Source organism: Odontesthes bonariensis, chromosome 11, assembly GCF_027942865.1.
Source record: "Odontesthes bonariensis isolate fOdoBon6 chromosome 11, fOdoBon6.hap1, whole genome shotgun sequence".
NCBI classification, from domain to species: domain Eukaryota; kingdom Metazoa; phylum Chordata; class Actinopteri; order Atheriniformes; family Atherinopsidae; genus Odontesthes; species Odontesthes bonariensis.
In genome coordinates, this window is record NC_134516.1 from 24,369,710 (window position 1) to 24,495,286 (window position 125,577).

General features: G+C 42.6%; 1 protein-coding gene and 6 non-coding genes across 7 annotated transcripts; 2 read left to right on the forward strand and 5 right to left on the reverse strand.

Moving 5' to 3' along the window:
* Nucleotides 1–16,906: 16,906 nt before the first annotated feature.
* trnat-agu (transfer RNA threonine (anticodon AGU)) lies at nt 16,907–16,980 on the reverse strand. Its single transcript has one exon. It is a non-coding gene; the product is annotated as a tRNA-Thr (tRNA).
* A 1,003-nt stretch (nt 16,981–17,983) lies between these two features.
* trnat-agu (transfer RNA threonine (anticodon AGU)) lies at nt 17,984–18,057 on the reverse strand. The gene has a single exon. It is a non-coding gene; the product is annotated as a tRNA-Thr (tRNA).
* Nucleotides 18,058–18,528: 471 nt separating this feature from the next.
* On the reverse strand, nt 18,529–18,602 carry trnat-cgu (transfer RNA threonine (anticodon CGU)). Its single transcript has one exon. It is a non-coding gene; the product is annotated as a tRNA-Thr (tRNA).
* Nucleotides 18,603–18,906: 304 nt separating this feature from the next.
* Nucleotides 18,907–18,980, reverse strand: trnat-ugu (transfer RNA threonine (anticodon UGU)). Its single transcript has one exon. It is a non-coding gene; the product is annotated as a tRNA-Thr (tRNA).
* Nucleotides 18,981–45,193: 26,213 nt separating this feature from the next.
* On the forward strand, nt 45,194–45,265 carry trnaq-cug (transfer RNA glutamine (anticodon CUG)). Its single transcript has one exon. It is a non-coding gene; the product is annotated as a tRNA-Gln (tRNA).
* A 331-nt stretch (nt 45,266–45,596) lies between these two features.
* Nucleotides 45,597–45,669, forward strand: trnai-aau (transfer RNA isoleucine (anticodon AAU)). Its single transcript has one exon. It is a non-coding gene; the product is annotated as a tRNA-Ile (tRNA).
* Nucleotides 45,670–60,364: 14,695 nt separating this feature from the next.
* LOC142391872 (NLR family CARD domain-containing protein 3-like) lies at nt 60,365–108,244 on the reverse strand. Its single transcript, XM_075478060.1, has 14 exons — nt 107,952–108,244; nt 107,752–107,822; nt 105,582–105,690; nt 105,381–105,497; nt 105,071–105,214; nt 104,297–104,416; nt 102,935–103,024; nt 90,741–90,819; nt 90,371–90,578; nt 88,444–90,247; nt 88,022–88,195; nt 79,686–79,847; nt 63,569–63,615; nt 60,365–63,447 (listed from the first exon to the last, which is right to left on the reverse strand). Exons 3-14 carry the CDS (start codon nt 105,647–105,649, stop codon nt 62,900–62,902), a joined length of 3,561 nt encoding a protein of 1,186 aa, XP_075334175.1. The 5' UTR covers nt 105,650–105,690; nt 107,752–107,822; nt 107,952–108,244; the 3' UTR covers nt 60,365–62,899.
* Nucleotides 108,245–125,577: the final 17,333 nt, after the last annotated feature.

The following is a 125,577-nucleotide window of genomic DNA, read 5'->3' on the forward strand; positions in this document are numbered from 1 at the left end:
TCGTCATAATATTTAGATATTAACTTCATCCCTCACCTATGGTCACGAGCTGTGGGTAGTGACCGAAAGAACGAGATTGCGAATACAAGCGGCCCAAATGAGTTTTCTCCGCAGGGTGTCTGGGCTCTCCCTTATAGATAGGGTGAGAAGCTCGGTCATCTGGGAGGGGCTCGGAGTAGAACCGCTGCTCCTCCGCATCGAGAGGAGTCAGATGAGGTGGCTCGGGCATCTGGTTAGGATTAAAGAGAGGTAGACTCCGTTGTACCCCCACAGCTCTCTAACTGCACCCTGACACTGGTTAAGCGATTAAGAAATGTACAACATAGTGATTAGAAAGTCAGAATCAAATAGTGGTTTTCAGCTCTGTCTGGGTATGAAAGTTTCAGCCTCACTGAAGAATCCATCCCTGTTCCACTGGGTGGAGCCTGCTGGAGCCCGACGGTTGAGACCAGGGGCCTCATGTACAAAGCGTGCGTACGCACAAAATAGTGGCGTACGCACCTTTTCACGTCAACGATCAGATGTATCAACAACGAAAAGATCGTAGAAATGTGCGGTGCCTCACGGCAGCTTCAGGGCTGGCGTACGCACGTTTCTGCAGCTGTTGATTCTTTGGCGACACCTAAGGTGATTTTGGGAAACTGTTATAATAAATAAATGTGAAAACAATTAGTCCTCAGACAGTGATCTGCACATTTGAGATAGATGAACAATTAATACTGATAAACAATTAATACACCCATGTGTCTCCATTTACACGAGTGGATATAAAAGCAGCGCAAAGTGGTGCAATGCATACCATTAAAAACAATGGCTGCTTTAAAAGTATTAGAAGACTTTGCAAATGGTGCAATTCGAAGAGAGCGTGTGTTCACTACAACAGAGAGGATTAGCTGGCATATGATGGCGACTGACTCATTAGCCGTTTTGAGGGAAATCCTCCTGAACTGTGCGCAGAGCTGCGGCCGGCGTTGGAGCGCAACACAGCGAGGAGGCATGTGCTGCCTGTGCCCACAGGTTATGTGCACACTGGGGTTCCAACCGGAGCATTCCAGAGGGAGCTGGCCAACCGATTGGGACTGTGCCAGTCTACCTGAGCCGAGCCATACCAGCCGTGTGGGACAGAATTATCCGCATCTCAGCCATCCATCCATCCATCCATCCATCCATCCATCCATCCATTATCTATACCTCTGAATCCGTCGGTCGGGTCACGGGGGGGCTGGAGCCTATCCCAGCAGTCGCATCTCAGCCATGTATGTCAAATTCACATACAATGCAGTTGAACAGGCACACATTAAAGCTCAATTTGAAGCGAGAGCCGGTTTTGTAATCGGAGCTATCGACTGCACACACATTGCTATAAAAGCGCCATCACATGATGAATTTGTATATTAACAGGAAACATTTTCATTCATATGTGATGAGTAAATGCAATTAACCAACATTGTGGCGAGGTGGCCTGGTTCAACGCACGATTCATACATTCTGAGTAACAGCATGTTGGGAACAGACTTACAGGGCGGCACTGTGCGGGATGGCTGGCTTCTTGGTGAGTAACTTCATTCCTGTAATTGTCCTAATATTATTCCCCGTGACGCGCATTGAGTATGTGCGCCCCCAATTTCTATCCCGTCTTCACAGCATCAGTCGGTGGTTGAAATTAGTTTCTTGCTGTTTTTTGCTGGTTAAACTTCAGTTTAAGATCTTTCTAACAAGCCCCTGATGGTCTCTGTGGGCATATATTAATAACCCCGTGCGTAAAGTGTGAAATGTCTCAATCAGCCTCGACTTTTCCCTGGCGCACTTCTGCACGTTACTGTATGAACACGTTGTTGTGAGTTACACAAAAACATCGGTATTTAGCTTGGGGGTAATCAGAGTCACCCACATGAGCTCCCACCACCCCAGAGAGAACAGTGCCACCCATAGTTGCCCCGACTCTCTGTTCAAACAGTCGGTCACCCCCCCACCCGCCTGTTTTGGCCACACTGCAGCGGTGGACAGCCAGTCTCCGCTACACAACCACTTCTTCTTCACCGCTGCTTGTGAGGCTTCTCAGACCCCCCAGCATTGACAGCCTCAGGCTCTCCCACACACTCCTCTTAGTTTGCTGCTTATGCCGGAGGACAGCGTGCCAAAGAACACATTTTTTCGGGCCTCCACTTCAGAAAGTAACGCCGACATCTCGCTTTCTGTGAAGTTCTTCTTTTTTCCCGTCTTATTCATTCTTTTTTCTTTATTTTCTGACCGTACACAGCAGGTGCAGGGCTCATTTAAATAGGATTTGAGTATTTAAGTAGGGGCGTGGACAGGCTGCTCCAACATGTGCGCTCAATTCCACGTTGATTGGGATGTACAAACGAAATGTGCTTGGATTGATGCGTGCGCACAGATTCGTACATCCGACGTTGGAGGTCATTTGGGTTTGAGCGTACGCCATGTTTCAGTAGGAAATCCACGCAAGTCTTTGTACATGAGGCCCCAGGTCTGCAGAAATGTAAGAGTTTTATTTCATTTGTTTCATGAAAACAATAAAGATGACGGATCAATAGCTGCAGCTGGGTTGTGTTTGTTCTCTGCATCAGATTCCTGTCAACTCACAATCGACACAAACACAGTGAACAGAAACCTGAAACTGTCTGAGAACAAAAAGGAGGTGACCGATGTGAAGGAGCTTCAGTCGGATCCTGATCATCCAGGCAGATTTGTGACTCATGTGCCGTCAGCTGCTGTGCACAGAAGGTGTGACGGGGCGCTGTTACTGGGAGGTGGAGGTGAGAGGAAGTGCTGATGTGTCAGTGAGTTACAGAGGAATCTGCAGGAAAGGCTTCAATGGGTTTGGATGGAATGATCAGTCCTGGAGTCTGAACTGTTCAGAAGATGCTGGTTTCTCTGTCTGGCACAGCAATGAAGAGATGTAGGGAGTAGCAGGGCCTTGGCCCTGTTTGAACCACATATTGTTTAGGACCAGAATGAACTCTGTCTACACAGTGACGTAGATGTAGCAGCATTCTGAGACAGCAGGCGCCAGATAGCGATTAGGTTTGGGCCACGTACACACAGAATGATATCAAGAGGTATAAGAAGATCTCACAAACTAAAGTCATTGGGAACCTCCGTGCATGCTGCCATGTACATGTCTCTGTGTCATTCTGGTCAATAAATTCTCCATAAGAGGCTGCAAAGGTGAGTCCGGCTCCTTTTTCTCAACAACTTACGGTGACCCCGACTTTGTGAATTTGTCTCTGGGGCCGCGCTGAGTGAGTCCTCTGTGCCCCTGCAGCTGAGATCAGCTGTGAAAGCCGGCCGGCAGGTATATTTTCTTCTAACTATTTAAAGCAGCAGATGTCTGCAGGAGATAATTCTGTCCTATAATTCCTTGCGGCCTCAGCTTTCAGAATGACGCTCAATTATTTTTCATCCAGTCATTTTTTGATTTGTGTCGACAAATTAAACTTTGTAAAGAGACCGCTGTCTGTCCTTCAGCACAGCAGTGCGTGGAGCTAAGAGTGACTGTTAGACTGTTGTTCACCATTTAAAATGTTTGGATATGTGATCATTGGCATTCAAAGAACAGAAAATATTCGGTTTGTTTTTCACAAAACTGTTTGGGAATGTTCAGCTGTGACAAAGAGGAAGAAACAAATGTTCTTTTTTCCTCATTCCAGGAAAAAACACCTGACAGTGGTGATTAAACATTTTGAGGAACTATATAAAGATCCATCCTCTCAGAGGTTTCGTACATCCTCTCTTCGTTTCAGAGGGTAGACTCGACTCACTGGACTGACTGCAGCAAAGGTAACACTTTCCAGTTTCTCTTCTTACGGATTTTTAAACACGTTTAACTTTTCATTGATGTCAATCTGAAACTAACAGAAATTGTATGAAATTGAGTTTCTCAAAACCAGACTAATAACCAGATATGGTGGTCGGGGTTTGAATCGTTCCAGCAAGTATTCACTCAAATGGGCCTCGGGGGGTTGTTCATGCTACAAAGTTAAATCTGTGTTCAATATGTCTGATGAAAACCCTCTGAGAAAGTTAGAAGCATCAGAATATCTTTAATATTTTCTCGCACAGTCCACACCGTTGAACATGCTGCATTCCATGACTCGGTTCTCCTCCCATGCGTGTGCAGTGTGACAAAGTCAGGGATTGTCCGTGTAACCGTGTACATGTAACTTCATTTCATTTCTTTGTCTGTTCTCAGATGGCTTCAGGTTTTCACTCGGTTTTCTTCGGCTTCATCAGCAGCCTCTTGATTGTTCAGTGTGTGAGTATAATTAACTCTGTGTCCCTTTCATAGCCATGTTAGCTTACCGAGGTAAAGACGGAAACAGTGATGTATATGTGCTCAGAAATGATTGACTTCATTGAAATTAAATGTGTATTCACAAAGTAATTTATTCAGATGAGTTTTATTTGTGTCACCAGTGAAAGGAATGCTACAGAACCATAGCATCCGTCCCATGACAGTATTAGCTTTGAATCACAGATCCTGCTCCAACAGATGACGTCAGCTTCATAACTGCAGCTTTTTTAGCCTAAATATGGGAGAGGAATATGATAGTTTTGAAAAGTAGAAAGTCTTTAATGGTTTTTAACGTGCTTTTGTGTTCACAGAGAGCTGTGGCAGTTCCTCCTGGCTGTCCTCCTGGTTGGATGCAGTGCGGCTCTCGCTGTTTCATTTTCTACGACACATCAAAGACTTGGATTGATGCAGAGGTATGTAACAGAGCAATATTTTATTTCCTTTGAAATAAAGCAAAAAATTGCAAATTTCTGCAAATTGTAAGAATTTTTCAAATGTTTTTAGAGAAAGTTTAACCTTTAAAAAGGGTCGTCTATAGCCCTTTTTTTTCTTTGTTCTATTGAAAAAGATATCAAGTATTTTCTTGGTATCTGTATCATCTTTATTAAGATATAAACTCTATTACTGTGACAGTGCAAGTGCGGTCTTATTTGTAGCTGTGCAGCTTCAGGTGAGCTAAACTCAGGAAAAGTTTATCCTCACACATTTTCTGTCTGAACATTGTGTTCATGTTGTAGTGGAGCTCTGAATGCTCATATTACACTCTTCATCTTTACTGAATATGTCTACTTAAAGTTCAGCAGAAAAAATACACTTTTTGAATGAACTCTTCTCACTCTTGTCAGTGACGATGACAGATTCTTCAAACAGTCTGAGATAAACAAGCTTGTTATCATGATCACAAAGTGCCGCCTAAATTAGATTAACTAGCAAGTTATGTCCATGGTGTTCCTCTAACTTGAAGGCACTTCTCCCTAAAATCTCTTTTTCCCCCACTCTGTTTTGATTGTTAGCATTTTTGCATATCTATTGGTGGGAATCTGGCTTCAATCCACTCTGCTGATGAGAACCTCTACCTGAATGACCTCGTTAAGAGAGTGACCGGCGCTGATTCCCGCACCTGGGTTGGAGGTTTTGACGCAGGCACAGTCGCAGTACGTTAGACGGTGCAATTTATCATATTAAGTTTTGACTGAATGTGTGAGAGTATTCTACATGAATAAAATACAATTATTCATTTCTAATGTTTTGTTGACACATAACTCATCAAACACACAATTAATAAATGGTCTTTTATGAGGCAACAGGTTGCAGCTTTGTTAAATCTGATTATATAATACTGTCGTGCATTTCTCCATACTACACATTGTATTTCCTCTTTCAGGACAGAAGGTGGCTGTGGAGTGATGGATCACCCTTTAACTTCAACCACTGGCATCAAGGAGAGCCGAACAACTTTAGAGGAAGAAGAGAGCGATGTATTGAGATCAATTTCGGAGGTACAAACAGAGGTTACACTACACTTTTATCGACATTGGCCTGGACTTAAAATGGGTGCTGGCTTAAGCATAGTCAAACAAAGGAGGCTGCTGCAGAAGCAGTTGTCATTTGGCTTTGTGTTTTGCCTCAGAAAGACCACTTAACATGTATTAATTTTGCTCCAAAGGCTGATCTCAGTTACCTGCTCTGTATAAAAAACACGTAGTTGAGGGATTGGATCTGAATGAGTCCTAAATCCATCTCAACTGTGTTCACACCTGTTTTTGGAGCTGTGAACCTGTTATTGGATCATGACGATCACATGTTAGCACCAAGACTGAACAGGTCCACAGATGAGCTTCAGGCCAGCAGTTCGTAGCTCTGCATTCGGATGTAACTTATATAAAGTACAGTTTAAAGGTCATAGATGATGAGCACATGAGCCTGTAGAGCAGCTAATGAATAACACACTCTCACCCCAAACTGGACAAGAGGTCTACTGCATGTGATTTAGAGACAGTGTTGCTATGAACTACTTAAGATTCTGGTGCTCGTTCCCATGTTTAAATCTGGTAAAATGACAGATGTCTTTCAAATTTTTCCAGTTTTCAATGATGGAAAATATTTGCCTAACAAGACATTTGGCCCAAATATAAGTATTTGTTTTACAGAGATATCTGGAGACATCACAGCCCGCTTTGTGCTGTAGGGTCACAGTGTCGTGTTTAAGAAGCATTTGAAAATGTTCACAGACGGAGATATTCAACACACTCTTATGCAGTGGATCAGTAACAATCTTGTGTAAAAACTTAAATCAATGCATGTTTCTTCTGTTGTCTACATTTGCTTTTTGCTTTTTTTTCCCTAAACAGGACCGTTCTGGAACGATGAGAGTTGTAGTACTCGAAATCCTTTCATTTGTGCCAAGAAGCGGTGATGCATCCGGCCATGTCAGCAACAAGGATAATCTCAGATTACTCATGACTCTTTTCTGTTCTAATCCAACACTTCCAGATTAACACAGAACAACAGAGCTCTAATGATTATCATTTCTGATTTTTTTTCATTCGACTGTAGACTTTATCTGCATGTTCAATAAAAATCCTCCAAATGCTGTTCTGAATCACTCTGTGTTCTGTGATCTGTTGTGTCCTTTCTATGGTTTTATGTTTTTGGTGCAGCTGTGTGAAGCCCCTAATGAACCTACATTAGGGGCTTCTACTCTGCCCACAGCGTGCATGTTTACATGACACTTAAGGGAAACAAATTATTGTGTTAGTCTAACCAAAGTTTAACTGAATCAAGCTTCTCATATATGGAATAACACTCCCAGATGATGCAGTTGTGGATCGAATCACTCCAGCATGTTTACACTCAACTGGTATCAAATGGGCCTTAGAGCTCTGTAAATGCTCCAAAGCTCCATCTGTTTGCATCGTCTATTAAAACCAGTAAAGTGTAAATGTATATTAATACAGCTGAATTTCCAATAAAGCTGCTCTCATTCATATAATGTTTTTCTTCTTTTGACACAAAATGGGACTGTAAAGCATCTCATTAAGACGACGTGTCATCTCTGAGTCACTGAAAGCGTTTCTAAACTGTTGCTCTGCACCAATAAAATCCAGATTTTTTAAACTCATCTTAAAGGTAAGATCTTGGTCATTAAGAGCTTTAGATGTGAGGAGAAGAATTTTAAAATCTATTCTGAATTTAACAGGGAGCCAATGAAGAGAAGCTAAAACTGGAGAAATATGATCTCTGCTGTTAGTTCTCATCAGAACTCTGGCTGCAGCATTTTACATTACAAAGGTGAAAGAAGGCAGTGCCAGAAACCTGTTACATAGTCAAAGGACAGATCCTGGTCAAGAATAACTCCAAGGTTCCTCACTGTAGTACAAGAAGCCAAGGGAGATCAATCTAAAGTCAGAATACACAACTAGACGGTTTCTCCCTGAAGCGCTCAAGGCCCAAAACAACTTCAGTTTTTTTTTAGTTCAGAAGCAGAAAATTCAGAGTAATCCAGCTCTTTATGTGTTGGAGACATGCTTGTTGTCTAACCAACTGATTGGTTTCATAGATAAGTACAGCTGAGTATCATCAGCAAAGCATTGTAAATGTAGAGAGGATTCAGGCTTTGTTGGAGAATAAAGGAGCTCAGTCAGAGCAGATATTCACTTTAAAGCTGCTTAGAACTGAACAAACTCTGTTTCTGCCTCAGATTCTGCTTTTGTTCATGTTTACATGGTTCAGCTATCTATAGGTATCAGCAAGGGTTGGCTTAAGACTCCTGCAGTGTGCTGATATTCACGTATTGTTTAATCTTGTTTAAAGTGGTCCTCTATAATAAGGAGGAGGCACCTGTCACCTGTTTGCATGGATGCATGTTTTCCTCCCAGTAATGCTGCATTCAACAACAGAACTCCAAGTTTCACATCTCTGACCAGAAACATGTTCATGAACATGGAGCATGAAAGCTGATTTTATGAAGCCTAAGGTAAGGTGAGGTGACTTTATTTATACCCGAAGGTAGATTTGGTTGCAGGTAAAAGTAGCAAAAGCTTACACAGACAAACAACACAGTACTGACATCAGTAACAATAAAAGCTTGCACAAACAACACAATACTAATGACAGTGACAAAGGACAATAACAAAGCAAAAACAAGAACAACAAAAACAGAACATGACAAGCAGACAAGTGCTCCAAACAAGGATATAGAAAAGAGTAATAAACAGACAAATAAATATATAAATAGATCTATTAAAAGTAGGACTCATGTACTGTTCAGTGTTTTAATAGCAGAGGGGATAAAACTGCATCTATACCTCTTGGTTTGCAGGCAGGCATTAGGAACCTACGACCTGAGGGGAGAAGCTGGAATTCACCATGTAGTGGGTGGGATGCATCATTTAAGATGAACATGTTGCTTTTCAAGCAGTTAAACCACTTTATCTTTTTGACATCAGATCAATCTGTCTGCACCTCAGTCTGGCTTCAGTGTTTAACAAGTCAAATAATGATATAATACCACGAGATTGCAAGCTGTAAATGAAAGGAAAGTTTATTCATGTAGCTCAAGGAAAACTGACACAGAATAATAGAACAAAAGAAAAAGACGAGTTGATAAAAATCACAAAGGATATTGAATCAGTGTTACAATTAGAGTCATATTAAAGAAAATCAATACTATCTAATCACATGTGTATTAACACTGTGGTCCAAAAGTCACTGGCCTCGTCTCCCAACAGCTACAAAGTGAACTTTATTCTAAATTGTGTATTTTGATTTTTTTTCAGGATTCGATTAGTTGATTATTGATTCAATATAGATTGAATTTAAAGCATGAATTTGATGATGTCATCTTCTTTTCGGTGATGTCCTCAAATGACAGGAGCTGTAAAAGATCAAGTAAAAACTCAATTTCAGTCGGAAGAACTCAGCACCAAAATGTGGCAGAAAAACCTTTGTTAACACAGTGTGAATGTGGTTTGATGGAAATAATCATGTTTTCTACAGCTTTTTAGGAAACAAGCAGAGGAACGGAGCCCAAATGCAGGACTAAAGAGAGGTGAGCAGATGGTCTGCTAGGTTTTAATAAAGTAAAGAAAATAAAAAAGAAAGATCACTGGGACACTCAGATGGGCAGCGATATGGACATGACATATGAAGCGATCCAACGAAGACCAACAGAAGACTGGGAGCGTAAATGCTGAGGCAGTGACGAGGGGATCGAAGACGGATGAGCGCTAATTAGTGGTGAAGACCAGGTTGGACACGCGAAGGAAGTAAAACTCACCTGAATACACCAGGAAGTAAATAAAATGAGATAAAATTAGATAAATAACTGACAGAAATGGACTAGAATACAAAACATAAGAAAGGAACTATTAAAGGACAAGACCGTTTTTTTGACATTGGGCCCTTGATTTCACATTATAACATGATGTTCTACTCACCCCTGCTTGTTGTTGGTCATTTGGAGCTGTTCCGAAGATATTCGCGAGGCGTCTGGCTGCTCTCTTGAGATATTCGGCCATGAAACGGTTTCCTATGGGCAACGTTATACAGGCACAAACTATGCTGTTTATAATTTATTAATTACTCTACTCTAGCACTGATAACGTGGAGGTGCATCGCTTACTTAAAAAAATCCGGGTTACTGTAATTTTGAATTTTAGCCGAATGAATAAATAGGCAGCAGGTCTGTGGGCTGTCTGTGGTAGTAGCACGACGAGGACGTCACACCCACTTTACGACAAAAATTCAAAATTACAGTAACCCGGATTTTTTTAAGTAAGCGACGCACCTCCACGTTATCAGTGCTAGTGTACAGTAATTAATAAATTATAAACAGCATAGTTTGTGCCTGTATAACGTTGCCCATAGGAAACCGTTTCATGGCCGAATATCTCAAGAGAGCAGCCAGACGCCTCTCGAATATCTTCGGAACAGCTCCAAATGACCAACAACAAGCAGGGGTGAGTAGAACATCATGTTATAATGTGAAATCAAGGGCCCAATGTCAAAAAAACGGTCTTGTCCTTTAAACAAACACAGAAAAACACAGACCATGTGTAGCTTCTCCAACTTCTACCCCAGCAGCATCTCATGTCACAGCCCCACACACATTGTAAAGCAGCTTCAGTACATTGCTGCCACCTGGTGGTATAAGCATTACCACCAGTTTAAACTTAGCAGCTTGTTCTATCATACTGTGCAGATCAACATGTGTTTGTGTGGAAGTTCAGCCACTAACTGATCCCAGAAATCAGCAGAGCTCTCTGTGTTGTCAGCAGCTTTTATATCTTTACAGCAGAGCCACTTCCAAACACGAACAAGAGTCGGGGTCAATCTGAAATACCAGCTGCCAGAGAAAGTTGGTTCTCATGATTGGAAACTGTTTTTGACCAATAAAGGTTCACTTAAATTTCTGGTTAATATAGAAAATAAATGTGACCTAATGGTTCTGTTTAACACTACCTGGTTTCATTGAATAGTCCATAAAAGGCCTGTTGTTATTTTGTAATATTTGTCTCACCTATTATTTAGTTATCTTTTGGGGGTTTAGTTTGGGGTTTTGGGTTAGTGTCAGGATGTGGTGTAGGGAGGACACGGACTTTTCACAAGAAGAGTGATTTATTAACAAAAAACAAAGTAACAACACAAAGCGCGGCTTAGCCGGATTCAAAAAAAAAAAAAAAACTCAACTGGGGAAAATACTGGAAAAACAAAACAAGGACTAAACATGGCAAAGATTAATAAATACTTAACTTGGTCAAAGATATGTTGTAGCATGGCATGAAGGGTCAGACACAAACAAGGAACCAACAAACAGACAGGGGAGACAAGAGACTAAATAGAGGGCTGGGAGTGATTGGAGAGTGAGTGCAGCTGGAGACAATGGACAGGTGAGGGGAATAAACTAATTACCTGGGTGAGGGAAGTGAAGGGAAAAACCATGGCAAAACTAAAAACCAAGACATGAACTGAACACAAAAACGTAACTTAAAACATGATATTAAAAAACACAAGTCCATGGGCATGACAGTTAGTTAGTTAGTTTTGGGGAATACACATTTTTTGGTTGCTTAGTCAATTCAATTCAATTCATTTTTATTTATATAGCGCTAAATACAACAAATGTCATCTCAAGGCACGTAGATAGTAAGCTTATGATATTTAGTATTGTTTGAGTTAATTTGGGTATTTAACTATGCTTTTATTTTGAAGGCACTGGTTAGCTTGGGCGCACTGGGAGAGTTTACTTAGATGGGCAGGCAGTCACAGGTGAGCAGGCACCTGGGAGGGCTAATGTTTTTTTTTTACCAGGGCAAGAGAGGCGGCAAAAGCAAAGTTTTTTTGCTCGTTTGCTTGGTTTTAAGAATAAACCTTAAGAAACACATTTTTGTTGCCTGGACAATGGACTCATTTATCCTGTGTAAATTCACTCCCTAGGTGTCTCAGTGGCTGTTTGATTTGATTTAGTTTATTATGGTTTTGATATTTTTGAATTTTTGATTATTGACACTGAGGACGAATAGTCCATAAAAGGCCTTTAAAGTACTTCCATATGCATATGTAGGTCACCTCCAGGTACTTGTATGTGCCAACACAGGGGTCTCCAAACATTGAGTTGCTTGCTTTGACAGAACAGCTGCTTTTCCCATTGCAGCTGTGGATGAAACAGGAGTTTTAACATGAACTGAGGGAATATGGGTGCCATTAGATGGAGGATTGGAGTAAAGTAACATTCTGTACCTGGCAGCAACTTCCCTCGCAGGTCTTGAGCAGAGGATATTTTGGACCTGACCGATAGGACGCCCAAAAATGCATGTGTTCCTGTCACTGCGTCCATAATCAGCCCCGAGGACAAATATAACCTGACGAACAAAGAAGTTAGATACCCAGCTGGTGAAAGCAAAGAAAACACAAACATGTATATTTATGGCATCAATCCAATAAAAATACAAGAATCTCACCACACTGAAGTTTTGCCAGAGAAAGTTCACATGCTACACTTCGGACTGTTGGAGCAACAGAAATCACATGAGAAAGGACTCCTCTCTGTTCAGCTGTGATGAGTTCAGTTCGATGCCACAGACCTGCAGGGAAGCAGCCGTAGGTGGTGTCCAGGTACTTGTAGATGCCATGGCAGGGATCAGAGGTACGAACAGCCTTTGCATTGATTTCACACACTTTCTTACCGTCACATCTGCAGGAACAAAAGAAGGAAAAGAGCATTAAATAAGAATTAAGAATGAAATAAATTAAAATAAGTCAAATCTCTTGAAGGGAAAATGTATGTCAAGTAGATAATGGTGTAAGACCCCTTAAAGAACATATAGAAATAATAACTGTCTCTGTTTCATTTATGTTTTATCAAGAAATCAAACATCTAAGCTTCCTGGTTTTACATCAGCCTCAGTTTCTCTCAGACAGACAGAGGGAGCTCCTGGTCCATGTGAGTTCAGCTGAGTTCTCTGCACAGACGCTGTCTTTAAGCTCCTTTAATGGTGATTCTGTGGTTATAAAATCAGGATTTTATTAGAGGAGAGCGACAGTCTGGAAATGCTTAAAGTGAGCCGACGCGTAGTCTTAATGGGTTGATTTTATACCCAGTTTTGACAAAACAAACAGAAAAATATGTGAATCATAGCAGCTTTACTGGGAATTCAGCTGGATTAATAAACACTTTACTGTTTTTTACTGAAATATGCAGAACTATTAAACTTTTTGGCATGTGCAAAGCACCATCAGTCTATTTATATATCTATGATTTGTGTATTTTGTGTTTTGCATTTTCCTATGTGTACCCTGCCTCTCGCCCATTGACCGCTGGGATAGGCTCCAGCCCCCCCGCGACCCGACCGACGGATTCAGCGGTGTAGAAAATGGATGGATGGATTTTCCTATGTTTCGGGGTTTCTTATGTTCTGATGGACAACCAGGAGGTCATCCGGGAGGTCGGCCAGAGGAGCTTCTGATGATCCAAAACCACAGTAAAAACACTGGAAAAACAAGGCCTGAGACATGGACATGAAACAATGATCTGACAGGGAATAACTGAAACCAAGGAGTTAATATACTGAGGGAGTAAATACTACAAAATAAAACAGGAAGTGAACTAACTAAGGAGCAAGGATCTATCTATCTGTCTATCTAAGATAAGATGAGAAGTAAGGTTGATATAAATAAATACATGTAGAAATATTTATTCAATTAAATGGTGGAGGATGCTGCATCAACAAAGACAGCTGACAAAATAACAGATTAAAAGGTCAGATCTCCACTTTCTGGGTTAAGAGCTTATTCAAACGCAGCTGAAAATAGGTGTCTTCAACCTGGACTTAAATACACTGAGTGTTTCAGCTGATCTGAGGCTTTCTGGGAGTTTGTTCCAGACATGTGGAGCATAGAAGCTGAATGCAGCTTCTCCATGTCTGGTTCTGACTCTGGGAACTGATAAAAGACCGGATCCAGATGAGCTGAGGGGTCTGGAAGGTTCATACTGGGTCAGGAGGTCACTGTATGTAAGTCATTGCAGGCCAGTGGAATGAAGTTCAGTTGCCACTAACACAGGAGGGTTTGTTAGCCTGTCTACTGTAGCAAATAAGGCCCGAGCATTATGACGGGTTTTGGTGATGATGTCAGAGAAGTAGGACTTACTTGCATTCCTCAGCTGTAAATTATAAAAGTGAAGTTTCTCTTTGTAGATGTTATAATGAACCTGGAGATTTGTTTTTCTCCATCTGTGCTCAGCTTTCCGACACTCTCTTTTCCCATTTTTCACCAGTGTGGAATTTGGCCATGGAGACTTCTTCCTTCCAGAGATAACCTTCACCTTAATGGGAGCAATAGCATCCATAACATTTAACATTTTAGCATTAAAACTACTGATGAGCTCATTGACTGAACCCCTGGACAGGGCAGGTGTTAAAGAGAAAACCTGGTTAAAGATCTCACTACTGTTTTCAGTTCTACACCGTTTTGAGATCACTGCTGTTGAGACATTTGTGTGCAGTGAAATCGTACTCTCAAAGAAAACACAGGAATGATCCGACAGGCCCACATCAGACACAGTAACCTTTGAAATGCTCACACCCTTAAGGCGCTAGCATGGTTGCTGCGTCTGTCACGGCGGTGTCGCACCGTGATGTCAAAATGACGTTTCAGGCCTGGCGCTTCCCTTGAAAAGACAGCGCAGCGCGTTGTCGTGCACCAGTAGATTTTTGTAACTTGGCGGCGCCGAGCACAACGAACCGGATGGACCGATGTGAGACCAGGCTCAGTGAGGAGGTGCGTTTGTACAGACAGCTGTACGAAACTGCAGTGAAACAGCACAGGGAGCACGTAAACTCCCAAAACTGGTGCACAGAGATGGGCAGAACTTTGGGGAAAGAGGGAGAGTTCTGTAAGAATGTGTGGAAGAAGCTACGGGACAGATACGTGAAGGCAAAGAAGAGGGCAGAGACTCTGTTGATGCTGGGGGCTTCAGACCTTCACCTCTATTAACTGAATTAAAAAATTAAAATGATCCGAAAACTGCAGCAGTATCATTAATTACATTATTTCTGCTCTTGACAGCGGCATTGTTTTCTTCTCCACTTTCGTGGTTGTAGAGTAGCGTTAACCTTAACGTAGCAGCGCCACCTCTGTGACGGAGAAAATTGCAACTACTGGCGCATCGACTTGCGCCACTATACATGGCGGGCACGAAATCGTGACGTCATCAACACCGCTCGCGCTAGCAGACGCGGCAACCATGCTAGAGCCTTTAGAGATCAGTAAGTCTAGAGTGCGCCCCCTATTGTGCGTGGCTTCTGTTACATGCTGAGTCAGCCCAAAGTTGTCCAGAGTGTGACTCAGGTCTTTAGTCCCTTTGTCCTGAGGGTTGTCCACATGGATGTTAAAATCACCAACAATAATTACAGTCAAAGTCAGCACAGATCATAGAGAGCAGTTCATTGAGGTCATCAAAACAGTCTGCACTGTTTTCCCAGATAAAGACCTAACGTTTAATAAAGGCAACTTGAGTGTTTTAGAGGTATTATTTGCCCCCTCGTGTTTGGGAGCAGCCTGTGGTACACAAGGTATGTTTACTTTATTTAAAGATCTTTCAGAGTGCAACTCTCTGTGTTTTGACTGGGCCACATTTCTCCTTCTGCCACCTAAAAGTACATAAATGTTAAAACCTTCTAATAAACAGGGTCCCAGCTTGTCCTGGGAAAAGTCCCAGCTGCCATAGTCCTCGCAGCCCGGACCCTCTACACATCACACATCAGACTGCGGAGACAGAACATGATGGCGGCGTGGAGGGGCAGGAGGGGGAGGGGCTGGGTGGCGAACCTTTGGCCGCTCTGGTGGGGGGTTTATAGGGCACAAAAAGGGATTGGGCTGGGGGGGTAGATCTGAGCCCAGCGTTGACCCGCTCCATCATCTGCTCAGTGAATTTCAGGTGAGGGGAGGAGGGAGAAAGGGAGGGTGAGGAACGCCATGACCTGTCAGGGCTTTGGGGGCCTGGGGAAGGTCCTGGTCCCTGGTCCTGCTCATTGGTGCTGTTGAGAGGGTTGGGGGCAAATCAGGACCCCTCTTCTTGCCTCTGATGTCTCTCCTTTCCGAAGCTGTTCCCGGGTGGGGGCAGATGGAGTTCCTCCTCAGGGTTTCTGCTGGGCTTTGTTTGTTCCTCTCTATGAGATAACTCCTGGTTTATCTCAGTCTTGGCACCGAGCACAGATGGATGACGTAGGAAGTAAAATAAGTTGGAGGTGAACAGTTTCAGTCTTGTTAAAATTAAATCCATTTGCCTTAAAACATCTGACATCTTTTGTGCCCAGGAGCATTCAGTTGCTTAACAGGCTAAATTCAAGTAGAGAGCCACCCGAAGATATGTACTAGGCACCTGAAATGCCCAATTCTTGCTCTTTGTATATTTATTTATTAGTCTGTCATTCTGTCTTGTCTGCATATGTACGTCTTGTGTGTTTTCTGTATGTGCTGTTTGTGCTATACTGTATGTTGCTTCCAAGTACAAGACAAATTCCCTTTGGGGCAATAAAGGTTTATCTTACCTTATCTTAAAAAGATGCCTGCATTCCCAAAAAATGTTAAAATGATTAATAAAATGCACTGAGTGGTCAGCACATGCCGATAAAAGCCATTTCTTCAGTGCCAACAACCTGCTGAATGTGTCCTCTCCTCCTCTGACGGGTGGTATAGGTCCACTGATGAATACAGCTGCATTCAGCGAGCTCACTGTGTTTAATAATCCAATAAAGTCCCGTTTCAGAACCTCAGATTGTTGCTTGGACACATCGTTTGACCCTGTATACAGAACGATGTTTGTCACAGTTGGATATTCATCTGTAATTTCAGGAATTCTCTCCTTCATATCGTTGACCATATCCCTAGGAGCTCCAGAGACTCTCCCAAAACTAACTGTGACTTCTAAAAACATTTTTATCAAGTCTGACCAAAGAACAGACTCATAATAACCATGATGCTCATTGAAAGGTCCATCATTTGATGAAAAGCAACAATGCAAAGCATTCAGTGGAACCCTGCTACCTACCAGTTTCACATGCTAAGTCATAGCTAGCACTAAAGGCCCACAGGCACTGCTGGGATTTGAACCCAGGAACTCCTGTTTACTAGACAGGCACTTTGACCAACTAAGCCACAGCACCACATGGTTCATAAAACTGATGAAAGAATAAAGAGCAGGAACTGGATCCACCTCAGGAAGTGGTTTTTGTGATTTATTTCCAATATTCATGTGATCTCTGCATAAATCAGGGCTTGGTGTTATTCAAATTATCTCTATGCGTGAAAACATTGCATTAAGTCCCAGTTTAATCTTCTGTAACTCAAGAATAGTTAAAGCCATGAGATGAAGTGCCTCCAAGTACAGACTGCTTTGGAAGTCCAGCACTCCTGAAGCACTGCTGTAAACAGTTATGGCACCATGTTGATGTACATAATAACACCTTAAGCCACTGCTGGGGTTTGAACCCAGGATCTCCTGTTTACAAGACAGGCACTTTGACCAACTAAGTGCCTGTCTGAGAACCACATGGTTCATAAAACTGATGAAGGAATAAAGAGCAGGAACTGGATCCATTTCAGAAAATGTTTTTTGTGATTCTGTACCTCAAGAATAGTTAAAGTCATGAGTAGAAGTGCCTCCAATTGGTTCAAAACTTCATCATATTTTGCAGATATTGTTGGGTTTTCAACTCAGACCCTGGTGTTCATGAGGAAGTCACTTTCACCAGTTACAGCCAGATCTCATGAAGCGGTGTACTTATTACACGCCAAGTCATTTACTGTGTTTTTACAAGGCTTTTTTATGCTTTTGCGTATTATTTTCCGCTACATATTTCAAGGAAATAACGTCCTGCCCTCAGCTTTTACTCTAACTCTGACTATTTCACAGTTTGTACATTCATTTTGATGTTATGTAGTGTGACAGGAGGAGAACCTCCACCGTACTGTACCCTAACCATTTGACTTGTTATGTGAACAGAGTGAAATTACACTCTGAAAGTAAAAAATAGGTATAAATGAGACTTTAAAAGCTGTGTGCTATTTATACGCACTATCATTAAGTGGACCAGTGAAAAGGATTTAGTAGAAAGCTGATAATAAGCTGTTTTATATGCTAAGTCATAGCTTGCTCTGAAGGCCTAAAGGCACTGCTGGGATTTGAACCCAGGATCTCCTGTTTACTAGAAAGGCACTTTGGCCAACTAAGCCACAGCGCCACATGGTTTATAAAACTGATGAAAGAATAAAGAGCAGGAACTGGATCAATTTCAGGAAATGAGCTCCAGAGACTCTCCCAAAACTAACAGTGACTTCTAAAAAACATTTTTATCAAGTCTGACCAAAGAACAGACTCATAATAACCATGATGCTCATTGAAAGGTCCATCATTTGATGAAGACCAACAATGCAAAGCATTCAGTAGAACCCTGATAACAACCAGTTTCTCATGCTAAGGGGTATCAAACTGATCCGGGGAGGGGCCAGTGTGGCTGCAGGTTTTTGTTCCAACCCTGTGGAAGCACAGCTGATTTGTTTCATTCAATCAACTGAACTGGTTAAGACCTTCAGTGCAGACAGTTCAGTTGATTGAATGAAACAAGTCAGCTGTGCTGCTGCAGGGTTGGAACAAAAACCTGCAGCCACACCGGCCCTTTCCCGGATCAGTTTGACACCCCTGAAAGGACCACAAGCACTGCTGGGATTTGAACCTAGGATCTCCTGTTTACGAGACAAGCACTTTGACCAACTAAGCCACAGCGCCACATGGTTCATAAAACTGATGAAAGAATAAAGAGCAGGAACTGGATCCACCTCAGGAAGTGTTTTTTGTAATTTATTTCCAATATTCATGTGATCTCTGCATAAATCAGGGCTTGATGTTATTCAAATTATCTCTATATGTGAAAACATTGGATTAAGTCCCAGTTTAATCTTCTGTACCTCAAGAATAGTTAAAGCGATGAGATGAAGTGCCTCCAAGTACAGACTGTTTTGGAAGTCCAGCATTCCTGAAGCACTGCTGTAAACAGTTATGGCACCATGTTGATGTACATAATAACACCTTAAGGTACTGCTGGGATTTGAACCCAGGATCTACTGTTTACAAGACAGGCACTTTGACCAACTAAGCCACAGCGCCACATGGTTCATAAAACTGATGAAGGAATAAAGAGCAGGAACTGGATCCACCTCAGGAAATGGTTTTTGTGATTCTGTACCTCAAGAATAGTTAAAGCCATGAGTAGAAGCGCCTCCAATTGGTTTAAAACTTCATCTTATTTTGCAGATATTGTTGGGTTTTCAACTCAGACCCTGCTGTTCATGAGGAAGGCAATTTCACCAGTTACAGACAGATCTGTTATTCTCTTTGGAAGGCAAACGTTCAAGCTTAGCTTAGCTGTGTCTCAAATCATGTCTGACCGGCTGAAACAGACTCCCGGAAAAAACTTTCACCTAGTAGAGTTCCCCAACTCATGTCTTGTATAAAAAACAAAACAAAAAAAATTGTGGTCATCATATCACCACTTTCACTTTCTCGGAAAATCAATATCAATCAGTCAGTGCAACTAAAGAAACAGAAGTAGTTAACATGAAATTAAATGAAAAAGAACATGGAATTCATTAAAACTAATTGATACCTTATTACATCTCGGTCCCACATTTCACAAACACCCGACCTACACCCACCCAGGACCAGACTCAGAAAAATGGGGGACAGGTCCTTTCAGGCTGCTGCTCCACATTTACAATAGCCAATAATGTAAAACAACCTACTGGCTGAAGTATTTGTATTAAGTTCATCATCTCCCTCAGGCTTCCCCAATGTTATCGGCGCACTAGACTGTACACATGTACGCATCCAGGCCCCTGCTGGACCTGTGGAGGCTGACGAGTAAACCGAAAATTTTTCCATATCCTAAATGTACAGGTACACTTGGGGATAATTGTCCATAGACTCTGAACTGGATGTCTCGTTTTGAAAAACACCACATCAACCCCTTTGAGTAATGCTGAGCAATGTTACATTTATGCCCTGTGAAACCTCATCATTGACTCCTATCCTCCGAGCATACAGATGATCTGTGATGGAGGTCATTTCATTTCCAAAATTGAGGCTAAATGGCCGGGATCAGTTCATGATTCTAGGATCTTCCGAGCATCCTCACTGGCACAGAAGTTTGCACAAGGCGCAAGAATTTTACTGACCTGAAGGAGTGTACTTTTGAAGTAAGCTGTATGTAGCATAGTCATAATTTTGGTAATCTAATGCAGGCACGTCACCAGACACTTTTTACCGGGGCACGTGCCTCTGTAAACATGCGTTGTGCCCCTGTAAAAATTCCCAAATAAATCCTTCAGACTACGCTACGACTGATATGTGCCAAGGAAGAATAACATAGGCACGATTTTCCCTATTTCAACCACGTAACCTACTTTAGCCAATGCTGCATAGGTCTACCAAAGAGTGAAGTGAAGAGGTTGTATTCGCAGGCATTGGGTGCGTCGCCTGTTCAGCAAATGGACCGTGTGTGACGCGGAGTGCGCAATTTGGAAGTTAAGATGCTGCGGCCCTGCTCTTCATATTTATCAGCGGATAGTCGCCCACACATTTTGCCAATTGAAGCGTAATAGGCTGTATGAACCACTACACACTGATGGGTTGCCGTCATCGTGGTCATGGACATAAGGAAATTCTTACAGAAGCAGAAGCAACAAGGAGAACTGAGCATGAAGTGGAGGGAGGTGAGAGATTTGTTTTCTGTTGTGTCGACGCCCACCCCTACATAGGCCACTCTAATTTCTTACACCAAATAAACAGTGTCTGGTTCCATGGCACATGAAAAACGCGAGACAATATCCTATTCTGCCTATTATAGCCTATTTACTAAACTACCTTAGGCATTAATAATGGGTAAAATGTGGGTAGGCTAGTTTAAAAGGCTACTCAATCAGGGGAATAACTTATCAGACCATATAAGGAACTCTTAATTTAAGATTTTGACTTTTTATTTTGCAATATTCCCTTAGAAGTATTTATTGACTGTGCCACAGTGAGATTAAAACATGTTCAGTTCCTGGACTGAAATATTGTTCATTATTTTGTATCTGTTGATCTGTTGAAAGTTGTAACTGTGCATATTGTGTTTTTTAGTAATATTGCCTCTTGTAAAAGGCTTAATTATGTTTGATGAGCTACAGAAGGAGTAATTGAAAAGCTAAATGGCTGAACTCAGGTGTTTCTATTTGCTTAGATAGCCTGTAGCTCTGTTAAACCTGTTGAGTTGAGGTTCGTGCACATTTGAATAAATGTTCTTATACTTCCAGTACAGGCTCATTTTCTGTCTACAGTAAGGCAGAGTGGGTGGAGGGGTTCTGGAACCCCGGTTCAAAGAAGAGCTTTGGGAAGTCCTTCAAGAAGCCTGGAGAACTGTTCCTGAAGACTCCTTAAAGAAAGGACAGAAAGCTCGTCTCAGAGGGTTCAGGCTGTGTTGGAGAATAAAGGTAGCCTGGGTGCCAGCCGAACTTAGCCCCGCCCATAAAAGTTTTGGTCTGGAAGTTCGGTCTGGCTCTGCTCAGTTGGGAAATCATTATGCCCGACCAAGAATTGGTCGGACCAATCAGATTGCCAGGGCGGGCTTTATACGATGATGGACAGATGATCAACAGGGACATTATCGACTACGTCACTAAAGAGCTGAACACGGCTGCCGCTGGAGAGCTAGGGCGTGTAGATTCTGGCATCGAGTCTGTTCTACAGGATCTCCACATTGCATTCATTTTGAAAGACGAACAGAGGAACGCGATAAAGGCTTTTATCGATAGAAAAGATGTTTTTGCCGTCCTTCCTACAACAAGTGTGTGTCGCTTAATCTACGTCACATACTACGTTGCTCTGATTGGTTGTAGGTCTATCCAATTGAGCGAAGAGGCATTTTTTCTCCTGGTTCGGTTGAAACACGCCCCATACCCAAATCTCTATTGAGCGGTATCAGACTCACATTCTGACTAGAATCGTGAGTATGACGTAGTCAGGCTAGAATAAAGGAGCTCAGACCAAACGTCCACATTCAGTCTTGTTGGAATTATACAAATATATTGTCTTCTCTGCTGTATTTCCATTCATGCTTGCATGTGTTACAATAAATTGCTCCATCTTTTTTCCCATTTTCCTGGCAAAACATGAAGGAATGAGGTGTGTTTTAAATCTTTAGACCACTTTTAGAGGACTTTATAAAAGCACATACTTTACTGAAGAAAGGGATGATATGTATTAGTTCAAGGTGCTCTGTATTTAGTCTGACCCACAACTGGTCACCACAGGACGATCATCTTCTACATCAGTGCTCAGTGACAGCTGCAGAAGTATGTGTAGAAACTGATCTGTATTTAGACTGTTTCTGTCCAGTCCAGCTCTCTGAGCCGACAACAAAACTCCCTCTGAGTGCTGCCCACAGAGGGAGTGGGACAGCTTCCTGAATCTGTAAACTCCCTCTGAGTGCTGCCCACAGAGGGAGTGGGACAGCTTCCTGAATCTGTAAACTCCCTCTGAGTGCTGCCCACAGAGGGAGTGGGACAGCTTCCTGAATCTGTAAACTTCCTCTTGCCGTGTGGAGCTGCAGAGGCCTGGGGATGATTCTGCAGGAGCTGGACATCCTCTGAGTGAGGAGTCCCAGCAGCAGCAGAGACCTCTGACTGCTCCTCTAACAACAGCAGATTTTCTGTGTTGGCTGTGTTGGAAGCAGCAGAGACCTGGGATTGATGGTGTTCTGAGCTCGCTGTTACAGCTTCTGGCCTGTTGGCGGGTTCCTCACAACTTTCCTCTTTGCCACTTTCAAAGGGAAATATGTTCATATCTCTCTCCTGTTGACCCACCTGTGTAAGTGTGGCAGCCGAGCAGACTAAGTTAAGCTCAAATGGTTTTCGGTGTGATCCAACAACGCCACTCCAGGAATTTCACCCAGAGAATTATTAAGTTTAGGTTCAAGGACATGCAGGTTCAATATACAATGAATGAGAAGACGTAGTTCGATGTTTATACAAAAAGATATAGTTTTTATTATAATAGTTGTCTTTTTATAATATGATCTAAAAACATTCATACAGAAAAATGAAAGAAGACCTAAACAGTGCTGAGCGTGACTGGGGAAACAGGGGCTAGTGAGAAGGGGGGCAGAATCCTAACTAAAATATATAAAGAAACAACAAACCAACTTAAAGGCACCAAAATGTGAGAACTCAAATCCCAAAAGAACACAGCAAAAAGAAAGAGGGAAGACCACCACCCGGACCACCAGCACCCAGCCACCAGACACCAGCACTGAGAAGGAGATAAAACAAATATTAGTAATGGTCAATTTAGTAACTGAAAAAGAAATAAACAAAACCAAAATACAAATGTACTCCAAAAGAAAACATTATACAAATTATCTTAAAGTAGCTAACGGAAACTAACCAAGAAACCAAAACAGAAACTAAGGGAGTGTAACCTCGAAATCAATTAAAACTGCCAGAGACCCTCCGTGCGACAGGCACAGCGCTCAGACCGCCGTCCGTCGGCGCCGGGCGCAGCCGTTAAGGCTGAAGCACTAGACGATTACAACATTAAAACAGGGAATCCCAAGCAAGACCTTGTTCAGGCAATACTTATCGGCGATAGATAAAAACCCCGAGCAGGTTGGACGAACTGTCAGTCAGTAAAGCAGGATCAGAAGCTCCGTGCAGAGCAGCAGGTTAAAAGCTCCGTGCAGAGCAGCAGTGTCTCCAGCCTACCGGTCAGTGCGACCATAATTACAACGGCGTCTTATGATGACACGCTCCGGAGGAGGAGAGGACGACCCAGGCGGCAATCATCTCATTACTTTTAAAAAGAAATCTATTTTTTTTGAAAATTGGATTAGTAATGACATCTTGTTTATTTCTCAGTTAATTAACAATCAAGGTTTGTTCCTTACATATTCAGAATTTTTAAATAAATTTGCTGTCCCAATTCAGCCTAGAGAGTACAGTATTGTATTTGATGCTATTCCTAATGGTTTTATGAGAATACTATCTCAAGCTCCCTGCGAGCAGTCTAATCCACACATTTACAGTAATCTATTTCTTAATGGTGTAAACATTAGAGATAGAAAATGTAATAATAAATGGTTAAGACAGATGATACAAATAACTGTTACTCCAAGGTGTAAAAGTTATTGGAATGGCTTGTTTGCCTATGTTGATTGGGATAAAATTTGGCCTGGCCTTAATAAATATGTACTAAATAATAAAGTCAAGGAAGTTTCATTTAAAATATTACATTTAATTTACCCCACAAACACACTTTTACAAAGATTCAAAATTGATCTGCCAGATTTATGTGTTTTCTGTGGTATTACGTCTGAATCTATTTGTCATTTATTTTACGAATGTTTTTACTCAAGATTTTTTTGGATTGAGGTTGAGCGTCTGTGTTGTGAGGTATGGTCTTGTCATGTTTCTTTAAGTATGAAAGATATTTTACTTTTCTTTGAAAGAGATGATTTTTGTGTACCGTATATCTTTATTTTAAATCTTTTTATAATCTTGGGAAAATACAATATTCATAAATGTAAATGGGGAGGAAGGAAACCATCTTTTGTTGCTTTCAAAAACGAACTCAAATTTTATTTGAACTCTTTAGAAGGACTGAACAGCCGAAATGCCGAAAGGACTATTGATTTAATGGCAACTTATATATTTTTTCCTCTTTTGATTAGTTATTGCACTGTACCCCGCCTTTACAATGTTTGTTTTTGATGTGTTGTTGCAATAAAAAAATAAAAAATAAAAAAAAGGCGGCAGTCCACCTGTTAACTGAGCATACTAGCGTTAGCCCTAAAATGTAGCATATATACAGAGACACAGAGAGAGATCAAACACTCACCACCGCGAGGGGAGACAGCACCCCGAGAGCCATTGGACCCAGGGATGCATAACGGCCACCACTGCAGCAACAACAAATAATCAGCACACCAGAGAGACCAAAAGGTGAACATGCCGCGAAAGCAGCAGACATACCTTGTCGAGAAAATGACCCCTAACCCGGTGGCAGACAATTCAATGGAAGCAGACAGGGAAAGCATGAGGGAGGGCTCCTTTTATACTGCCACTCCTCTGATTGAATAATTGACAGCATGCCTACAGGCAGGTGAGGGAACTGGTCATGCATCTATGGAGTTGGAGTTGAAGACGCTATCATACACCTGCTTCAACAAACCCACTGTCATCTGGATAAAGCAGGCAGCACTGTGAGGATCGTGTTCTTTGATTTCTCCAGTGCATTTAACACAATCCAGCCTGATCTGCTTCGTCTTAAACTCCAGAAAACTCAGGTGGAGGCCTCAACAATCACCTGGATTAATGACTACCTGACAAACAGACCACAGTTTGTCAGACTGAAGAGTTGTGTGTGTCTAACCAGGTAATCAGCAGCACAGGAGCACCACAGGGGACTGTACTCTCACCATTCCTTTTCACTCTGTACACTTCAGACTTCCAGTACAAGTCAGACTCCTGTCATCTACAGAAATATTCAGATGACTCTGCAGTTGTCGGGTGTATCAGAGATGGACAAGAAGCTGAGTACAGAGAGCTGGTGGACCGCTTTGTGGCATGGTGTGGGAACAATCATCTCATCTTGAATGTAAATATATATACATACCTTGGTGTTCATCTGGACAACAGACTGGACTGGAGACACAACAGTGAAGCCATCTACAAGAAAGGACAGAGCAGACTGTACTTCTTGAGGAAGCTGAGGTCCTTCAAGGTTTGCAGCAAGATGTTGCAGATCTTCTACAAGTCTGTTGTTGAGAGCGTCATTTCCTCTTGCGTCATCTGTTGGGGCAGCAGCATCAGAAGCAGGGACCTAAAAAGACTCAACAACCTGATAAAGAAGGCTGGTTCTGTTCTGGTGACGACTGTGGAACCTCTGGAGACAATAATGCAAAGAAGGATTTTGCATAAAATCAAGAGAATTATGGACAACCCTGAACATCCTCTCAATGAGACTGTTATCGGAAAACAGAGTCTCTTCAGTCAAAGGCTTCTTCAGTTTGGATGCAAAACGGACCGCTACAGGACATCTTTCCTGCCCACAGCCATCAGCATCTATAATAACTCCTTGATTTAATTGAGCTACATCAACATTTAATTTCCCTCTGGGATAAATGAAGTATTTTTGAATTTGAATTGAATTGAATTGAATTGAATTATGTTGATGCATGAAAGCAGCTGAATGATTGTGCTGTAAACACTGAGAACAAGCTGCAGATGTGGCTGTTGTGTTACTTTTGCTTCACAGTCAGTGTAGACAACATACAAAACAGCTTCAAAGATACTTCCAGGTGAGGCGTGAAGAAAGCAGCTGTGAGCACCGTAACATACAATAAATACATTATTACTGACCTGGACAATGATGCATTCAGGTTCAGTTACTGCTGTCCCATTTTTAATCACATATATATAAAGGATCCCTGCTTCTGTTTTCATTTACATCTCATACAGCATTCATACAACCCATGTTTGCCACCATTGCCTGGGCTCTATGAACATGTGTTGCATATTATTTACAGTTCAGATCAGAAAGCTGAAAAAGAGAGCAAAACAGCACACGTGATGCCTGCTGACTGAGAACAGAGCACCACTGCTTCTGACATCACAAGAAGTGATGTCATCACTGATTATGACTTCACAGTTTTGCATGACATCACAGTGGAAACATGACATCAGAGGACATGACATCACTGTAGTTTCTAAAAGCCTGAAAGACAAAGCGCCTGAAAAACAACACGTACTTAAAAAGTCATTTAGACAAACGCTAAAAAACAACAAGCAAAACAAGTCAAAGCAGAATATGCATCCACACCGGACAAGAATAACTCAATAAACTGGCTTATGTTACCCCTCATACTTTATGTTACTTTGCTGCTAAAAGATTTATTTATCTTCAGTTGAGCAGTGTAAAGAACATTTACTCAACATTTAATTAGCTATATTCAATATGATCTGCTGTATTCAATGCAATTTATTATTAATAAAGGTAATCACACACACACAGCCAGAGACAAACAACTAAGTTTTCAGGAGTGCTGACAGTTTTCTAAGTGTTAAATCTCAGGGAAACTTCATCTGAGAGCAAATACTAAACCAGACAGATTTGTCAGCCTTCTTCAGGTAGGCTACTTCTAAATAGGAGTCTGTACACCTTTTAACTAACCCGGGGTGAATAAAAGCTTACAAAACAAAAAAACAAACAAAAAAAAAACCCTTATTCATCCATTGTAGACAGTGCGCATCAGCTGCGGCAGGAATTTCGAGAGTTACGACGAGTGTTGTGCAACAACCCAGAAGTAGATCTCCTAGGGATGTTTAGAGTTGATATTAAGAATGATTTAAGTTAAAAAAATAAAAATAAAAAATAAATATTGAAAAAAAAAAGCAGATGTAAAAGAAAAAAAAAACCTCCTAACGACATGCAGAGAAATAAACTACAGTCAAAATAAAGTTTTTTAAAACAGAGTGCAACATGTTCCTAAAACAACTGATTGCTAAGTTACCCACAAAGTGATCAGAACTGATCACAAGTGTAAAGAGATAGATGTTCCCTTGTGATTAAAATTAAAGTCAACATTTAATAAACTTTAGAATTTTATTTTCCACACAGGGGAAATGATCACCATCACCTACTTGAATGAACAGTTTAGTCACAGAGGCACTAAGTATGTTCTCATGAGAACAGGATACGACCTCTGACAACTACAGGCTTAGAAAGAATGATTTGGAGATAACGGTAAGTCACTCTTCTAGCAGAGACAGAATATAGCATTTGAATACCCCCAAGTCAAAAGTGAAAGTGTATAACAATAGACTCTGCTCTTCAAAAGCTTCAATAAACCAGTTCACATATATTCCTGATAAAATAATGTCAATATTGCAACATTCCAAAATAATGGACCTGAATCCGACTTAACTTCTGATTGTAGTATTAGGAGATAACCTAAGTGTACTTAAGATGTTAACCAGCAAACAAGGCCTGAGTTCATTCAACCTTAAAGACTTCCGACTCTGCTTAATCCATCCTTCATTTGAAATCAAAAACACGATAACCTCAACTGAGATGACTTTGATGTAAGATTCAAACATAGAGAGTTGTTCGATTTGATGAGTAAATACTGGAACAAGTGAGCATGCAAAAAAAAAAAAAAACATACTGATCTCCCGGAGACTCAGAATTAAATATAATAAAAAATGATCAAAGTCTAATCTTTCTTGAATTGTTTAAAACACTGGTTACTGCTTCAGCTCCGTTTTGTGTTGTTTTTATGATAGTTTATGCCCCCACGAAAGAATTGATTAAGCTGAAAGTAAAACTCCATGCTTTAGTTTTGCATAAAGACCTTATAAATGTACACTTTATGCCCACCAAACTCTTGTATGCTCTTAGATTTTACATGAATGTAACCTTAAAACCAATACTAATATTATTCTTAAGCTTGATTTGTAAAATATTTTGAACATGAACAACTTTTCTTGATCTTATGTACTAGTACTTTGTAGATCTTAAATCAACTTAAGCTGAAGGCGCTAGCCAAATTCTTTAACCCCATTTCCCCACCTTGGTTTATTTAAGACAACTACGTATTTATCTTAAACAGAATACCGGCACACAACCGGTTCTAGTCTGGAATAGCTACTGTAGTGGATTTTTTTTTTTAAATTTATTTTTATCAAGTGAGTAAGAAGACTACTCAGATAATAACAAGACAAAATCCAGATTTTGTCTTTCCTTATATTTATTCAAAGGCATAATATAGCATCAAAGAACAAATAAGGCTCCTCTGTTCTATTTCTAAGATAAGATAGGTGTCTCTTTATAACCCCCTAGAGTTAATCTCCCCAGAAAGTATCAACCATAAACCCCTCCCTCTGTCTTCCCTCACTGACCACTGAAGACAGGCAACACAGACCACTCTGTAAAATCAATATTAAAGGTGATATTTAAAAAGCGAAACGTTATTTCATTTAACTAAAAGAGGGCAGGAGGGTTAAATTAACCACACAATATTAAATATTCTGCATCTAATGATTAATTTCTCACATCTTTGAATTACTACTCGTGCGAACATTTCATGACACAGAAAATGTATCCTAAATTGTATATCCAACCAACATGAAAATTCCATTCACTGCAGATGATGGCAGGAATAACCAGTGTTTCAATCTTATTCTACTTTTTATTACCATTACCATTATTTTATAACCAAAGACAAACTATGCCTTTCAACAAATTTAAAAACTAGACTGGATACAAATTAGCACGTTCACCAAATGCAGTCTAAAACAGCAATCAAAGAGACGATAGATTAATTTCAGTAGTTGGGTATAGGGAGACTTTCCAATAAAGAATATCAATTTGCTATCTGGAGGGAGCAACAATGGATATAAATCAGTTAATTTACGTGTTGAGGGTCGACTAAGATAAAAGAATCCTAGTTTTTCCCCGTTGTTCTTAATATCTGACCATCCCACACCTGGACTCAAAATAGTGTCACATGATGTGGAAAGTTTGAAATGCAATGAAATTACACACAAACTGTTAGACTGGTATTCAGCATCCGAGCCAATGTCCCACAGTTAAACCAAAGAGTGGCAGCGTTCATTCTGCAGAGGTCACCAGCCCATCACAGGGCCACCCAGAGACAAATAAGACAAAAAACCATTCACGCTCACTTATTGCATTAATTCATTTTCTTTGCATTTATTGATCTCTATAATCTTTTAAGCAACTGATGTGTATGGTTGATATTTTAGAAAAATCTGCTCTCCATACTCTACTGGAGTATTATTTTTTCTCCTACTTTTACTTCAGTACATATTTTCAACGAGTTTAGTACTTTTACTCCGATACATTTTTATGTGCTGCATCGTTACTCGTTATTATAAACACACACACACACACACACACACACACACAAAAACGTACATTCATTCATGCACAAACACACCCACACGCATACAAACACGCAAATATGCATATAAAAGCACACACAGAGAAACACACAAGCATGCACATAGTTTAAGAAGGGGAAAAGTTGTAGAGAAAAAAAAGCACAAGCAGGAAAGAGAGGGGGAGGATGCTTTAAATGGAGAGGGGACATGCTTGATCTGTTTGTTCACAAAGAGTTAAGCCCAATGTTTTCAGGTGTTCTAGTCACTTTTTGTTTTTACATGACATTTGTATTTGTGTGTATTTGTATGTGGCCTACTGGCCTTGAGATTTTTTTAACAAGTTGAAAGAAAATGACAAGGATGAAAAGAAAATGTGTAATGTGTGAAGTGATGGGAGATGCTTTAAAGGGGGAAGGGACATACTTGCCAATACATATTCTTTTATTCAAAAGAGTTAAAGGCATGGTTGGTAATCCTGTTCAGAAACACATTTTGTAATACTGGGTGAAATGGTCCGTCTGTCCTGAGAGAAATCTATACAAGATGTATTTAGAAAAAGGGACGAAAATAATCAGACCTCTGTGGCAGCTGCAGGACTGAGAAAAAGCTGACCAATCCGAGATCAGCGTCCCGCTGATCTCGGATTGGAGCGCCTACAAAAACCAATCAGATGCCTCTGCTTTCTGCCTACGCCCCCCTCTATCGGCTCCCTGCTCCGTGTGCGCATGCGGTTCTACCGGCTTTGGATGAAGCACTGACGGAATGGGGAGGGGGGGGTGGAGCTTAGAGGAGGGGACACTTTCGAATCTTGCTAGCTCTCTTGCTAGCTCTCTAGGATTACCTACCATAGCTTTAAGCTCAATGTATTTAGGTGCTCTTGTACATTCCGCTGTACTGCTGTTACAGCCAAACATTTTGAATAATATAAACAATTTGATTTTCAAACTTTCGACCGATTTCTTTAATAACTACACTACACAATGCTTTTACTTTCAGTGCTTGAGTAGTAATTTTAAAAATAAACTACTTGCAATACTTAAGTACAAAACATGTTTAATACTTTAATACCTCCACTTAAGTACGGTGCTTATAGATGATGATAAAAAGACAAAAAGAAGAAAGAAAAAAAAAAAAAAAAAAAAAAAGTTTAAAAAAAAACAAGTTCATAATCAATCAATTCCAATATTTCCTGAACATAATGAGATTCAAAATGGATGCCACCTGATTACGTCATAATATGCAAATTAGATCAATAATTTCATACCCCACATAAACTATGGATCATGGGCAACATTTTTCTAATGTACAGTAGGCATCTATCTTTAAACCCCTTTCAGCCACCAGCTTTTTGAAATATTAATGTCAAAATCCAGTATTAAAAAAAAAATAAATAAATCTTGGTGCCTAAAGGCTTAATATTGCAACATTCCAAAATAATGGACCTGAATCCGACTTAAAGAGCACTTCTACTTCTACTCAAGTCTGAATCGTTTGTACTTTATACATGTATGGTTCTAACACTTTATTCTTTTTTCCTGAAATAGTTGAAAAGATCGATTCAAATGACTAGTTATTTAGGAAGCTGCAGTTTAGGGTGCTGTTAAACTTTTACAGCGTACTTTTATCGCCCAGCAAAAAAACATCTAGCGTGTTTCATGAATGATGGACTGACTCTGCGTCAGTAGCCTACTATTAGCCTAAGCTGCGTTAGAGCGCAAAGGTGATCCGTTTAAATGTCAAATGCTATCTTCATGTAGCCTGCACCTTTAACTGAACATTGTCAACTACATCTACACTAACCCAGTTATCAAAAAGCCCAGGTTTCTTTACACTGTTTCTTGGTAATCAGTCAAGATCAGCTGTAAATCAGCCCCACACAGAGCCATAGTAACACAGCAGCAGAGCAGTTAAAGAAACCAAGAAATCTATCCGCAGTCCAGGAGGCTGGAGTCGGTTTGGAAGATACATTTATTACTACCCAGCAAAACAGTCAGGAGACCATCTTATGTAGGCTGCACTTAATATAGAGGAATTACAATGATATGTTTTAAAGAAAGAAAAAATAATAATACCAACCGATCATCCGGTCAGGTCTGTAGGTAGTTTAGGGGCCCGCACAGTTTTAGATCGAAAATGTGTGGAGAGAGAGCCACCGGGACAGCACTCTGCACATCCGTGGCACTGCATGCGGGGACAGTTTGACCAGGCCTCGGTCGGACATCAGAGACCCCTCCCACCCCACCCCCTTCCGTCACGGAAGATTTTACTCTACTCCCCCAAAGGTAAGAGGTTCAACGGCACCAAAAACAGCAACAGCAGCTTCATCAACCGCGCTAAAATATCAGTTAAGCAGCTTCACCGGGGGATTCTGGAGACACGTTCTAGGGTGATGATGAGGTTACCGGGGGATTCTCCGGTAACCTCATCATCACCCTAGAACGTGTCTCCAGAATCCCCCGGTGAAGCTGCTTAACTGATATTTTAGCGCGGTTGATGAAGCTGCTGTTGCTGTTTTTGGTGCCGTTGAACCTCTTACCTTTGGGGGAGTAGAGTAAAATCTTCCGTGACGGAAGGGGGTGGGGTGGGAGGGGTCTCTGATGTCCGACCGAGGCCTGGTCAAACTGTCCCCGCATGCAGTGCCACGGATGTGCAGAGTGCTGTCCCGGTGGCTCTCTCTCCACACATTTTCGATCTAAAACTGTGCGGGCCCCTAAACTACCTACAGACCTGACCGGATGATCGGTTGGTATTATTATTTTTTCTTTCTTTAAAACATATCATTGTAATTCCTCTATATTAAGTGCAGCCTACATAAGATGGTCTCCTGACTGTTTTGCTGGGTAGTAATAAATGTATCTTCCAAACCGACTCCAGCCTCCTGGACTGCGGATAGATTTCTTGGTTTCTTTAACTGCTCTGCTGCTGTGTTACTATGGCTCTGTGTGGGGCTGATTTACAGCTGATCTTGACTGATTACCAAGAAACAGTGTAAAGAAACCTGGGCTTTTTGATAACTGGGTTAGTGTAGATGTAGTTGACAATGTTCAGTTAAAGGTGCAGGCTACATGAAGATAGCATTTGACATTTAAACGGATCACCTTTGCGCTCTAACGCAGCTTAGGCTAATAGTAGGCTACTGACGCAGAGTCAGTCCATCATTCATGAAACACGCTAGATGTTTTTTTGCTGGGCGATAAAAGTACGCTGTAAAAGTTTAACAGCACCCTAAACTGCAGCTTCCTAAATAACTAGTCATTTGAATCGATCTTTTCAACTATTTCAGGAAAAAAGAATAAAGTGTTAGAACCATACATGTATAAAGTACAAACGATTCAGACTTGAGTAGAAGTAGAAGTGCTCTTTAAGTCGGATTCAGGTCCATTATTTTGGAATGTTGCAATATTAAGCCTTTAGGCACCAAGATTTATTTATTTTTTTTTTAATACTGGATTTTGACATTAATATTTCAAAAAGCTGGTGGCTGAAAGGGGTTTAAAGATAGATGCCTACTGTACATTAGAAAAATGTTGCCCATGATCCATAGTTTATGTGGGGTATGAAATTATTGATCTAATTTGCATATTATGACGTAATCAGGTGGCATCCATTTTGAATCTCATTATGTTCAGGAAATATTGGAATTGATTGATTATGAACTTGTTTTTTTTTAAACTTTTTTTTTTTTTTTTTTTTTTCTTTCTTCTTTTTGTCTTTTTATCATCATCTATAAGCACCGTACTTAAGTGGAGGTATTAAAGTATTAAACATGTTTTGTACTTAAGTATTGCAAGTAGTTTATTTTTAAAATTACTACTCAAGCACTGAAAGTAAAAGCATTGTGTAGTGTAGTTATTAAAGAAATCGGTCGAAAGTTTGAAAATCAAATTGTTTATATTATTCAAAATGTTTGGCTGTAACAGCAGTACAGCGGAATGTACAAGAGCACCTAAATACATTGAGCTTAAAGCTATGGTAGGTAATCCTAGAGAGCTAGCAAGAGAGCTAGCAAGATTCGAAAGTGTCCCCTCCTCTAAGCTCCACCCCCCCCTCCCCATTCCGTCAGTGCTTCATCCAAAGCCGGTAGAACCGCATGCGCACACGGAGCAGGGAGCCGATAGAGGGGGGCGTAGGCAGAAAGCAGAGGCATCTGATTGGTTTTTGTAGGCGCTCCAATCCGAGATCAGCGGGACGCTGATCTCGGATTGGTCAGCTTTTTCTCAGTCCTGCAGCTGCCACAGAGGTCTGATTATTTTCGTCCCTTTTTCTAAATACATCTTGTATAGATTTCTCTCAGGACAGACGGACCATTTCACCCAGTATTACAAAATGTGTTTCTGAACAGGATTACCAACCATGCCTTTAACTCTTTTGAATAAAAGAATATGTATTGGCAAGTATGTCCCTTCCCCCTTTAAAGCATCTCCCATCACTTCACACATTACACATTTTCTTTTCATCCTTGTCATTTTCTTTCAACTTGTTAAAAAAATCTCAAGGCCAGTAGGCCACATACAAATACACACAAATACAAATGTCATGTAAAAACAAAAAGTGACTAGAACACCTGAAAACATTGGGCTTAACTCTTTGTGAACAAACAGATCAAGCATGTCCCCTCTCCATTTAAAGCATCCTCCCCCTCTCTTTCCTGCTTGTGCTTTTTTTTCTCTACAACTTTTCCCCTTCTTAAACTATGTGCATGCTTGTGTGTTTCTCTGTGTGTGCTTTTATATGCATATTTGCGTGTTTGTATGCGTGTGGGTGTGTTTGTGCATGAATGAATGTACGTTTTTGTGTGTGTGTGTGTGTGTGTGTGTGTGTGTTTATAATAACGAGTAACGATGCAGCACATAAAAATGTATCGGAGTAAAAGTACTAAACTCGTTGAAAATATGTACTGAAGTAAAAGTAGGAGAAAAAATAATACTCCAGTAGAGTATGGAGAGCAGATTTTTCTAAAATATCAACCATACACATCAGTTGCTTAAAAGATTATAGAGATCAATAAATGCAAAGAAAATGAATTAATGCAATAAGTGAGCGTGAATGGTTTTTTGTCTTATTTGTCTCTGGGTGGCCCTGTGATGGGCTGGTGACCTCTGCAGAATGAACGCTGCCACTCTTTGGTTTAACTGTGGGACATTGACTCGGATGCTGAATACCAGTCTAACAGTTTGTGTGTAATTTCATTGCATTTCAAACTTTCCACATCATGTGACACTATTTTGAGTCCAGGTGTGGGATGGTCAGATATTAAGAACAACGGGGAAAAACTAGGATTCTTTTATCTTAGTCGACCCTCAACACGTAAATTAACTGATTTATATCCAATGTTGCTCCCTCCAGATAGCAAATTGATATTCTTTATTGGAAAGTCTCCCTATACCCAACTACTGAAATTAATCTATCGTCTCTTTGATTGCTGTTTTAGACTGCATTTGGTGAACGTGCTAATTTGTATCCAGTCTAGTTTTTAAATTTGTTGAAAGGCATAGTTTGTCTTTGGTTATAAAATAATGGTAATGGTAATAAAAAGTAGAATAAGATTGAAACACTGGTTATTCCTGCCATCATCTGCAGTGAATGGAATTTTCATGTTGGTTGGATATACAATTTAGGATACATTTTCTGTGTCATGAAATGTTCGCACGAGTAGTAATTCAAAGATGTGAGAAATTAATCATTAGATGCAGAATATTTAATATTGTGTGGTTAATTTAACCCTCCTGCCCTCTTTTAGTTAAATGAAATAACGTTTCGCTTTTTAAATATCACCTTTAATATTGATTTTACAGAGTGGCCTGTGTTGCCTGTCTTCAGTGGTCAGTGAGGGAAGACAGAGGGAGGGGTTTATGGTTGATACTTTCTGGGGAGATTAACTCTAGGGGGTTATAAAGAGACACCTATCTTATCTTAGAAATAGAACAGAGGAGCCTTATTTGTTCTTTGATGCTATATTATGCCTTTGAATAAATATAAGGAAAGACAAAATCTGGATTTTGTCTTGTTATTATCTGAGTAGTCTTCTTACTCACTTGATAAAAATAAATTTAAAAAAAAAAATCCACTACAGTAGCTATTCCAGACTAGAACCGGTTGTGTGCCGGTATTCTGTTTAAGATAAATACGTAGTTGTCTTAAATAAACCAAGGTGGGGAAATGGGGTTAAAGAATTTGGCTAGCGCCTTCAGCTTAAGTTGATTTAAGATCTACAAATTACTAGTACATAAGATCAAGAAAAGTTGTTCATGTTCAAAATATTTTACAAATCAAGCTTAAGAATAATATTAGTATTGGTTTTAAGGTTACATTCATGTAAAATCTAAGAGCATACAAGAGTTTGGTGGGCATAAAGTGTACATTTATAAGGTCTTTATGCAAAACTAAAGCATGGAGTTTTACTTTCAGCTTAATCAATTCTTTCGTGGGGGCATAAACTATCATAAAAACAACACAAAACGGAGCTGAAGCAGTAACCAGTGTTTTAAACAATTCAAGAAAGATTAGACTTTGATCATTTTTTATTATATTTAATTCTGAGTCTCCGGGAGATCAGTATGTTTTTTTTTTTTTTTGCATGCTCACTTGTTCCAGTATTTACTCATCAAATCGAACAACTCTCTATGTTTGAATCTTACATCAAAGTCATCTCAGTTGAGGTTATCGTGTTTTTGATTTCAAATGAAGGATGGATTAAGCAGAGTCTGAAGTCTTTAAGGCTGAATGAACTCAGGCCTTGTTTGCTGGTTAACATCTTAAGTACACTTAGGTTATCTCCTAATACTACAATCAGAAGTTAAGTCGGATTCAGGTCCATTATTTTGGAATGTTGCAATATTAACATTATTTTATCAGGAATATATGTGAACTGGTTTATTGAAGCTTTTGAAGAGCAGAGTCTATTGTTATACACTTTCACTTTTGACTTGGGGGTATTCAAATGCTATATTCTGTCTCTGCTAGAAGAGTGACTTACCGTTATCTCCAAATCATTCTTTCTAAGCCTGTAGTTGTCAGAGGTCGTACCCTGTTCTCATGAGAACATACTTAGTGCCTCTGTGACTAAACTGTTCATTCAAGCAGGTGATGGTGATCATTTCCCCTGTGTGGAAAATAAAATTCTAAAGTTTATTAAATGTTGACTTTAATTTTAATCACAAGGGAACATCTATCTCTTTACACTTGTGATCAGTTCTGATCACTTTGTGGGTAACTTAGCAATCAGTTGTTTTAGGAACATGTTGCACTCTGTTTTAAAAAACTTTATTTTGACTGTAGTTTATTTCTCTGCATGTCGTTAGGAGGTTTTTTTTTTCTTTTACATCTGCTTTTTTTTTTCAATATTTATTTTTTATTTTTATTTTTTTAACTTAAATCATTCTTAATATCAACTCTAAACATCCCTAGGAGATCTACTTCTGGGTTGTTGCACAACACTCGTCGTAACTCTCGAAATTCCTGCCGCAGCTGATGCACTGTCTACAATGGATGAATAAGGGTTTTTTTTTTTGTTTGTTTTTTTGTTTTGTAAGCTTTTATTCACCCCGGGTTAGTTAAAAGGTGTACAGACTCCTATTTAGAAGTAGCCTACCTGAAGAAGGCTGACAAATCTGTCTGGTTTAGTATTTGCTCTCAGATGAAGTTTCCCTGAGATTCAACACTTAGAAAACTGTCAGCACTCCTGAAAACTTAGTTGTTTGTCTCTGGCTGTGTGTGTGTGATTACCTTTATTAATAATAAATTGCATTGAATACAGCAGATCATATTGAATATAGCTAATTAAATGTTGAGTAAATGTTCTTTACACTGCTCAACTGAAGATAAATAAATCTTTTAGCAGCAAAGTAACATAAAGTATAAGGGGTAACATAAGCCAGTTTATTGAGTTATTCTTGTCCGGTGCGGATGCAGATATACTGTTGGTGTGAGATTACATTAACAGCTCTTTGTGCTTCCTGTTTCAGGGGTTTTCTTGAATAATCTTTTTTTTTTCTTTTTTTTTTTTTTTTTTGTTGACATTTTTACATAATTACTTTGTTTCTGTAAGAAACAGGGTGAAATTATCACATTGTTCTGTCGTATCAGTGAGGGTTTTTTCTTTTTTTTTTTTGTTGTTGTTTGTTGTTGTTTGTTTTTTCTCACTATGTTCCTTATCTCATATGAACCAATATCTCATAATTAGCTGGACGTTAAAAAATGAATAAAGAAAAAGAAGAGTAGGCACACTTTCATTGTCTTATTCAACTGAATGTTTCTATATCTTCTGGTATGTTTGCATAAGACTTTTCCCACCTGTGGTTGTCTTGTCTCTTAGACCTGCAACGCCTGTAATCTTTCACAACAAGGCTGCTGGATGTGTGCATTTCACCAACATACACAGTCATGCACACACTGCTCTGGGATGTCGAAGCTGATAAACACACACGATGAAGGAAACACTGTGACCCTCCCTAACTGACAACTTACCTTCGCATCACTGATCAGATCTGTAAGTAGCTATAATTGTTCTTTTACCAAATCACTTTGTATGTCATTGGTAAATTGAAACTTGAAGCAATACCGTAGTGTGTTTGTGTTTACAATGTTTTCCTGACAATGTTCACTGTTTTCCTAGGGATAATTAGTGATTATTCACATTGTATACTTGAACTGAGAGAAATAGTGTATTCATGACTAACCCTGAACCACCCATTTTGTCAGGTTTTCACCATGCCAACAGGAAAGTCACAGCCCGAGATGTATGGGGGTTCTGCCACGGTCTCTTCCTGATATGTTAATTATCAACTGACTGTCCTCTGAATTCTTATCACACCTCCAACACCCCCAAGTCACCTTACGGGATGAGACTGGAAATTCAGCCTGTTTACTATATTCCTTTTCTCATATGTCTATGTGTGGAATCTGCACGATATATTTTAGTTTATCTGGACAGTTGCTTGTTTTTAGCTTTTATTTTACGTGAAGTACTTTGAATTGTTTTGTACACGAAATGTGTTTTTTCTTTCATTCTATCTCACTGCACTAATAACGACACTTTGAAGCCGAATATAGAAAAACCAGGTTCTGACCACCCGCTCTGACTTTAAAATCTTGACAGCTTAAACTAAACCATTCCTAAACCATTCCTATTAAAACCCCTAACCCTTTTTTATTTATAAAACACAGAGAAGCAGCATTTAACTGTTACTACTCAAACATATTGAAACACCCTAACACACACCCCTAACCACCACCAACTGCCACTTGTTATCGCTGACCTCCGTATTTCCCAACCCTTTGATGTGACAGGACATACAGAGGTCAAAAGGTCACATGTCATAAATCACACTTTTTTGACATAAAGTATTCCCTATATCTCTCTAACAGGAGTCTCTCCAGGACCTTCATGATGTGGGATGTCAGGGCAACAGGTCTGTAGTCATTGATATCTGAAGGGTGAGTTTTCTTTGGTACCGGAACCAGACAGGATGTCTTCCACAACAGTGGTACCTTCTCTTGGGTCAAGCTAAGGTTGAAAAGGTGTTGCAGAATCCCACAGAGCTGCTCTGCACAGGCCTTCAGGACTCGGGGGGCTGACACCATCTGGACCTGCAGCCTTGTTCCGGTTCAGTCTCTCCAACTGCCTCTTCACCTGACTTCTAGAAACAGAAAAGTGGGAGGGGGAGGCAAAGGGGACAGCAGCATCTCCTGATTTTGTTGAAGACAAACTAGTGGAAGCAGAAGAATCCATGACTGAGGTGGAGGTGGAGGTGTTACAGGAAAGCTGTGGGTCAGAGGAGGGTGGGATGTCTCTTTGGCTGGGAACAGGAGGGGAGGATGGTGAGCTTGTTCCTGAACTGAACCTGTTGAAGAATGTGTTCAGCTCATTTGCTCTGTCCAGACTTCCATCCATCCGATCCTCCCTCTGCTTGAGGCCTGTGATCTTCTTCATTCCTGACCACACATCTCTGATATTGTTCCTCTGCAGTTTACTCTCAAGCTTCTTTCTATACACCTCTTTGCTCTCTCTGATCTTGACTTTGAGCTGCTTCTGTATACTCCTCAGTAACTCCCTGTCTCGCTCCCTAAAGGCTCTTTTTTTCTTGTTCAATAGTTCCTTTAGCTCACTGGTGATCCAGGGTTTGTTATTAGGGAAGCATCTCACTGTTCTGGTGGGGATGGTGTTGTCCACACAGAAGTTTGTGGTCATGTCACACCACTGAAGTGGAGGAAATGATTTCTTGGTTTGACTCATTTTGCTTGTTGTTTTTAAGAACTTAAAATCAAAATGACTGTTTAACCCTTATAGGGTCCTCGTCTTTTTGTTACACAGGGAGTCCTGCTGGGTCTGGTGGACCCATTGCTTTTTGGGGCTTTTAATTCAACATAATCAAACCTTTTTTTGTTAAAATACTCTGCAGATGTTTACTCCATCCCAATTGCAAGTATAATAAACAACATATATGTTAATTGTTTTCCCTTTCCCTTTGTTAAATTAAATTCATGAATAAAAATGCCACTCGTTTTTGTTCATTTTCTTATTAAAATGTAACAAAATAAGGAAATGCATCATAAAACAGGTATAACTGGAAAGTAATTGTCAGGTTCAAACACCTAGAAATTCATAAAAAAGAGAGAGAGAGACGTTTAGGATTTTACTCATGAGGAGAACGATGATGGAGACAGCTTCTTACAATCTCCAAAACTCGCTCTGAAGCTTCTCCTCAACAAATCACCAAATGTACAAATGAAGCAAGTATTGTTTATTTGAATTTCATTAGAAATTCAGCCTAGTCAGGTCAGTTTACACATAACATCTGTCTGAACAACACATTAGCCCCATTGAACACGGCTACTTTCATACCAGACTATACCACATATGAGGGTCAGAGTTTCACTGTGTGTGTATTGCATATGTACTTCTTGCACTGGGTGCATGTATATTGTGTTTTTCTGTCCTTCTTGGGTCCACACACTTCACAGCGCTTCTTTTTGTTGTTGCCGGCCATCTAGAATAATGAAAAGATAAGGATCTTTACTAACACTTCTCTCTTTCAGAAATATGAATTATTATACTACAACAGCATCAAACACTTACCTCAGGCTCTGCAGATGGTGGTTCTGTCATTTGGGAGGATGTGGCACCATCATCTTCCCCCTGAATCCTCCTCACGATGGCTGCAGAGATTGGGGTTCTTGGAAGATGTCGTCTTCTCTCAATCTGAGGTCTCACCAACATTTTCCCCAATTCCTCAAGAAAGAGACGCCCCTTCTGCAGCTTTCCCCCATTACACTCTGGGCTCAGTGACATCCAAATGACGAAGGTGTTGTACAAGGAGATATCCAACATATCAAAGAATATCACCAGAGGCCATCGTAGGCTCTTCCGTTTGCAGCTGTTAGCAGTCACCAGCTTATCGAGGTTGTCCACCCCTCCTTTTGTGGCATTATGGTCCATGATCATTTCGGGTGATCCTCACATTCTACTTCCTCTGCAGCACCATCAAAACCCTCTGTCTCTTCAACTATCAACTGTAAGGCAGCCTGAACAGAGAGTCGCTTTGCCATCTTGATCAGTTGTGGTATGGAACCACGCTGACAGAGCTATTTATAGTGTCAGGAACCCAAGATTGGTTCCCACAAGACAGGGTGAAATGTGTGGGAATCTGGGTTCAGACAGTGTTGGGTGCTCTAATTTTGCAACAAAGTTGGTAAATTACCAACACACACACACACAGAGGCCCAGAGAGGAGTAAGGGAAAATATGGGTGCACAGGACCTATGATTTCCACACTTTCACTAGCCCCGGGTCCAGTGGACCTGAAGACCCTGTATGTAATATAATTTTGAAGGGGGGTATACAGGGGGGGGGTCATTGAATTTTTTTTCTGATTTATGTTCCTCACAGAAAATGAGCCAAGGCCAATGAATCTTAGTTTGAAAAAAATAATTATTTGTATAATTTTTATTAAGCAAAAAACTGAAAATGGGTCCCACAGACCCGAAGACCCTATGAGGGTTAAAGGTGGGGTATGAGATGTTTTCTGGAGCATTTTTTATCATATTGTCTGAAAACCTCCTCACGACCCCATTGCACCCACTAAAATAGAATGTTTGGGAAAAAAAATTATATTTTAGTCCATTGTAGAGGGTGTAGCAAGAGGAAATGTCTGACCAATAGAAGTAATGATGAGAGTTACTTCTATTGGATTCTGACACGGCAATCAACCGTCAGCCACCCTCCCCCCTCCCCCCTGCGCGTTCACAGACTCGTGACTCGTTCATCTGTTTTGAAGGCATGGTTTCGAGGGGTGGGCTGAAGGGAGAGACAAGGTTGTGTATTTTCAAAAATATAGCTTGCAGGAACCGTTTTTCAAAGATCTCATACCCAGGGCCGTAGCCAGGATTTTGGAATAGGTGAGGTCCATGATTTGCGCGCAGCGCGCGTTGAAATTTTTACTATATATATATATATATATGTATTTTAAATTATATAGTTTTTAATATATAGCCTACATTTATGTATTATGTACAATATATATTTATATTTTTTTATGTATTTATTAAATTACAGGTCACACAAGAGTTGTATTGTTTAAATGTCTTTTAATTGTATAAACCAGCATTTATTTTTTTTAAATGTACTGTACTAAATTTAAATTTATAGTACACCACCATGTTTTTAAAGAATATAGGGGGTAACTTTGAACTTGTTGAACTGAATGATGAATGGTAGTGATATTCCAAAATAAAAATAATATTCAAGTAGAAATAAATCATTGCAAATTACAGCCCCTAAAAGTACAAATGGCATCACCTACTGTTTTAAAACTGTTGGCTTTGTTGCGCCCAAGTGCTGCGCTGCGCAGGCTTAATCACTTGCGATGTCTGCTGAATTGCGTTCTCTTCCACGAGTCGCATAGTCTTTTTCACTCACACAGGCAAAAAACGAAAACAAAGCCCATGGATGTTAACCACAATCTGCAAAGCACGTTTCAGAGGTTTTTTTATGTTTGATTCAGTTGGGCATTTTTGGCAGTCCAAAAAAAAACAAAAAAAAAAAAAACAACCTTGGATGAAATAAGGGAGGTCCAGACCTCGCTGTCCTCTAATGTCGCTACGGCCATGCTCATACCCCACCTTTAAGATAGTAATTAAGTGTTTTTTTAGGCGATTTGAAAACCGTTTGCTGTGACTTTCAAATATGCTTCAAAAACTGGACGTGTTTCTGTCATGGGCCAAAGCCAAAATAAGGAAAAGACTCAAAAGCAGATTTCACCAGGGCAACACAATTTTATTAATGAGGCTGGAAGGGAATGGAGGCTGGTGTGGTGAAGGATCCCAGCTGGAACCGAGAGGAGAGTCCAGGAATCTTGCTGTGGGAAGCAAAGAAGGTGTTAGAGGAAATACTGAATTTCAAGATTTCTAGCAAGGGTTTCGGGGCCTGATTACCACAGAATATGGTTTGACGATCTGGCAAAGACTGGTGCTCCTGCTGCTCCTTAAGGCATCTTGATGACTGCAGATGGAAAGCAGCTGTGGCAGCAGGCCGCAACCAGACTCCGCCCTGGTGTTCAGTGAAGCCTGCTCAGCCCAACCTACAACTCAGAACACAGCCAACCAGATCATGACAGTTTCTTCAGATAAACTCCTGACCAGCTGTGAAAAAGCAGTGAAAATGTCTGGCCTGTATAAACTTTGTTATGTCAAACAAGATCAGAGATGACATCGATTGTGATGTCACTACAGCGATGACATCACAGCTTTGTGAAGGCTTCTGTTCTGTCTCTTCTGGTCTGTGGTTCCAACCACAGATTCTGGATGGAAGTGAAGTCCGGATTCCAGAATGTTGATTTGTGTTCTCTGTTAATCTCTGGACGACTTCAGCTGATTACTTCCTGTCACTGTCACGTTGGAAGGTCCACTTCTGCCAGTTTTTCAGCAGCCAGTATCATGTTTTCCACCAGCAGTGTTTTCCAAGACAGAATTATGTCAGTTTGTTTAAAATGTTGCCAAAATAAACTATTACAATTACAACAAATGTCATCTCAGGGCACTTCAATAATAAAGTCCAATTCAGGCCAATTGGAGTTCAATTCATTGTAAATATAATCCAATTAATTCAATTCAGAATGAATCCAATTCATTCATACAGAGCAATTCAAAAACCAACAGATGGCACCGAACTTGCACTATTTCTAATTAGATAGAACTTTTTAATAGTTCTAAGATCATATCTTTCTGGCTTTATTTGCATTTTACAAAGAGTCCCGAGTAATTATGAAAGTGGGGTTTTAATTTGAAGAAAAAGCCTCAAAATAAAGTGATTTTTAGGAGTATGCAGGGATCCATTTCCATCTAATGAACAGGTCAGTTATATTAAACAGTGGGCCGTGTGAGCAGCAATCAGGGGAGTAAGGAGTTCACAGATCATAGACAGAGGCAACCGTCCAACTATTCAAAGCTTTTAAAATGAGTAATAAAATCTGACAGGTAACCAGGGAAGGAAGGACAAGAGGCAGGGAGGTGGTCAACCACTTTGTGGCCTGGTGTGGGAATAATCACCTCAGCTGCTGATTTTAGGATGAGCACGAATAAGCCAAACAGCGTCTCCATCCCAGGAGAAGAGGTGGCTGAGGAACACCTGGGAGTTTACCTGTTGCATATCTCTTATAAGTCTGTGGTGCAGAGTGCATCTTTCTTCAGCACCATCTGCTGTGGCAGCAGCATCAGAGCCAGCGACTCAAAGAAACTGAGCAAACTGCTAAAGAAGGCTGGCTCTGACCTGGGGACTGCTTTGGAGCTGTGTTTGATGAGCACTCACTTCAGCGACTGCTCCATTCAACATCCACCTGGAAACGCTCGGTAGCCTACCTGTACCTGCCTCAGTCTCCAGCTCCTGTCTCCGTCTGCTTCAAGAGGAATGAACTCTTAAATCTGGCTTTCCTTGTTTACTGAACTGTGGAAAGAAATCAGGTAATAAATCATCTTCAAACTCGTTGGCTTTTGGGCCCTGGAGTCTGGTATCATGACACTAAACTGAACCCACTGTAACATTAAAGCAGAACTCTGTCACCTTAAGGAGAAAGTTGTCTTTGCTTGAAAATTTGAGCAAATACAACTTGTAGGTTCTTACTGCTCCCTTTCCTCTGTGCTTCAGCTCTGATTCCCTGGACTCTCCCTGCTGGAACAGACTTTGGCGAACCCCCAGCTGCTCCTCCACTTGACAGGCGGATTCTAACCTTTGACCAGCGAAGATACAGAATGTGTTACTTGACTGTCGTGCCCATGCTGAGAATACAAGCTGTAAGAGTATCACTGAAAAATTGACAAAAAAACACGTTGCTAAAACCATTTCATTGTCAAGCACTTGCATGACTGAGAGCGTAAATTGACTGTGGAAGGGGTTCCATGGTGTAAAGGTCAGCACTCTGGACTCTGAATCCAGTGATCCGAGTTCAAATCTCGGTGGAACCTTCAGGTGTGTGCTGTCATGGTTGCGTTCTGGAAGGAAGACGAGTTGAGTAGGTTAGTCAGTTGTTAAGTCACGCTTGCACAATCGATCAATCCCAGCTGAGGTGGTATGTGACATTTCACATCTGTGTGTCACTAGTTGAATCCTTTTGGTTTCTTCTTGCATATTCATTTGCAATGCTTCATTTCCATGCTCTCCTAGAGGAGTGTGTTATAATCACACTTCTGACTCAATTTGTTGCCACTCCATAATCTCTTTCCGCAAGCAACAAGATTTGGGAAAATTTACCTCATTGTTTGCCCTCTGGAACACTAGTCAGTAGCCATGGCGTCAGTTTCCGTAGTGTAGTGGTTATCACGTTCGCCTAATATGCAAAAGGTCCTCAGTTCAAAACTGGGCGGGAACATAACTTGTTCCACCTTTATTTATTTCATCCTTGTGTGAAGATGTATGACTGCATGTTACTGATAGCAACATCAACATATTCATAATTATGGATAGGAGGGGAGCCTCATCTGCTATTCTTGACATGTAAAGTACATTTTTACAGGTTATCAAGAGATTCTCCGATGCTAAGAAACTGACTTTGGCGAACCCCTAGCTGCTGAGAAAATGACACCGTCCCTGTCACTCCCGTCAGGAAGGCACAGACCACAGTTCTTTGATACTGATGATTTATTACAACAGCCACCGTCATCACCGTCGAACTATTAAACACAACGCACAATTAAACATGTTTCACACATACACAACACAGCACAAGAAATACAGATCACCTCGCTGGCTGCACCCATAGAAATAATATACGTAGACGCCTCATGGCGTGCTGGAACGTAACAGCGCCATATTGGGTGGGCCTCCTCACTCTAGGCCAACAGAATCAATTGGAGTCGACGGAGAGTGAGCTACTATGTCCGTATTTAGTGCAGTTTTGTCAAGGTGGGTGAGGGAGGACACGGATGCGGACTTCTCAAAAAATAAGGCTTGGTTTATTAACAAAGAAACAAAGTGCAAACAAAAGGCGCGGCAAAGCCGGATTCAAAAAACAAAACGTGGCAAAATAAACAAAGGACTCAACATGGCATAAATAAATAAATACTTAACTTTGGCAATATCGACGTGGAACATGGATCAAGACTCTTGGCATAGAAGGCAAACAACATACAACAAAGATACGGCAAACTAAGAGGGGAGGCTGGAAACTAAATAGGGAGTGAGAGTGATTGGAGAGTGAGTGCAGCTGAGGGAAAAAACACAGGTGAAGTGAGTGAACTAATAAACTGAGTGCAGGGAAACTAAAGCCCTATTCGGACGGGACTAGTTCAATGGGGGGACGCAATGCCGGTTTGGCAATGGTATTATCCGGGACCTATCCCGGCCCAAACCATCGACCTGGGCTGCTTGGCCCATGGGGAAAATAGTTGTAACTAATTTTTGTCACTTATCTTATTCTTGCATTAATATCAATTCAACTGTAGTCTGCATAAATTCACCATTGCAGCGCAGCCGCCTGCTGCATCACAGCAGATTAAATAGGTTCTACCATGTAAGGGAATTCTCTCCTCCCAAATGTTTCAGATGGTTTGGCCCATGGCTCGTCTTTTAAATAACAATGGCACGAAACAGAGCGTGTCAGTGATGGAGGGTAGAAAGAGGCCAGGTGGAACAGAGAGGGCTAAGCTAAAAAAAAGACAGGAGGTGGCAGCCAAATGTGCCAAATTGACAGATATCTTCTCAAGACAAGCTGGTAGGTTACTGAGAGATATGGATAATAGGCCTGGTTGTGAATTTCATCAAATAGGCTATAACGTGGCGAACGTTTGCAATGTCAACTCAACTGTCATCTGACAGCTTTTGTTGTTAAATATGTAAAATCTCACAATTTATATGATTTAGAAGTGTATTCCTATATTCAAAGAAGAACCGAACACTTTCTTTACATTCCAGTTCTAATGAACAATTGTTCAACGCTTTATCTCCTCATCAACTGTAGCCTGCATTCCCACAGGCGCGCACATGTGGTTACTAACGCAATATTAAATAGGGGCGATCACATTTGTTGTTTGATATTTGTTATTAAATGCATCTCAAACATGCAATTAAAATAAATATAATTATTTAGAAGGGCTGTATGCAAATATTGTACATGGTTCGCGTGCGCAGGGACAGGGGCAGTATGGCAGGGCAGGGGCAGCACGAGCACGTTGGGGTGTTTAGTTGCCTTTTCTAATTACTGGAGAGTCTGCACGCGCGTTCTATCCGCGGGAATCAGCATCATGTTTCATGTTCAAGCCTTCCCCTCCCATTTATTACAATGTGAGCTGAGCCCGCTCACGCCCGTGCAGGGAATAGACTGTTCTATTTTCAAGTTGCAATGAGCACTTATCCGGACACCGCGCGGGCACGACACTTTGATGTGAAAGGAAGAATCTGTTTTCTTGTTGATTTCTATCCATTTCGGACTGAACACGAATGCAGATGCAGACACGTTCACGTCCCGTGCTTGCTGTGTGTAAACGAACCGAACCCTTGCTTTACATTCCATTTTTCCATTTTTTGACAAACAGTTTCAAATGTGCTGTCACGCTTATCTGCAACTGTAACCTATTTCGTCTCGCCGTCATATCGTGCATTTCCACAGAGGCGCACACACTGTGGTTATCAACTTACTATTAAATATTTTTTTTTTATTGTTATCGATTGTTTTCTAGCATCAGATCAGCAGACCACTTCCAGTGCTACTGATGATCCCAAGGAGGGCGACTACTGAAGGGCCAGGTAGAGGAAGATACTGTTAGTCAAGATAGACATTTGTGATGTAAAATATTGGCATAGAGAAGAAAACCATAAGGTGGTAGGGTGGTAGACTAAATCATGCAAATCATTTAACACAACCACAATTAAATAAATATCAGAGTGGCCTGTATTTTAATTAAATTCCCGGACTGAGAAAATGGCCCACCCCAGCCCTGTGGAAATATATAGACTTTTCTCATCTTCTTGTTGAAGCTCCAACCTCCATCATATCATAAAGATCTCATCCATCCTTTCCCTGTTCCTGCTGCACACACCTGTTGTAGTATAAGCAGCAGGATATCAGAGTCTCCTGAGGTGACACCGCAGTCTGTAATACAGATGTTGGTAAATTGTTCAGAACAACATACTCACACACACACGCACCAAATTAAGCACAAGCTGTGTTTGTAGAACCAACAGGAGGCCGTTGATCCTGATCCTTCCCATGTAGCATCCATCCATTCTCAAAACTTGGAACGTCACATCAAGCTTCCAAGAGGACTTGTTGGGAACAAGTGTACTGCTAACATCACAGTGGCAGGAGTTGAGTGTAGTTGTCTGCTTGACACTGGGTCTCAGGTGACCACTGTGTTAAAATTGGCTTTGTTCTTAGACATTATGAATGAAATAAGTCTCAGTACTTTTCCATTATGACCTAAAGTGATCCAGGAGTAGAAAGACAAAACAATTAGGAAAGCCTGGGAAAGCAAGGGCAGATTCACACACACACATTGTTTTGGCTGATCCAGAGAATATGACGAAGCATGTTGAACCTACTCATGTCCAATCATACTCGGTCGAATGTGAGTCCAACCTATGAGACTAAACATGATACCCGGAAATCAGGGCACAGTCTGACAGACTTCCTGCGGGAGCTCTTTCCCACTGAGCCCAGCGCTGATATGCTTTGACATGTGACTACAAATAAACACTTCATTTTCACTTGAATTACTCCGGCCCGTTCTTGAGCCTCCTACTAAAAGAACCGTATCGAACAAATGGTGCCGTGACACGAGGTTCGAAGGCTAAAGGACCACCGTACCATGCGACCGACTCCGTCCGAGGGAGGACGCCTCGAGGTGACAGGAGGGACAGCTTTTTTCAGACAATCAGGCGCCAGAAAAAGGTGAGCAGAACACCACTTAATGACTAAATGTGAAATTTCTGCATATTGAATAACCTAAATGAAGTTGTCTGAATTAAGTTGTCCTCTGGTCATAGTAAATCCAAGTGTTAATGTACTGTCTGATGTTTGCATTGAATGGTAACACGTGAAGTATAATACACATAGTCTCACATAGGGAAAGTAAATAAGTGTCCTGACAAGTGAATTCGAACAAAGAGTTTTTGAAAACAGCTTTACAATGCAAAAATCGCAGAGATGAGATAAGAAACAATAAATCCAGGAAGAACAGTGTTTGAGACATTCATACAAATTGTTGCTAAAATAGGATTCAACATCTCTCTTAAAGAGAAAGTCAAATACACAAGCAGAGTGTTTAGGAGATTTGCTCCTTTAATTAAAATATAATCTGAAAAAATGTTCTACAAATTGAAAATTTATGATTTCACCTTAAGCAGGACTGAGATCAGTCAGACCATATGACACAGATTAAACAACCAGGATTTAGGATTTAATATCACGGCCAGACAGTCAGAGGTCAAACAATTTGATAACATATTAAAGTTGTTAAAGCTTAGCCTTTATTGTTATTAGGAGATATTAACTTGACTTTAAAATTTTAGCTGCTCTAAATTTCCTCAGCCTCAGGTCACCAATTCAATAGTCAATATTTATCACCTATATTTAGATTCAAACTAAACCATTTGACTATTTAACTAAATCATTTAACTACTTAACTGCAGCAGATCTATGAAACAATTAATATGCTCCCTCTTAACAAAGAAGCAAATAGGTTTAGAATAACAGAAGGACAGCTGCAGCAAAGACTGAGCCACAACAAGACAAGTCAAGGTTTGTTTTTATGGCGCATTTAAAAACAGTGAGCACAGGGCAGCTTGGTGAAAGCCAAAACAAAATCTATGCAAACACAGACTTAACTTTGGCTAAAGCAATTCCCTATTAAGCATTATATTATGCATTATTTAACCTACTATTTTATATGATATTTAATATATGACCTATATATGAATGTTTTCAGGTTGTCCCACATGAGGCCTGGACGGGGAGAAAATACCCTGTCCATACCCTTTTTTGTGACAGTATGAGGACTTGTGTGAATGTGGGAAAAAAGGTTCGGTTGCCAAGCGACGGCCATGGTGAGTGGGGGCGGGGGAGATCTCAAAGGGGGTGTTCCCAAAGGGGGCACTAACGGCTTGGGGGACAAGGGCTACCTGAGGGGGGAGGAGAAGGACGCCAATAGGTGGCGTGATGGAAAGTCAAACTGTGCTGAGTCAGTGCCTGTGGTTGAAAGAAAAAGGATATGAATGGGATGAATGAAATGTTCTGTAATCAGGTGTTTTGGTTCATCGGAAGACGTTCCATTAGAGATGACCAGAAAGTTTTTAATCTAGTGCACTAAATCGATCAATCAATCAGATGTTATTTATATGGCACTTCTCATCCAAGAAAATATGAACAAAGAGCTTTCAGAAAAAACAAAGCAGTGAAACCCAAGGCCACATACAGACACATGCACACTCACATATAAAGCCATGCACACACACACACATGCCACACATACTGGAAGCAAAATCAAGAGCAGAGGGCCACAACATGATCCTCAAAGAAAAATAAAGGATGAATTATGATATATAAAGAAATAAAATGAACCTATGTTTTTAATATCTGTATGGAAACATGTTATGGTTTCTTATTCAGTTAGAACCGGAAAAAACTTAATGCTGATCCTGAACTGTCTGTGTACGGCTCAGCATCAAAAAACACAACCACTGGTAAGAATTAAACAACATTATTACTAACTAACAAGTAAGAATAAAGCAGATTATGCTGAAATTTTATTTTTTACGCTCTGACCTGAATAAAGACAGGACAGACAATATTTATCCTAAACAAGTTAATCAGTTAGTCATTGGAAAAATGTCTGCTTTCTTGATGCTGTGCTGCTCCCAAGATGAAATCTAACCACAATATTTTTCTGTCCTGCAGCAAACAACAACACAGGAGGAGAAACTGCAGTGGAGCAGTTTGGCAATTAATTAACAATTAATCATGGTTTACTAAAACTTCTCAAGTTTTCCCAAAAATTCTGTGTGTGTTTGTGTCTTCTTTTGCATTAAGACTTCCCGGACCTGGAAGAGGAAGACATGGAATCAAACTCATAATATGAAGACCACTGTTTGTATACTTAGGCCCCAATGAAGACATGAGGGTTGCTTGGGCAAACCCAGAAATGCAATATATGTTTGTCATCTGTTGTCCTAACCTGTGGTGTCTGGTGTTGAGTGTTGTTTTTGTTTGTGTGTTGTTATGATCCCAAAACTGAACGATGATTTTTTCCACAGCAGAATTATCCTAAAAACAAGGATTATGCCAACTGTGCTGATGTTGATGTTGATCGTGATGATGTGTTCCCTAAATGATTTTGAAGTTTGTCACAGCAAAATAAGGTGATGGTACTGGATTTCTCATTAAGGCTGCACAGCAGTTTGATGACTATTCTGGTTCCTAAAAGCAAGGGTTATACCAACTGGCCAGTTGTTTTGTTTTGGTTTATGTTTATTTTATGATTTTTATTTGATTTTCATTTATTTTCTTTATTTTGGTTTGGTTTTGTTTGGGGTCCATATGAAAAATAAATTAAGAATGAATTGGGCATTGAAATTGAACCTTTCAAAGAGAGATGCCCTAAGTATAAAAATACAGTGCAAATAACATTTTGCACTACTGCGCTGCAAGATTTGCTAATATTATTCCACAGATTCAGAACCACTACAGGACGTACGGCCGGAGGACTCATAAGCTTGAGTTCTGGGAGGCCTTGCCCATCATGCCAAGATGATGGTGGAGAACAACACAACAAAATTATCCCAAAAGAAAATTAGTTAGGGAGGGGATGCTGAATATCCCAAAAGGAAGCGATGTACTGGTGACCTCTCCTTCCAAGATTAGTTCCGGATCAGAATGCTGAACAGACGTTCAGCCAAGAGGAAAACCGAGCACCGACAGGATTGGACCACAACAGACCACACGACTCGTCATGTGGTCATCTAAGAAAGATATATAATTTAGAAAGTTAATCATAATTGTTCAAGAGGCTAATATACTCATATAGTCGAGCCTTGATTAAATTTATATGTTTATGTTTCATGTTTAAAGTGTTTAGATAGTTCCTCTTAAAGGCTGATAATGAATCGTTTTTAGGATGTCAATTGCCAGTGGGGTGACTCAGCTGTTTGGAGCGGGACCTCGGTTGGTCGGTCGCCAAGTGGAAATGGGGCCATAGGTGAATTTTTCCCGGTTCAGCCATCGGGTTTTCACTCCTATTCGCTGCAAACGGTGGACGAGCCTGCTGGTAATGTTAATTGCCTTATGCAATGTTTGAGTGTCAGTAGTATAGAAATGATGTGAAGATTTTTGATTAATCAGTGTTCTGTTGTTATGGTACTTATGGGGGAGCAAGGCCTTGCTAACCACATAAGGTTTTAGGCCATTATGAACAAAGATTCCACACAGAGGATGGGTTCGGGGCCACATACACAGAATACATATAGTAAATTATTATTTTCTACATATAATCTATTAAGAAATGTGCTCATTTGCGGAGTTATTATCAGTTGAGTGGGGAAGGTTTTAAACTTACAAGAAAAGAGTCTCTATTTCTAGAATCTTGATTATTACTCCTGATATAGAAGGTTTTGCTAAAGCATCAGAATTTTTTCTAAATGTGCTCATTTGCAGAGTTATAATCAGTGACTTATGAAGGTCTTAACCCTCTCGGAAAGAGTTTCTGTTCCGAGTAAAATGATGGAATAGTCCTGACTTGAACGTGTAGCTTAAGCATTAGAATTATGTTTACTATTTCCATGCCTGTGCAATGAAGACTTGCTTGCTGCTTTAATTGCAATGATGAACAGCTTACACATTAGCTTACATAAAGATACATGAAGTCACATCAAAAGGGGGATGACAGAAATCTCCTAGCTGGTTGTGCTATCTCAAAAGGTAAGTGGCTCTTGCAGTTTGGGGGGTGGCTGCTAAAGTCTTGCTACTGCTAATACAGATGTGACACAATACAGAATATTACATTCCTACCGCAGTCATTTGACTGAATTAGTTGAAATGATAAAATCACTTCAAAAGGGGGATTGTTAAAATTGGCTTTGTTCTTAGACATTATGAATGAAATAAGTCTCAGTACTTTTCCATTATGACCTAAAGTGATCCAGGAGTAGAAAGACAAAACAATTAGGAAAGCCTGGGAAAGCAAGGGCAGATTCACACACACACATTGTTTTGGGCTGATCCAGAGAATATGACGAAGCATGTTGAACCTACTCATGTCCAATCATACTCGGTCGAATGTGAGTCCAACCTATGACACTATAAATAAACATGATAACCGGAAATCAGGGCCAGTCTGACAGACTTCCTGCGGGAGCTCTTTCCCACTGAGCCCAGCGCTGATATGCTTTGACGTGTGACTACAAATAAACACTTCATTTTCACTTGAATTACTCCGGCCCGTTCTTGAGCCTCCTACTAAAAGAACCGTATCTAACAACTGTGTCCACTTCTTTCTACAACAGTCATTTGTCACAACACCCCATTCAACCGCTTGATGGTCTTGATGTTGAAGGTGCTAGTGGTGCCTCAGTCCCCTACTTGGGTTATGTTCCTCTTGTTCTCAAGTTTCCAAAGGACTTTGTTGAAACTGAACCTGAGGTCGCTACTTTAGCATTGGTCGTTCCAGACATTCGCACCAACTGCGATCTTCCTGTACTCATAGGTACAAATGCACTTGATGTCATGTATAACGAGCATTGTCATGAGAAAAATCCAAACGACCTTTCACCTGTCAATGGCTTTTGACAAATCCTTCACACCCTGAAGCTCAGGAAAGAAATAAGTTCCACAGGGAAAGTCGGTTTAATGACTCTGAAAGGCAGAGAACAGAGTGATACCTGCGCAAGGGAGAGTGCTTCTTGAGGGTTATGCTAAGATGAACACCACGGATGAATGTGTCATTGTTGAACAACCTAGCACGTCCACATTACCTGGTGGCATCTTTGTAGAGTATTGTCTTCTTCGCATGCCACAGGAGCATCCTTTCAAGTTACCTGTGTGGGTAAGAAACAAAAATGAGCATGACGTAACACTTCCTTGTAGTTGTGTTATCGCTGAACTTCATGCTCCTGCATCAGTTCATGACAACTTACCTACTTCTCATGAGAACCCTAACGTTGTTAAGTGTTGGGCTGTTTCTCCTCAGTCAACTTCTGAATCCACCGAATCAGGTCTTGTCTTTGACTTTGGCGAGTCACCTCTTCCACAGGAGTGGAGGGAGAGGGTAACGCAAAGCTTGAACACTTACGCTGAAGTCTTCGCTCAGCATGAGCTTGATTTTGGAACACCTCAAAGGTCAAACATCATATTTCGCTTGAGAGACGAAACACCGTTCAAACAGAAGTCCAGACCGATACACCCTAACGATTATGAAGCCGTAAGGAAACATCTACAAACGCTTCTGGGGGCAGGAGTGATTCGCGAATCGGAATCACCCTACTCTTCGCCAATCGTTGTGGTTCGGAAAATAAATGGCGATGTCCGACTTTGCATCGACTATCGAAAGTTAAACTCTTTGACTGTCCGTGATGCTTACGCACTTCCCTATCTTGAAGAGTCTTTCTCAGCACTTGCCGGATCCAAATGGTTCTCGGTAATGGACTTAAAATCTGGGTATTACCAGATAGAAATGAAAGAAAGTGACAAACCTAAAACTGCTTTTGTGTGCCCTCTGGGTTTTTACGAGTTCAACCGTATGCTCCAGGGTATCACTAATGCGCCCAGCACTTTTCAGCGCTTAATGGAGCGATGTATGGGCAGCCTTAACCTGAAAGAAGTGTTGGTTTTCTTGGATGATGTCATCGTGTTTTCAGACACCAAAGAGGAACATGAAAGATGGCTTTTGCATGTTCTCCAACAACTACGGGAATATGGCTTGAAATTGTCTCCGTCTAAGTGTCGCTTTTTCCAGAACTCTGTGCGCTACTTAGGGCACATTGTCTCGAACAAGGGTGTTGAGACCGACCCTGAGAAGGTGAGCGCTCTTCGCACTTGGCCACGGCCAAACACACTCACTGAGCTCAAGTCGTTCCTTGGTTTCGCGGGATTATTCCCGAATAGTAAAACCCTTGAATGACCTTACCGGTGGTTACCCACCATGTAGGAAGGGCAAGAAAGCCGCTCCTTCTTCCGCCAGATACTTAAACGCCAAAGAGCCCTTCGCTGATCGATGGACACCAGCTTGTCAAGAAGCGTTCCAAACTATTATAGACAAGCTCACTTCTGCGCCAGTCCTTGGGTTCGCAAATCCAAAACTTCCGTACTTTCTTCACACTGATGCGAGTACTTCAGGGCTAGGTGCCGCTCTTTACCAAGAGCAAGATGGAGAACTGCGCGTGATTGCATACGCTAGTAGAGGGCTCTCTGCCAGCGAGAAACGTTCAGGGTTCTAGCTAGGATGAAATTATAGCGTAGTGGTGTAGGTGAGGGAGTGAAGCGACCAAGCCCAGGGGGAAGGTGCGGAAGGGGGGGTGATGCGGAGATTTTGGAAATTTAAGGTAAAAATTGGCCATTCTAGGGGTACCCAAAGGGAGAAATTGTACTTTAAAAACAATAAAGTCTTAATGGGAGATGTTCCCATCTTTGCTTTTGGCAGTGTGTTACCTTCATAACGGACCTTGTCAGAAGACATTAAAACTTAGACATAACGTTCAGCTTAAATGATAACCTGATCAGCTCATCACATTGTATGTAAGAAGCTTTGAAAAAGCACAGCAACCTTGACCGTTTTTGCTTACTTCAAATAGGGACGGGTTAAAATAGGCTACAGCTATTCTAACATGATTTCTGCCGAATCCCCTTACGTGTGTGCTTCTGCGTATGTGAGTAACCATGGCTACGGAGCACTCTTACCAGAGATTCTAGGAGCCGCGGACGCGGAGTGCCTCAGCTACAGTTTCGTCTGCGGTTGTACTGACAGGCAGCGCAACCTTTCTTGGCTGCCATCGCGAAAAATGTGTCAAGTTTGTCAGAAAGGTGAAAATGGCATTGATCTGGCGTTATTGTACAAATAAATACAGACAAAATGCCGTTACACTGTATTGAAAATAAGCGTAGCGGTCCAAAATTATAGCGTAGCGGGCCATGATGCTAGTTTGCGCTAGCTAGAACCCTGACGTTACCCAGCCCACAAATTAGAGTTCTTGGCCTTAAAGTGGTCTGTGGTAGAAAAGTTGCATGACTACCTGTATGGTAATGTGTTCACGGTTGTAACCGACAACAACCCATTGACCTACATCTTGAAGTCTGCCAAGCTTGACGCCGCTAGCTATCGCTGGCTGGCTGCTCTTTCCACTTTTGACTTTAACATCAGGTATAGGGCCGGAAAGAGCAACCAAGATGCAGACGGTCTTTCCAGACGTCCTCATGACGATCTGCCGGACGACGATGCATTCCTTGACGAGACAGAACGAATGAAACAGTTTGCTTCGCATCACCTTTCTTCTTCTCCTGAACATCTTGATCTTCCGCCAGACACTGTTACTGCTCTGTGCAGTCGTCACCTTGTTGAGGCCAATGGTAACTTACCTTCTGTTCCTTTGGTAGAGTCCTTGCCCTGCACGCCGATGCAGTATCAGATGCCTATGGGGAAGTTGAGGCACTAGGTTGTTCCATCATACCTACGTTCAGTGAAGCAGATCTCCAACATTAGTGCTGGGCGGTATGACCAAAAATACATATCACGGTATTTTTTCACGGTATCACGGTTTCACGGTATATCACGGTATTTTTTTTTCAGGCATAATTAGGTGTTCACAGCATTTTCTACAGATTGAGAACAGAATTAAAAATTAAAATAAAAATTCTTCATAATAATTCCTTCGTTAATAATTGGTCACACAGAACTTTATTGTATTAATATTCACATCTTCATTGTAAACAAATTAATAACATAGCTAATTACACTGGTCGGACTGTTCAGCTCTGTTTCAGACTGATACCTCCGGTTCAGGCTGCTCCTCATCCTCAACACGCACGTCTCTTTTTCAATCGCGGAAAATATTTTTCAATACTCATCTGGATTGAAGCAGCAAACATTCAGTGTAAGAGTTTAAAAAACCTACTTTATTTGATTCACAGCTGCTAGTGTTTAGACCTCGACAACCCAACTACATTTTTTTTTTTTTTACGGCAAACTTGCGACTAGTTAACTTTATAAAGAAGGCGTAATCGCCTGTTTGCTATGGGTCGGGTCGGACGGGACTAGCCTGGGCGAAAGCCGACTGTTGACTCCGTCAAACAGTCTGGAAAAACCCAAGAGGAATCCGTTTCCATGGAGGGTGGGACCTTACTCAGCAACTTAAATTCATTGGAGTTCCCTTAACCAATCAGTAATGTTTAGAAAGGACGTAGGTTATGCGCCGAGGTTCATGCTTACTCTCGCGAGGCTCTAGCTCGCGAATCACGCTTCCCACATCCGCTTTCATTATACCGGTACCATTTGATAAATCAAACTTTTCCCAAAGCCAGTTGGAAGGAGAGCTACTACATCCTTGCCACTAACAAAATTGACGAGGCATTCCTCTTGCTCTTGTTTTAATTGTGTAATGCTCTCCAGGGTTGAGACAACTTCATGGATAGCTTCTAGCGTTCTTCCGTCGCCATGTTTATTTCCGCTGCGGTTGAACTACAATCATATGGACTACAATGGACTCCGCGCGTGAGTTCTGCGTCACCACTCACAACTGTTTGCTGATTGGCAAAACACTGAGCGAACCGAGGTAGGGGGATTTGGCCAGACTATGTGCGGAGCCAAAATCTTTGGGCGGAAGTATGTAGGATGGCGTCGCCAGGCTAGGACGGGACAACATTGTATTAAAAATATAAAATATTTTTATAGGACTTTTTAATGGGAGCTAATCTAACGCGACGCTGAAGCTAGCAAGCTTCCATGCTTCCAGGGATGATCTCGCTGATGGAGACACACGCGGTGTGCACGGAGGGGAGGGGCTGTGTGTGTGTGTGTGTAGGCTATGTTAGAGAGACGCGTGACTGACAGAGACGGAGGGAGAGCACGGAAAGGAAATGCAGCTTAACGAATACGAGTATTTTTTAAATAGCGTTAAAAATAGACAGTAAACATGCGTGTTTAGAAGCGCAACACTGAAAAAGGTCCCGTCTAAAACAATGTCGCGCGACGCAGCGTTCCCCCGTTGTGTAATCAAATACACCGGTATGGCGGTATATTAAAAATTCATATCATAACGAAATTATAAACCGGTATTCGGTGTGAACCGGTATACCGCCCAGCACTATCCAACATCATCAGAGGTCTGATCCAATCCTTGGAAAGGTCATCGACCTGCTTGAGTCTGGAAATGGGGTAAATCCCAAATCCATCCCTGACTCGTTGGAGCTTAAGCTAATGCTTAAAGAATGGAAGCGGTTCGAAATGAAAAGTAACCTTCTCTACAGAACCCGCCAGTCGGATTGTGACATCACTTACCAGTTTGTGGTTCCTATGTCTCTCAGGTCCCCCATTCTTTCTTGGCTTCACTAAGATATGGGGCACCTTGGCCTTGACAGAACTCTTGACCTCATTTGCTCGAGGTTTTATTGGCCAAAGATGGCTAAGGACGTTGAGAACAAAGTCAAATCTTGCGGACGTTGTGTCAGGAGGAAAACACCGCCTGAGAAATCGGCACCTCTGGTAAACATCCAAACAACACGTCCGATGGAACTAGTCTGCATAGACTATTTGTCCTTGGAGCCCGACAGTAAAAACACCAAAGACGTCTTGGTTATAACTGATCATTTCACAAAATACGCGTTGCACTCCCAACGAAGGATCAGAAAGCCACAACGGTGGCCAAGTGTCTTTGGGATCAGTTTCTAATACATTACGGGTTTCCGGAGTGAATCTTGAGCGACCAGGGTCGAGACTTTGAGTCCCAGCTGATTCACGAACTTTGCGCTCTCGCTGGTATCAAAAAAGTACGCACAAGTCCTTACCACCCTCGTGCAAATCCTGTTGAAAGGTTCAACAGAACTCTCTTGAGCATGTTAGGAACCTTGAAAGAAAAAGAGAAGTCTCATTGGCGCGACTTTGTTAAGCCGCTAACTCATGCGTACAACTGTACGAAAAATGATGTGACGGGTTTTAGCCCGTATGAGTTGATGTTTGGGCGCCGACCCAGGTTGCCCGTGGACATTGCGTTTGGTTTACCTGTCCAGGGTGGAGCTCACAAAAGTCACTCTCAATACGTGAGGAACTTGAAAGCGCGTCTCGAAGAGAGCTACCAGCTTGTGGTCAAAAATTCCGCAAAGGTCGCGGAACGGAACAAATCCAGGTTTGAATCCAAGTCGAGCTTCGCAACAGATGTTCAGCCGCAGTAGCCAGACGGTCCCGTGCCTCGCTAAAGGCAAGATTGAGTCGCCGTTGATGTTCCACTATCCAGTCATTAATCCAGTCATGATGACAATAAATGTGACAAGACCCCCACTTCGCCCTTAGGAGCCCCACCCGAACTGCGATCGGTGGGTGTTAGTTTTCCTGCACCTGAGTGGAGGCCCTCATGGCCACTGGCATGCCTTCACGCTCCCACCTAATTGCCTCCCCTCGAACATCAAGCAATGTAGCAGTCGGGGTACCTCGAACGAACTGCTTCAAATCCCTGCGCAAGGCTCCATCCATGACGTACTCTATAAATTGGTCTCTCAAAAGAACATCTGCGTTTGGTACTGCATTTGGTGCCACCTGCTTGATCTTCCCCATTAAGCTCATCAGCCCCAAAGAAAATTCCAGCAAGCTCTCACCCTCCTGTTGCTTTCTTGAAAAGAAAGCTTCCTGTAGTGCCACATGTGCCACACACTCCAGTTTGATGGTTCTGGGACTAAATTCCCAGAATGATATCAAAGGAGAATTCTGCTTTGTTTCCCTTTACTGTTGCTCTAGTTACTGCATGTTCATTTTAAACAAGGACTCAAACAAAACAGCTGTTTGAACAGCATGATCCTCCTTCAGATTTCTGGATGGAAAAGTAATTTAGTTTCTGGTTCCGACTCTGTCCCAAACCCAAGAACTTGAAAGCAGCAGAACTGTTTGTTATATTCTTTATTAAGGTTCATACATTTTCAAACTTGTTTTTAGACATTTAACCCTCAACTCATTTTCAGGTGCTCTGCATTAATTATCAGAACTGAACTGAGCCTCTGACATGATTCAACAAAAGGATTCAAAGTATTTTAGAAGAAGCTGTTGACTTCAGTAAAGAAGTCTTTGTGGATCTGAAGCTGCTTCATTGATGTGTAACAGTAAATGTTGGCTGTAAAAAGTGAGTCTGTGTCAGATTTTCTAGATATTGTTATGTCACTGTTAGCACTGTCACCTCACAGCATATGAGGTGTATGATTGGGTTCTCTCCAATCATACACATGTATGTTTGTTCCTAATATACATGTCCAAAAACATGTATGTTAGGTTCATTGGTGTCTCTAAAATTGTCCTTAGGGGTGAGCGTGAGCATGTGTGTGGCTGTTTGTCTCTGTGTGGCCCTGTGATGGACTGGCGACCTGTCCAGGGTGTACCCCGCCTCTCGCCCAATGTCCGCTGGGATAGGCTCCAGCCCCCCCGCAACCCGACCGACGGATTAAGCAGTTATAGAAAATGGATGGATGTTAAATCACTATCAGCTGAAGCTGCAGTCAGGAATGATTCAGACCATCAGTTTCTAATGAGATGTGTTTGTGGCAGGACAGAGGTTTGACTTTGCTTTTTCTCATCTAAATGTCTCTCGAGTTGCTGGAAAAAGCTTCATGTTTGACATTCAAGGTTAATCCACCATTAAATTAGCCTGGGAATTCCCATGCTGCTTTGCGCGCGATTTCATTCACCCTGCAAAGGCAGCCTGAAAACCACCGCCCTTATTTTTGCCTGAGTTAGGGAACCAATCACAGAACGGGGGGGGGGGGGGATGACGACGTCTATGTGCGACACCGAAGCTTATAGAGTGTTAATCCAACATGGCAGCGGACACAACGTTACCGTTCGATGCAGCCTTAGAAAGTGTTTTAAGTAGCTTAGAGAGCGCAAGTTTACTTTTAAAAAAGAGCAACGTTTGGCGTTGAAAGATTTCATTGCTTTCTTCCTCGTCGAATTTCTGTCGCTCTACATACGTCATCTGGTATAAGTGATACAATTGGCTACAGTGTTAATTTTGTCAACTAGGACGATGACGAAAATATTTCGTTAACGCCCCTTTTACCCGTGACGATGACGAGACGATGACGCACAAAAATGCTTCCAGAAAATAAAAATATGACGAGAATAAAAAATGATTTTCGTTAACGAGACTAAGATAAGACGAAATTTACAAGCCATGGACGAATGGACATTAACAAATTTAATTGTTTATAATTAATTTGTAATTTGTAATTGTTAATATAAGTGTTTCTTGATGTAGAAAATGCTCCAAAGTTGTGTTGGTCAGTTCAGAGCGGAGCGGCCCCCTGCTGGTCATGTAGCGTAACTGTCGGTGCTCGGTTAAAACAGGTGTGTGCTCGACAGAGTGAAGATCGAGCTGTTGATTAATGTCCCGGCAAGTGGTGTGTGCGTAAATGAAACGTGAGTATGGCTGTATATATTGTTCATGTAATGTATTCAGGTTGCTGCAGCCGTAGCTTCTGTTGCTTTGATGTGTAACTCGCCATGTGCATGCTAGTTGTAGCATTTAGCTCACCTGCCGGTATATGGTTTGTTGGAGCTGGAGCCATTTCGTTTACAACAAGGACAACAAAACAACCTGCATGATAATGATTGATCATGCCGCCGTGTGTAGAGAAGTTCTATTATGTACAGTCAGTGTTGACTAAAATGACTAAAATGACTAAAATTTGACTAAGACTAAAATTGATTTTCGTCATTATGACTAAGACTAAGACTAAATTGGGAAGGCAATGACTAAATATGACTAAGACTAAAATTGATTTTCGACATTGTGACTAAGACTAAGACTAAATTAAAAAAAGCTGACGAAATTAACACTGATTGGCTATGAATCGCGCGCAAAGCAGCATGGGAAGAACCAGACGCCATTTGATAGACATTCGTAGCGCCCAATAAACGGCTCTAGGCATTCGTAAACCACGCCTCAAATACGAGAAAATGCACACTTAGTTCCCAGACCACCATCTCATCGAGATGTGGACGCGTCAGCCAGGCTACCATTAAATATTACATTTTGTTTCCTTAAATATTTGAATTATTCAAAGAACATTTAAATATTTTAAAAGAAAAATCTAACAGATAAATGCATTCAGAGAAAAAGTAAATATTCTTCAATTAAAGTTCAAATCAAGTGTTTCAAAATTATCAAAATTCAATTCAACATACTGATATTCAGTGTGAAGCTTTGACTGGAAACAAACAGAAAAACAACATCCTGGAAGAATGGCAGCTTTCAACTTTAAAGGACTGGAAGAGGAAGAAGTTTCCAAGGAATCATTCAGAAGAGTTTCAAACAAACTGACTGAATCCATGAATCTGAAAAGGTGTTTCTGAATGAAAAAGACAGACATGTACAGACTGAACTATCTGTTCAACAGTGATTCTCTGACAGGAGGAAACTCTTTATACTCAACACAGAGACACTGAGGAACCAGATGAACTGAACAAAAACCCAAAACCAAGATATAGAGGTTCAGTGAATGTGGTGTTGAAGGTGTGGAGGTGGATCAGTGTGTCAGAGGAGACTCTGTAGAAGGACAGAGTGCCAGCAGAGTGGTCCACATATACTGCTGCTCTGTTAGTGACGGAGGAGGAGGAGGAGGAGGAGGAGATGAAAGTTGCTCCCTTTTTATGACAGACGGAGAAACCATCATCATCTGAACATCTCAGACTCCAGGACTGATCATTCCATCCAAACATACACTCATCACTGCCCCCTTTCCTTTTGATTCCTCTGTAAGTCGCTGAGAGAAAAACTCTTCCTCTCCACTCGACCTCCCAGTAAAAGCGACCAGTCAGAACATTGCTACACAGCAGCTGAGGCCGGCCATCAAATCTGTCTGGATGATCAGGATATGACTGAACCTCCTCCTTCACATGTGTCACCTTCCTGTTGTTGTCAGACAGTTTGAGGTTTCTGTTCACTGTGTTTGTGTCGATTGTGAGTCGGCAGGAATCTGATGGAGAGAACAAACACAATCCAGCTGCAGTTATTGATCTATCATCTGTTCACTTTGATCAATGAATGATGTGAATAAGATGGTTGGATGTCATGAATCAGATGAAGAACACACTTACACTTCCTCAGACCTGGTGTCAACCATCGTTCTCCAGCAGGCTCCATCCTGAAAGGAGGAGGGGGGTCAGAGCAGCACATTTCAGCATGCAAACATGGACATTACATGGCTCTCACACACACATTGTTCTACACAGGAACAGGAAAACATCTGGACAGAAACATTCGAATGGAGCATCTTTTAAGTCCTGTCCAGTAATCTTTATTAAATTAGAAAGAAAGAATTGGAGACCATTCAGTATGGAAATTAATTTTTTTGAAGTTCAGTATAGATTAGTTTTAGATCTGTTTGAAGAAACAGTACTTTGAGATTTGGCAAAAAAAGTAATGTACACAGAGTGTATAGTGAGCTAAGTGAGCTTAGATCCTTTTTGTGGCTCTGCACTTATTACTTCCAGTCGCATTTTCAAAAGATTGTTGAGGGCTAAAGAGTGGCAAGAAATGTTTCAACTTGCTCCTGCATGACAACCTGCAGATGAATCAACCGCTGCATGGACACCGAGGGACAACTGCTGTTACCAATTGTGAAAAGTGTGCTGTCAAGGGCGTTAACCACTGGCAGGTTCTCCCAAGTCAAACTGGTCTCAGCTGAGGAATCAGACTAAGAGCGATTCAAAGACATCGATAGAGCGACACTGTGTCACCTTGTCACCTATCAGGAAAAGAGAATCCGGGGGACCCCATGGAAGGGGGCTTGTCTGTAAATGCCTGATGGCTCAGCCCGAAGAAGCCACAGGATGCCACCTTCATATTGGCTTGACACCTGAGGAAAGGAAATTTAAGGTTGGGTAAAGTGTGAGCTGAGTGACAGGAAAGGTGGGGGCCAGGGCATACGATTCCTAAAAATCGAAAATTTGGATCTGCACATGCGGAACATAACTTTGATGGCAGAGAAAGAGCCTGAGCTAGTGTTTGAGGTGAAGTAATATTGACTAAATATTGTTGGAATCACCGGGCTCTGGAACCTAACTCATGGAGAGGGGGTTGACTCAAGAGCTCCCTTATGAGGCATGTTAGTGTTATGGCGCTTTTCCACTAGCTCGGCTCGGTTTGGTTGTGTTTCCATTACAAACGAGTATACTTCGTGCCTCCTCGACGTGGGCGGGGTCGTAGTAACACGGCTGCGCGTGTTGCTGCTCACCCTGTGGGTTTTTGTCACACAGAAGGCAAGAGAAGAGAGCCAGAGAAGACTCCTGGCCGCCAGACAAAACAGTATTGAAAAGTACCGGAGAGTTTTGTTACGAGCTTCAAAAAGATGCCGTTTGGAGGTAAGCTAACGGTTGCTAACGCTAGCTTTTATTATCCGCGTTATGATGCTTCCAGTGACGACACTCATCGCCTAATCAGTGGGAGGCAGTCGGCTGGCGTCACGTTTTAGTAACGCTTCGGCCCGCTTGGAACCAGGGCTGAGGTGATATGGAAAATCGTCCTGGTTGCAGGTACAGCGTGCTAGTGGAAACACGCAATAGCACGCCGAGCCGAGCTAGTGGAAAAGCGCCATTAGAGTTCAGTGACCAAGAGATTTATCTCGCTGTAGCTGTTAGAAACTCTGGCTGTTGTTAGTGTGCATGGAACAAACAACGTTTCAGATGATCAGGCCTTCTTGAAGTCTCTGGGTGACATCCTGGTGGGATTGCCACCTGGTGATTCTATTGTTCTTCTGGGGGACTTCAATGCCCATGTGTGCAGTGATGGAGTGACCTAGGAATGCATGACTAGGAGGAACAGGCCTCCCTGATCTAAACCCAAGCAATGTTTTGGACTTCTGTGCTTGTCATGGATTGTCCTTTACAAACACCGTTGCAGGAGCCATATATTGTTTTGCTCATCATTTTTTGGGCTTTGATTTGTTTGGTGTGGTTGACACGGTGATATGTGGGGTTTGGGTCACATGGGCGTCGTAGATGACCGCCATAGGTTATAACAGGGACGGAATCCCCTGCACTTGGGCAGAAGAGAGGCGAGTTAGGTATCTGTAATTTTTGTTGACCGCTTTTTGTTTAGTTTGATTGCTTTGATACATACGCAAACGGTGTATACGTTCTTACATCTTATGTACACGTTTCTTATTAAATACCTTGAAAAGCCGCAATAACCTTGTTCAATCATGAAGTGGTTCATTAGTGTAATTTGTACCAAGGCACCTTCGGCAAAAGGTCGACTATTGATTTTCTGGTTCTATCGTCAGACCTGTGGCCATATGTCTTTGATACTCGGGTGAAAGAGGGGCAGAACAGATCACTTGCGGGTGGTGAGTTGAATCTATGACAGGAAAGACTGCCGGACAGATTTTGCATCTTCGACATACAGCTCTGGGAGTTATTTTCTTCCCTACCGGGAGTTGGGGACATGGAATCTGAATGGACTATGTTCAGGACCTCCATTGTGGAAGAAGCTTCCAGCAGTTGTGGCCAGAAGACTGACTATCCTTACCTGACTCCTGCCCTCTGGTATTCGCATACCATCTGGGACGAGCCCACAACCGACACGATTTCAAATGGGGCTATTTTTTCTAAAACTCGTGCATGTGATTGGATGAAGAATCTGTCCGTCATCTTGACTGACACGCCACTTCAGCCACTCCCAATGACTCAACCTGTGACGTAGCTCAGAGCTTACCTGACTCCCGCCCTCTGGTATCCGGCCATAACGCCGCCCATTCATCCAAAGTCCCACCCAGCGATTAATGATTGGCTCTGATTATTTTCTAATCGGACGAAACACCAATGACTCCCAGGCTCCTCAGATGGCTGTGTGAGGAAAGGGAATGCCCCCGCGTGTAGTTGGTGAACGCAGCCAGATGACGTGAGTCAGGTTATGATTATCCAACCACGGAGGAGGATGTGCAGTGTGGTATTCATCCAGGTCGTATAACAGTGGGCCAGACGTTCAGCCATGTACAGTTACGAAGGAAGTCAAAAGAGACTGACCATCCATTCTACATGTGTTTCGTGGATTTGGATAAATGTTACGATCGTGTCAACTAAGGAATTCTATGGGGTGTGCTGTGGGAGAACAAGGTACTAGAGTTGCTTTTGCAGACTATTCCTGTCCCTGTATAAATAAAGCAAGAACTGTGACCACATTCTTAGCACAAAAAACACTTGTTTTCTTTTTTATGGTTGTTAGACTGCCATGACTGCCACAAGTCCTCGATCTGTTTGTGGTTTTCATGGACAAGATCTCAAGATCACTGCTTTTTGCAGATGATGTGGTTCTGTTGTCTTCTTCAAGCCATGAGCTTCAGATGCACTGGAGCGTTTCACAGTGGTGTGAAGCAGCCAAGATTAAAGTCAGCTCTTTTAAATTCGAGGTAATGCTTTTCAACTGGAAGTAAACAGATAAATACTGGTGAAAGTTACCAATGATCTCCTCTTGGTCCCTGATAGCGGACTTGTGTCTGTGCTTGTCCTCATGGATCTCAGTGTGGCATTTGATACAATTGATCACAGCATTCTGTTACAGAGACTTCAATTGTTATTATGTTATTGGGATTATAGGAACTGCATTAGGCTGGTTTCAGTCATATTTATCTGATAGATTCCAGTTTGTTTATGTAAGTGAAAAATCTTCCTCACACCAGAGAAGGTCATGGAGTTCCATAGAGTTCTTTTCACTTTATACATGCTTCCATTAGGTAAAATTATCAGACAGCATGGCATACATTTCCATTGCTATGCTGATGATACTCAGCTGCACTTATCTATGAAACCAGATGAAACTAATCAGTTGGTCAGACTACAAACATGTCTGAAAAACATAAAGACCTGGATAACTCAATAAATTCAGACAAAACTGAAGGGAAAAACCTAGTTATATACTTACTCTGAAATAGATGGTATTTTCTTAGCTTGTAGTACTACAGTGAGGAGTCTTTTTTTTTTTTTAACCAGGATCTGTCCTTTGATTCACAAATAAAACAGATTTGTGCCTTCTTTCACCTTCGTAATATTGTTAAAATCTGGAACATCCTGTCTCAGAGTGATGCAGAAAAACTGCTCCATGCGTTTGTTACTTCAGGATTGGACTAGTGTAATTCTTTATTATTGGGCTGTCCCACAAATTCTCTGAAAAGCCTCCAGCTGATCCGAAATGCTGCAGCCAGAGTTCTGATGAAAACTAACAGGAGAGATCATATTTCTCCAGTTTTAGCTTCTCTTCATTGGCTCCCTGTTAAATTCAGAATAGAATTTAAGATTCTTCTCCTTACATATAAAGCTCTTAATGACCGAGCTCCATCATATGTTATTGTTGGATATTTTCCCAACAGAGCACTTTGCTCTCAGACTGCAGGTTTACTTGTGGTTCCCAGAGTTTCTAAAGGTAGAATGGGAGGCAGAGCCTTCAGTTATCAGGCAGCTGCTAGTTTGGGTTCAAGCAGCCTAATCTCTAACTTTAAGATTAGGTTTAAAACTTTCCTTTTTGATAAAGCTTATAGTTAAGTATGGCTCAGGTGACCCTGAAACATCCCATAGTTATGCTGCTATAGGCCTAGACTGCTGGGGGACCTCCCACGATGCACCTCTTCTCTCTCTGCTCTCTTTACTCTCCATGTACCTATGACATTATTGTTGTCATTAACTTGCGTTTCTCTTTCTCAGCAGGTATCTCTGGCCTGTTGTTATGGTGCCTGTTGTGCACACTTTCCTGTCCTCTCAACCCCCAGCTGGCCGTGGCAGATGGCTGCCCTTTCTGGCTCTCGTTCTGATAGAGGTTTCTTCCTGTTAAAAGGGAGTTTTTTCTTTCCACAGTCGCCTTGTGCACACTCAGGACGAGATTGGAGAAGAGAAGTGTCAGTGCAATTTGTTGGTTTCCTTAGCTTTTTAATTGGCTCTGTATGAATTGGACTAATGTGGAATATATTGAATTGAGATTCCCTTCCTGGATCGTGGCCTTGCTGGGGCGGAAGGGCTTGCGTGGTCTAGTGATCTCCAGAGCTATGTCGTTGGAAGCTCTATGCTCCTGGTAGGGTCTCCTAATGAGAACAGGTCTGGAGTGAAGACCCAGACAAACAGGATCCGAAAATCATGCAGAAGAAACACAAGAAAGCGTGTACCCTGCCTGGTGTAGGTTTGCTGGAACCCACCCCTTGAGCCAGGTCTGGGCGTGGTGTTCGCTGGCGAGCACCTGGTAGCAACCCACATAACCCGGGCTTTAGCCCGAAAAGGCGATGTGGGAGGATCGTGTGGGCCAACCCCCCTCAAGCTCCAACATGGGGGCCAGGTTCAATGCTGCTAAGGCAGTAGTGGAGAGTGGGGGGTTTGCTGCATCGCGGTCCCCTGTGACAGAAACTGATTTTTGGGATGTGGAATGGTCCCTGGAATGGAGGGAGGCACCGTGCAGCTTTGGGGATGCTCACAAGCCCCTGGTTGGCTGGCTGCCACAAAATTGGAGCTTGTCCCGGTGGATAAGAGGGTCGCCTCTATGCGGCTTAAAGTTGCAGGGAGGAAAACTCTGACTGTTATTTGTGCTTATGCACCGAATAGCAGCTCAGATTATTCGGCCTTCTTGGAGGGAGTGGGTGGGGTTATGGAAAGGGCCCCACTGATGGACTCCATAAGTCCTACTGGGGGACTTTACACCCACATTGGAAATGACTGGGTAACCTGGAAGGGGGTGATTGGGAGGAATCGCCTGCCCGATCCTGAGGAATGAGTTGTTGTTTTTGGACTTCTGTCCTAGCCATGGACTGTCCATAACAAACACCATGTACGATGATGCTCATTCAGTGTACCTGGTACCAGAGCTCCTTGGGGTGACGGTCGACGATCGATTTTACTGTCACTTCACCTGACCTGAGACCTTTTGTTCTGGACACTTGGGTGAAGAGAGGTGCTGAGCTTGCAACAAGCGTGTCGTGAGGATATGCTGGGAAAGACTGGCAGAGGAACCTGTGCGGAATGATTTCAACTCCGACCTCTGTGAGAAGTTCTCTCATGTGCCGAGATACGCCCAGAAATGCTTATGGCTTTGGGTGGTGTGGGGCTGTCATGGCTGACATGTTTCTGCAATGTCGCATGGACCTCGGGTGCAGTACCCTTGGACTGGCAAACCGGGGTGGTGGTCCCTATTTTTAGAAAAGGGGATTGGAGGGTGTGTGCCAACTATCACACTTCTCAGCCTCCCTGAGAAAGTCTATGCCGGGGTGTTGGAGAAGAGGCTCCGTCCGATAGTTGAACCTCAGATTGAGGAGGAACAATGCGGGTTCCGCCCTGGCCGTGGAACAACGGATCAGCTTTTCACCCTCTCACAGCTCATTGAGGGGGCATTGGAGTTTGCTCATTCAGTCTACATGTGTTTTGTGGACTTGGAGACGGCCTAAGACTGTGTGCCCCAAGAGGTCTTGTGGGAGGTGCTGTGGGAATATGGGGTGCTGGGGCCACTAGTGCAGGCTGTTCGGTCTCTTTATTCCCAATGTGAGTGCTGCGTCCATATACTAGGCATTAAGTCGGACTCTTTCCGACTTCCGACTTGTTTGGCTCCATCACATGTGTGCCTCCAGCATGCACTAGAACGGTTTGCAGCTGGGTATGAAGCAGTTAGTATGCGGATCAGCACCTCCAAATCTGAGTCCATCATCCTTTCACGGAAAAGGATGGCATGCCCTCTCCAGGTAAGGGGGAGAGAACTTACCCCAGTGGGAGGAGTTTAAATATCTCGGGGTCTTATTCACAAGTGATGGGAGAAGGCACGGTGAGATCAGCCGCAGACTGGGATAAGGGGCAGCAGTGATGCAGTCGCTGTACCGGACTGTTGTGGTGAAGAGGGAGCTGAACCTCAAAGCAAAGCTTTCGATTTTTTGGGCAGTTTACATCCCTTTGGACACTTGATGATGAAAAGATGGCGCCTGTGATTGGCAGTGCCACGGCTCGTCTCCTGCAGTATAGTTTATTAATGGCAATCTTTGCAATATATGTCATCATATCAGCCCGTGTTTCGAATGGATGTGTCTCAGCTTTACGGACCTATGATCGGGACTCTCTGTTTTGTATCAGAGAGTGGATGGAGGGCCTGTTTAATACACATGACAGGTACAGACGGGCGTTTCCTCCTCCCTTTATCATCCGCCCAAACTCACCGGAGTACTTGCTGCTTTATCGGGTGCCGGGCAAAGTTCGCAGGAAATCGAGGAAAAGAGGATCGCGTTCCGGAGTCCAGGCCAAGCGAAGACGCGCTGCAGCACGCCTGGGCCCTGCCATGATCCAGGGAAAACGCGCAAGGTGTCTGCGCCGGATCCCTCTCCTCAATGTGTGCGACAGCACATTCACGCTGCCGTCTGCTTGGACCACAACGACAGTCTTGGAGCCTACACAGCGCTGGAGTAGTGATCAGTGTCCTTCACAGCCTCCACGCTCTTCCGTGTTTACATCGGTTCCTGCACGGTCCAGCTGGAGCACACATGACCGCTGGACAGGCCTTCGACCAATTCCACTGCGCTCCGCGGACACTGCCTCCGTGACGTCACCAACTTTGCATATCGGCCTGTTGAATGCCCGGTCTATTTCAAATAAATCCTTCTCTCTGAGCGATCTTTTCTCAAGAGAGAATCTGGATTTAATGTGTCTCTCGGAGACATGGCAGAGAGAGGAAGAGTTTATTCATCTTAATGAACTTTGTCCAGCTGGCTGCTCTGCTCTCGGGAAGCCCCGCCCCCACCGTCGTGGGGGGGGTCTGGCCGTTGTTTACAGGGACAGTTGTGCTTGCAAAGTTACTCAGACCTTGGAATTCACTTCATTTGAGTCCCAGATGGTGAAAGTGGGTTCTTTAAATCCATTCCACTGTGTGTCAATCTACCGTCCTCCTGGTCCTGCTTCTGTGTTCTTGAAGGATTTTAGTGACTTTTTATCCTCCATAATAAAGTTGGAAACTGTTTTAATCCTTGGAGATTTTAACCTTCATGTTGATGACAGCTCATCTTGCTCCGCAAAGGAACTTTTAACATTGACTGAAGCTTTTAATTTTGATCAACATGTTTCTGAGCCCACACACCAAAAAGGCCACATTTTAGACTTAGTTTTTACTCTTGGCCTGGACATTTCAAATGTGTCTGTACAGGACGTCCATCTGAGTGATCATTGTCTTGTTTTGTTTGATCTGCACTTCAGCCCTGAGCCTAAGCCCTTAGAAGTTTTGTCTCAGAGGCGTGTTATCTCTGCTAATACTGTAGACAGTTTTTCTGCTATGTTTGACCCTCTTTTGTTCATGGATTGCCTCGATGTGGACAATTTTATTCACTGTTTTACCAATCATTGTTTTAAAATTCTGGATCAGGTGGCACCTGTCAAATCAAACTTGTCAATGCAGAAAAAAGTGTGCCCTTGGACAAATGAAGATACCCTGAGTGTGAAGAGACTATGTCGGAAGACTGAACGTCTGTGGAAATCCACAAATCTTGAGGTACACAGACTTTATCTCAGAGATCTGGTGTCCTCATACAATGAGATGGTGGGAAATGCCAGATCTGACTATATTCGTCAACTGGTAACAGTAAATAAGAAAAACCCCAAAGTATTGTTTGACACCATAAATTCTCTTGTATGTCCTGCTGCACCAGTTACCCCTGTTTTTTGTGAAGCTGACAGCAATGCATTGTTGAGATTTTTTGTTGACAAAATTAAGATGATCAAGGAGAAAATCCCTCCCCCTTTGTGTGGAACCCCTGCTGTCATTGAGCCTGTCTCAAGCTTGTGGTCCTCATTTAAGTTAGTGACTCTTGCTGATATCTCGGCACTGGTGACCAAGATGAAACCCTCCTCTTGCTCATCGGACGTCCTTCCTTGTAGGCTCTTTGTGAAAGTGTTTGATGTAATTGGCCCCTGGGTTACCAAAATGGTTAACCTCTCTCTTTCAACAGGTGTGTTTCCCACTACATTTAAGCATGCCATAGTGGAGCCCTTACTTAAAAAGACAGGCTTAGACCCGACTGTACTCAGTAATTTCAGACCTATTTCAAAGCTACCACTCTTGTCCAAGATCCTAGAGAAGGTGGTCTCTGAACAACTGTCATTATTCCTGGATCAAAGTAACATCCATGAGACGTTTCAGTCTGGTTTCCGCAAATATCACTCTACGGAGACGGCCTTGCTGAAAGTGTCCAGTGACATTCTGATGTCTGCTGATTCGAGAAAATGCACTGTTCTAGTTCTTTTAGATCTGTCCTCAGCCTTTGACACCATCGACCACCAAATCCTGCTGAGTAGACTGAGGGATGAAGTGGGTCTGTCAGGTTCAGTTCTACATTGGTTCTCGTCATACCTTTCTGGGCGTAGTTTTAGTGTCACAGCTAACCAAATAAGGTCTGAGTCAGCAGATCTGCTGTGTGGAGTCCCTCAAGGTTCTGTCTTGGGTCCTGTATTATTTTTGTTGTATTTGATCCCTTTGGGAAAAATCATCCAGAGTTTTTCTGATATTTCGTACCACATGTTTGCTGATGATATCCAGCTTTACTGCTCGTTCAAGCCAACTGAACCCCAGAGGCTAAATTCCTTAGTTCGTTGTTTGGTGGAGATAAAACAATGGCTAAATTACAACACCTTGCAGCTAAATGTGGACAAAACAGAAACACTGGTTATTGCCCCTGATGACTCCATTCCAGGGATTAACCAGTACTTGGGTGACTTGGGCCAGTCTGTTAAAGCGAGCCTCAGAAACCTTGGTGTTGTGTTTGACAAGGACATGTCATTAGTCCAACACTGCAAACAGCTGACCAAAAGCTGCTTTTTTCAACTGAGGAATGTCTCCAAACTCAGGAAAATGGTGTCACGGGATGATTTGGAGCTGATTATACATGCATTTGTGTCTTCGCGTTTGGACTATTGTAATAGTCTGTTTTCTTGTTTGAACAAGAAGGAGCTGTCTCGCCTGCAGTTGGTGCAAAACTCTGCTGCGAGAATTCTGACCCGCTCAAATAGGAGGACTCACATAACTCCTGTTCTTAAAGCTCTTCATTGGCTACCAGTTTCCTCTAGGATAAATTTTAAAATTTTGGTTTTAACTTTCCGAGCGTTGCATGGTCAGGCTCCACCCTACATCAGAGATCTGATCCAGCCTTACACCCCAGCTAGGGTTCTGAGGTCTGTGGATCAGAATCTTCTGATGGTGCCACGCACGCGTTTCCGGACCAGAGGAGACCGATCCTTCCAGGCTGTTGCTCCCAGGCTTTGGAACGATCTTCCGCTCTCTCTGCGCTCGATGGAGTCTGTTGACGCCTTCAAAAGGCAACTTAAGACCTTTTTATTTGTTCAGGTTTTTTCTTAATTTTCTTAATTGTCTTAATTTCTTAATTGTCTTGGGCTGCTATGATTGTGACTGAGTTGCTTTGGCCTTTTTTTTAAACTAATACTTTTATGTACTTCTTAACTGTGTGTTTCTATTGCACCTGTAAAGCGCTTTGTGACCCTGGTCTGCGAAAGGCGCTGTATAAATAAATTACTTACTTACTTACTTACTTACCCTCACCTATGGTCATGAATTCTGGATCATGACAGAAAGAATGAGGGCAAGAGTCCAAGCGGCTGAAATGAGTTTTCTGCGCAGGGTGGCGGGTCTCACGCTTTATGATAGGGTGACGAGCTCAGCCATTCGGGAGAGACTCAAAAGTAGTCCAGCTACTCCGCATCCTCCGCATTGAGAGGAGCCAGTAGAGGTGGTTTGGGCATCTGATTAGGATGCCTCCTGGTCACGTTCCTTTGTTGGTGTACCGGGCACGACCAACTGGGACAAGGCCTAGAGGTAGGCCCAGGACTCGCTGTAGAGATTATGTCTCTCGATTGGCCTGGGACCGGCTCGGGGTCACCCAGGATGAGCTGGAAGTTGCAGGGGACAGGGATGTTTGGGCCTCCCTACTCGCCATATTGTCACTGTGACCCCATGTGGATTAAGAGGTTAAGAAAATGGATGGGCTGCACGGAGGTGTGGTGGTTAGCACCATCGCCTCACAGCAAGAGGGTTCCAGGTTCAACTCCTGGCTGGGGCCTTTCTGTGTGGAGTTTGCATGTTCTCTCCGTGTATGCGTGGGTTCTCTCTGGGTACTCCGGCTTCCTCCCACTGTCCAAAAACATGCACGTTAAGTTAATTGGTGTTTCTAAACTTGTCCTTTGGAGTGGGTGTGAGCCTCACATTCCAAACTGTGCCGTTACTGTGGAGGGCTTCACTAACTACCGCCAGGACAGAACGAGTGTCACCCAAGTGTCCAGAACAAAAGGTCTCAGATCAGGTGAAATGACAGCAACATCCACAAATGTACAGACTCTGTCACTGGCTACATAAGTAAGTGCATTGACGATACCATTCCAAAGCGTATCGTCCACACTTACCCAAACCAGATACCCAGGGTAGGTAGTGGAATTCGCCTTAAACTAAAGGCGAGGAACGCTGCCTTCAACTCAGGGGACCCTGACGCCTACAAAGCAACCAAATACAACCTCCTAAAGTCCATCAAATGGGCCAAGAAGGACTACAGGGAGAGAGTGGAGTCCAATTATCATAGCCCTGACCCCAGGCGCATGTGGAGCGGCCTTCGCTGTATCACAGACTATAAGGGGAGAAACACGAACACTGTTCAGCCCTCCGCATTATTACCAGACAAGCTTAACACCTTCTTTGCTTGGTTTGATGTGGAAAATACAACACACACCAGGAGCCTGCAGGCTGCCACACTGATCCTGGACAGGGACGATGTGAGGCGGTCCTTCAAAAAGGTCATGGCGTGTGCTGATCAACTGGCAAAAGTGTTCACCAACATCTTCAACCTCTCCCTGCATCTGTCCGTGGACTTCCACCATCGTTCCAGTCCCGAAGAAACCGGTGGCTTCCTGTCTGAATGACTACCGCCCTGTCGCACTAACATCGGTCATCATGAAGTGCTTCGAGCGATTAGTCAAAACACACATCTGCTCCTTTCTTTTCTGACACTCTGGATCCCCTGCATATTGCCTACAGAGCAAATAGATCCACGGACGACGCCATCTCTCTGGCAACACACACTGCACTCACCCACCTGGACCAAGGGAACACATATGTGAGAATGCTGTTTATTGACTACAGCTTAGCGTTCAATAACATCATTCCCTCTAACAGATCTGGGGCTGGAATCCTCCATCTGCAACTGGATCTACAGCTTCCTGACGGGCAGGCCATAGGTGGTGAAAATGGGCAGTTATACCTCCTCCTCCCTGATCCTGAACACAGTGTTTCCCACACAGACTAATTTGTGGTGGTGCGCCACAGATTCAACACCGGCCACCACATATTGCGTTTCGTTATTATTATTTTTTTTAACGCTATTTTAAAAATACACATTGTATTCGTTAAGCTACATTTCCTTTCCCTGCTCTCTCTGTCAGTCACGCGTCTCTCTCACATAGCCTACAAGTCGCAAGTTTGCGGTAAAAAAAAAAAAAAATGTAGTTGGGTTGTCGAGGTCAAAACACTAGCAGCTGTGAATCAAATAAAGTAGTTTTTTTAAACTCTTACACTGAATGTTTGCTGCTTCAATCCAGATGAGTATTGAAAAATATTTTCCGCGATTGAAAGAGAGGACCAGCCTGAACCGGAGGTATCAGTCTGAAACAGAGCTGAACAGTCTGACCAGTGTAATTAGCTATGTTATTAATTTGTTAACAATATTTTCAGGCTTCAACCAGTGCTGCTCAAGCAGAAAGACAGGGTCAGGGGGAGAAAGAGATAGATTTGTTAGGCATTGAAGAAAGAGTAGGAGAGGAGGACAGCATCCAACATGCTGCTGTGACTGAGCCAGCTGAAACAACAGGTGAGGTGGACAAACAGATGTAGAAACAGAAAGCAGGTCTCAGTTCAAGGGAACTGATTTCTATTGTTCTGTTTCTGTTTAGATGGGACTTTGGCAACATCCAAAAGCGCCAAACACAGGGCCACTGGATTCAACCCTGAGTGGTTGAACATGTCTCAGTTCAAGTCATGGTTGTACCACACACAGCATGGTAAACTCAATGTCTGCATAATATGCTATCCTTTACAAATATTCAGAAATATTTTTTTTATTGATTCTTCTTTTTATATCATTAGCTTTTATGTAATACATGTAATATGATTTAAAAAAAAAAAATCACAAAGTGTGACTGTGGAATGTCTGACTATTTAGCTAATAGGCAGGCAGCACAAATAGGGCTTTTGTTGAGGTCGAAGCCATTACCTATAGAAAAGACTATTTAGAGCGGCACATCACCACAGAGCACCACCAGGCATCTGTTGCATCTGGTAATTTCCAATACCAGATCATAATAATAATAATAATAATAATAATAATAATAATATAGCTTTATTTAGTAACGGCCAAATTATTTTCTAACAATTTTGGCATTTGCAGGTGTCTCTGTAATGGACTCTTTTGAGCCTAGTATTGTGATAGAGCACGAGGCCATCACTGGTGGCTTCAAGTGTCTCTACTGGCTTTTAAAAATGAACAGGCCCATCCTACAAACTATCCACAGCTTCTGGGCCTGGCAGAGCTTTTGGGATGTGATTATTTTAAAAAGTTAAAGGTAACACACCTAAACCTTAAGACAAATGTCACCTATCCAATATCTAAACATACATTTAATCTCTACATTATTGACTATACAGTTTTAATAAGTTATGAAGTACCTTTTCCCCCTTTCCAAATCTCTACCTTGACCACAGGAATAATTACAGATCACATCGTATCATTGATGAAATGCTTGAGATTTTATCTCGTCAAATTGAGGAGCCTATCCTGATGGCCATAAGGTCATCACAGGCAATTAGCATTGAAATTGATGAAAAGCACAGATGTGTCTGTGTCCAGGCAGCTAGATCTGCATGTCAGGTATGCATTTATTTTCTTTGTAAAATTACATACATCTTGGTCACTGTAGAAGAACTGTGGATATTAAATGCTTTTCTCACAGATACATGGATGAAGAGGGAAAGGTTTACAATCAATTTCTGGACCTTGTAACTGTACCCGGCGGAAAAGCTGACACCATTGTGTCAGCTGTAAAACAAGTGCTTTTAGAAAAGGTGTCCCAACAGAGAGGCTGTATGGGCTCGGGACTGATGGGGCAGCCGTAATGACAGGTAATTATTTAAAACCATGTTAGAGTATCTTGGCGGTTGAATCCTAACTAAACAATGTTTTTTAAATCTAGGGCGTGTGAATGGGGTTGCAAAGCAGCTAACAAACAGCTTCCCCAAACTTGTGACCAATTATTAACGAAGGAATTATTTTGAAGAATTTTTATTTTTTTATTTATTTTTACGCACAACATCCTCAAGGACCACAGCCATCTAGCGCGCAGACTCAAGGACAGCTTCTTCCATCGAGCCATCAGGCTCATCAACAAATAGACTTGTATTGTATTGTATTTCAAAACTTGCAATTCTTCTATTTTGTGTCAGGATCTGGATTTTAAGTTGTGTTTTTGTGGCTTAGTTATTGATGTTATTTTTATTCAGTACTTTGTGTTTTCTGTATTTAGATTTCGTCTTTGTTTCATTTTAGTTCTGTTTATTCAGTATTCAGTTATGTTTTATTTTCTCCTTGTGTATTCCCTTAGTGTGCTCTCTCTCACCCCCTGTGTTCTGCCATCTCTCTCTCTCCTCAGTCTCTCTCCTGCCCTCTGCTCTCATTCACTCACTCACCTGCAACCCGTTTCCAATCAGCCACCTGTTCACCGACTCCAGTAATCACCTCCCCAGTATATATGTCTGTCTTGTTCAACCACTCCTCGCCAGAACCTCTTCATTACCTTGGTCTTTGGTCTTGTCTTGTCCCCTGGTCTGTAACTCTAGTCTGCCTTCCTCGCCTTTGTGATCTCGCCCCGGTCCCTGGTTTTTCCTCGTCTGTCCTTTTGCAAGTTTTTTTTAGTCTGTTTTGTTATTTCCTTAGTTTTATGTCCAGTTTAGTTTTTGATAATTCCAGCTCTGCTGCGCCTTTTGTTTATCCTTGTTAAATAAATCCTTTAAGTTTATTTTTGCCTCCCGTCGTGTCTGCACCTGGGTCCTCCCCTAAACACATCATGACATTTTGCACTTTTTTTATTGTTTTATTCAATATTAATATCGCCATCTATTATCATTTCTTATTGATTGCACTGTTCAGTCGCATGTTGGTCTCATCCAACACATTTCATTGCATTGTTGACCCTGTGTTTTCATGCATATGAAAAATAAATTTGAAACTTGAAACTTCTGTGTGGTTGTTTGTCTCATTTGTCTCTGTGTGGCCCTGTGATGGACTGGCGGCCTGTCCAGGGTGTACCCCGCCTCTCGCCCGATGACCGCTGGGATAGGCTCCGGCCCCCCGTGACTGACTGACAGATCCAGCGGGTATAGACAATGGATGGATGAATTGAGTTTGATTGGATTGTGATTGTATTACAATGAATTGGATTCTAATTGGATTGTATGTTTGAAATGATTTGACATGACATTTGTTGTAATTTGGCACTTTATAAATAAAAATATTTAATTGAAAAAATACTGCAATGACACTGTGATGTTGTACAGAGCACTGGCAACAATAAGGAGGGAATTAATCTTAAAAATATTTCCAAATTCACGTTTACGTTGATGTCTGTCAAATCTAAATTCATTTTCTGGGTGTGTTGCTGTATTTGAACCATCAGGAGACTCAAATCATCAGGAGCATTCCTGAGCATCAACATTCATGAGGTGCTCTGCATCCACCATTTATGGTCAAATGTGGGCGTATGGAAGCAGGGACACAGGTCTAATCCACATGTGTACATTTCCTGGTGAACATTGATTTATAAAAGGGAACTTTACCTGAACAAGGTTTTATAAAACTTTGTGCTAAGCTAGGCTAACATGTTCTGGACCCATCTCTGTATCTGATCCAGGGTCAGGGGACCAACAGACACTTCTCACTGTTGTTCCTGCAGATGTTCTCCTTGGAGACCTCCTCCACAAATATCTGCTGTTTATGTTCAACCAGTATTTCTACTGTGAGCAAAGGAAAAAGGCTCCTACATGTGTGATTGTTCATGTAACACTCAGCAGGAAGCAAAAACACAGGGCTGAGTGCAGGACAGAGAACATGTTTCCAGCTCTTCCTCCTCTATCAGACATTGTGTGTGGCTGCAGCAGGCCTCTCCATACCTGAGTTTGTATGGATCCTTCAGTGCAGCCCTCAGCAGCTTCTCTCCTGACTCTCCTGGATGGTTGTAGCTCAGGTCCAGCTCTCTCAGATGGGAGGGGTTGGAGGTCACAGCTTTAGCCAGAGACGCACAGCCTTCCTCTGTGATCAGACAGCCTGACAGGCTGCAGACAAACAAAACAACAGAAACTCTGAGAGAACTGCTCTGATACTGAATGTCATCAAATGTTCAAAGAAACTGGAACAGTCTCACATCACTGACTTTGTGTCTTCACATATCTGAGTCAGAATTAAACTACACACATGGATGAACCTGATCTCCACTCCCATTTTAGCCCCGAACACATGCAGACACTCCCCTACTGAGTCCTTTTCAGATAAAAATATGGTCTGCACCACAGTGAGAGCAGCAGTAAAGCAGAAGCTGATTTAACAAATGTGAAACTGAGACGCTCATCAGTGAAGCAGAGAAAATTAAATCTATTTTATTTGCTGATCCTCGTTCTGGAATCACCAACAGAAGAAAAGCTGCTGGTTGGAAATAGAAACAGAAGAATCAACTCTGTAAAGTCTGAGCAAAGGACCCTGTAGAGGTAAAAAAGAAATGCTGGCATTATAAACGAGTCAACACATCAGGTGTCCGAAGGACAACATCGGGGCGATGGGATGAGGACCGGTGTTGTTCCAAAAAGTGATGGTCCACTAGCCTGGGAATTCCCATGCTGCTTTGCGCGCAATTTCATTCACACTGCAAAGGCAGCCTGGAAACCACCGCCCTTATTTTTGCCTGAGTTAGGGAACCAATCACAGAACGAGGGGGGCAGCAAGACGATGACGACGTCTATGCGCGACACCGAAGCTTGTAGAGTGTTAATCCAACATGGCAGCGGACACAATGTTACCGTTCGATGCAGCCTTAGAAAGTGTTTTAAGTAGCTTAGAACGCAAGTTTACTTTTGCTTGACTTTTTCTTCTTCTTCTTCCTCGTCGAATTTCTGTCGCTCTACATACGTCATCTGGTATAAGCGATACAATTGGCTATGAATCGCGCGCAAAGCAGCATGGAAAGAACCAGACGCCATTTGATAGACATTCGTACCCAATAAACGGCTTTAGGCATTCGTAAACCACGCCTCAAATACGAGAAAATGCACACTTAGTTCCCAGACCACCATCTCATCGAGATGTGGACGCGTCAGCCAGGCTAATGGTCCACCAGAAACTGGTCTGATTCTGTGGGAATGTGTGCAGGCTGTTGGAGCTGTATCGCTCCATGTATTTACCTCTACTGCTTCAGTGCTTTTGGAACTGTTACAGCATTTAAATACACATCATTTTATGTCTGGGCTTATAATAAAGGGATGTCTTTGTGAAACTTTTAACTTTGCTTTCAAATAATCAGATTTTTGGTGAAAGTGTTTCAGAGTTGATTATAACCAGGTCTACATTTAAGCTTTGGTACAACACATGTAGGATGGGATGTAATGCCTTTGCGTGTTTTGGCAGAAGACACCTTTAATCACGCCTTCAGGCAAATGATGTGTGATGACGTGTGACGAGCCCCACCCGCGATGTATATACAGTCATCATTCCAGTCATTCCTCAGTTCTTATGCTCTTCAATTCGCTAAGAACGCCTCTGTTGATCTCAGGCTTGCTAGTTTCTGCTAGTTAGCCTTGTTCTCCCATAAGGCTACAGCCAACTAAATTAGTTTAACCACTCTTGTTGGTGTTAGTCACTGCTGCCTGCTGCTTAGTGTGCTGGCTGCGGAGCACTGATTTTGGGTTGTCATTCTGGTGACAAGCTTACTGTCTCGCTATGAGCACCAAGCTAAAACAAGTAAAACAAAAGTCCTCTGTTCGCCCTTGTCCTCAGGGGAGCAGCTTATCGCTTCATGAGAAGGACCAGCATGAAGCGTGCCCCGTCTGTCTGGGGATCGTCCACGCCAGACGAGCGTTGAGACTTGTGCGTTCTGTCACCAGCTTCCGTGATCAACCCTGGAGAGACGGGTCAGCTTTTGGAAGGAGTGCTGGGTAAGACAGCTGCCTCAGCTGCTGACCCCCAACTCTCTGAGTCGAGGGACCCGGCTTCGTCCGAGTCCAAAGACCAACATCTTTTGGTTGACGTCCCTATGTGTAACTAGGCAGACCGCATGGAGTATGTTGTTGGGTTATCAGAGACTGAGCAGGAGCACCATCGAGACTCAGTTTCAGTTGGCAAACCAGGATGACACATCGTTCATCTTGCTGTACCGTTGTGCAGCTGAAATATTTGAAGTGAACTGCCCCCTCCCCATCTGCTCAAAAAGCTTTGCGCTTCGCAGGTTTTTATTTACAGACTTGTCCAACTACGGTGAAAAACCATCTGCCAATGTATCTGGACATTGGCCCGGAGCAATATATGACACTATGTGACACTATACACTGATATTTAAGCATGGTTATTATGTGGGACCATCTATGTGTATTGCATGTTCATGCACACACACACACACACACACACACACACACACACACACACACACACACACACACACATTCATTAGCCCAGTAGCATGCTCACTAAGCAGTTGTTGTGTTGTCCTGTGGTTTAAGGTCACCTGTGTATTATATGAGATTGCTGCTGCTTGTGTTTTTTTTGTTTTTTTGTTTGTGTGTTTGTTCTCTGCTTGTCTGCTTACAGGTGCTCCTGGTGCTTCTAAGGTTGGATTCCCCACAAAAGCCGTGAATCGTCTTCAGTTTTGTTTTTACAGGTGTAGCAGCTGGTTGTCGGATTTTTCATTGTTTTTTATGTTTGTCTCTTCGTGTTTCTGTTCTTTTTTTCTCTTCTTCACTTTCCCTCTCTCTCTGTCCCCCGGTCCGGTTCGGCACTATTATCATATCATGTTAAATATTGTAACAAAAATAAATTAATAAAAATGAGGAGTTGATGGGCGTCAAGGGGAGTTTTACATTCATAAAGCTTCCCTTGGCATAGCAAATGTGTTTAGCATAAACGGTTTTCAGATTACAATTCTGCTGCCATAATGCTGGACAGGACAAGGAAAAAAAAAAAAAAAAAAAAGATCGTCATGGACATCTCAACCAGCGTTACGGTGCCCAGTTGTGGACAATATTTGGACTTGGAAGGCGCGTAAAAAGCTGGGTTGGTTAACCCCTCGCTCATGAGCTGTCCTTAACGGCTTATTTGGCCGCTTATTTCCTACAACTATGGTGTGAACGGCCCAAACCACTTCTATCCAAGCCCTGCAGATTTTCAGCGTCTCAGCTGGACAAAATGTATCAAGCACAAGCAGCCACAGCCCGCTGAACTCTGTCTGTGTCTGTGTCTGGCGGAGCTTGGAGTACAAGTAACCCCAGATAATCCACTGGTATCCCTGCTGAATGAGGTCAGAATCACCACGGATTACACCCTTCATGTGTCCCAGTGTTATTCCCAGACGTGATGTGAGACCCAAACCAGTGAGTGCTCACAAACCTGCAGTATAGAGAGGGCACCGAAGCCACCAGTCAGTGAAGCCGCAAAACCCTGATAAAATTCTCCTCCAGTCAGTCTGGTGTAAAGGTCCACCGCTAAGCCTCCAGAGTGACTTGCCTCTTTGCAAGAAGAAACCACAGCCCTCCTAGCTGTGGAACTGCATAGACAGGAGCTTCAGCTGCAGGGAGACGTGGCTACCCCACAACTGCTGCCACCAAAGAGAGGCCATCTTCGTTCTGTTCAGGGACCCTGTCCAAAAAGACATTGTGTTCCCCTGACACAGTCTCCCACGCATGATTTCTCCTCTCACACAAGTGCATTTATGTTGCCTCAGGTGGCCCTCAGTTTGGGTGTATTAAATGTTTCTCAGGGACTCACAGTAAATGTTGCCTATGCTTGTGTAAATGTTCCAGATGTTTCAATAAAGAGTGCATTTTGTATCGAAAAAGTCCAAAAGACACAAATGTGCGCAAAACAAATGGACAGTCAGCTAATGTTCCTCCACAGCCCACAAGAGGGCAAAAGCTCCCCTCTGACAATTCAGTTGCTTGGCTATGGGTTACTGGCTACAGTCCCGGACGAAACCACCCCATTTCATTTCAGTTGTAAATAAACGTTTTTTTAGGAAACGAAGCAGCGGGAGTTCTGGGAGAGGAAATAAACTCACTGTTGGAAAAGAGAGCAATACGAGTTGTTCTCACTTTGGAGGCGAACAAAAGCTGCTACAGCCGTTACGTCGTTGTTCCAAAGAAAGGAGGGGGGCTCCGCCCTATTTTGGACCTGCGAGTTTTGAACAAATACCGAGGAACGTACAAGTTCAAAATGTAGACACAAAGGCAACTGCTGAACGCAGTCGGCCCAGGAGATTGGTTTGCAACAATCGATCTCACAGACGCTTACTTTCACATAGTAATTCATCCAGACCACAGAAAGTTTCTGAGGTTTGCGTTTGAGGGCATCGTCCTACAGATACCTGGTGCTGCCCTTTGGTCTGCTGCTCGCTCCCCCGCACCTTTACGAAGTGTGTCCCTAAGCTATCCCTAAGAGAGAGGGGTATTGGCATCTTAGCTCATCTGGACGATTGGGCTCTGATAGAGTTCCAGAGAGCAGGTTGCAATGCACCTGTTGCTTGTTTTGTCTCACATTCAGATGATGGGGTTTTCCGTGAATTGTCAGAAAAACTCACTGATCCCAAGTCAGCAGTTTTGATTTCTCAGGCTCAAAATATGCTCTGTGTCATGTCGAGCCGAGCGTGTCTATCGGAGCACTGAGTGGCCGCATTTTATCGCTGCCTCACTCAGTTTCAGTTAGTACACAGACTGCGTTTCCGCCCGGATCTCCTTTCTCAAGCAAGGTGGAGATACAGACGTACTGCATGCATACCTGCTGAGAGGTTCAAATTAAGTGCTCAGGGCCTGTCTCCAGCTGTGGAGGCAACAATTCAGAGTACTAGAGCATCTTCCACGAGAGGTTTATAGGCCTATAAAGCCTCGTTTCCACTGTCAGTACGGTTCGGGTCACTTCGTATCGGTATGGTACAGGTCGGTTCGCTTTGGGGTCAGCTTTGCATTCCCACTGTACAAAGGGGAACCTCAGGGGTTGGCGGAGTGCGTGCCGAAGCGTGAATAGCATCCATAATTTCGAACCACCTCCAGTGTTTTCGGTCCACGCCGCTCCTGCTGTTGTGGTCCTTGATCTGCCGGTAATCGCTCCGAAGCTTCTTCAGCTTAATGCGACACTGGCTCGCGGTCCGGTTGAAACATCTTTCTGCCATCTTTGCGGCAATCAGCTGGAAAACTTTTTCGTTTCGCACAGCGCCATCGAGCTCCCGCTAACCAGCCTCCTCACCAACAACGGAGAGTAGAGCCTGGAACCGGTCCTGTGTGCTCGGTACCCCAAGCAGAAGGGTTACAAAAATGGTAACAGGTACTATGGGACCGGTATGCTTTCGTGGTAGTGGAAACACTGAAATAAGCGAACCGTTCTGAACCGACCCGTACCGGACTGCATAGTGGAAACGGGGCTCAAATAGCAGGATTTTGAGTCGTGGTGTCAGGACAGGAACGCTGTTCCTTTTCAGTGCTCTATTGTGGATGTTTTGACGTTTCTCCAGGAGCTCCTGGACAAAGGTCTCCCCTTTTCCACAATTAAAGTCTATTTAAGTTGCTGCCCATCATGTTGGTCTTGATGGAGGGACGGCAGGCGCTCATCCTCTGGCCATGCGCTTTTTTAAAGCAGGGCTCTAGACTAACTTTTTGCCCAACTTTTTTTCTTAGGTGCACCAGCACAAAAGTTAGGTGCACCCAAATTTTCAAACGCATTGCATTTAACACCGCAGTTTTACAGGTTCCCTTTTTTTATTTTTTATTTTATTTATTTATTTATTTATTTTTTTAAATCGCTGTCCATATAGGAAATATTGACTTGTAAACGATTAACTAGCAATCTGGTCAAAATAAAGTTCTTTATTTGAAGCACAATTCTACAAACTTACTGAATTTAATACTTACTGAAACTTACTGAAAAAGTGTTGGTGCTTAAAGTGCTTCACTGGCCTGAAATTTAAACTTAAAACATCTCAAGATAAATTAAATAAAAAGAAAATCTAAATTAAAATTGCAAGTGTTTTAAGGGCTTCAAACTGAACATCTCATGGCTCAATGTCTTATGGACTATCTTCCTTTGCAGTCACATGCCCGTCGGATGGCCAACTCCTGTAGTTGGGTTAAATATATTTATCAGTATATTCACCGGTCTACCTCTCCTTAAGATACGGCCGTACACACTGACGCATTCCTGAACGATCAGGAATGCCATGTACTCACTGTTCAATTAGCACAGACGTCTTTTTTTTCAATGTATCTGCGATGACTCCTATAAATTGCGCACACACGACATCATTGCTGTCGGGTTTATGTTGAAGCCATTTTTCTTTTGAAGAATTATTTCGGACTTGAACTTAGTGAAGGGAACTTTAGCAATATGGTAGGTAACGTTAAACTTGATTATCATCTCGGCCTCGTCCGATGATGTGTTTGCTGCTGCCTGCCGCTGAAAGGCAGCGGGGAGAGGGGACACTGAGCTGGTAATGTGTTTCATAGATGCGTTGTGCTTTTTCAGCGTTTCAATTCGAAATGTATTAGTCACAAATGCACTATTGCCACACTTTACAGTAAATGCAGTGCATTATATTATCGGCTTTACTGCATCTTAACCAGGGAAACTGTTCAAGCCACTCTCCCTTTTAATTTTAGTTGGTTCTGGCTCAGAGTTGATCATATGTGGCTCATTATCTGATACTAGCTCCGGACCAGGGCATGACATAACGTGGGAGGTTGATGGCTCCGTGTCAGAGCATTGGTTGTGATTATTTTCGGACGTATCAGGCCTTAACTTAATGAAAAAGTTGTCAATCGTTCTTTTCATCTTATCACTCACGGCTACATCCACTGTTTATCTGACGGTTCATCACCTGACTACAGGATGCGCGTGTTCAAACGTACACACACGTACACGGGCCAATCAGAGGGGGATCCCGCCCTTCACTATCTCTGATTGGTTTAGACCACGATATGGGTCTAATGTGTGTCTGTTGTTGAACCACAGGGAGACTTTCAGAGTCGCGTAGACTTTTTTTTTTTTTTTTTCCTCGAACGGGTGGTTGCACCTGTGCGACCTTAGATTTTTCTTAGTTGCACCATTGAGAAAACAGGTCGCACGTGCGACCAAATTGGTCACACTCTAGAGCCCTGTAAAGGGGTCTGGAGACTGAGACCTGTGATTAAATCAAACATCCATTCATGGGTTTGACCTTAGTGCTTGAGGCCCTTTGTGGTCCTCCATTTGAGCCAATTGAGCCTGCGGATATGAAATGCTTTTCATACAAGATGGATGCACTCTCTGTGCATCCGTCTTGCACTCAGTTTGCATCAGATGGCTCTGCAGTGACTTTACGCCCAAATGCATCTTTCTTACCTCAGGTTATTCCATCTGACTACAGCTCCATGGACTACAGCTTCATCATCATGGAGCTCTTAAGTTTCTACGCCCCTCCTTTTGAAACTGAGGAGCAGAGGTGCTTACATTCCCTGTGCCCGGTGCGTTCGTTGCATGCTTACATTGACCGCACACAGAATGTGCGTTTATGTGACCAGCTGTTTGTTTTGTCAATCCAGCCAGGGGAAAAGCTCTGTCTAAGCAGGGACTGTCTCATTGGATTGTCGAAGCTATTTCTCTAGCTTACAGCTGCAGGGGTCTCCCTCCACCTCAGGGTGTCAGAGCTCATTCAACCAGGGGTGTGGCAGAGTCATGGGTCCTGTTAATAGGAGTTTCTGTGGGTCATGTCTGTGCTGCAGCCAGTTGGTAAGAAACCACACACTTTTGTTCGGTTCTACCGCTTGGATGGGACAGGACCTTCGGTCGCTCACTCTGTTCTTTCTGCACCTGAACTGCACTAGGTTGCTGGTTTTGACCCAGGTTTGACGGCTGCTTTGCGGGGAGTGTATATATGTCCCATACTATATATGTTGTACCGAGTGAATCGACTGAAAGGGAGCGTAATGTCATGCATATAAGTTAAGTTATAAGGAACAAGGTAAAACACTTGTGGAGGACAACTCACTCAAATCATTATGTATGAATCTTCACTCTACATTATTTATTGGATGAAAACGCAGCCCAAAAGGAAACTGATCAAATGACCCAAAAAAGAGTTTCTTCCAGGTTTCAGGTTGTGGGCCAGGTTCCAGGTTCAGGTAGGTTCCTGTGGTGTCAGAGGCCTAAAGCTGCTGTAACAATCATACAAAGACCATCCAAAGGTGTTCTGTTAGCTGTTCATAAAAACAGTTTGATGAATCCTGACCTCAGTGTTTCCAGTTGGCAGTTTGGATTCTTCAGTCCAGCAGAAAGCTGCTTCACTCCTGAATCCTGCAGGTTGTTGTTACTCAGGTCCAGTTCTGTCAGGCTGGAGGACTGGGAGCTGAGAACTGAGGACAGAGCTTCACAGCTTCTCTCTGAGAGCTCACAGTCAATCAGACTGAATAGACAATAAAAAGAAAATGTTATAAAAATAAATTATTAAACAATTCTTTAATTAAATAAACAAAGAAATGTCATATGGTCATGCTCAAATGCATCACTGGATTCCTCCTCTCTTTATAGAAAGTGACAAAAATTACTTTTTGTTTTGAGGTGGCACTTTATACATTAAACTGAAATTAGAAAAAAACATTTAGTCACAATAGAAATGAAAAATAAATTTACATGACGAACTGACTAACTTACATAGCTTTGTTGGAGGCTTTGACCACTGGCAGCAGCCTCAGAAGAGCCTCCTCTGAAGCAGAGTATTTCTTCAGGTCAAACACATCCAGATCTTTTCCTGATGACAGTAAGATGAAGACCAGAGCTGACCACTGAGCAGGAGACAGTTTATCTCTGGAGAGACTTCCTGAACTCAGGGCCTGTTGGATCTGCTCCACCAGAGAACGATCATTCAGTTCATTCAGACAGTGGAACAGATTGATGCTTCTCTCTGCAGACAGATTCTCACTGATCTTCTTCTTGATGTAATCGACTGTTTCCTGATTGGTCTGTGAGCTACTTCCTGTCTGTGTCAGCAGGCCTCGTAGGAGCCTCTGATTGGTCTGCAGGGAAAGACCCAGGAGGAAGCGGAGGAACAGGTCCAGGTGTCCATTTGGACTCTGTAAGGCCTTGTTCACAGCACTCTGGTAGAAGTGTGTCTCTGCACATGGATCTTCTTTTGTTTCAGAATTCTGGGATGTTGTTTGTTGGTCTCTCATCAGGTTGACTCCAGAGTTGATGAAGGTCAGATGCACATGAAGAGCAGCCAGAAACTCCTGAACGCTCAGATGGATGAAACAGAACACCTTCTCCTGGTACAGCCCTCTCTCCTCTTTAAAGATCTGTGTGAACACTCCTGAGTACACTGAGGCTGCTGAGATATCGATGCCACACTCTGTCAGGTCTGATTCATAGAAGATCAGGTTTCCTTTCTGCAGCTGCTCAAAAGCCAGTTTTCCCAGAGACTCAATCATCTCCCTGCTCTCTGGACTCCAGTGTGGATCTGTCTCAGCTCCTCCATCATACTTGAGCTTCTTCACTTTGGCCTGAACCACCAGGAAGTGGATGTACATCTCAGTCAGGGTGCTGGGCAGCTCTGCTCCCTCTCTGGTTTCCAACACATCCTCCAGAACTGTAGCAGTGATCCAGCAGAAGACCGGGATGTGGCACATGATGTGGAGGCTTCGAGATGTCTGGATGTGGGAGATGATCCTGCTGGCCTGCTTCTTATCTCTGAATCTCTTCCTGAAGTACTCCTCCTTCTGTGGGTCAGTGAAACCTCTAACCTCTGTCATCATGCCAACACAGTTAGAAGGGATCTGACTGGCTGCTGCAGGTCGTGTGGTTATCCAGAGGCGAGCAGAGGGAAGCAGCTTCCCCCTGATGAGGCTTGTCAGCAGCACATCCACTGAGGTGGGCTCTGTAGCATCAGTCAGGGGCTCCTTGCTGTGGAAGTCCAGAGGAAGTCGACACTCATCCAGACCGTCAAAGATGAACACAACCTGGAACTCTTCAAAGCTGCAGATTCCTGCTTCTTTGGTTTCAGTAAAGAAGTGATGAACAAGTTCCACCAAGCTGAACTTTCTCTCTTTCAGCACATTCAGCTCTCTGAAAGTGAATGGAAACATGAACTGGATGTCCTGGTTGGCTTTGCCTTCAGCCCAGTCCAGAGTGAACTTCTGTGTTAAGACTGTTTTCCCAATGCCAGCCACTCCCTTTGTCATCACTGTTCTGATTGGTTCATCTCTTCCAGGTGGGACTTTAAAGATGTCTTCATGTCTGATGGTTGTTTCTGCTCTGCCTGCTTTCCTGGATGTTGTTTCAATCTGTCTGACCTCATGTTCATCATTGACCTCTCCGGTCCCTCCCTCTGTGATGTAGAGCTCTGTGTAGATCTGATTCAGAAGGGTTGGGTTTCCTGCTTTAGGAATCCCCTCAAACACACACTGGAACTTCTTCTTCAGAGCAGATTTAAGTTTAAGTTGAGAAACTGAAGGAAGAAGCTCTAAATAAACACAAAAGAAGAAAATAAAGAATGAAAGAATTAATAGCTGTTGTTCTGTGTGTTGAGACATCAGTAAATGTGTCATTTATCCAGCAGGTTAAATCTTTAGAGAAATCCTCTTACTGCTCTGCAGACGGTCAGCCAGCTCCTCCTGCTTCATTCTCCTCAGGAAGTGAACTGTGATCTTCACTAACGCCTCTCTGCTGCTGCTCTGCTCTTCATCCTCATCCTCCCTCTGACTCTCTAAGCATTCTGGGTAATCTGGACTCAGAACCTTCTGGATCTTCTTCAGCTCCTCCTTCACAAAAGTGAGCATGTTGTCCTCCAGCAGCTGGAACAGAAAACTATATGAATGAGCCAATCAGACTGAAACAATGGAGCCAAACATCAGATCCATGTTGGACACACTGACAATCCACTGGTCTACACAGTGCAGCATGGAGAGGACTGTGGACAGAACAGGTGGAAAAATAGTTGTTGTACATGTACAGACCATAAATATGGAGTCCAGCTGTGTTTGATGCTGCTGGGCAGACGGACCACTGGGACCCTCTGAGCTCTGCTGGTCCACTCTGTGGAGGAATCATGAAGAATGAGCTCACATTCTGTCTGTCCACACAGAGACAAACACAAGGTGAAGCTCCATGAAGTTATGTGTGGATGTGAACAGTACGACTCCCTGTAGTAAAAAGGGGTGTAAAGATTAACGATGATCAAATGGAATCCAAATATAACATTAAAAGATCCTAACGACAGAAATAATTGAGGCAACAGATCAAGGAGGTAAACCCAGACATCCCTCTCCCCAGCGACACAAATCCCAAGGTGTTCCAGATGGGATATACAATTCCTCCTTAAAGTTCTGGGTCTGCCCCTGTGCCTCCTCCCGATAAAACATACTCAAAAAAAGAGTTGAACAAGCGATATCGTAATCAGATGCGTGAACCACCTCAGCTGACTTCTTTCTATGTGGAGGAGCAGTGGCCAGGGTTCTAGCTAGCGCAAACTTGCGTCACGGCCCGCTACGCTATAATTTTGGACCGCTACGCTTATTTTCGACCGCTACGCTTATTTTCAATACAGCGTAACGGCATTTTGTCTGTATTTATTTGTACAATAACGCCAGATCAATGCCATTTTCACCTTTCTGACAAACTTGACACATTTTTCGCGATGGCAGCCAAGAAAGGTTGCGCTGCCTGTCGGTACAACCGCAGATGAAACTGTAGCTCCAGGCAGAGGCACTCAGCGTCCGCGGCTCCTAGAATCTCTGGTAAGAGTGCTCCGTAGCCATGGTTACTCACACACGCAGAAGCGCAAACGTAAGGGGATTCGGCAGAAATCATGTTAGAATAGCTGTAGTCTATATTAACCTGTCCCTATTTGAAGTAAGCAAAAACGGTCAAGGTTGCTGTGCTTTTTCAAAGCTTCTTACATACAATATGTGATGAGCTGATCAGGTTATCATTTAAGCTCAACGTGCAGTTGACTTGGCGCTCGAGAAAAGAACAGAAAACAGTCCTCTCCACAAAAGATGATGGAATAAAGCAACCACAATTACTCTGTCTCTTTCTCTGTCCTACTTGTTGTCATACGTAGGCTTTACCCTACTGTTTTTGACGATGACAGCCAACATAGTTCTAGAATGCGCTGCTGAGGGTGGCAGCATGTTGGAGTAGCTCTGTACCTCACATTGAGATTTTTCTTTTTCTCTAAATTTCATTCCTGTTATTTCTTGGAAGAAATTGCATTTTTTGGACAACTGTTCCTTCCTGCCTTGGATGCTGTGCAGCTGGATTAATTTTTCCCAATACTTTTGTATATTTTACTCTTTTGTCATGATGCATCACCATAGCAACAAGGTGGTTTACAACAGGGAGCAGCTGAATAACATTGGAAAAGCAGAAATAATTCGACAACTGAAGCCAGAAATCCCACTGGAATTGAAAAGGAGGCGTCGTGGATGCAGAGCAGGAGCAAAGAGGAGAGAAAGAAAGAAGAAGTTCAAACCATCTCTGCCATCCTGCATCATGGGAAATGTAAGATCGTTAGCTAACAAGTTGGATGAACTTTTAGCCTTGATAAGGACTCAGCAAGAATATCGGGAATGTAGCATTATGTGTTTTACTGAGACATGGCTACAGGATCATATACCCGACTCCAGCGTCTCTCTGCCGGGCTTCCTGACTGTACGAGCAGATCGAGATTTAAAGAGTAGCAGGAAAAGGAAAGGGGGTGGATTGGCAGTGCTTGTCAACAACAGATGGTGTCACCCAGGACATGTTACTGTGAAGAGTCGTCTCTGCAGTCCTGACATTGAACTATTGGCAGTAAGTTTTCGTCCATATTATTTGCCAAGAGAGTTCACCAGTGTTGTTTTGGTGGCTGTTTACATTCCACCATCAGCTGTTGCCGACACTGCATGTGATGTCATCAGTTCCGTTGTTGCTAAGATACAGACGCAACACCCCAATTCTTTTGTGGCAATATCTGGTGATTTTAATCATGCCTCACTCTCTGCTACACTGCCAACTTTTCAACAGTTTGTCAGCTGCTCTACCAGAGAAAACAAGACATTGGATTTGTTTTACACAAATGTCAAGGATTCATACATTTCCAAATCAAGACCTCCCCTGGGAAAATCAGATCACAACCTTGTTTTTCTCTGTTCAGCATATAAACCCCTTGTCCAGAGACTACCTGTCACAAAAAGGACTGTTAGAAAGTGGTCAGAGGAAGCTGAAGAAGCCTTACAGGGTTGTTTTGATGCAACCGATTGGGTTTCTCTTTGTAAGCCACATGGAGAGGACATTAATGCCATGACTGAGTGTGTGACTGACTATATAAACTTCTGTGTGGACAACACCATCCCCACCAGAACAGTGAGATGCTTCCCTAATAACAAACCCTGGATCACCAGTGAGCTAAAGGAACTATTGAACAAGAAAAAAAGAGCCTTTAGGGAGCGAGACAGGCAGTTACTGAGGAGTATACAGAAGCAGCTCAAAGTCAAGATCAGAGAGAGCAAAGAGGTGTATAGAAAGAAGCTTGAGAGTAAACTGCAGAGGAATGATATCAGAGATGTGTGGTCAGGAATGAAGAAGATCACAGGCCTCAAGCAGAGGGAGGATCAGATGGATGGGAGTCTGGACAGAGCAAATGAGCTGAACACATTCTTCAACAGGTTCAGTTCAGTAACAAGCTCACCATCCTCCCCTCCTGTTCCCAGCCAAAGAGACATCTCACCCTCCTCTGACCCACAGCTTTCCTGTAACATCTCCACCTCCACCTCAGTCATGGATTCTTCTGCTTCCACTAGTTTGTCTTCAACCCAATCAGGAGATGCTGCTGTCCCCTTTGCCTCCCCCTCCCACTTTTCTGTTTCTAGAAGTCAGGTGAAGAGGCAGTTGGAGAGACTGAACCGGAACAAGGCTGCAGGTCCAGATGGTGTCAGCCCCCGAGTCCTGAAGGCCTGTGCAGAGCAGCTCTGTGGGATTCTGCAACACCTTTTCAACCTTAGCTTGACCCAAGAGAAGGTACCACTGTTGTGGAAGACATCCTGTCTGGTTCCGGTACCAAAGAAAACTCACCCCTCAGACATCAATGATTACAGACCTGTTGCCCTGACATCCCACATCATGAAGGTCCTGGAGAGACTCCTGTTGACCCACCTGTGTAAGCAAACCAGCACATATCAGGACCCCCTGCAGTTTGCTTATCGCCATGGAGTTGGAGTTGAAGACGCTATCATACACCTGCTTCAACAAACCCACTGTCATCTGGATAAAGCAGGCAGCACTGTGAGGATCATGTTCTTTGATTTCTCCAGTGCATTTAACACAATCCAGCCTGATCTGCTTCGTCTGAAACTCCAGAAGACTCAGGTGGAGGCCTCAACAATCACCTGGATTAATGACTACCTGACAAACAGACCACAGTTTGTCAGACTGAAGAATTGTGTGTCTAACCAGGTGATCAGCAGCACAGGAGCACCACAGGGGACTGTACTCTCACCATTCCTTTTCACTCTGTACACTTCAGACTTCCAGTACAAGTCAGACTCCTGTCATCTACAGAAATATTCAGATGACTCTGCAGTTGTCGGGTGTATCAGAGATGGACAAGAAGCTGAGTACAGAGAGCTGGTGGACCGCTTTGTGGCATGGTGTGGGAACAATCATCTCATCTTGAATGTTAACAAAACAAAGGAGATGATTGTAGATTTCAGGAGAAACAAGGTCAGATCAAACCCTGTTTCCATCATGGGAGAAGAAGTGGAGGTGGTTGAGGAATATAAATACCTTGGTGTTCATGTGGACAACAGACTGGACTGGAGACACAACAGTGAAGCCATCTACAAGAAAGGACAGAGCAGACTGTACTTCTTGAGGAAGCTAAGGTCCTTCAAGGTTTGCAACAAGATGTTGCAGATCTTCTACAAGTCTGTTGTTGAGAGCGTCATTTCCTCTTGCGTCATCTGTTGGGGCAGCAGCATCAGAACCAGGGACCTAAAAAGACTCAACAACCTGATAAGGAAGGCTGGTTCTGTTCTGGGGACGACTGTGGAACCTCTGGAGACAATAATGCAAAGAAGGATTTTGCATAAAATCAAGAGAATTATGGACAACCCTGAACATCCTCTCCATGAGACTGTTATCAGAAAACAGAGTCTCTTCAGTCAAAGGCTTCTTCAGTTTGGATGCAAAACGGACCGCTACAGGAAATCTTTCCTGCCCACAGCCATCAGCATCTATAATAACTCTTTGATTTAATTGAGCTACATCAACATTTAATTTCCCTCTGGGATAAATAAAGTATTTTTGAATTGAATTGAATTGAAGAAAGGTTGCGCAGTAGTTAGTGCAACTGCAGACGAAACAGTAGGCGCTCAGCGGCTCGCAGCAGCTGAAGTAAAGAGTGCTCCTAGCCGAACTAGGTCTACTTAACAAACGCAGAAGTCGCGCACACATAAGGGTTATGTTTTTGGTCGTGTTACCTGCGTTTTTACCTCTGTCAAGGAGGTTATGTTTTTGGTTGCGTTGGTTTGTCTGTCTGTCTGTTTGTCTGTCATCAGGATAACTGAAAAGTGTGTAACTTTAATAAACATTTTTTTAAATCTCTATTCCTGGTTATGTCTAAGTTTTAATGTCTTCTGACAAGGTCCATTATGAAGGTAACACACTGCCAAAAGCAAAGATGGGAACATCTCCCATTAAGACTTTATTGTTTTTAAAGTACAATTTCTCCCTTTGGGTACCCCTAGAATGGCCAATTTTTACCTTAAATTTCCAAAATCTCCGCATCGCGGATCTTCCGCACCGTCCCCCCCAGGCTTGGTCGCTTCGCTCCCTCGCCAACACCACAACGCTATAATTTCATCCTAGCTAGAACCCTGGTGGCTCTACTCCAAGTTCCCTCCGGATAGTGGAGCTCATTTCAGCCACTTTCATCCACAACCTCATTCTTTGGGTCACCACCCAGATCTGTGACCATAGGTGAGGGTTGGAACAAAGATGGAGCAGTAAACTAAAAGCTTCTCCTTCCGGCTCAGCTCCCTCTTCATCACAATGAAAGCAGCGCCCTCATTACTGCTGAGGAAGCCCCAATCCGTCTATCCATCTCTAACTCAGCATCACTGACAACAAGATCCAGAGATACTTAAACTCCTTGAATTATGGCACAGACTCATCCCCGACTGGAAGAAGCACTCCACCTTTTTCAGGCTGAGAACCATTGATCAAAGGCCTTGAATTTGAAAGAGCTGACTTACATACCGGCTGCTTCACACTCAGCTGTGAACCACTCCATAGGAGCTGAATGTCATGGCTTAAAGAATCCAACAGAAGCACATCATCTGTAAAAAGCAGAGATGTAACCCTGAGGTTCCCAAACTAGACGCTCTCCTCTCCCCGACTACACCTCCAGATCCTGTCCATGAAAACCACCAACAAGATCAGTGTCAAGGTTTGTTTCAAGAATGTGAACACAGCTCTCATTTTGGTCATACAGGGACCTAATAGCCCGCAAAAGAGACTTTTGGTTACTCCCCCATAGAATTCCTCAGGGAACATGGTAGTAAGTCTTCAAGTCACCAAAACACATCTAGACTGAATGGTCAAACTCCCATGATGCCCTCAGTAACTCTGTGAGGATAAAGATCTGGTCCATTGTTCCACGACCCCGAGAGAAAACCACACTGCTCCTCCTGAATCTGAGGATCTGGTTACACAGAAACGTTTTTCACTGTAACCGATATTTTTGCTTATCATTTGGCTGTCGCGGCCACATGGAGCCGGCGTTCCCAGTACCCCAAAACGATATTTTTGGAGAACGGGTTCCAGAGTGGGAAGATCTAAGAACGCTGTCGTTTCGTTTGTCACAGCCACATGGCCAATGCCAGTGACGTATACACATACGTCAGTGACCAGAACAAAAAGCGGCTTCCATTCAAAATCCGGAAGAAGAAGACAACACAACAAGGACAGACAGTGATCATCATGGACCCCACAACATTGATAGCAGCACTGCTGCAGACACTGCTAACTACAGCAGCGTTGTTGAAGGAACAACGTGAGCTTCGCGCTGGTAGAAGTAGGGGCGTACACGCATGCGCATTGCTTCTTCTATTGTTCTGGTGTAACCGGTGGGGGTGGCTTACAGCGCACATAGAGGTGTGGCGTGTGTACTGCATCGTTTTCAGCAAGCGTGGCGTTTTCATGAGGACACAGAAGCTTTCCTGTGTGGTCGCAATAATTTTCGTACCCGTTTAAAAAAAAACCTTGTTTCATTTTCGTGTAGCCGTAGCCTGAGATTCAACGGTCAATCAGAGCCTCCTCTCCAACACTCTAGAGTAAACTTTCCGAGAGACTATAGCCCCTTTCACATTGCCGAATAACCCGCGTTTAATCCTCGAATTTAGCGTGTCCGCTGTTGCGTTCACACTGCCGACACGGGCTGCCGCGTCCACTCGACTCGCCTTTCGACCCGCGTCGGACCCTAGTCTTTTTGCCGAGCCGGGTTTGGTGTGAAGGCAATCGACGCGGGTCGGACGTGGGCGTGGCGTGACGTGAGGAGTTTAAAAGACAGAATGGACAGCTGATTCAGAACAACAGCGACAAGTTTTACTCTGTTTTAGCCTACATCAAGTTCGAGACATTTTTTAATATGGCCAACTGGGGAGACAAGGAGGTCCGCGAGCTCCTCAGCCTCCGAGCAGAGGACGTTATTTACCGCCACATTTCGGGGACTATAGTGCTCTTGTATTCTCCGCATATGTTCTTCGGCGGCATCCCACATTGTAACCATCCACACCCGTAAAATAACATCTCCATGAACTGCTGCATATACAATTGCAAAAACGAGTCCTCAAGGTGTATTTAACCCTACCTCCGACGCATGGCTTGTGCCTACGTCATTGTACACGCCCAGCATTTTCTGTGTTTCGTGTGAAGCTCTGCCACTGTGAAGCAACGCCCCCTGAACTCGGCTTCAGGCGACACGGGTCACCAACACGCCAAGCGTTCACATTGCTCGACGCGGGTTGAAGGTGCAATTTGGACCCGCTAAGGTAGCGGGTCGCAGTGTGAAAGGGGCTAATGAATGGTGTTATCTCCCTATAAATGGAATCTGGTCCCCCTTTTTTAAGATAGGACACACCTCCATGCGACACTGAAGACGCATATCAGTTATGTTCAAGATGGCGTCATGTGAGTAGCAGCTAATTACAGGAGTTTTGAACACCATTTACTTTCTTAACGTCCTTTTCTTCTTTTTAGTTATTTTTTTAATCTTTTTTCTACAAATGTTTCAACTCATCACAAGTATGGTCGACTGAACCAACAAGCAATGTTATTTTTCTACTTTTTTAATAATTTATGGACTGTTTAACCCGGTTCTGGGAGATTTGTTAATCTACCGCTTCATTGTTTACACCTGTTAAACAAGCTGTTAGCACTGAGCAACCAGCCAATACACCTCAGAGAAAGATCACAGATCTCCAAGTAATTACAGCGGAGGAGCCAGGGATGCAGAGCTGGAGTGAAGTGTTGTGAGTGGAAGAGACGAAGAGATACAAACCATGTACACCGCCGATTATTATGGGGAATGTTTGATCTCTCCAAATAAGATCGATGAACTTACGGCACTTAATAAACTTCAGAGGGAGTATGGAGAGGTTAGCATGATGTACTACACTAAGTCTCGGCTCACCGACCTCACCCGAGGTTCCACCTGGTGAGAGCGGATCAGAAAGTGGAGGAGAACTGCAAGAGGAAAGGTGGGGGGATTGTGATGTACATGAATGAGCGATGGTGTAAACTGTGGCACATCAGCATCAAGGAACGACATATGGTACCGGCATAACGGTACATGGGATGGGGAGCTACTAGCTGTTAGCATCCAATGGCATTTCCTGCCACAGGAATTTTCGCATGTTATCGCGATAACTGTTTACATCCCGGCAGCAGCCAATGCAGCAGCAACAGGTGAGACAATTCACACCGTTGTGTCCCAGCTGCAGAAATTACACCCCAAAGCCTTTCTCCTTATCTCCGGAGATTTTAATCATGCCATCCTGTCCTCAACTCTCGCAACTTTTACCCAGTATGTGGACTGCTGCACCAGGGAAAATAAAACCTTGACCCTACTGTATGCAATTACTAAGAATGCATACAACGCATCACCCCTCCACCTATTGTGTCATTCAGACCATGACCTGGTCCATCTAGTGCCTTCATACATACCTCTGGTGTGCAAACAACCCCCCACTACAAAGTATTTGAGAAGATAGTCTGAAGAGACATACATGGCACTGGAGGACAATTTACCCCTAAACTACAGACTGGAAGTTGCTATGCAGCCCACATGGAGAGGACACCGACAGACTGACAACGTGGTCTGTAGACCGGGACTGGGTTAATACACTGAACCTGTTCTTCAAGGTTTTACTCGGCGCCCTCCCCCATCCACCAGAGCTCATCACCTGCCCTCCCTCCCCTAGACACCTCCCTACAGCTCCCCTCGGGACCAAAGACATCAACTTTGTCCTCTCTGCCCCCTTCACCCTGATCATCACCTTCACTCCCCACGACAGTCTCTCCATCACAGCCAACCAAATGAGGAGCCAGCTGATGAAGATGAAAGCCAGGACAGCAACAGGTCTGGGCGTCATCAGCTTCAGACTGTTGAAGGACTGTGCATCCCAGCTCTGTGAGGTGATCACATACATACATCGCTGCAGTTTGCCTATCAGCCGCACATTGGGATATATGACGCCGTCATCTACATGTTATAGCAGGCCCTTTCTCACCTCGAGAGCGCCGGGAGCAGAGTAAGAGTCATGTTTTTTTTTTACTTTTCCAGTACCTTCAATACCACTCAGGCTTCACTGCTCATGGGGAAGCTAGAAAGAGCGGGAGTGGACCATCACTTGTCTGCATGGACCATAGACTACCTCACTAGTAAACCTCAGTACGTGAAGCACAAGACACTGTGTGTGTTTGAGGGGGTAACCTGCAGTAAGGGGGCCCCATAGGGGACTGTCCTCGCCCCCTTCACCTTCACCCTGTATGCTGCAGACTTTATCTGGACAGCGGCCTCATCCAGAAGTTCTCAAATGACTCTGCTTTTGTTGGCCGGGTGTTGGATGGGAACAAGCTGGAATATTGAGGGGTCATCGGGATCAGCTGGTGTGAACAGAACCATCTTTGCATAAACGCTGGCAAGACAAAGCAGCTGGTGATCGACCTCCGCAAAAAAGGCACCCCACCTCACGCTGGTGAACATCCAGCGATGGGACATTGAAACTGTAGTGGACTATAAAATACCTGGGTGTTCACCTCAATAATAAACTAGAGTGGTCCACAAATACTGATGCACTTTACAAAAAGGGCCTCAGCTGTCTTCACCTGCTAAGAGGACTCAGGTCCTTTGGAGTGAACAGGCCTCTCTTCGGGACTTTTTATGACATTGCAGTAGCGTTTGCAATCTTTTATGGTGTAGTCTACTGGAGCAGTGGAATGGCAGAAAGGGACAGGAGGAAACTCAATAAACTGATAAAAAGAGCCAGCTCGGTCCTGGACTGCCCTTTGGACTCAATCGAGCAGGTGGGTGAGGAGAGGATGTTATCTAAACTAATATCCATCAGGAACAACACCTCCCACCCCCTGCATGTGACGATGTGGGCTCTAAGCAGCTCGTTCAGCAAAAGACTTTTACTCAGCAGTGCAGGAAGGAACGCTATGTCAGACTCCATAACACCACATGAGCGCACTCACTCCTCTCTACTTACTATTTCACCTGCACTATACCATTTTCATATGTTGTACATACTATTTTACATCTTGTATAAACCATTTTACATATTGTACATACCTTTTTGTTTTTGTTTATTTATCTTTATATTCCTTCATCACAGAGCTCTGTAACATGCAATTTTCTCACTCGTGGGATAATAAAGGTTATACTATTCTATTCTAAGATAGCAACAACATGTGCAGAGCCTTCAGCATCTCAGGGCGAATCCATACCCGGTGCCCTATCACGAGCAAGCTACCTCAGTGATGGGACTTGTCCATCACCTTGGCAAGAGTTTGGTTCCAGAGGCCACGCTGTGTATGGAGGTGAACCAAACAATATCTAATTCTCCTCAGACACCAGCTCAAGCCCTATTTCCATCAGCGAGGTGATATTCCATATTCCAAAACGCCCAGGCCACACCACCTTCATCTGCTGCCCAGCTTACACTGTACTGTTCCAAGCACAACCAAGCTCCATCATATCTTAAAGATCTCATAATTGGATATTTCCCCAACAGAGCACTTTGCTTTCAGACTACAGGTTTACTTGTGGTTCCTAGAGTTTCTAAAAGTAGAATCGGAGACAGAGCCTTCAGTTATCAGGCCCCTCTCTGTGGTACCATCTGCAAGTTTGGGTTCAGGAAGCAGACACCCTCTCTGCCTTTAAGATTAAGCTCAAAGCTTTCCTTTTTAAAAGTTTATAGATAGGGATGGGAACGTTTGGTGGAATTTGTTCAGGTTGTTAAAAAGCATCTATCCCAGCGCCTGAGATGCTAAAGGTTCTGGACCTGGTGGGGCTGTCTTGGCTGTAATGCCTCTTCAATGTCGAATGGATGTCCGGATCAACGCCTTTGGAGTTGCAGACCAGGGTGCTGGTTCCCAATTTTAAGAATGGGAACCAGGGAATGTGTTTCAACTACAGGGGGGGATCACATTACTCAGCCTTCCCGAAAAAGTTCACTCCAGGGTGTTGGAGAGGAGGTTCTGACAAAATACCTGAGATTCAGGAGGAGCACTGTGGTTTTCCCCCAGGTCGTGGAGGAGTGGATCAGATCTTTACCCTTGCAGATTTACTGCGGGGATCGTGGGAGTTTGAACATCCAGTCGACATGTTTTTTGTAGACTTGGAAAACGGTTATGACTGTTTCCCGAGGGATTCTGTGAGGGGGCGCAGAGGGAGTATAGGGTACCGGAACTGCTTTTACAAGCTATCCAGTGCCCGTTTAACCAAGGAAAGAGCTGTGTCCACATTCTGAGCACTAAGTCAAACTCATGTACAGTGCGTGTTGGACTGCATTTGGGCTGCTGCTTGTCAACGACCCTGTTTAGTGAGTGTTTTATGTTTAGTTTAGTGATCCAGTGATATGATATGCATGTTTTATTACTCTGTCATTGAGAGTGCACTGTTCTATGCTGTTGTCTGCTGGGGGAGATGCACTACAGACAAAAACTGTAGGCGCCTGGACAAACTGGTGAAAAAGGCTGGTTCTGTAGTAGGCAGAAGGCTAGACCCTCTCAGTGCTGTGGTGGAGCAATGGATGAGGAGGAAATTAAATTCTGTTTTGGAGAACAATAAATATCCTCTCCACAGCATCCTGGCAGGACAGAGGAGCAGCTGCAGTGAGAGGCTCATCTCTCTGCGCTGCAGGACTGAGATGTTCAGGAGGTCCTTTGTCCCGACAGCCATAAGGCTTTTAACTGTGACTGCTGACATGTGTTTCTCTAATTTAATGAATGCATTCATTTATTTATTCATTTATTATTATTAGTAGTAGTATTATTATCGTTCTAATATACAATCATTGTAAATATATTTTTAAAAAATGTTGAGCTACTTGACTAATTTGAATTTCCGAGTGTGTATTTTGAATTTCTGAGTGTGAAGCAGCCGGGATAAAAGTCGGCTCTTCCAGATCCGAGGCCAGGATGAGTCTGTGCCTCAGGTGGAAGAGTTTAAGTATCTCTTTTTTTTTTCCACGAGATTTGGCGCTTTATAAAAAAAACTGAACTGAAAAATTGATTCAGGAGAGGTAACCCAACACATCTGAACACTCACCTTGTAAAATGTTATGGTAAATCATTGGATGGGGATACAGCTGGCAAAATTAACAACACAATTAATACCGCTGCAGATATCTTAGACATTTGCCAACCATAACTTAGACAAAATCAGTGAGGTCAAAGGTAATTACAGCAGCAATTTATGATTCATAGCTAAAGGCGTAACTGTTTTGTTGACATGATACTGTACATACAGCAGAGATGGGGTTAAAGATACCAATTGTAAAAAACAGTGCATGGTTTTCATTTTAGAAATCTTTTGAGATAAAAAAGTCGCATAAATTAATCTGTGAAACACTTTGTTCTTTTGACATGATTTTAAAAAACTTACTTTTGTTTGACACAGTTGCGTTCATGTTTTCTGGATATATGACGTTTGTTCTCGAGCACACGGCTGGGCTCAGGATTTTCCAGCTTCCTCCTGATGAAAAACAAGTGTCAGGAACATTTAAACATAAATAACAGATCTGTGCAGTATAGAGTATTTCTCTTGTAAAAAGCTGAATATTTTTACTGTTAGCCAGCCACAGCCACCAGGCTCTATTGGAAACAAATGTACCTCAGAGGGAACAGTAGTAGAAGGGATTAGTGTTGCTCAGTGAGGTTTTCTGCTGATGTGTGACAGTAACACAAACCATCACATAAAGGCAGCAGCTCCAGTATTATGGGAGGTAAAATTAATGTTTTTCTCAATGGAGCCTGGTGACTATGAGAGCAACACTTTAAAAAGCTACTTGACAGAAAATATCACAGTAAAAAACATAAATGTAGCCTATTTTTAGATTGAATGAGTTTTTTTGTTGTTCACTCCAAACTTCTGGAAACGTTCTGCTAAAAGACTTAAGCCCTATTCGGACGGCACTAGTTTAATGGGGGAACCTGGGGTAAAGTCATAATAACCAGGAAATCTAGTCCCGTCCGAACGCGCCATGTCAGTAAAGATAGCGGAGTATGTCGGTAAACTTTGCCAAGAATTCTACCTCCTGTGAAACGGTCCGGAGTATCTACCATAGGTAATACTAATCCCGTGCAAATGCGACCTTCGGTAATAAGTACGGAATATGTCGTCACATCCTTTTAAAGAGAGAAACAATTAGGTGTGTCTGTTTGCAAACATGGAGGTTCTGGATGAAGCGCTGCTTGCAACCACGCATGGTCGGCGCCATGTCTGTTTACAGATGGGGTTTACGGAAGTGAAATGAAGACGTGCATAGCATCCAGGATGTGACGGTTGTGCGTAACCAACAACTCCTCCCATGTTAGATGAATATTACAGGGATTTTTTGTCCTGTCCGAATTGGTCATTTCTTCTCCCTGGCGTCGTCTGGTTAACTAACATTACCATACGTCCCCCCATTGAACTAGTCCCGTCCGAATAGGGCTTTACTGTGGAGTAAAAACTCACACTAACACACTTCAGACTTCCAAAACTATGTTAGAGCCAAAGCACAAAGGTGACCCCTGCTGGACCAGCTGCTGTCCTACAGACACTCAGAAACACCTCCTCCAACATCATTCTTTCCTCTCTGACTGCTGTGTTTGTGGGAAACATCCCACACACACCGCTTCACATATGAACATAGAAATGGATGTGAAGCAGAGCTGAGCTCACATTTAACACATGTTGGAATAAGAACTGTTCAAACTGACTCTGCTACATTTTACTCTGTTACAACATTTACACTCAACTCACCTCTTAAAGGATGAAGGTTGGTCTGATTTGAATGCAAGAGGATGCTCCTTTGACTGGTCACTCTGCATGGACACACAGCTGGGTTCAGGTTCAAATCCAGATGCTAGTCTCTGATGGATCCTGATAGAGAAAAACACTTGTTTTATTAGAGCTTACCTGTTCAGTATACATGTGTAATGTGCACGGAGCCTGGAGAGTGGCCACAGAAGGAAGCAAAAATGATTTCCAACACATATTAAGTGTGTTTTCCCCTTATAGACCAGGTGGTAGAGACAGTAAGGAGCAGTTTCTAAAATAACCTGCACCAAAGCCAACATGTTGCAGTAGCTTTCATCATATTGTAGTAATCTTTGTACCTTGTTCAGTTTTTCTGCAGAGATTTTTCCATTAAATTTCTAGTTTTTGAGAGATATTTCTATGCTGGTTTGGAATCTTTGTGGCTTGATTATTTCCCTGAATACTTTGGATTCCTTTTCACTGATGTTATGGTGAGTTACAATGCAGATGAAACACTGTTATGAATGTTATGAATGTAAACGTTAACAGTTAACATGGATGAGACTGGAGCTCTCATGAGGACACAGCAGTGATATAGAAAATGCAGTATGTGTTTGACCAGGACATGGCTGCAGGGGCAAATACTGGACTCTACCACCCCTCTACTCAGCTTTTACATGATGTGGGCAGACAGAGGCAGCAACTAAAGAAACAGTGGGTGTATTTGAGAGATTGTGAATGTACACTACACTAATACAACATTTACATACAGCTCACCTTTTTGCACCTGAACGTCGGTCTCCTTTGTACTTATTAGGGAAATAAGTTGACAGGTTGCTCTGCATGGACACACAGCTGGATCCAGGTCCAGGTCCAGGTCCAGGTCCAGGTTCAGGTCCAGGTTCAGGTCTCTGATGGATCCTGAGAGAAAAACATTTGTTTTCTTCAAACTAAAGTATTCAGTGTTTGAGTCTGCAGTGAGACGGCCTGTCAGAGAATCAGTGTGGCTGCTGTGGAACAACGTTAGAGCTCCCCCTTGTGGCAGGAAACATGATGCAGCCTCCACTGAATACCGACAGCTACTTACTTTTGGTCTGATGGAACATGATGCTGGAAATTAATAATCTGATCCTTTGACAGGTTGCTCTTAAAGGACACACAGCTGGGTTCAGATCCTGATTCAGGTGCAGATCCAGGTTGGTTCCTGTGAATAAAGGTGGTTTGGTGATGTGAGTGCTGAGCTCTGACATGGAGAAGAGTCATGGACAGTTAGAGATGGTCCTCTCACCTCTGAGCTTTGCTCTGGCTCTCATGTTCCCCACAGAGAGAGGTTTTAGTGTCCTCACACTGATCCATGCTGCTGAACTCAAATCAGCTCACACACTTTCTACCTTCATCTGCAGAGGAAACACAGATCATTCATCTGCACATCAACTCACATCCTCCTTTCCATCATTTGCGCTGTAAAAAGATCAGCTGCTGTACTTTCGTCCACTAGATGGAGGCATGGAGCTACCACCCAGCACACTCTGACATGACATGATACAGGACAGAGATCAATTGATTTAATGTCTGAACCAGAAACTGACTGATATGTCAGACCTCACAATCACTTGGCGCTATTTTCTCTTCCTTCTTATCACTACGGGCTATGTAGACCGTGCAGATCGAACCCCTGCTTCCGAGCAGTAAACACCGCAACAGGTGTGGCTGTCGGCAGGTGGCAGCAAGCATTGATACAAAGGTAGAGAGAAAATAAATAAAATAAATATGATTTATTGTCTCATGCTTTTCATTATGAATGAAATGCATGCATGTACAGTCCCTTGTTTTGAAGAATCTGTCAGATAATCTATAAATGATCATATTTATGATTTCATGCCTGTTTTCAATACATTGAAACATTGTTAATAAAAACATTTTTATTGTAACATTTGGTTTAATTACACCATTATCACTAATATGTTAGATTATCTATTTTACATTTGTATTATTTACTTTAAAATGTCTTACATTATAAATGTGTTTAACTGCTGAAAGTGTGACTTTGTTTCAGTCATTTTGGAGGAAGGGGGGCGGTGGAGACAGACCCCAGCAGGGCCGAGCTGAAATCGTGGTCGTCGCAACTAACAAAGGCACTTCCGGTGGCAACCTGAACTGCCACAGTGTGCCAAAGGGTGCCAACTAGGGTTGCCAACTCCCTGAAAAATAAATAAGGGACACCTCATTAGAAGGGCTGGCCGAAACCGATTGCCCTCCTAGCCTGGTGAATTTTTGATCCCCTTTTTTTGTGAGTGAAACAATTTTTTAACTATTTGACTCGAAACTAATTATTATCCAGCAATTCACTTTAATATAAAATAACAAAATTAACAGAATAAAATAAGTATCTTTCTTAAGCAGAGTGGTGCAAAAAGTTACATGTCAGTTCATCATTAAGTGGTTTCAGAGTTACATGGTTCTGTAAAAGCATTCAGAAAACAATGCAGCAATGTACTGATATTAGAAAATGTAGTTTGTACTTTTAAAAGTAAGTTCTTCAGTACTTTAACTTGAGTAAAATTTTGAGCGACTTTTACTTGTAGTTGAGTAAGATTTGACCATGAGTATCAATACTGACTCAAGTATTGAAGTTGAGTACTTTGTCTCCCACTGCTTAAAGTAGTGTCGGCTTCTGCGTAACTGCCATGTATGCTGCTTTGTTGTCTTCCGCTATCTTCTCAGTACCTCCTCGACCAATGAGCTGACAGCGTATTCTCGTGTGTGAATATGCTGTCAGCTCATTGGTCACAGAGCAGTACAGGGCCTGGGAACAAGTTTACCGTACATTGTCATATTAAGCCCCCTGTTATTCATTTCCATTGGCATGTTACTGCCCATTTTTAGATTCTCACAGTAATACAGGACAAAGTGCCTCCCTTTTCAGCTCAATACGGGACAGGTGCTTTTGTTTCCAAATACGGGACGATTCCGTTTGAAGGGACAGTTGGCAACCCTAGCAGCTATAAGAACTATACCGATGACATGATAACCCGTCAGCTTTGGCTTCGACAAACAGCGGCAGCTGCAAAGCTGTGGCAGTTCAGGTTGCCACCGGAAGTGCCGTACAGCTCAGGCCGCATTCAGAGGCTCAGACAGCGGGAGAGCAGCGACTCATCTCCGCCTCAGGAACACGCTGATTCAGGCAGGAAAAAACCCCGGCAAAAATGGGAGCTGTACAGTAACAACGACTCCGTGTTTAAACCTGGACCTCCAGTCTAGTCTGCTGCTGCTCTTATTCCACATATTGTACTCACACAGTAACACAACATGGCGGACTTTAGAACTACACGGTAAACTACAGTTTTACAGTTACAGCAGGGAATCAACAGAAAGGAGGACGCGGTATATTATGGCTGCTTGAACTAAGCTGCCAACAGCAGATATTATTATCAAACATTAAGAAGAGCTTCCATTACCTTCAGACGGAGAATTTCACGGAGCAAATAATCTGCGTCACAAAAAGGGAAGTTTAGTTTCGTTTTCCACTCTCAAAGACACACCCAGAGGCGTAGCGAATCCATACAACAGAACGTTCAAGAGCACAGTTAGTATTAAAAGCAAGTGTTTACTTCCAGCTTTATATGAATTTATCAAAATTATTCTATCAAAATCATACCAAGAAAACGGTGCTTTTCCTAAGTTCACACAGCAAAAATGCCAGTGTTGAATTAACACCCACAGAGTTTGTCCACACTACATGGTGTTAAAGTAACATTTTTGAAAGTGTTAAAAGTAGTTCGGTAAAGTTGGAAAGATATTGGCAGATTCGGACTTCCGGGATCAATAACTCAGAAGTGAGACGTTGTTAAAACACAAAACAAGAATATTTCCAACCGTAGTAAGACAGACAATGAGCTACAACCTAATGTCATTCAAAACGAGCCATCGTCGGAGTCACACCAATAACATTAGTGTTTACGTGCAGCCGGCTGTGAGAGCAGCGAGCAGGGACCGTCTACAAAGTGCAACCCAAGAGAGACATTACAAAAAATAATCAATAAATATCCAATAACTTCACTAGGATACAGTGTAGTGTCACCAAACTCACTATACATTTCACTGGTCTCCTACAGATTATACTACAAGTCTTGCCTTGAAAAAAAAACATTTTTCATAATTTCTGGGAATTTTTATTTGGAATATTAATCAATAACTTCATGATGATACAGTGTAGGGTCACCAAACTCACTACACGTGTCACTGGTGTCCTAAAGATTACACTACAACTCTTGGTTTGAAAGAAATTCATTTTTATGAATTTCTGGGAATTTTTATTAGAAATATTAATCAATAATTACTCAATAATAGTTATTGAATATAATTCCTTATAAAAATTCCCCCAAACTATGGACATGTGTAGTGAGTTTGGTGACACTACACTGTATCCTAGTGAAGTTATTGAATATTTATTGATTAATATTCCTAATAAAAAATCCCAGAAATTCATAAAAAATGAATTTCTTTCAAACCAAAAGTTGTAGTGTAATCTGTAGGAGACCAGTGACACGTGTAGTGAGTTTGGTGACACTACATTGTATCATCATGAAGTTATTGATTAATTATTGATTAATATTCCTAATAAAAAATCCCAGAAATTCATAAAAAATTCATTTCTTTCAAACCAAGAGTTGTAGTGTAATCTGTAGGACATCAGTGACACGTGTAGTGAGTTTGGTGACCCTACACTGTATCATCATGAAGTTATTGATTAATATTCCGAATAAAAATTCCCAGAAATTATGAAAAATGTTTTTTTTTTTTCAAACCAAGAGTTGTAGTATAATCTTTAGGAGACCAGTGAAGTGTGTAGTGAGTTTGGTGACACTACACTGTATCCTAGTGAAGATATTGAATATTTATTGATTCTTTTTTGTAATGTCTCTCTTCGGTTGCACTTTGTAGACGGTCCCTGCTCGCTGCTCTCACAGCCGGCTGCACGTAAACACTAATGTTATTGGTGTGGCTCCGAGGATGGCTCGTTTTGATGAAAGTTAGGTTGTAGCTCCTTGTCTGTCTTACTACGGTTGGAAATATTCTTGTTTTGTGTTTTAACAACGTCTCACTTCTGCGTTATTAATCCCGGAAGTCCGAATCTGCCAATATCTTTCCAACTTTACCGAACTTTAAAAGTTTAACACCCATTTTTTTGTTAAATTAACACCAGATATTGTTAAATATTCAACAATACTGAGTGTCACATTAACATTATAATGGTGTTGGTGTTAAAAGGAACACCAGTGTAGTGTTAATTTCAAAACATAATGTGTGGTGTTAAAAAGGTAAATAATTGACACCATGAGGTGTTAATATAAGGGGCACTTTACACGGAACCGAAAACAGGTTAAAAACGCACTATATCGTTTAGATGGTAACGGCGTTTTGGGGGCATGAAAACGCAAAAAAGTGAAACCGCCCTCCAGAGTCAAAACTGCGTTTCTCATCACATAGAAGTGACGTGACAAGCATAATAAAGCGCCAGAAAACCGTGGGAAACACATCAGTAGGCTATCAACATGTCCGTCCCTGCGGACTTTCAACTCGCCTTAGGCGCGGTAATTGACGTTCAAGAGTCATTTCATCAGATAACAGCAATGATGAGCGAGAGTAGTAAAGAACAGACCAAAAATATGAACTACGTTCTCGAAATTCTTGAAGTTCATAGAGAGAGCAGGCGACCTAGACAGCTGTGGGTGAGACCTGGGATGACTTCTCAGTGGTGGGAGCAATCTGGCGTGTTTACTGCATCGATAAATATGAAACGTCACACACTTTTGCGTTTCCGTATGCATGCAGATTTTCACCCTAAAACGCTCGTCTAAATGCAGATTTAAAAGTGAAAACGAAACGCCACTTTTGCGTTTTGGTTTCAGATCGTTTCCGTGAAAAGGTAGCCTAAGGCTCTGTTTACATTAATTCATTTCACCATTTCTTCGTGTCGGCGTCTTGCAAACTATTTACATTTACACTGAAACGGGGATCGGCTGATTCGCTAGTCACATGACTAATCAGTCATCACATCACATGATCGCCCTTGCATCTAGAGCATGCGCAACTGCTTTATATTAACAGATTTATCAGGGCTGCTCTGGACATTCGAAAGTTCTCGCGCGATTCTTCGGCGACAACAACTTGGTCCACAAAATTGTCCCACCATGCACTGCTTCTTCCCGGTCTAACCCAAAAGCGGCGCTCCATGTACGGCTTGCGTTGCTGCAGTGGCTGGGTTCTCATCATAAAAGCCGAGTAGCTAGAGCTCAGCACTGCGGATCCTCGTTTCTCACCGTTTACAACTGCTAAAATCAGCATCGTATGCGAATGCTTACGTGGGCTCCGGCGTCTTTGAATCCTTCCACCTATGAAGTCGTATTCCAGTATTTTAATGTAAATGGACAGTGCATCCGCGATAGAAACGATATAGAAACAGATTAGTATAAATGGCACCTAAGCTGAGTGAAGCTGACACCCCACCCACGTGAAAAATTCAAGGAAACAGATTGATCGGTTAGTGCTCAGTTTGTGCTGGTTTGTGCCGTTAAAATTTTGGTTTGTGCTGCTTTGGTTTCTGAGATATTAAAGATTATTTTTTAGGTCATCCAAAGGTCACCATCCCCCCATATTGCTCCAAAACAAACCAGAGTGGTCTACTTTTTAGTGCTCCGTTTGTGCCGTTAAAGCTGGCGTTTGTGCTGCTTTCGTCTCCGAGTTATGTTTTACTTTCAGTTGATCACATGATTTCACTATATTGATAAGGGGGCAATGAATTTCATCTGCTGCAGGTTGTAGTCATTCTGTTTTGTTCTAGTAAGTTCTTTTCTCTAATTTAGTCAGTGGGAAGTTGTCGGATATGTTACTAACGCAGGAAAAATAAATAAAAAATAATTAGCACTAAGAGGTGTTGTGGTGATAATTTAAGTTTGGTTCTGTCTCTTCCCTGTTTGGCTGTAGTGCACTGATGAGAGGTGCAGACAAGGAAGAGATGACCGGTAGATTTGGGCTGGTGCAGGTAGGGCTGGATGTCCAATAAGGAATATGGTCACACACACATACACGTACAAGGACATCAAGCAAGTAAAAGGAAAAAATGGTGAAATGAAACCACATTATGCAGAAGGAAAGAAGAAGAGTGATATAAAGAGATGGGAGGATGTCACCGATGATTTCAGCATCAGATTATTAGAAAATGATGCAGTGAAATAACTTGAAGATCACCACAGAGGTAGCTGGGGACATGTAGAACAGGAATCTGGAGGAGTTTGCAGAAAACCATTTAAATTAATTTTTTTATGAATATTTTAATCTAGCCATATACATCATGCATTGGGTATGATTTCAGTATCAGATTATTAAACAATGATGCAGTGAAATAACTTGAAAATCCCAACAAAGGTAGCTGGGGACATGTAGAACAAGAATCAGATGGAGTTTGCAGAAAACAATTTGAATTTTTGTTTTTATTAATATTTTAATCTGGCCATATACATCGTGCATTGGGCTCAAACGCTTTACCGTACGACGCGATATAGACGCGCACTCGATTTTTAAGTGTAGATCGTGCGACCGTGCCTCTCTGAAGCGCAGATGGTGTGACCGCAGTGATGTTTAAGACGGCCTAAACAAGACCGCGCAGATGGCTTTTAACTTTTAATATGGGGACAATATCGCGTCAATACGCATCATCTAATGCAATGCCTATTATTTATCATGAAACCTCAATTCGGAAGTAATGGGCCTAGCTTGTACCCAGCACTTTTCAAACCTTACTCAGGTTTATGGTAATTGTCCCCAGCACTTCTGAAATCAAACTGACGCCCATGGAACAGCTGCATTTACGTTAAGTAGCCTAAATCAGTAAAAGTATCACAATGTATTTCTAACAAAGGAATGGCAAATTAGCAAGCAAGAAAATGATTAAATAAATAAATAAATACATAAATAAATGAATAAATAAATATGCGCGAGTTTAACCCCCCCAATGGTAGACCCAAAGTTACGCCCTTGGGCGCAGTGCATGTGAGCTGCATAGTGACAGCGAGTGAAAGGTGACAACGGTGAGTTCATACACTAAAGGCGGTAGCATGGTTGCCGTGTCGCTCACGGCGGTGGCGGACCGTGACGTCAAAATGACGTTTCAGGCATGGCGCTTGCCTTGAAAAGACGGCGCTGCGCGTTGTCGTGCACTAGTTGATTTTTGTAACGACGAACCGGATGGACCGATGTGAGAACGGCTCAGTCAGGAGGTGCGTTTGTACAGGCAGCTGTACGAAACTGAAGTGAAACAGCACAGGGAGCACGTAAACTCCCAAAACTGGTGCACAGAGATTGGCAGAACTTTGGGGAAAGAGGGAGAGTTCTGTAAGAATGTGTGGAAGAAGCTACGGGACAGATACGTGAAGGCAAAGAAGAGGGCAGAGACTCTGTTGATGCCGGGGGCTTCAAACCTTCACCTCTATTAACTGAATTAAAAAATTAAAATGATCCGAATACTGCAGCAGTATCATTAATTACAGTAGTCCTGCTCTTGACAGCGGCATTGTTTTCTTCTCCACTTTCGTGGTTGTAGAGTAGCGGTAACCTTCACGTAGCAGCGCCACCTCTGTGACGGAGAAAATTGCAACTACTGGCGCATCGACTTGCGCCACTATACATGGCGGGCACGAAATCGTGACGTCATCAACACCGCTCGCGCTAGCAGACGCGGCAACCATGCTAGAGCCTTAAGAGTGACTTTAGTTTTCTCTTCTGACCATCATGCAGCTATTCATTTAGTCATAGAGAGAAATTAGTTGCACAGTTGAGCAGCTAGTGTTAACTAATTGGCTAACAGACGAGCCTGGTGCTCGCGGCGGCTGCGTGGGCCGGAGGACAGAGGGCAGCCGCGAGCTCCGTGGGTGTCCTCTGTTCTCCTGCCCTCCGGCTCACGGAGACTCCGCGGAGCACCAGGCTCGGCCCCGTGGCTCACGCTCCTCGGCGGCTCCGTCGCGAGCCGTTGATGGGCTACCGACGGAGAGGCTTTGCGCCGCCTCCGAGAGCCGGAGGACAGGCGGACAGAGGAGGACAGGGGGACAGAGGAGGACAGGGGGACAGAGGAGGACAGCCGGACAGAGGAGGACAGGCGGACAGAAGAGGACAGGAGGACAGAGGAGGACAGGCGGACAGAAGAGGACAGGAGGACAGAGGAGGACAGGAGGACAGGCGGACAGAGGAGGGGAGCCGCGGAGCCACGGAGCGTGAGTTGCACGCACAGTGACAGCGAGTGAAAGGGTGAGGTGACACACTGAGACTGAGGCCCAATCCCATTTCACCAGCTGAGTGAAGCTGACACCCCACCCACGTGAAAAATTCACGCAAATAGATTGATCGGTTAGTGCTCCGTTTGTGCTGGTTTGTGCCGTTAAAATTTTCGTTTGTGCTGCTTTGGTTTCTGAGATATTAAAGATTATTTTTTAGGTCATCCAAAGGTCACCATCCCCCCATATTGCTCCAAAACAAACCAGAGTGGTCTACTTTTTTAGTGCTCCGTTTGTGCAGGTTTGTGCCGTTAAAACTGGTGTTTGTGCTGCTTTCGTCTCTGAGCTATTATGAATTATAATTTCGGCCGATGACGTCACCATCCCCCCATCTTGCTCCAAAACAAACCAGAGTGGTCTACTTTTTTAGTGCTGGTTTGTGCCGTTAAAACTGGCGTTTGTGCAGCTTTCGTCTCCGAGTTACGTTTTACTTTCAGTTGATCACATGATTTCACTATGTTGATCAGGAGGCAATGAATTTCATCTGCTGCAGTTATACCAACCAACAACGTTATGCTTAGTTGTTTTTCGGTTGTTTTCAGAACTTAAGGTGTAAGGCCAGCCTAGTGTGACATGTTTCATTAATTTCTTATAATGCATGAATTGCTCATTATTATTATTGCACCAAAAAGAAAATATTAAAATACAAAATGTATGATATTTGTTTTAAATTCAGTGAAGGGACACAAACATAGGTCTACAAAGAATACAAAGTTATTATGTTGTTTCATTCCAAGTGGGCCCATTTATTGTGTGAGAGGTAGCAAGACCTTGATCAACTGCAAGAAATGGAGAATCCCACTAATCTTAGAATCATTGTCTCCAAGTTACCATATAAAATGAGAGAAATGTGGAGAGTTTCTGCATTCGATATTCAAGACGCTCGTGGAAAGAGACCAAGATTTGCAGATCTGGTCAGATTCATAAACAGACAAGCTAAAATAGCTGCAGATCCTCTCTTTGGTGACATAAAGGATACTGAAGATAAGGGGAAACATTTTGCAAATATGAAAACAGCCAGAGCAACCAGGCCTAAGGGGAGTACATTCGCTACAAGTGCAGCACAAGCTGCAAATGAGAACCCACCTGAAAACTGTAAAAGCTCCTCTCGTCAAGTTGTTAATGCCTTTTAGAATCCATGTACATTCTGTGAAAGACAACACACATTGGCAGAATGTCTCAAAATAAGAAAGCAGCCCCACAAGGAAAGATTGGAGTTTCTTAAAGGAAAAGGACTGTGTTTTTCATGTCTGACTCAAGGTCATATGAGCAAAGACTGTAAAAAGAGAGCTTCATGTGAACACTGTTCTAAGAAACATCCAAGCATGCTTCATGTCACGAGGGAAGATGATAACGAAGCGGTTAAGAGCAGTGAGAAAAGCACCACAGAAAACACGACAACTTGTGAAACAACACACATCTCAAGTGGAGCTTGTTGTGCCACCGGGGCCGGAAAAGACAGTTGTGTCTTGGCAATTGTGCCTGTGTGTGTAAAGGCGAAGAAAGGCAACAAGGTAATAGAGACTTACGCATTCATAGACAATGGAAGTCAAGCCACTTTCTGTGATGAAGGGTTAATGAGACAGCTTGGTATTGAAGGCAAGAAAACTCAAATATTACTTCGTACGATGGGCCAGGAAAAGTTAGAGCCAAGCTACCAAGTTTCAGGTCTAGAGATTTGTGGTCTGAAAGAGAACATTTCCTTTGACTTACCTGAGATTTATACTCATAAAGACATGCCTGTGTCCAAAAGGAACATTCCTGTGCAGGAAGATTTGGAAAAGTGGCCACACCTTCGTGGCATCGAGCTGCCACAAATAAAGGCAGATATAGGACTGTTGATAGGCTGTGATGTGTACAAGGCCATGGAACCATGGCAAATCATCCATAATGAGGATGACGGTCCATATGCAATTCGAACTATCCTCGGTTGGGTTGTGAATGGTCCCCTCAGGGGTCATGGTTGCATTTCTCCACCTGAAAGTGGACAAAGTGTTTCTGTCAATCGCATCTCCATTGCCAATGTAGAGAGCTTGCTTGTACAACAGTTTAACTATGACTTTCCAGAGAAAGCTAGTGAAGAAAAGCAAGAAATGTCACAGGAAGACATACAGTTTATGGACTCTGTTAGTGAGACAGTGAAAAAGGTTGATGGACACTAAAGCATAGGTCTTCCCTTAAGAAACAAAGCTGTCAAGATGCCTGACAACTACTGTGTAGTCGTTCAGAGAGCAGAAAACCTGAAAAGGAAACTTGTCAAAAACAAAGACTTTCATAAAGAGTATCAGAGAGTCATGTCTGACCTAATCAGTAAAGAGTATGAGGTGGGAGTACCAAAGGAAGAGACTGTGTCTAACAATGATAGAGTGTGGTACATACCTCATCACGGGATATCTCTTCCCCAAAAAGGGAAACTTTGCGTAGTTTTTGACTGTGCAGCATCATTTCAGCGCAAGTCATTGAACGCGGCACTTTTACAAGGACCAGATTTAACAAATCCACTAATAGGAGTGTTAACAAGATTCAGACATGACCACATTGCTTAATGTCAGACATCGAGGCAATGTACCACCAAGTAAGAGTACCACCAGAGGATCAAGACCTCCTGCGATTCCTCTGGTGGCCAAATGGAAACCTGAATGAGCCCTTGAAAGAATACAGAATGGCTGTGCATCTGTTTGGGGCGACATCCTCCCCAAGCTGTGCCAACTTTGCACTAAGAAAGACAGCTGGGGATGCTAAGGACAAAATGGCACATGCTGCAGTTAAAGCAATTAGGCACAATTTTTATGCAGATGATTGCCTTTTGTCAGTGTCAGATGAAAGCCAAGCAGTTGATGTGGTCAGGGACTTGACAGCACTGTGTGAGAGTGGAGGATTTCATCTTACAAAATGGATGAGTAATAGCAGGACTGTTCTAGCCTCCATTCCTGAGTCAGAAAGAGCAAAAGAGGTTAAGGATTTGGACCTTAGTCCTTGGAGTGAACTGGTGTACAGAGTCAGATGTATTCAAGGTCAGAATTAATGCAAAGAATACACAACAGACTAGACGTGGCATCCTGTCATTTGTAAGTGCAGTATATCACCCGCTGGGGTTTTTGTCACCTGTCATCCTTCCAGCTAAAATGATCCTGCAGGAGTTGTGTGGCAGGAAAGTCACATGGGATGAAGTTATCCCTGCTGAACTGGCTCAAAAGTCACAAAAGTGGATTTTGGATTTAGCCAAACTTCATGGTTTCACAGTGGACAGATGTCTGAAACCAGCTGGTTTTGGAAAAGTCTGATCTACACAAATGCACCACTTTGCAGACGCGAGTGAGAAAGGTTATGGAGTTGTCACCTACCTTCGCATAAAAAACAAAAAGGGTTCAGTTCACTGTTCATTCATCATCTGGAAGTCCAGAGTGTCTCCGTTAAAGCAAACGACAATTCTGAGACTGGAATTGGCAGCTGCTGCTGTCGCTGTGAAAATGGACAGGCTTATGAAAAAAGAGCTGCAAATGCCACTGGAAGAATCCATGTTTTGGTCTGACAGTACCACTGTGTTGAGATATATTGCTAGTGAAAATGCTAGATTTAAAACTTTTGTAGCCAACAGAGTGTCGCTTATCAGAGACAACACTAAGCCAAGTCAGGGGATGTATGTGAACTCTGAGCTGAATCCAGCCCACCATGCATCCAGAGGTATGAATGCAGACACATTCATAAAGTGTCAGGACTGGACTGGTGGGCCAGATTTTCTGAAGGAAGATGAGAAACTCTGGCCAGTTTCACCTGTTATCAAAGAGGTACAGAAAGATGATGTAGAAGTTAAAGCTGCAGTGAGTGTGAATGCTACAAATGCATATGAGGATACACTTAGCAAGCTCATTTGTCACTATTCAGAATGGCACAGATTAACAAGAGCAGTTTCCTGGATGATGAAGTTGAAACAACTATTCCGCAAACTGAGCGCACATCACAAATTACTCACATCACAAGCAAGTGAGAAACTGAGTCATGAAAGGAAAACTGAGAAACCAGATGCAAAAGTTCAAAACAGCTATGGGTGGCTCTTTGCTCACTGCTGAAGATATTGCAATGGGGGAGATTAAAATGATCAAACTGTGTCAAAAGCAAGGCTTTTCTGATGAACTGATGACTCTTCAGAAAGGTGACAAGTCATCTCATCAAGCTTGATCCTGTTGTGCAGGATGGGATTTTAAGAGTAGGAGGAAGGCTGCATCAGTCTGCACTTCCAGTAGATGCTAAACATCGTTCCTAAGAACCATCATGTGTCACCCTTGATCCTCAAACATGTTCACCAAGAAACAGGACATAGTGGAAGGAATTATACATTGTCCAAGCTAAGAGAAAGATTCTGGGTTCTACAAGCAGACTCAGCTCTTAGAAAGATACTTTCAAAGTGTGTAATATGCAGAAAGATATCAGCAAAACCTGGTGAACAGAGAGTGGCAAATCTGCCACAAGATCGCCTGACACCAGACAACCCTCCATTCACCAGTGTAGGAATAGACTATTTCGGACCTTTTGAGGTCAAGTGTGGGCGGAGTGTGGTCAAGAGGTATGGGGTCTTGTTCACATGTCTTGCAGTCAGAGCAATTCATCTAGAGGTTGCTAATTCTCTTGAAACTGATTCCTGCATAAATGCCATCAGACGATTTATAGCCAGGAGAGGCCAGGTGTCTATAATGAGGTCAGATAATGCCACAAATCTGGTGGGTGCAGAGAAAGAAATGCGTGAAGCAATCAAAGGTTGGAATCAGATATGCTCAAATATGCTCATGTAGAAAGGAATCACTTGGATATTCAATCCACCAGCAGGATCACATTTTGGAGGCATCTGGGAGAGGCAGATTCGTTCTGTGAGGAGAATTCTTAACCAGATTCTGAAACAGCAGCCTCTTGATGATGAACGTCTCCACACATTGTTTTGTGAAGTCGAGGCTATTGTAAACGGTAGACCTATAACAAGAGTGTCAAATGATCCACATGACATTGAGGCTCTCACACCTAACCATTTACTTCTTCTGAAAAGACAACCTGTGCTGCCTGCTGGAGTGTTTCAGAAAGAGGACTTGTATGCCAAGAAGAGGTGGAAACAGGTACAATACCTGTCTGACATCTTCTGGAAGCGTTGGACTAAGGAGTACCTGCCGCTTCTGCAGGAGAGGCAGAAGTGGCCTGAAATCAGGAAAAATCTAAAGGAAGGAGATGTCGTTCTCATAGTGGACGACAGCGCACCAAGAAGTTGATGGTTGATGGGAAAAGTTGAAAAGGTTGTTTCTGATGCAAAAGGTCTTGTGAGACGTGTCTTTGTGAAAACTAAAACTAGTCTTTTGGAAAGACCAATAGATAAGTTATGTTTATTGCTTGAAATGGATGAATAAGTTCTTATTCTGTGTGTGATACACTTGTGTTTAGAGCATGTGATTTCTGCTACACACTAAACTTGGGTGATTGTTGAATTAAGATAATGTTGGATAGATGTATATCTGAAGTACTGTTTATGTGAAGAAATTTATGATGGTTCATGTAAACAAAGGGAACAAAAGTCAGTTCATTACATATTCAGTGTTTCAGATAAATGATGCTTTAATGTGTAGAAATGTAATTGTTATGTCCCAGCAGTAACAATTAGGGGCCGGAATGCAGGGCTGGACTGGGGAAATTTTTCAGGCCGGGCATTTTTAACCAAGACCAGGCCACCACCAGGTATTGAAGGGGAAAAAATTTAGTGCGCTGTGACAGCGTGTTTTTTTTTTGGTCCCTTCAATCATGCTCTATGTGACAATGCTGCACACATTTGTTAATTTTTCCACATACCCCCTGCAGTGCGCTTGCGTACCTCTGGTGGTATATGTACCCCTAACCCCTTGTTGGGAATCACTGCCTTAAACGATCAATGTGCACCAGGAGACACAAACATTTTTAACACTATGAAAAGCATTATGAAAAGTTCTCCCAAAATACTGTTATTATTGGCTTATCAAAATTATGATCTATTGACCGTAGGTCACATTACTTTTTAGACATGTGTCATTTCTTTCAGCCTTGTTACTTAAATCTAAGTTAAGGAATTATATTAAAAGATTAATTCATTCATTTTAGTTAATATAATTATATTAAATGTAATACTGTAGGCTAAACTACAGTAAACATATCCGATATTTTCAGGCATTTCGCAGCATCTGCCTGAAGGGCTGCTTTCTTTTGATCCCTGGCTCTTTCAGCGCCACCCTTCCTTTTCTTCCCACTAACATCCATATTGCCCGCTATCGCTCTGCCTGGCACTACCAACCTACCAACCGAGGACGAGATGGAGGGGTAGGCCTAATTGGCCTGCCCTGCCCCTCACTTCATTGGCCCAGGCTTCAATCAATCATGACTAAAGGGCCGATCTACCAGTTTATGCACCAATAGGAGGGTTTATATACCGTCATCCACATATTGCGTTGTGTTTTAAATCTTTATTATATTATATTTCGTAAAAAAAAAAAAAAAAAAGCGCAGGCCAGTAAGTCATCAGGCCAGCGGGCAAATGCCCGGTATGCCTTACTATCAGTCCAGCGGTGCCGGAATGTAAGCGCAATTTATTATTGTTTAGTTAGTTGCACTGATTTGTGCTGATGTTGTTGGAGGAATAAGTTCATGTATGCTTTGAATTTAGAGCCATCTGTGTTTCCGTTGACGTTGAATGCAGTTTACGTAGAGAAAGCAGGAAGTTAAGTTTTTTGTTGTTAACCATGTGTAAAAAATAAATGAGAAGATGGCGGAGCAACACAGTCGTTTTACCGTCTGTGTCGGCACACAGCCAGCTCAATGAGTAACGTGGTCTCATGTCATTTCTCAAGAGTGGTTAAAAGAGTAAGAAACAAAGAAAGAAGAAAAGAACGTAAGATAGCCACTACAGCCACTATATAACGCTGTTTTCACGTAGTTGTTAGCTGCTCACTGGTGTGAACTGTGAACCTGAACGAGTGTGTACAAGTAAAGCAGATTTTCAGCTTCCCACATGAGAAGCCTGGACAGAAATGTTTGTTTTGATTTAAAAACCTCTTTACTCCATGACCCTTTCTCTTAGTGCAGAATTAGAACCCCAGAATGTTTTGATTTATTCGCTGAGCCCCCTGTGACATCACACAGAACCCCCCTTAATGTACAGAATACGGAACCCGTGGCAGTCGGATCCTTACCAGACCGGTGCAGAGTAACACCTGTTTCAGTAGTTTGTGAAAGCCTTTAACTAACTTCAACACTGTTGATGTACAGCTTGCAGACATCCATTGCATCTCTCAGTGTTGAATGAAGATGATGGCCTTCAGTGATGATGACATAATGTGAGTACAACCAACTGCTCGATGCTGTAAATTGTCTCTTTGGGTCTTAAAATTCTTTTGGGTGGGCATTAATGACAGATAAGCCACAGAAATGTATCACTGCAATAATGGACAACTGTCGGCTCAGTTAAAGTACATTACAATAATTTGTCTGAAATCACTAAATTCATGACATTTACCATTTATCATTATCTAAAATGTTCTATTGTCTTTCTGTCTCTGATGTCATCACAAATCCTGGTGATACAGTGCAGATTTTCTGCAGCCACAATAAAAGTGACTACTGGATAATGCTCTGGTACCAGCAGTCACCTGGAAACACAGCTATGAAACTCATCGGACATTTGTATTTACAGTTTTTCTCAGTCGCTTTGGTACAATTCTCGAATCATCCTCGCCATTTCTCAAAACTATTTGGACAAATAGCAAAACACCATGGATGACCTGCAAAAGCCACTCTCTTGCTCAAAATCCTTAGTTCATCTCTCAAAACTAAATATCTGTGTCAATTAACATGTCAGTGCCATCAGAATGTCAAGTCCTTGTGTCATTGTGTACGGATAAGACGGTCAAATTGCTTAGTCATGTTGTCAATATAACAGTGTACTCTGGAGGGATGTTCTGATGTAAACTATGGCTAAGTTTTGATGACAATTATTGTAATTTACACCTTAGTGTATGTGTGAGATTGATTACAAGAGACAAGATTCACAATTACCCTTTTACTGTTTGTAATTTGTACAAAAAAAGAAAAGACAGCACTGCATAGCACAAAGAAAAAGTAGAAATGTGACCCTACAATCTAGTAAGGGAAAACTGTACATACAGTGCTGTAGGAATTACAGTGCAGACAGTCTTCCTAGACCTGTTGACGTTCCTGTCTGTTGGGCCACATATTCTCATCCACGTCACATTGAATATTATCTCTTGCAATGCAGCGTGGAAAGAATCTTCTTGAGTGTCTTATCCAGCCTCTGCAGGCATCTGCTGTGATGTCCTCACACGCCGCATCCATGGCAGCCAGAAGGGTAATTTGTGTATGTGGCTGGCGATCATACACTTTCCAACGCCACGCAGAGAAAAACTCTTCAATGGGGTTAAGGAATGGGGAGTAGGGTGGGAGGAACTCCATCAGCATCCTATTGTGAGCTGCAAACCATTGCCTGATGATGTTTGAGCGATGGAAGCTGACATTGTCACAAATTACCACATGCTTTGGCAAGTCATCTCCAATCTGACCTCTCATGTTCAGGGATGAGATCCCTGTAAAGAGCGTCTAAAAAGGTGACTAGACGCTCTGTGTTATATGGACCAATAAGGGGAATATGCGTTAGCACACCATTTTCCGAGATGGCAGCACCCATTGTTATGTTCCCGCCCCGTTGGCCTGGCACATCAACTGTCGCTCTGTGCCCGATGATATTTCGTCCACGCCTTCTGCGTTTTGTGAGGTTGAAGCCAGCCTCATCCATGAAGATGAAGCTGTGCGGCGGCTCGCTTGCTTCCAGTTCCATTATACGCTATATCCAGAATACACAAAATTAGTTTTATGAGTTACATGCATTTTCATTTTGATAAGGTTACATCAAATGTATACAGCACATATTGCATCTTCTTTTCTACAGCCATAGCAAATGTGTAAAGGTCACATTTACTGTACTGTCTATCACTATGCAATGTTGTACTGTTTACTGTGAAGTACGGCTACTGTATGCTCATACATGTTTTACCTGTACATAATGGTAGCGCAGCTCCTTCACTCTTTCTTCATTTCTTTCAAAGGGAACAGTGTACAGCTGTTTCATATGCATTTGGTGTTTTTTCAGTACCCTGTCAATTGTTGAGATGCTGACTGTTTGGATGTTTGCAAAGATGTTGTTGTCCTCTATAATGGCACTCTGTATCTCCCTAAGGCTGCGGCTACACGAAAACGTTTTTCACTGTAAACGATACTTTTTCTTATCGTTTCGCTGTCGCGGCCACACGGAGCCGGCGTTCCCACTACCCCAAAACGATAGTTTTTGAGAACGGGTTCCACAGTGGGAAGATTTGAAAACGAGGTCGTTTCGTTTCCATTGTTACAGCGAAAACGTTTTTGCGTCAGTCAAACGTTGACGCTGTGAGACTTCTCTATTGTCTCACAGCGTGGCGTGACACAGTGGCGTGTGTACTTCATCGTTTTCATCCGTTTTCATCCGTTTTTGTCTGGACCTCTTTACAGCAGCGTTGCCGTGTGGTCGCAAGAATTTTCGTACCCGTTTTAAAAAAAAAACTTGTTTCGTTTTCGTGTAGCCATAGCCTAAGTCTTATGGCATTGTTCTCTATAACGATGGTGCAAATGGCCTCCTCCTGTTCAGGTGTGAAAAGGGGCCCTCTTCCACCCCTGTAAAGTTGTCTTGCAGTCCTATGTGGAAACAATTTAGCAATGCAAAACACAAAATTGAGTAAGATAAAAATGTCACTGTATGAAGTATACTTACTTATATTGTAATGTGGAATACTGTTACATTGCATTACAGAACAGTGCCTATTGTTGGATTACATACCTGTTCTCTCGACAAAAAGTCTGAACGATTGAGGACACAGTTGTTCTGCCAACATTTGGCTGCACCCTTCGACCAGCCTCTGCCATTGTAAGCCCATGATTGAGAACATGGTCCACAAGGGTGGCTCTGATCTCATCTGGAACGCGCATATGTCCTCGGCCTCTTCTGCCTCTTCCTCTGTTCTGCCTCCCAACTCCTCCGCCACGCAACCTCACTCCTCTTCCTCTTCTCTGTGGCTGTTGGCCCCGTCTAATTCCTTCCATTGTCAGACATTGAAACATTGTGTTGTGCTCCACCTATATATATATTTGTCAGTTGATTGGTCGTTAGAGAAAGTCAACATTCACCTGGGAGCAATTTACCAATTCAGGACTGATTTTGAACAAAAGTCTAATGGAAATGTATAGAAATATGCTTGACATTATGACAACTTGTTCAACCATTTTGCATGTAAAGACCGATACGATGAACTAATGCCTTAATGTTGTGGGGGGTGAGACTATTCAACAGAGACCTGTACAATACATTTTGATCAACATGACAAAAGCAATTGATAATGTAGGAAACAGCAGAGAATTGTACATAATCATGTGCATGGATGTGCCAAAGCATTGGCAACTTGCTGAAAGAAATGAGAAACTGCTTGTTTGATGTGCACAAGTGACAATGATGTGACAATTGAACACGTAGTTTTGAGAATTGCAACTCTGATCTGAGAATTGTCCAAAAGCGACTGAGAAAAACTGTAATACTTTTGGGGTTTCGTTTTCGTTTTTCTTTTATTTTGGAACACGGGAAAACTGAGGGAAGTTAACTCTCTTTTTCTTCACAGAAAATCAAAAGCAGCTGAACCAAGAACCAAAGTTCCAGAGAGTTTAAGAATAAAATATATTTTTTTGAACCCTCAATCTTGTCTCGTGTCCTCCAAATATGTTGTGCCCTTGGTGGCTGTAACAATCATCATACTAAGAAGTTATAGTGTAGTTGTTTGTTGTCTTTACAGATATTTCCTTATCAGTGAAATCATATGGTTCTCAAGTATTTTAATGTTTTAGGTCTAAATCTGCTTTAATATTCACGTTCGGATCTTTTTCTACAACATTAAAGATGTGGATGCCTTAAATAAATTGTTGTTTAAACCATAAACACAATGTACTGCTACAATTGAGACGATGAAATTAAACAGGGTAAATACATATGCAACCAGATTCTGTCGACCAACGTAAGACAATGAAGAGTCAAGTGTCCAAAGGTTTACAATTTATTTAGAACCAAGCTCATGAGAGGGAGGAGTCAGAGGTTGCCACCCACCACTGGGACCTTAAATAGATAAAACACCAAGTCAGTAACAGGGAATAAATAAACTCCAAACAAAGAGTGCAAACCACATACATATCTCAGGTTCACAAATGACACCACTGCAAGCATTACACCTAAATTCAAACATGGCACTCAATAACTACTAATGGCTCCCCACAAGTCAATTGTCACACAAAAAGGCCCAGTAGTAGGTGCACACAGTGGCTACAGCCTGCAGTCCCCAGTAACTGGCAAAGTTCATAAATATTACCATTAAAACAGTTAAGAAAGCATTACTTTATTAAGTTTAATCCTAGTACTATGTTAAAAAAAGGCAAAGGCCACCACAAATCACCATGAAGCAGAAACTACGACTACTGGACCTCAGGCTGAGCCACTCGGGGAAGGCAGAAGGTGTGCAGCATTCCAGCACAGGTCGGCCGCCCTGGCCTGGACAAACAAACAAAACTAACACAAAACAAACCAAATAAACACAGCAAAACTCATATGGAAGGAGACCAGAGCTTAAGGCTGTTCTGGCTCCATGATGGCACTCAACTAACCACAACACTTAGCTCTTGTTAAAGCAAAAGCACATAAATTACTCAAAGCAAACCAGAAAACTCAGCTGCACACCATCCACCTTACCCACTGCTGACACAAAGGAGACCAAGGGCCCGGGCTCTCAACAGGCCCAGCTTTTAAAGGTTCCTCTTCTTCTCCCCATGAACCCAGTATTTCACAGCAGCAAATCCCATAGCTCCCCCATT

Coding starts and splice junctions, on each gene's coding strand:
- LOC142391872 (XM_075478060.1), bottom strand. CDS start 105,649: ATGGATCAGTGTGAGGACACTAAAACCTCTCTCTGTGGGGAACATGAG. Junction 90,248..90,370: donor GGCTGACCGTCTGCAGAGCA/GTAAGAGGATTT, acceptor GTGTTTATTTAG/AGCTTCTTCCTTCAGTTTCT. Junction 63,616..79,685: donor AAGGATCCATACAAACTCAG/GTATGGAGAGGC, acceptor TCCTCCTTTCAG/GATGGAGCCTGCTGGAGAAC.